This window comes from Rhinichthys klamathensis, unplaced genomic scaffold, assembly GCF_029890125.1.
Source record: "Rhinichthys klamathensis goyatoka isolate OS25496 unplaced genomic scaffold, OSU_Roscu_1.1 h1tg000685l_1, whole genome shotgun sequence".
In the NCBI taxonomy this organism is placed as follows: Eukaryota; Metazoa; Chordata; class Actinopteri; order Cypriniformes; family Leuciscidae; genus Rhinichthys; species Rhinichthys klamathensis.
The window spans coordinates 27,501-167,500 of NW_026607114.1; the positions used below are offsets into that span (position 1 = coordinate 27,501).

At 36.3% G+C, this 140,000-nt stretch overlaps 8 protein-coding genes across 13 annotated transcripts in view; 3 read left to right on the forward strand and 5 right to left on the reverse strand.

Annotated features, from left to right (window-relative positions):
* Positions 1–30,272: 30,272 nt before the first annotated feature.
* On the reverse strand, positions 30,273–55,742 carry fbxl17 (F-box and leucine-rich repeat protein 17). The gene is made up of 5 exons (XM_056241924.1): positions 55,596–55,742; positions 52,005–52,697; positions 39,569–39,691; positions 32,166–32,423; positions 30,273–30,452 (listed from the first exon to the last, which is right to left on the reverse strand). The coding sequence occupies exons 2-5, from the start codon at positions 52,665–52,667 to the stop codon at positions 30,273–30,275; spliced, it is 1,224 nt and encodes a 407-aa protein (XP_056097899.1). The 5' UTR covers positions 52,668–52,697; positions 55,596–55,742.
* A 1,798-nt stretch (positions 55,743–57,540) lies between these two features.
* prxl2c (peroxiredoxin like 2C) lies at positions 57,541–61,292 on the forward strand. Its single transcript, XM_056241952.1, has 6 exons — positions 57,541–57,761; positions 57,853–57,921; positions 58,335–58,388; positions 58,670–58,775; positions 60,711–60,845; positions 60,923–61,292. The coding sequence occupies exons 1-6, from the start codon at positions 57,570–57,572 to the stop codon at positions 61,048–61,050; spliced, it is 684 nt and encodes a 227-aa protein (XP_056097927.1). The 5' UTR covers positions 57,541–57,569; the 3' UTR covers positions 61,051–61,292.
* A 1,337-nt stretch (positions 61,293–62,629) lies between these two features.
* On the forward strand, positions 62,630–85,773 carry cdc14b (cell division cycle 14B). Of its 6 annotated transcripts, none has more exons than XM_056241932.1 (17): positions 62,630–62,910; positions 64,236–64,326; positions 65,418–65,493; positions 65,638–65,730; positions 65,889–65,965; positions 67,840–67,906; positions 67,976–68,038; positions 68,337–68,424; positions 70,324–70,554; positions 72,372–72,510; positions 73,252–73,426; positions 73,934–74,037; positions 81,051–81,098; positions 82,345–82,398; positions 82,504–82,675; positions 85,221–85,286; positions 85,423–85,773. In XM_056241932.1, exons 1-17 carry the CDS (start codon positions 62,808–62,810, stop codon positions 85,423–85,425), a joined length of 1,650 nt encoding a protein of 549 aa, XP_056097907.1. In that variant the 5' UTR covers positions 62,630–62,807; the 3' UTR covers positions 85,426–85,773. The 6 variants fall into 6 exon arrangements, with proteins under 6 accessions (XP_056097907.1, XP_056097909.1, XP_056097910.1 ...); XM_056241933.1 differs by lacking the exon at positions 62,630–62,910 and adding an exon at positions 63,775–64,017; XM_056241934.1 differs by lacking the exon at positions 85,221–85,286 and having other exon boundaries at positions 62,631–62,910.
* A 1,435-nt stretch (positions 85,774–87,208) lies between these two features.
* Positions 87,209–97,112, forward strand: znf367 (zinc finger protein 367). Its single transcript, XM_056241950.1, has 5 exons — positions 87,209–87,725; positions 92,751–92,901; positions 92,989–93,108; positions 93,903–94,041; positions 95,272–97,112. The coding sequence occupies exons 1-5, from the start codon at positions 87,444–87,446 to the stop codon at positions 95,513–95,515; spliced, it is 936 nt and encodes a 311-aa protein (XP_056097925.1). The 5' UTR covers positions 87,209–87,443; the 3' UTR covers positions 95,516–97,112.
* Positions 97,111–104,936, reverse strand: slc35d2 (solute carrier family 35 member D2). The gene is made up of 12 exons (XM_056241949.1): positions 104,616–104,936; positions 104,461–104,494; positions 104,282–104,368; positions 104,135–104,202; positions 102,960–103,031; positions 101,610–101,678; positions 100,785–100,887; positions 100,110–100,202; positions 99,968–100,035; positions 99,802–99,880; positions 97,456–97,538; positions 97,111–97,376 (listed from the first exon to the last, which is right to left on the reverse strand). The coding sequence occupies exons 1-12, from the start codon at positions 104,759–104,761 to the stop codon at positions 97,256–97,258; spliced, it is 1,023 nt and encodes a 340-aa protein (XP_056097924.1). The 5' UTR covers positions 104,762–104,936; the 3' UTR covers positions 97,111–97,255.
* Positions 104,937–108,222: 3,286 nt separating this feature from the next.
* On the reverse strand, positions 108,223–115,881 carry ccl27a (chemokine (C-C motif) ligand 27a). Its single transcript, XM_056241957.1, has 3 exons — positions 115,646–115,881; positions 113,911–114,037; positions 108,223–108,340 (listed from the first exon to the last, which is right to left on the reverse strand). The coding sequence occupies exons 1-3, from the start codon at positions 115,749–115,751 to the stop codon at positions 108,247–108,249; spliced, it is 327 nt and encodes a 108-aa protein (XP_056097932.1). The 5' UTR covers positions 115,752–115,881; the 3' UTR covers positions 108,223–108,246.
* A 3,157-nt stretch (positions 115,882–119,038) lies between these two features.
* Positions 119,039–122,601, reverse strand: avp (arginine vasopressin). The gene is made up of 3 exons (XM_056241953.1): positions 122,445–122,601; positions 120,193–120,397; positions 119,039–119,385 (listed from the first exon to the last, which is right to left on the reverse strand). The coding sequence occupies exons 1-3, from the start codon at positions 122,562–122,564 to the stop codon at positions 119,246–119,248; spliced, it is 465 nt and encodes a 154-aa protein (XP_056097928.1). The 5' UTR covers positions 122,565–122,601; the 3' UTR covers positions 119,039–119,245.
* A 12,136-nt stretch (positions 122,602–134,737) lies between these two features.
* The window catches only part of ubox5 (U-box domain containing 5), a 14,796-nt gene continuing 9,533 nt past the window's right edge, over positions 134,738–140,000 (reverse strand). The window contains exons 3-5 of the mRNA XM_056241944.1: positions 137,995–139,048; positions 135,848–135,970; positions 134,738–135,030 (exon numbers count right to left, since the gene is read on the reverse strand). Of these exons, the coding sequence (XP_056097919.1) occupies positions 134,828–135,030; positions 135,848–135,970; positions 137,995–139,048 (1,380 nt within the window). The 3' untranslated portion in view covers positions 134,738–134,827. The remainder of the gene's footprint in view (positions 135,031–135,847; positions 135,971–137,994; positions 139,049–140,000) is intronic.

The window sequence follows — 140,000 nt, forward strand, 5'->3', positions numbered from 1 at the left end:
TCTAATCCTAAAAAAAACTTTTAAATTGTATTCATTAGAATTGCCTGGATGGTGAAAATACACTTTAATAAATTAAAAGTGACAGTAAAACGTAGAATGTTACAAAAATATATATTTCAGATTAATGTTGTTCTTTTGAACTTTCTACTCAAATAATCCTGAAAAATTACTGTTTCCACAGAAATATGAACTGTTTTGAACACTGATAATAATCATAAATGTTTCTTGAGCATCAGATCATCATATTAGAGTGATTTCTGAAGGATCATGTGACACTGAAGACTGGAGTAATTCAGCTTTGATCACAGGAATAAATTACACTTTACTATATATTCACATAGAAAACAGATATTTTAAATCATAAAAATATTTCACATTTTTACTGTATTTTGATCAGATAAATGCAGTCTTGGTGAGCAGAAGAGACTGATGAGCCATTTTTAAGACCTAAAAAATTGGTAATTTTCACGACTTTGACCCTTTAGAGGCTAAAAATAGCTAAAATAGGTCGGTTTAATATTTTTTTTACTGTAAAATTTTCAAATTCAAGGTGTCATTTGTTTTTCAGAAAACAAATAGCTTTCAATAAATTACAGTTATTGAGCATTACTGTGTGTGGCACAGTAAATTTGTAAATTTAAATTTGCGTCACGTGTGTGAAAAATTCTAATAAATGCGAAAAAATTTGAATAAAAAAACATGAACGAAAGAATCGAACACTTCAAACTTGACCGACTTATTCATATATGCAAGTCTTTTTTCTGACAATGAGTTGCAGTTTTCACTTCTTTTTTCATACACACAAATATACACATGCACACACAACGTGCTAAGACACATGAAACCGAGGTATTTTGAACAAACAAAGGTTTTTTCTTTTATTACTTTATACAATCACTCCGTTTTTAAATCCTTCCTTCCCGTTCTCCGCGAAAGCTGCTGTCGCTTGCTGACAGAGAGCATGAAATTACCATCATAATGCATGCTGTCCACTGTCAGGAGTGAATTACTTTGATAGTTTTAACTTAAGAACTCATGTTTAAGGTTTATCAATCAGCACTCGTCATATACAAACAATACCACGATATTTGAATAAATCATTCAGTTCCATAGTATTAACACCACTGTACATTTAAAGTATGATCTAGTGCCTCAATGCCTGTACAGGCGAAACTGGAAAAATTAGAATATGGTGCAAAAGTTCAGTAATTCAACTTAAAAGGTGAAACTAATATATTATATAGACTCTACATGCAAAGTGCGATATTTCAAGCCTTTATGTGTTATAATTGTGATGATTATGGCTTACAGATATGAAAACCTTTTCACAATATTCTAATTTTGAATTTGGGGTTTTCATAAGCTGTAAAAATTATAACAAATAAAGGCTTGAAATATCTCACTTTGCATGTAATGAGTCTATATAATATATTAGTTTCACCTTTTAAGTTGAAAATAAATGAACATTTGCACCATATTATAATTTGTCGAGTTTCACCTGTAAGATTTTATGCAAAACGGACAGAACCGGTGAAGATTAAGAAGTAATAATAACATCTGAGAGTCGTTTTTCTTTAAACTGAAAGGTAAAAGCGCAGAGAGAACTCACACGAGCATCAGTTAATCTACTTCTCTTTATCTGAACTCAAAGGAAACAATCAGCATCACTGTTTCGCTCGCGGACTCGGACTCGACCATTACTGAGTCTCGGCAGGCCCGAAACATGAGCGCTGATGAGTCTGTCTGAATCCACACTAATGGAGGCCATTCTTCACGCTAACCTAACGACTTTCCAAAGGCCGGAGAACAGCAGTCCACTCGCATTTTACCTCCAAATGGGTCCAGAAAGGATGCCGGAAGCTGCGAGGAAACGAACGGGCTTTATGAAGCAAACCACGACCATCACGCTGCGGGGAGAAGCATCATATCTCTGCAGAACAACCCATGAGCTTATATAAGACGGGCAAGATAAGCAATAATAAAACACACAGGCCGCTCGTAACAAAGAAAGTCATAAAAAGCAAAAGCAACATTACTATCATGGTCACTGGAGTGTTGCGGTAAAGACAAAAGCAAGCTGGGAAAAAACTTTCCAGACTGATGCAACTTCACACCGCATTACACCGTACGAGATCAAAGCTAATAAATCTGCATGCACAGATCAATCATGAGGAAACAAAGCTCTTAAAGGTGCATGCGATAGATCTGTTGATGTTGTGCTGCAAATCCCCCTGTAGTCAATCATTTTATCCCTGAAAACCATACTGTAAAAGCTGAAAACTCATCTTTTCCCATGTCTTTAAATATATGCAATGTAACTCGACACCCTTGCCTCATTTAGTATGCGTGGTCCTATGAATATGCAAATGAGCCCCGCCTCCACTCACTCAGAGATCCACTGGTTGACGATCACACGTTGATCTGATTGGTTACAAGGTCGTTTGTGACGTCAGAAACACCAGCGATTTCAAACCGTGTTTTTGAGACTGTCTTTGGTTCACTGCAGTTTTAAGCAGAAAATACTCAGCAATGCTGTCGACTTATGAACTTACACATGGTTTAAGCGTATTAAAAACATCACATAGACACATAAACAACATTAAAAGCCGGATTTACACCACGGGGGACTTTAATTTTTTCAAGATCATTCTTTGATAAAACTGATTTCAATTTCGCAAACCTTAATTTGAAAGAAACTATTCTTTACCACTGTATTTATTGGACGGACAAATTTAAAATCTGAATCGAAAATCTAAAAAATGCTAAAGTAGTGGCATTACTTTTTAATATAGTTTGAAAACTGCCCTAGACTTTTTACTGGCAAACATGAATTTTTTTGCCAAAAATTTCAATTTTTATCTTTTTGTCATTTAACATTAGAAAATGTGAGTTCGTCCAACGTTTCACCTCCTCAAGGCAATCCAGAATTATCAGCCATATTTCTCCCTGCTTTAAAAGGAAGATACAACTGTGTATCAGCACAACTATGATATGAAATGTCATATTTATTAAATCTAGAGCCCAGCGGAATCATATAAAGGGAAAAAAGTAATGGTCCTAAAATAGAGCCCTGAGGTACACCACAAGTTAAGTTTAAGAAATCTTTTCACAATATACAGTTTTTCAGAAAATCATGATGTTTCTAACGTCTTAATATCTGCATGCCTTATAGTTGCATTAAAGCTGGATGATAATAGTGACATTCTGCAACAAAATAAACAGTTATTTGCTATATAGTATATATCGCTTTACGCAAGTATACACTGTATGCGTTAGAATAAAGTTGAACATTTCAACCTCATATACAGATCTGTGCGATAATATTTGACATTTTTATGGTGGTATAAATAATATTCACGCAGCTGAGATTTGCTATAACGTATATATTGCTTTACGTGAGTAACAAGTGCATTTTCCAAGTCTTTCTACTTCAAAATTTTACATTTAATTTAATGTTTTGCATGCTTGTGGAATTTACTAGCATTTTCTGAGTGAAAATAGACACTTTTTTTCAGTATGTACGGACAAAGCAGCATGTACTATACATCTATTTATTATTATATCACTGAGAGATATTATAGTAATGATTATTTAAGTGAAGCTGCCCAATAATATAGAGATTACCGAGATAAAGCAAGTATTATTTGGCTGGTCATATTAGGGGGAAAAATAAAACACTGAGCAACAGATCTACCAAAAATGTAAAATTAAATTTAAAATTACCCTCATGTTGTTCTTTCTTTAGTGAAATGCACTAAAACTTGCTTCAAATGTGGCATTATGAAAATCATAACCGAATGTGACTGAGCTCAAAGCTATCATATGACTTGGAATATGGTATATCCAAAATGTTGTGATAATCTCATGTTGATTTTCGTCGTTTTTGAAATTTGATGAATAAGAAAATATTTTACAATCCATCTAAACAAAAAGAAAGGTTTGGAAAAATATGAGAGTGAGTAAACGATAATCTTTCTTTTTAAATAGATCACAACATTTGAACAAACTATTTTTAGAAATGGACGGCATATTTGTGGTTTTTAAAGGATGGTTTTATCCCGGCTGTGGGAATGACCCATTAGAAACTCAATTAACCACAGCAGGACATTAACAACTGATACATCATACTGTCTACTCAAACTGGAGCTGAATTACCAGGACGAGTTAATAGTTGTTATATGATATAATATCGATGTTATGGCACAGTTGTGCCGTTCTACACTAAATCCTGGGCTGACAGTGATGTGCGTCTCATCTTGCCCTCGCCTGTCTGTTCTCCAGCGAGCGACGTGATTGACACGTCCCTGCAGACTCTGATGTGCTTACAATCGGCCACCAGTCAGTCCTAAAGGAACGGTTAACTCGCCCGTTTGTGTCACACTGACAGACTGATTCTTCACTGACTATGGGAAGAGACTTTACAAACAAGTTTTCAGCATCTGTAAAATACACGGACAAAATGGCATTGAGCTGTAATCTCAAAAGATGAAAACATTTCGATCCAATATGATGCATACAAACATCATAAAACACTAATGTAAATACCTGATTTATATATATTTACGTCTTAAGGTGTTATTTTACAATAGTTTTACATGCATGCAAAGTCAAAAAACACTAATTCTTCTCATAATCTCCATTACAGCATCAGCTCTTTTCTCACAGTGTCTGAAACGCTTCGATTGAAGATTCAGTCTCTAAGCTCCGCCTCTCTGAGAGCTGCTCTGCTGTGATTGGCCAGAAAGCAAACGCTCATTATCATATGTGAGTCTCAGCTCTTGATCACAGTGATACGAACAGTAACGATGGCGTGGGTTTTACCGTATCAATCTCATCAAAGTGGACAGGACAAAATATTTACGTCTAATGTTTACACCGCACGGGATTAGCATTACCTGAGGTTATTTTTTCCGGACCTTTTTACTGAAGGTAAAACTCGCCGTAAACTTTACTGACATTGTCCGTGATGATTACTGAGATGCACATTCGGACGGGACTAAAATCACAGAGAAGCTTTGGTAATTATTACTTTACCCGACCTCTCCATGTTAAACTAGTCCCGTCCGAATAGCGCTAAAAGCGGGATTAGCATTACCCGGTGACCTCTAGTCATTTGTAATAATTGCGAAGGTTTTCTGTGATCTTAATCCCGTGCGAATCTGCCATGTCTGTAATTTTAAAAGTAAAAATCCCCCCGCTAATGACCTATACCATATTTTCCCGAACACGAGATCAGTGATAACATCAGTCCTGCGCGAGTCCGATTTGGCGGGTTCGTTTATAATTTTTTCAAGGTTTTTGTTTCCTGTGCGCTTTTTTATCCATCTTTCTCAGTGTTTTGATAGTATTTTGGGCGCTGGGTCATATTTAGCTACACACACACACCATACAACCATACAATTTGCAGAAAGAGAAAGCTAAAAACCATCAGAAGAGCAAAAAAACAAAAAGAATGATTAGATGGAGACGGATGACATGCGGTAAGGAACATTATTCTGTTTATGATATATCATACAGCTATAATAACGACAAGACATTTCCAAGCAATAGCCTATTGACATTAGGGCTGGGTATCGATTCAGATGTTCAAATTCGATTCGATTTCGATTCACAAGCTCACAGTTCGATTCGATTTCGATTCTCGATTCGATTCTCGATTCGACTATAATGAATATAGATGTAATACAAATCTCAGTCTAAATATCAGTTATCATTTTTTAGACAATTTTTTATTACATTGATCTCACCTAAATGTTTGTTTTTACAATGGGGTAATTTTTTTGTTAAGAGTTTATGCAACATAATGGAAGCTTGATTTCAATATTTGAATTAAATTGAAAAAAGTAGCACAAATAAATACAATAGAATAGGCCTAAAAAGACAAATAAAGAGACATAAAAAGAAAAGTTTTTGGGTAGGTCAGAAATACTACAGAAACTGAATAAAGTAATCCAATGTAAAATAACACTGGATAGTCTTTTAGTCCTGACTGAATTAAATACATAGGCTATTAATTCTGATTCCTTACAATTAATGCTATATTATGTTGTTTTGACAACAAAATTAATGACAGACACATATGGCTGCGTTCACTTTAAGAACTAGTGCACGGGTCCATTACTGTTTCATTATACTGTCTGTCACACGCGTTTTATGCTTATTTAAGACATAACCGACTGTCTTTACGAGGTTACTCACCAAGACCAGAGTTTTGACATCATTTTGCGTGTTTTTAACTGTTAAAGCGATATAATCCACGAAAAAAAAACTTTTGTTACTGGCGAGCTGTTTGTTGTGAGGCGGATTTAGGCTGTATGTGCACGCAATGAAAAACATGCGCGAGTGCGCGAGCACAGGATAGTTTAAAATTGCTTGAAAAAAGACGTGAAAATGATAAACGTTAGTTACGATGCAATGCTGGCCCGATTGTGCAAGTGAATCATGTCCCGACTCCTAAACACGAGTGTATCGACGCCTGCAGCGCTTGCCTTGTGCAGAGAGAGAAGACGCAGCACGCGAGCCCTGAATATGGAAAAAATCGATTCGTGGCCGGTGAGAATCGTTTTTGAATCGACCACATTTAAAAAACGATTAATCGAAAAATCGATTTTTTTGCCCAGCCCTAATTGACATCATATCCGGGAGATAAGTCAGTAAATACAAGTAAAATCACAGGCTTCGCTTATCCCGTGCGAATGCGCCACACGAAATTCAGATGTGGGGGGGGGGGGGGGGGGGGGGGTGATTACATGCCCCTGATTTTGCATCCTTGTCGCCTTATAGTACCACGTGTGCCAGAAACTTGGGTGTTTGGTTTGATACCAATCTTAAATTTGACAAGCAGATAAGTACTGTGATCAAGTCGTGTTTTTATCATCTTCGTCTTTTGCCAAAGGTGAAGCCTTTTCTTTCCCTTAAGAAATTCGAAACGGCCATGCATGCTTTTGTTACATCACGACTTGATTATTGTAACTCACTGTATATTGGCGCTTCACAGGCCTGTGTTGCGCGTTTGCAGTTAGTTCAAAATGCAGCGGCTCGGCTTCTTTTTGGGAAGCGTAAATATGAATCTATCACACCGACCTTGATTTCACTACATTGGCTGCCGGTCAAATATAGAATTGATTTTAAAATTCTACTGTTTGTTTTTAAATCCGTTCATAATGAGGCACCACAGTATTTGTCAGACCTCTTACACCGTCACGCTCAGCCAAGGTCACTCAGATCAGCTGACTCTGGTCTGCTGCAAGTGCCGAGGACTAGATTAAAAAATAGAGGAGATCGTGCCTTCTCTGCCATTGGCCCTAAATTATGGAACGGTCTCCCGGCCCATATCAGAACTGCCCCAACACTATCGACCTTTAAGTCTACTCTTAAGACTTATCTTTTTTCTTTAGCGTTTAATATACCCTGACCCTTTATTTTATGATTTTACTTTCGTGTGTTATACCCATTTTACAACTGGTGCTTGTCTGTAAATTTGCAAAATTCTTGTATGCATGTACAGCACTTTGGTCAACCTCGGTTGTCTTTAAACTTGTGCTTTATAAATAAACATGTATTGTATTGTATTGTACTAAATCACACGAGGTTCCCAGATAACACTAATCCCGTGCGAATATGGCTAAAGATGGATAACATTAAACTGGCTCTTCTAAGAGTTTGAGTGTCATGTTGTATGTTAGTACAGCCTGATCTCATGAAAATGCGTCTCTACAGCACGCGTTGTGTTTAATGAGTTTTTACGTGCATATGATACGCAGTTTTCGTGTTACCCCACTAATCCGACCCAAATGTATAACACACACACACACACCCGACACCACTACTCATGCGTATCTCATGCACGTAAAAACTCATTTTCGCGTATAAATTGCACGATAAACACAATGCGTGCTATAGAGACACATTTAGTGTGATCGGGTTGGTTAGTAACATGATAAATTCTATTGAAATCAACTGCGTGCTTCAGTTTTGTTGCTCAGATTCGCTCGTCTTGACAAGGGAACAGTCGAAGTACCGGATGAACAGAAGGACGGGTGTCAGAAGGACGATAAGGACGGTTCGTTTGTCCGATCTCTCAGGAGGACGAGACCAGCGAGCGAGTCTGAAAGTGGCCGGGGATGATGGGAAATGCACAGCGCTGGGGACAGAGCGCTTCTGATTAAGTTTTGGGCCTGAGAGATGTGACTGGTCACTTCAGACCCCTGAGCGGCGCACAACAGCCTGTAATGGGTTTCTGTGTTATCAGAGGACAAACACTCGGAGAGAACGACCGGGAAGAGAGACTTTAAACCCAAGACACAGGGAAAAACATCAGCCTGAACATTTGGAGCAGGAAAATCTGACCAAAGACATGCTTGAAAGCAGCTATTGACTATGTTTATATGCAATTATAATGAGATTTAGGCGATTAAAGTGTTTTGCAGTCTCCTACAATAGGTTTACATGCATGCAAAGTCAAAAAACACTAATTCTTCTTATAATCTCCATTACAGCATCAGCTCTTTTCTCTCAGTGTCTGAAACGCTTCGATTGAAGATTCAGTCTCTAAGCTCCGCCTCTCTGAGAGCTGCTCTGCTGTGATTGGTCAGAAAGCAAACACTCATTATCATATCTGAGTCTCAGCTCTTGATACGAACCGTAACGATAGCGTGGGTTTTACCGTATCAAACTCATCAAAGTGGATTTGCTTTGGCAGAAAACAGATAATATGATGCATGTTTGTCAGCCATAAAAAAAAACCGGTACGATTTTTTGCACATTTAAAAAAAAATAATGCCATGGCCTAAATTTAACTATTTGCATCAATTTGATTTTCTTTACGTAATCATATTTTTTAAAATGCATTTATTCAAACCGCATAAATATGTTCTTTGTGAAAGCAAAAAAAAAAAAAAAGCATAAACATGGTTTAATTGACCGAATTAAAAAAAATCATTTAGTTAAAAAGTATGAGATTGAAACAAATTTGGACTTTTTAAATTATAAATATATAAACCTAGTTAATATTGCAAAAATCATACCCGTTTTATTTATGTATGACTGACAATTGTGCATCATGTTAAGTTTATTAATTTATGTTAAAACAGTGCAATCCAAATGCATGGAAATGTATATGCAATTCAAATGCATGTTGAGTAATAAAAGTCATGTTTACAAATAATATTAATCGATGCATTATTTAATTTGATATTGATATTATGTGGTTCAGCTTTAAAGAACCATTTTCCCATAATGCCTTGAAAAGAGTTGAGTGAATGATTCAATATGCATGTCGTTAAGAAGAAAAGACACGACAATGCACAGACCTTAAATTTATGCATTTATTTTTCAAGTGTACTATAATAATTTGATAATTGGTGCACGCCTGTCCTCATGGTCACTGGATTCAGGAGGCGTCTGAGGTCATGTTCATGAAGAACGGCACTCTCTGTCCTGTTTGCCTCCGAGCGCCTGTTAATTACCCTGCCTAAGTGCACCATTAATCGATTACACATCTCAGTGCAATATCTCATATCGGCCTGTGCGCTTCTGAACATTGCTGGAGGAAATATGAGGCCTTTCCTCTCCGAGCGACTTGCTTTACTGTCTGTTTTGTCGAGTCACCTTTCCATCAGAAGCACGAAGAGACGCTGTACATTCGAGCCGATCCTCACTGTACGCAAAATACACTACAGGTGGAACTCCAAAACTTAGGATATCGTGCAAAAGTTCATTATTATTCAACTTAAAAGGTGGAACTATCAATTAAATAGACTCATTACATGCAAAGTGAGATATTTCAAGCCTTTATTTGTTATAATTGTGATGATTATGGCTTACAGATATGAAAATCCCAAATACAAAATTAGAATATCGTGCAAAAGTTCATTATAATTCAACTTAAAAGGTGAAACTAATATATTATATAGACTCATTACATGCAAAGTGAGATATTTCAAGCCTTTATTTGTTATAATTTTGATGATTTTTTTACAACTTAAAATTCAACCCCAAATTCAAAATTAGAATATTGTGAAAAGGTTTTCATATCTGTAAGCCATAATCATCACAATTATAACAAATAAAGGCTTGAAATATCTCACTTTGCATGTAATGAGTCTATATAATATATTAGTTTCACCTTTTACGTTGAATTACTGAACTTTTGCACAAATTTTTCGAGTTTCACCTGTATATAATCACTATATAAAATAAACATGACGGTATACTTTACCATAATCTGAATTTTTTTTATAGCATGCAAATATATGTGCGGTGTCTACTAAGCATTTGCGGAGTCATGTGGAAATATTTTTAATAATGATTTACATTTATTCAATAACCGTTTCGGACTAAACTATCCTTCTGGAACAGAAATAAAATGCCGGGAACGAAGAAAGCATGGGTTTTTGTAACATTTGAATGCCTTATTTAGTCTTGACAAAGCAATAAATTCATAAGCAAGTCGTAAACCAATAACTCCAGTCCAGGTCTCGGTAGAAACGCCTCATGATGAAATGTAACTTTATGTAAATGTAACTGTAACTTTTCAACATCAATAATCAAAACATTCTTATGCGTGGTCTAATGTATAAGATATAAACATTCCTGTTCAGTGTTACAAGCTGTCGTGTGACTCAAGTACTTTACTTTTCTTTTTTTTTTGAGAATTAGCTCATGTTCAGAATTATTGATGTATTTTTACCCAAGCCTTCTTGCACTCTAAAAAATACTGGGTTGTTTCAATCCAGATTTGGGTCAAAATAGACAAACCCAACAGTTGGGTTAAAAATTTAATTAAAAACTTTAACCCAATGGTTGGGTTTGTCCATATTTGACCCAAATTTGATTTGAAACAACCATTTATGGTTAAATAATTTTAATTACTAATTTAATTTTTTTTAATTGTAATAATAATAAATAAATAAAAATTTATCCTGCTAAAGTAAGCATTTAGAAAATGTTTCTTGAGCAACAAATCATCATATTAGAATGATCTCTGAAGGATCATGTGACACTGAGCATTATAACAGCTAAAGAAATGCTTTTTTAATAGTATACACTCTAAAAAATGCTGGGTTGTTTCAACCCAAATTTGGGTCAAATATGGACAAACCCAAATGTTGGGTTAAAAATGTAATTTAAAATTTTAACCCAACTTTCACTTTAAACTGTAAAAAAATGTATTACATTTTTAACCCAACATTTGGGTTTGTCCATATTTGACCCAAATTTGGGTTGAAACAAAATGCTATTAAAAAAGCATTTCTTTAGCTGTCAACGAAAATGTGGTTTTAATTTTACTTACTGCCAATTTAACGGGTTTTAACGGGTTTCCCTTTATATGTGTTATTCATACCCGTTTCCTTGTTTGTTTCAATTCCATTAGGCCACATAGAAAACTGCACTCTAAAAATGCTGGGTTGTTTTAACCCAACTTTGGGTCAAATATGAACAAACCCGTTCAATTTTTAAATTAAATGTTTTTTTTACATTATCTTTATTAAATTTTCTACATTGGCACAAAGAAAAAACATCAAAATTCACTTTGCAGATACAGTGTGCAGTAATATTATTACATAATGTAAACAATTTATATTTTAACAAGTTATGATATAAGAAAAAAAAGTTAAGGTTCAATTATTGCTGTCTTATTAAAATAATTAATAAACTACGTGCTAAGAGTGTGACAACTCCTCCAAGCACAATACGCTGTTTATTCGACAGCTCTGACACCAAATATAGCCATAACTGGGTCTGGGTCTAGTGGTTTAAATGACATTTTTAACCCAACGTTTGGGTTTGTCCATATTTGACCCAAAATTGGGTTAAAACAACCCAGCATTGATTAGAGTGTGGCAGTGCACCTTGCATCCTGAAAACCATTGTAATTATTACTTACTGTATGTTTATGGATTTTTTTTTTTTGGTTGTTTTTTTGTTTAAGAATGACTGCACTCTTGCGCTACAAAGCATCTGCATATCAGCTGATATTGCGTGTTTAGTAGCGTGACACACACCCGAGCGGGTCGAGATGCTGTGAGATCAAGCGCTCGTCTTCTGTGAGAGACTCCCGCTGACATCACCGGCTCGTTAACACCGCTTCGTCAGCGCTGGTGTCTGTCATCCCTTCATTAACCACATCGACCCGCCACGCTTATTAAACCAATTCATTATTCCTCCTATCGAGTGGCGGTAATGAGCTTCAGCGCAGGGAGGGTGACGAGGAGACTCTGTGGTCAGAACCAGTCAAACACAATATCTATAGAGCAGGACAGATATAATGCTGAGATATACAGTCAAAACACGGCTATTGTGCATTTATTCTAATGTACCTGTAAAACACTGTCACAATAAAACCTGGTAAATGGTTACGCTTCCTTACTATACAGAAAAAAAACATTTAATTAGGGATGCACTATATCGGTATCGGCCGATATATGTTCATTTTTAATGTTATCGGCCCGATAAGAAAATGTGGCCGATAAATAATGTATTATGACCTTGAGCTAAGACTCTTCAGATGCACTCTAAAAAATGCTGGGTTGTTTCAACCCAAATTTGGGTCAAATATGGACAAACCCAAATGTTGGGTTAAAAATGTAATTAAAACATTTACAGTTGAAAGTGAAAGTTGGGTTAAAATTTTAAATTACATTTTTAACCCAACATTTGGGTTTGTCCATATTTGACCCAAATTTGGGTTGAAACAACCCAGCATTTTTTAGAGTGCATGCGCACTGTTCAACATGATGGTTTTGAATTGCTTGAAATATGATTGGAATCACTTCAAAAAAAGGAAAATACAGAATACATGTGTCATAGCGGCTACATAAGATTATAATGAGAATATTATAAGTGTGTGTTTGGAACGTGGATTTTAAATGGTGAGACTTTTGTTTTTGTAATCAGGCTCTCAAAAATTAAATAAAAATTTGGATTTAGGTTTATCGGCCAATATATCGGTTATCGGTTTTCAGATATAAAGATTTATCGGTATCAACCTAAATTTTCATATCGGTGCATCCCTAAATTTCAAACTAAAACGCTGTTAAATGGGTTTTATTTTGTTGGTAAAAACAAGAGGATTTTTGTACTGTGCGACAAATTTGAGTGAAACTTTTAATAAATATTAAGTGTAACATGATCACTTGCATCTTAAGTTTTACATTTACTTAAGTACTTATTTATATCTTACAATATATTGATTTTTAACAGCGTCGGACTTGTGGACCCTGCTGATGTATATTATATTTTGGGCTCTGTGGGATTTATTAATTTTTTAATGAAGTCTCTTTTGTTCACGAAGGTTCATTTATTTGATCAAAAATACTGTAAAATTATTCTATTGTAAAACAGCAGTTTTTGAGCAGAATTTTCAGCATCATTACTCCAGTCTTCAGTGTCACATGATCCTTCAGAAATCACTCTAATATGAGGAGAATGCTCAAGAAACGTTTATGATTATTATCATCAGTGTTGAAAACAGTTTGTGTCTGTGTGGAAACTGTGATAAAATTAAATTTTCAGGATTCTTTGATGAATTAAAAGTTCAAAAGAACAGCATTTATCTGAAATATAATCTTTTGTAATATTATAAATGTATTTACTGTCACTTTTGATCAATTTAATGCGTCCTTGCTGAATAAAAATATTAAAAAACATGCCACTATTATCTGAAAATATATTTTTGGGGAGATGAATGACCAGAGACGCTCATCCATCAGCGGTAATGAAGCCGGATGATTAGGCCACCGATGACAGGACAGTTTAAAGAGGTCATTTTTTATTATTTATTATTTTGTTTCCCACTAAAAGTGAGTCATAACTTATTTTTTCATTTCTCTCCCTCTACACTTAAAACTACACACACAAACCTAAAAACCTCAGGATAATAAATGGCTTGAGTGAGTAAAAGAATCCGTGGCAAAGTGAAGGTGTAGGCGGCACGAAGTGTTAATAAGTGCTAAAAAAGTAGTAATAGTTCCGGTCCCAGATTCTGATAGCTTGAGTCGAGTTTGAAGCTATTGTAAATGACTCCACACACACACACACACACACACACACACACACACACACACACCTGTGACCGCATCACATCAGTGTTACTGCGCAACTGCCGTTGTGATGCTTTGTTGCTGCTTGTGTTGCTTGGCAACCTCTCTGGAACTACAGGTGAAACTCAAATTTTAATATGGTGCAAAAGTTCATTTATTTCAGTAATTCAACTTAAAAGGTGGAACTAATATATTATATAGACTCATTACATGCAAAGTGAGATATTTCAAGCCTTTATTTGTTATAATTGTGATGATTATGGCTTCAAAATTATAACAAATAAAGGCTTGAAATATCTCACTTTGCATGTAATGAGTCTATATAATATATTAGTTTCACCTTTTAAGTTGAATTACTGAAATAAATGAACTTTTGCACCATATTCTAATTTTTCGAGTTTCACCTGTACATTGCTTGGCGGAGGAATAAATGTGTTTTATAACGTTATATTTTTTGTTGCTGGTGTTTATTTTATGAATAAAATAAGTATTAAAATGAATATTTTTATGGAGTAACCGTTTTATAAAAGCAATAAGCCGCTTGAAGCCGTGTTTTACAGTGAGTTTAGAACAGCTAAACCCGCTCCGCGTCGAACGCCTCTGAGCTGTTCCACATCCACTGTAACACAGGGCTAATTGCTTTAATGTTCTATATAGTATGAATATAATATGGCCGTATGTAGTCATTATCATTATCAGCATCTACACGATAACAGGAGTGAACACACACACACACACACACACACACACACACGATTACAGGAGTGAACACACACACACACACACACGATTACAGGAGTGAACACACACACACACGATTACAGGAGTGAACACACACACACACACACGATTACAGGAGTGAACACACACACACACACACGATTACAGGAGTGAACACACACACACACGATAACAGGAGTGAACACACACACACACACACACACACACACACACACGATTACAGGAGTGAACACACACACACACACACACGATTACAGGAGTGAACACACACACACACACACGATTACAGGAGTGAACACACACACACACACACACACGATTACAGGAGTGAACACACACACACACACACACGATTACAGGAGTGAACACACACACACACACACACACACACACACACACACGATTACAGGAGTGAACACACACACACACACACACGATTACAGGAGTGAACACACACACACACACACACACACACACGATTACAGGAGTGAACACACACACACACACACACACGATTACAGGAGTGAACACACACACACACGATTACAGGAGTGAACACACACACACACACGATTACAGGAGTGAACACACACACACACACACACACACACACACGATTACAGGAGTGAACACACACACACACACACACACACGATTACAGGAGTGAACACACACACACACACACACACACGATTACAGGAGTGAACACACACACACACACACACGATTACAGGAGTGAACACACACACACACACACACGATTACAGGAGTGAACACACACACACACACACACACACGATTACAGGAGTGAACACACACACACACACACACGATTACAGGAGTGAACACACACACACACACACACACACACACGATTACAGGAGTGAACACACACACACACACACACACACACACGATTACAGGAGTGAACACACACACACACACACACACACACACGATTACAGGAGTGAACACACACACACACACACACGATTACAGGAGTGAACACACACACACACACACACGATTACAGGAGTGAACACACACACACACACACACACACGATTACAGGAGTGAACACACACACACACGATTACAGGAGTGAACACACACACACACGATTACAGGAGTGAACACACACACACACACACACACACGATTACAGGAGTGAACACACACACACACACACACACGATTACAGGAGTGAACACACACACACGATTACAGGAGTGAACACACACACACACACGATTACAGGAGTGAACACACACACACGATTACAGGAGTGAACACACACACACGATTACAGGAGTGAACACACACACACACGATTACAGGAGTGAACACACACACACACACACACGATTACAGGAGTGAACACACACACACACACACACGATTACAGGAGTGAACACACACACACACAGAAGTGCACACTAATATGGAGAATGAACACTTTACAATAAGGTTCATTAGTTAACAAACTAATAATGAACTGCATTTATACTGCATTTATTAATATTTGTTCATGTTAATTTCAACATGTACTAATACTTTATTAAAATCTTGTTAGCATTAGTTAATGCACTGTGAACTAACATGAACAAACAATGAACAATAAATACAGTAACTAATGTATTGTTTTAACTTTCATAAAAGCTTACAATGACATTTAACATCAAACATAAGACAAACAGATATTGGGGAAAACAACAGATCTTACATTGTACAGAGTAAAACATTAAATTCAACAAATAATTGTTTTTAATGTAAGAGATGTTTTATGCACTTCGAGTCGTGGAATATTTTAAGATCTTTACCAAAAAAAAAATTAAAGGAGAGTGTTATAGACATTACTTTAGCTTTATGTTCACGAAGCTTTCCAAGAAGAATTATTAACTTTAATGTGTTAATATCAACTATATCCGAGCCAGTATTACAGTCCAAGAAGATCAAAGCCTCATCTGTTAACTAATGAACCTTATTGTAAAGTGTTACCAATTACTAAGGAACACAGAGAAAAAAAAATTGTCGCAATTATCAGATCAAACTGCAGATATATTACATATAAATGTGATTTTAATCAGTAAAAGCACGATTTTGATTTGAAACTCTTCACGTTGAAAACCAATCTTAGAGCGCCTCCTGCAGGCCACATCTGAACACAACAGGGACGTTTAAATGCCATTTAAAGCTTTTTCTCCTATTATATAGAAATATATATATTTGTGTTAGAAGAACCATGCGATCAGTTCTGAAAATATTGAGTCAACAGTTATTCACACTGCATTCATTAATGTTAACAACTTTAGATTTTAACTAGAAAAAGTTCGTCGAGACAAACTTTAAGTTGGCTTGTGAAAGTTTGGACCGCAAAGTTTGAAGAAGTTTAAAGTACTTTGAAGTTTAAATTAGTTTAAAGTTTAAATAAGTTTGAATTTTAAAGTAGTTTAAAGTTGTAAATAGTTTAAAGTTCAAAGTAGTTTAAAGGGGAAAGTATAGTTTCAAGAAGTTAAATGTTGCTAGGGTGTTTCTAGTGGGTTGCTAAGGTGTTGTGGGTGGTTGCTAGGTGGTTGCTAAGATATTTTGAGTGGTTGCTAGGGTGTTCTGGGTGGTTGCTAGGTGGTTGCTAAGGTATTTTGGGTGGTTGCTAGGGTGTTAAGGATGGTTGCTAGGGGGTTGCTAAGGTATTTTGGGTGGTTGCTAGGGTGTTCTGGGTGGTTGCTAGGGTGTTACTAGGGTGTTCTAAGGTATTTTGGGTGGTTGCTAGGGTGTTCTAGGGTATTTTAGGTGGTTGCTAGGGTGTTCTAAGGTATTTTGGGGAGTTGTTAGGGTGTTCTTATGTATTTTGGGTGGTTTCTAGGGTGTTCTGGGTGGTTGCTAGGGTGTTCTAAGGTGTTTTGGGTGGTTGCTAGGGTGTTAAGGATGGTTGCTAGGGGGTTGCTAAGGTATTTTGGGTGGTTGCTAGGGTGTTCTAGGTGGTTGCTAGGGTGTTCTAGGGTATTTTAGGTGGTTGCTAGGGTGTTGCTAGGGTGTTCTAAGGTATTTTGGGTGGTTGCTAGGGTGTTCTGGGTGGTTGCTAGGGTGTTCTAAGGTGTTTGGGGTGGTTGCTAGGGTGTTGCTAGGGTGTTCTAAGGTATTTTGGGTGGTTGCTAGGGTGTTCTGGGTGGTTGCTAGGGTGTTCTAAGGTGTTTGGGGTGGTTGCTAGGGTGTTCTGGGTGGTTGCTATGGTGTTGCTAGGGTGTTCTAAGGTATTTTGGGTGGTTGCTAGGGTGTTCTGGGTGGTTGCTAGGGTGTTCTAAGGTATTTTGGGTGGTTGCTAGGGTGTTCTAAGGTATTTTGGGTGGTTGCTAGGGTGTTGCTAGGGTGTTCTAAGGTATTTTGGGTGGTTGCTAGGGTGTTCTTGGTGGTTGCTAGGGTGTTCTAAGGTATTTTGGGTGGTTGCTAGGGTGTTCTAAGGTATTTTGGGTGGTTGCTATGGTGTTTCTAGGGTGTTCTAAGGTATTTTGACCTTAGAAAGAGAGAGTTAGAAAGAGATGGATAGAGAGTTAGATATAGAGTTAGAAAGAGAGAGTTAGAAAGAGATGGATAGAGAGTTAGATAGATAGTTAGATAGAGAGAGTTAGAAAGAGAGAGTTAGAAAGTTAGATAGATAGTTAGATAGAGAGTTAGATAGAGAGTTAGAAAGAGAGAGTTAGAAAGAGAGAGTTAGAAAGAGAGAGTTAGAAAGAGAGAGTTAGAAAGAGAGAGTTAGAAAGAGAGAGTTAGAAAGAGATGGATAGAGAGTTAGATAGATAGAGAGTTAGAAAGAGGGAGTTAGAAAGAGAGAGTTAGAAAGAGTTAGAAAGAGAGAGTTAGAAAGAGAGAGTTAGAAAGAGAGAGTTAGAAAGAGAGAGTTAGAAAGAGAGAGTTAGAAAGAGAGAGTTAGAAAGAGAGAGTTAGAAAGAGAGAGTTAGAAAGAGTTAGATAGAGAGAGTTAGAAAGAGAGAGTTAGATAGAGAGAGTTAGAAAGAGATAGATAGAGAGTTAGAGATAGATAGATAGATAGATAGATAGATAGATAGATAGATAGATAGATAGATAGATAGATAGATAGATAGATAGATAGATAGATAGATAGATAGATAGATAGATAGATAGATAGATAGATAGATAGATAGATAAGTTCATTAGTACATATAGAATGGCAGTTTGATTGAGTCTAGGGCTTCAAGGTGTTTAGATTTGAGTTTATTCAATTTAGTTTGAAGTTTAAAGTTTCATTTAGTTTAAAGTAGATAGATAGATGAGTGTCATAGATAGATGAGTTTATTAGTTTGAATGAGTCTCATTGGCTCATATAGTATATAGAATGGCAGTTTGATTCAGTCTAGGGTTTCAAGGGATTTACATTTGAATTTTTGACAGTTGGGGAGTTTGAAAATCTGAAAATTCCGCAATGTAAAGTCAATGGGAGTTTTTCCGACTTTGATCGTCATTTTTAGGAAAACCGTAAGTCCGATCAGTTAGAAAAGATATAGCATACCGAGTCAGAACAGTTTGAGTGTCCGTGCCGAGTTTGGAGTATGTGGAGTTAAAGCTCTAGGAGGAGTTAGAGTTGTAAATTTTGAGTAAGAAGAATAATAATAATATTAAGTTTAAGTACAACATCAGTAAGTTGGCTCTCACAAGCCAACTTAATAATAATGTATAAGTAAATGTTGAAATTAACATTAACCAAGATTAATAAAGGCTGAAGTATTGTTAGTTTATGTTAACTAATAAGACCTTATTGTAAAGTGTTACCGTTATGATTTTAATATTATGTAAAGATATTGTAAATTTGTTGTTTTTTTGTCATTTTTATATGTCTATACTGTTTTTGTGTTTTATTTTTAGTTATATTAGCACTTAAACTGAAACTAAATGAATTTCGAAATGTTGCCTAGGAATTTATATATATATATATATATATTTTTTTTAATCTTTATTAAAGTTAATGTTTATTAATGTCAGTTAATGCATTAACTAAGATTAACTAACGAGATCTTATTGTAAAGTGTTACCGGTTACTTTTTAATTTTAGGTCAAGTTTTTGTAAACTTTTTGTATTTTTGTCATTTTTATTAGGTTTTTTAAATATATGTATATATTGTTTATGTTTTAGTTATTTTAGTACTTCAACAAACTGAACGAAAATGTAAAATGTTGCCTTGGAATTTATATATATATATATATTTCAGTTAATGTTTATTAATGTCAGCAAATGCATTAACTAAGATTAACTAATGAGACCTTAATGTAAAGTGTTACCGTTATGATTTTAATATTATGTAAAGATATTGTAAATGTGTTGTGTTTTTGTCATTTTTATATGTCTATACTGTTTTTGTGTTTTATTTTTAGTTATATTAGCACTTAAACTGAAACTAAATGAATTTAGAAATGTTGCCTAGGAATTTTTATATATATATATATATATATATATATATATATATATATTTAATTTTAGGTCAAGTTTTTGTAAATGTGTTGTGTTTTTGTCATTTTTATGTCTATATTGTTTTTGTGTTTTATTTTTAGTTATATTAGTACTTAAACTGAAACTAAATGAATTTAGAAATGTTGCCTAGGAATTTTTATATATATATATATATATATATATATATATATATATATATATATATATATATATATATATATTTAATTTTAGGTCAAGTTTTTGTAAATTTGTTGTGTTTTTGTCATTTTTATTAGATTTTTTTAATATATGTATATATTGTTTTTATGTTTTAGTTATTTTAGTACTTCAACAAACTAAACAAAAATTAAAAATGTTGCTTTGGAATTTATATATATATATATATATTTCAGTTAATGTTTATTAATGTCAGCTAATGCATTAACTAATGAGACCTTATTGTAAAGTGTAACCATGTTGGTTCTATTTCTAGTAATGAACATTTTTACGGTTTTAGTTTTAGTTAACGATAATAACCCTGCTTTAAATGTCCATGCGAGGAAATTCCAGTACCAAGAAAGCAGCTGCAACTATGCATGTAAATCCCGATCTTCGGCTCAAACGGCACACGGCGAGTGAAGAAAACACGACACACACACTCACGTATTTCAATTAAGATCTCACGGATATACAGGATGAAAACGATCTCATCTTCCTCTAGTCAAGAGCTCATCAGAGCCGGTTCGAGTGTGAGAGCGGCTCCTAAAGGCCAGGAGCCCGGTACTCACTCACACACACACACACACACACACACACACACACACACACGCTACACCGGGACCTTTTCATAGACCTCTTTTTGTCCAGTGGGGATTTTCAAGGTGTAATCCCACACAAGAGCTTACAGAACGCCTCGCTGGCTCTCATATCACACCAGAAGACGTGACATTTAAAAACCGTAGAGTTTCTTTCTGTCGCCTCGTTCTGCTCTCGGCGAAACCTGTCGATATCAATCAGCCGCGCACCGCCGAGTCACGAAAGGTGACGCGCTCGTCATCAATGAACGTGAGCACTTCCTGCGAAAAAGTGATCAAAAAACTCCAAAAAGGGTCTCAAGTTGAAAGCGTTTCCCTCTGGATCGATCGTGATGTTCAAAGCGGCCGCTGATAAACACAGCAAACACAATCTAAAGGTGAGGAAGAGTTTGAAGAAGAGAGAAAGATACACGGCCGGTCAAACGTTTGATGTTTTTAATGAGTTTATAGGGTGTGATTACTTACGGAAAAAAATTCGTTTAAAATTATGAATGGTTTTAATGGTGCACGTCATTTTACATTGTATGTAGTTTAGCGATGACTGATTATTAAAACTAGGGATGCACCGATATGAAGATTGTGGCCGATACCGATAACCGATAATTCTTTATATTTGAAAGCCGATATATCGGCTGATAAATCTAAATCCAAATTTTTATTTAATTTTTGAGAACCTGATTACAAAAACAAAAAATCTCACCATTAAAAGCCACGTCCCAAACACACAATAACAATGATGTTCTCATAATAATTGTATTCTGTAAGTGATTCCAATCATATCAAAAGCATCATGTTGAACAGTGCGCATCTGAAGTGTCTCAGCTCAAGGAAATAATACATTATTTATCGTCTTTTATTTATCGCCCAAATTGTCTTATCAGGCCGATAGCGATAACATCAAAAAAATTGACATAAATCTGCCAATATATTGTGTATTCCTAATAAAAACGCAATTCAAATTCAAGTTATGAGGGCAAAAAATGCCCCGTATGAGTTTTCTGTCTTATATTTATATGATATAGTTTAGTAAGTGCTATTTTTTCCCCGAATATCAGCACGATTTCAAATGTGATATTGATTTTATACAACAGTTCATTAAACAAGTTAATATTTTAGACTAAATATTGTCAGTTTTTGCCCAGTTTCACCAATGAAAGTTGTTCAAACGAAGCCAGAGCAGAACTCTCTTACAGCGGCGATTCATTACTGAACGAATCCACTGTTTTTAACGACTCGAGTGAGTCATTGATTCAGTGAATCATTCATTAGGACGCCACACGCTTCGTTCCTGAATGAATGATTCAATGACTCACTCATTAAGACAGTGATTTGCCGTCACCTACTGACAGTTTTCCTTACATATTTAGAGTATAATTTCATTTTTCATCCATATTCACGCACCTCTGAGCTGCATTAAACAATGGTGTACGTCATTTTACATTGTATATAGTTTAGTTACGAACATGATGCAAGGCGATGACTGATTATTAAAACTAGGGATGCACCGATATGAAAATTGTGGCCGATACCGATAACCGATAATTCTTTATATTTGAAAGCCGATAACCGATAAATCGGCTGATAAATCCAAAATATGAATGCTTTTAATGGTGCACGTCATTTTACATTGTATGTAGTTAAGCAATGACTTATTATTAAAACTAGGGATGCACCGATATGAAGATTGTGGCCGATAACCGATAATTCTTTATATTTGAAAGCCGATATATCGGCTGATAAATCTAAATCCAAATTTTTATTTAATTTTTGAGAGCCTGATTACAAAAACAAAAAAATCTCACCATTAAAAGCCACGTCCCAAACACACAATAACAATGATGTTCTCATAATAACTGTATGTAGCCGATATGTTGCAAAATATACCTGAATGCCACTTTTGCCAAGTTTGTGTAATAAATTCTATGCTGAATCAAAATATTTCTTTCTAAAGCAATGTCTATTCAATGATTTTCTCATCTAACACAATAATGATTTTAAATGATCTTTAGAGGGATTGATTAATTATGTAATTAATTAAGTTAAACATTTTAATCATTTGACAGCCCTAATCGCTTGCTTAATTTGACCATTATGGTTCAATGAGAGTGATTTCTGAAGGATCATGTGACACTGAAGACTGGAGTAATTCAGCTTTGATCACAGGAATAAATTACACTTTACTACAGTATATATGCACTTAGACATTTTTACATTACAATAATATTTTACTATTTTTACTGTATTTTTGATCAATAAATGCAGCCCTGGTGAGCAGAAGAGACAAAAACATTACAAATCTTACTTTTTTGCTCTAGTTTAATCAGAATTTCCTGGTATAAAAACACTTTCCGCATCTCAAGCGCTGACTTTCGTTTCTCTGTTTGGATGTCTTATGATTAAACCAGGCACTAAGCGGGAAGCAGATCGTGCTCGAAATATTATATTTAAATATAATTGCAGGATGTTCTCATGACACGTTTCCAGACAAAAATACGGCCCTCGGTCTCTCGCCACATTCAATGAAAAGAGGGAATCTTTCAGGAGACGAGCGTCTGCAATCGACAGCATTCATTATCTCTCGTTCTGGAGCCTCAATTTGATGCAAAACTTTTCACTGCAATTTTAACACGCCGTTTCTTCGACGCCAAGCACTTGAAAGAGCCAAATAAGCCTAAAAAGTGATATTTGATATTTAATCATGTGCCAGTGATGCTTTCGACCCATTCAGCATCCCTCTAAACGTAATTAAAGGCAAATTGAGGGCTCTCTAATCTATTTTAGGTCATCAACAATCCCATGTACAGTAGACATTTAGGCTAATTAAAACTCAAGCTAATCAGATGGACGTGGACGTCTCTAAAGATGCGGAGACTTTCTGGCGTATCAGAGCGGATGGAAAATTAAAATCCTGCACTTCAAGGAAAGTGAGGGGCAGAAAAAGTGCAAGACTTTCATGCAAAATTAAGATTAAATTAAATATATTTCTGCTGTGATCTGACAAGTCTCTTATTTATAGCTGTCAGGAATTAAAATAAAGTGTGGAAGTTAAAAATTAAAGAAATATATATTTTTATACTGCACTTTATTTCAGTTAATGTTTATTTATTTCAAGTAATGAAAGCATTTGTTATATTATTATTGTTGTTTTAGTTAGCAATAATAACCCTGCTTTAAAACGTCCTTGTAAGTAAAAACAAAACAAAACAAAAAACTTTGGGGTCAGATTTTTTTTTAAAGAGAAATAATTTTTATTCAGAAAGGGCATATTCAATTTATCAAAGTGGCATTAACGATATTTATAATGTTACGATTTCTATTTCTACAAGAAATTAACCATTTTCAACACTGATAATAATCATAAATGTTTCTTGAGCATCAGATCCTCATATTAGAGTGATTTCTGAAGGATCATGTGACACTGAAGACTGGAGTAATGATGCTGAAAATCACAGGAATAAATTACACTTTACTGTATATTCACATAGAAAACAGCTGATTTACATTACAATAATATTTCACATTTTCACTGTGTTTATTGCATTTTATTATCAAATAAATGCAGTCTTGGTGAGCAGAAGAGACTTAAAAATATATAATTATATATATATATATATATATATATATATATATATATATATATATATATATATATATATATATATATATATATATTTATATATATATATATATATATATATATATATATATATATATATATATTTATATATATATATATATATATAAAATATTAAACAGTGTATATTTTATAAAAATTTCTGATCTATTCACAATAACACAGATTTGTCCAATGGTTTTGGTCCATGCACAAAATAAGAGAGCAGCAAAGAAATAAGCTACAAGTAAATGTCCACATGTCAGATAACAAATACTGAACCTAAGAGGCAACTTTGTGGTGCTTGGATGTTGTGATGTGATCAAAAGGTAATGCTTGAAAACTCTGAGAAACACTGATCTAAAGTTACGCTAAATAAAAGGAAGATTAAAATCTGAAACTCTGGAGTCTCCGCTCCCACAGTTCAGTAGTTCAGATCTGACAGGGAGACAAGTGGGCCAATTTAGGAGCGAACCTGGCCTTAAAACTACAGATTTGATTTGGAGACCATCACAAGCCGGGTAATTGGCTGAACGCGCTGCTTAATTGCTTTTAGTTCTCGAGCTGCTTGGCCATAAAATGTGGGGGCAAGAGCACGGGATACTCAGTAAATCTGAATGTAGGTGAAAATTGGATTTCCCCGCACGACCCCTGAGGCCGGATACGCCTGTAATCGCAGGCGGGTCATTAACAGCACAGGCCATCTGCATGCAAACTAATGGTAAGAAACCCAACGCAAAGGAGACCGAGATACACATACAGTCTTTGCACTTGACGTCGTCTAGGTCTAATAATGCAGGATATTAATTCATGTTAACAAGCAATACACAAAAAAATTAGCAAACTAACAATAATGCACAACGAGATTCATGAACAGCTTCTATCCCATTCCCAAAGCGATCACGATAATGAGCTATGAATTGAAAACACATCATTCTTGACAACTCGAAAAATTAGAATATGGTGCAAAAGTTCATTTATTTCAGTAATTCAACGTAAAAGGTGAAACTAATATATTATATAGACTCATTATATGCAAAGTGAGATATTTCAAGCCTTTATTTGTTATAATTGTGATGATTATGGCTTACAGATATGAAAACCTTTTCACAATATTCTAATTTTGAATTTGGGGTTTTCATATCTGTAAGCCTTAATCATCACAATTATAAGAAATAAAGGCTTGAAATATCTCACTTTGCATGTAATGAGTCTATATAATATATTAGTTTCACCTTTTGAGTTGAATTACTGAAATAAATGAACTTTTGCATGATATGATTTTTTGAGTTTCACCTGTACAAGACAATTTAAGTGATATAACACTATGAGCACATTATTTATGGCCTTTGATTGCAATATGAACTTAACTATTCTTAACTCTATACATTGGAAAGTCAAAAAAATGTGTATGTAAAATAGTACAATGACAATAAAGAAATCTATCTATCTAATGTCAAGCTTCGTTCTGAAATACAATGGCAAGTTTTAATGATTCAACCAAATACTGATGGATTAAATATTTTTTTTCTGTATTGAATACGTTTCACTCAGAAATATATCAGATCATATTTATTTGACGTGCTTCTGGAAACTGAGTGTAATAGCTCTTAAAGAAACAGTGCCCCTAAAAATGAAACCTTATGTTATCATACAACGCAAAACATAAGGATCCTGGCCTGAATATGATACGGGTTTGAAATATGATACGACATAAGGATGAGACAATCATTTTACCCCTTAAAACTCATCTTTGATCACTAAAATTACATATTTAAACGTTTATTCCTTAAAATATCTTGAATGTAACTCGACACCCTCGCCTCATTTAGTATGCGTGGTTCTATGAATATGCAAATGAGCCCCGCCTCCACTCACTCACTCAGCTCAGAGATCCACTGGTTGACGATCACACGTTGATCTGATTGGTTACAAGGTCGTTTGTGACGTCAGAAACACCAGCGATTTCAAACCGTGTTTTTGAGACTGTCTTTGGTTCACTGCAGTTTTAAGGAGGAAATACTCAGCAATGCTGTCGACTTATGAACTTACACATTAACCCTCTGGGGTCCTTCATTTCAGAGTCACACTCAGAACCTTCGGGTCCAAATGGGCCGGAAGGGTGGGATTCATATTTATTTTTAAAAAATCATCTTTTTTTTTTTTTACTTGTTTTTTATAATATTTTTTCTTTTCTTTTTTGGTGTTTTGAGATAATTTCAAAAATAAAAATGGTTTATAATTTATATTAATGCAATAATTATGACCCATTTTTTCCCCATTGAATATAATAGAAATTTAAAAAAAAAAATTTTTTTTTTTTTTTTTTAAAGCTGTATTTCATTTTAGAGTCAAGCCTAGGCCTCATGAAAGCAATTTTTGAAATGAGATGGATGCCATCTGGTGGACAAACTGAGCATTTTAAAAATTCAAAACCCATATGTAATCTGAATTTATTAGTGTGTATGTGTATAAAAGTGTGTGTGTGTGTGTGTGTGTGTGTGTGGATGTGTCTGTTTTGCACTCTTGATGTTTTATAGATTCACCCCTTCACTGTTGTGTGCTTTTTTTCTGGATCGTGGCTGATTTGTTGATTGTACGCACAAAACAACTCTGTATTGTCACATTTTTGTCAATTTCCCATTCATTTCCTATGCGGGTCCATTTGGACCCGAAGGTCCTGAGTGTGACTATTTTTTTTACAACCACTTAGACTATTCAAATCCTGTCCCCAATTTTTTTGGGTGTTCATATGCCAAGTACCAACAAAGTCACCAAATTTCGGACCATTCCGATAAAGCAATGATTTAAAAAAAAAAAAATTAAATGCTTCGGGTCCATTGGGGCCGAAGGACCCCAGAGGGTTAAAGCGTATTAAAAACATCACATAGACATATAAACAACATTAAAAGCTGGATTTTCACCACAGGGGGACTTTAAAGAAACAACACAAAACATAAGAATCCTGATACGGGTTTGAGTAAATAAAGACAACCTTAAACATTTCCAGAAGAGTGCGATATTTAAAGGAAGAGGCCGAGGGAAAGACAGAGACCGCACCGAAACGCTTTTTAATTACTCAATTATCTGTGCGAGGAGGAGCAGAACAGGGCCATCTGCGGATCAGCCTATTCATCATTGATTGGGAGAGACAGACGCGGGATCGGTTTACTCCATTAGCGGGCCGAGGGGAGGAGGACGGGCCGGCCTTCATTGTAAACGAGTTGCACAATTGTGCGATCTGTCACCGAAAGCATTCGAGCCGCGGAGAGAGAGAGGATTCAGATGTCACGGGTAGACCGAACGGTGCCTCGCTCGACCTGCTAAGAACATGGTTATAGTTTCACAGGAGACATACGCTGACCCGTATAACGAGGAGAACTAACACTTAAAGTGGACATATCATGAAAGTGCTATAATCAGTGCTTCTACCTATGGAAGCTTGTTTCCCCCACTGAATAAAAATAATAATTGCACATGCACATAAACCCCAAATTCAAAATTAGAATATTGTGAAAAGTTTTCCTATCTGTAAGCCATAATCATCACAATTATAACAAATAAAGGCTTGAAATATCTCACTTTGCATGTAATGAGTCTATATAATATATTAGTTTCACCTTTTAAGTTGAATTACTGAAATAAATAAACTTTTGTACAATATTCTAATTTTTCGAGTTTCACCTGTATAACATGAGGAAACCCTTGAAAGGTTCTTTATACGAAGCGTCTGACTTTAACCTTTTCTTCCAGCTCAATATAACATTCAACATGTCGAATTCCCTGCTAATAATCACACATCTGGAAAAGCATGATAAGAAATCTGACGACAGTGTTAGAAATACTGCTATTATTAGATATTTAGAGTTCGTTTGTTCATTTACAAAGAGCAAAGCGATTAAAAACACCCTTCATCTGACTGAAATGATGAGCTCAAACTGCAGCCTTTTGCATGTAAAAGTAAAAGTAAAATTAATCTCCAAAAGTCTCATAAACACACGGTGAGTCTCTCATTAGACGAGCAACACTGACATCTAGTGGCTGCACACAGACCTGCATTCCGCATTACAAACAAACAAATGAAAATAACAATTCGACATCTTTACAACAAGATACACTTACTTGAGAAGCATGCAATAATTTACTAATGTTTATGCATTAAAACAAGTGGTAAAAACAAAACAAAAATAACCAAGTATTTTTCTCTCAGGTTTGCTCCAAGCAAACTGATCTTGCTTTAAGTGTGTTTAGATAATTTCACAGGAAAACAAGACCGTATCGAGCGGTTTACTAATTAAGATTGCAGATTTGTTGAATATGATGAATTTAATCAAGGCAGAGTAAATGATCTGAGATTGATGGGATAATAACAGTCCTCATTCACAGACATGATCAACACAGAAGCACTGCTGAAACGTGAACACAAACAGAGCCACAGACGTACAGAAGTGCTTCAATGACGACAGGAGAGAAGCACTGGCTTATGGGTAAAAAAAAAAAAAACACTGGACTCGAACCTCTCTTCTCGTGTCTGGCACCTCAGACTAATTCAGCATGTGACCAATGAAACGCTATGAAGAGATGAGATGCACACGTCCAATTAAACATTTATCAAATAAACTAAATCAGGTAAAGCATGACGTCCTGATTCCCTGATCGGATGCATTATTTAAAGTCCCCCTGTGGTGAAAATCCAGCTTTTAATGTTGTTTATATGTATATGTGGTGTTTTTAACGAGTGGATCTCTGAGCTGAGTGAGTGCGTGGAGGCAGGGCTCATTTGCATATTCATAGAACCACGCATACTGAATGAGGCGAGGGTGTCGAGTTACATTCAAGATATTTTTTTCAAGGAAAAAACGTTTAAATTAGGGCTGTCAAATGATTAATCGTGATTAATCACATCCAAAATAAAAGTTTTTTTTACATAATATATGTGGGTGCACTGTGTATAATTATTTTGTATATATATAAATACACACACATGCATGTATATTTAAGAAAAAAATACTATTTAAATATAAAATATTTATATTTATATATAATATAAATTATATATAAATCTATATACAGTATATACATGAAAATATTTCTTAAATATATACAAGCATGTGTGTGTATTTATATATATCAAATAATTATACACAGTGCACCCACATTTATTATGTAAAAAAAACTTTTATTTTGGCTGTGATTAATCACGATTAATCATTTGACAGCCCTAGTTTAAATATGTCATTTTGGTGATTAAAGATGAGATTTAAGGGATAAAATGATTGACTACAGGGGGACTTTAAATTAATATTGCATGTGTATAATAAAAATGATAGTGTAAAATCAGAATAACTCCCTTTTGCAGCATCGCTCCTCTTCTCTGATGATGTGGGCGGGGCTATAACCTGTCACTCACATGAGATCAGCCAATAGCAAACCACAACCATCCAATCAATTCCCAAAAGGCAAAATCAAGCCCCGCCCACATTTGTTCTCGTTCCAGACGCGTTTCGCTCGGATATACGACACAATAGTGAAGAAAAAACCAGCACAACTTCCATTTAAAGCACAATCTATTCTACACAAAACCACTAGACAACTTTTGATCCTGAGCGATCACTAATGCATTAGAAGTCTGGCGCTCTGAACATGTCATGTGACTCGACGGCACGTACCAGTTTGTTTTCCTGCATGTAGATTCTCTGGAGTTTGTTGCATCCCTGCGCCAGCGCGACCAGGCCGTCGTCACTGATGCTGTAACACTGGCCGAAGTGAACGTCCTTCAGTTCTTTACAGTGTTCGCCCAACTGTGCAAAACACACACACACACACACACGTTCAGTCTTCAAATGTTCAATGCAGCGATATGATTATATACAGCGGTATAGTTGTATACGGAAAGTCCCCGCTGTGATTTTAAGTTAATATTTCAGTAAGACATTCACATGTTTATGGTCACATGACATGCCGGTAAATATGGAGGAAAATTAAAGGTGGAATATTTTTTTAGTTTACCTATGGGAGTAAAATAATGCCTAATGCATTTCAAACAAAAATGCTTGTTGAATTGCAGTAACTGAAAACAAAATGCATTGCATTTTAATAAATGCATATTTTTTTCCAATTAGTGCAATCCAACAAAATTAGGCATTATTTAACTTCCACAGGTAAACAAACAAAATATTTCACTTTTTTTAAATCAAGTTTTATTTTAATTTATTCAAATTAATTTATGCGCATCTTGGCATAGTTTTTTTTATGCGATATACCAAAATGTGCGTAAAAATAGGTAGATAGAAACACAGATACTGATTATAATAAATGCACATTTAATCAAACCAATCGTTCTTTTTTTCCTTAATTGTTTTTATGGTTAGTCCAGTTATCCAATCACAGCCTCTGCTGAACAGGCGTTTGAGGGATTTATTCAGTAAATGTGTTTCCATCGTAGTGTATGCATGTTTTCCTATCAAATAAAAATGAATCCTCTTTAATTAAAGGAGTAGTGTGTAATTTTTAGCAGCATCTAGTGGTGAAGTTACGAATTGCACCCAGGAGAAGTTACAGGAAGTGATGTCGTCGTCTGAGACAGCTAAGCAATGATGTTTCTTTACAAAGATAAAGTAAGAAATTAAGTTTATTCAGTAAAACGATATTTTACGTTATTGCTATAAAGTAAAAAATGATGCACTTCAATTGAATGCATGTTTTTTTATGCATGTTCATCAGGCGTTCTTTTTTAATGCAACATCCCAAATTTTGCATTGAAATATGTGTGGATGGAAACACAGCTAATGAAGGACTTTTACATGCATCCTTTAAATCGGCTAAAAAGCGTGGCTGTCACTTTTGTGCAAAAATCCTGTTTGATTTCTGAGACGTAAGTGTTCATTGAATCGAGTGTGAAATTGATTTTCCATGTCTAAAGACGTTTCCATTTCCAACACCAAATACAGGCAAATCCACGGACACCTAACAGGCGTTAGGACGAGCGTAAAGAGGCGCTTGAGACGCACAAGTCAGCAATATTCCTGATGATTTATTGCCGTGATGTATGATTGATGTATGTATGATTTATCCCTGAATGTGTCGCTCCTGTTTGTCATTGTGCTGAAACTTCACGCCAGTAAATCATCAGGAATATTGCTGACTTGTGCGTCTCAAGCGCCTCTTTACGCTCGTCCTAACGCCTGTTAGGTGTCCGTGGATTTGCCTGTATTTGGTGTTGAAAATGGAAACGTCTTTAGACATGGAAAATCAATTTCACAATTGATTCAATGAACACTTATTTACATCTTTGGGGTGAACTATCCCTTTAACAGAAAAGACAGTTATTTCCCAGCATCCTACATGTTCTGTGTGCTGTATTGATCTGTCCTAAAACACATTTTTGGTTAAAAAAGAAAAAAGGCTGTTAAAATCTATTCCCTATTTTCGTTTTCGAAACTTGTGTTGGTTGGTCCGATCGATTTCCGCACGTAAAGTGACAGCGCTAGTGTGTGTGTGTGAGTGCGTCTCACCAGTCTGAGCGCGTGGTCGGTGAGCTTGTCCTGGTTCCCGACGTGCACCTTCTGCAGGAGAGGACAGTGCAGGGCGGCGGCGCACAGGGACACGTCGCTCAGCTGCTTACAGCGGTACGCCGTGTACTTGATCAGCCCGGGACAGTTCGCCGCCAGAGAGCACACGCCGTGATCCTGAACGTTCCTGCAGTCGGAGATGTTGATCTCGGTGACGTTCTGCCTCCTGGACGCGATCTTCACCAGGAGATCGTCCTTCACCTGCGAACACAGCAGCATTCAACAGTTTTCATGGATTAAAACCATGTATCAACACACAGTTTTCCTCCTGCAATAATATATCATACATGCACACAGGTGAAACTCGAAAAATTAGAATATGGTGCAAAAGTTCATTTATTTCAGTAATTCACCTTAACCCTCATGTGGTCTTCGGGTCATTTTGAAAATGACCGGCCTATAAAAAATAGCTTATAAATCACTCATTATACCATATTTTCACCAAATCTTGGATTCAATCTTTATGTCAACTTGTTCTCGTTCAATTAGGACTGGTTTTGTATTTTCATTTGCATCTAAAGAGTAGGCATCTCCTTTTTTGAGTAAAAAAATAATAAAAAATAATAATAAATGTTGGTGTTTTTATTTATTTATTTATTTTTAAAATAAGTACTGATCAACAGTGCAATTTTTTTTTCATATTTTACTCAATATTGCCAAAATTATTAACAAATAATGCTTTTTTCACTCAAAAACTGAAGTGCATAAGCTCGGATAAATGACTCCTACAATTAAACCGTTTGAAAATTAAATACAAAACCAGTCCTAATTGAAAGAGAACAAGTTGACAAAAAGATTGAATCCAAGATTGGGTGAAAATATGGTATGATGAGTGATTTATAAGCTATTTTTTATAGGCCGGTCATTTTGACCCGGGAAGACCACAGGTGTTATAGGGTTTTGAACACCACATGAGGGTTAAAAGGTGAAACTAATATATTATATAGACCAATTACATGCAAAGTGAGATATTTCAAGCCTTTATTTGTTATAATTGTGATGATTATGGCTTACAGATATGAAAACCCCAAAGTCAAAATTAGAATATTGTGAAAGGTTATATACATAATTATCAAAATTATAACAAATAAAGGCTTGAAATATCTCACTTTGCATGTAATGAGTCTATATAATATATTAGTTTCACCTTTTAAGTTGAATTACTGAAATAAATAAATTTTTGCACCATATGAGTTTCACCTGTATATGCAGTCAAAACAACATTTATTCAGACTCCTTCAACATCTCACATTATCACAGTTTATTCGCTATAGTTTAGAAAATGGTGATTAAATATGACTGGAATTCAGAGTTATTAAATCAGATGTTCTTTAACCTGCGGTCAGGGAGAGAACAAAGTCGCATTTTAACAGTTTTAATGTTTTATTTCAATTAAAACCACATATCAAGAGCCTAGCACACACGCGACACCGCAATATTGACATTTTTGCACCTAGTATTTAAGTTTTGCACTTGCATGCACCGCTTACATGTAAGTTACGTACTTATAGTACATAACTGGCAGGGGAAACTAATGTTCAAATGCATATGAGAAGTAAAACTTTCAGCTATAGTTCATTAAAAAATATGCATAAGAAAGGCTATTTGCTACATAGTTATTAATATTTTCTAATAAAAAGATTTGTTATAAAATATGGTTTTGGGATTGTGGTTTAAAATGTGTTTTTTAAACAAATCCTGGTTTGTACGGCTGCAAAACATGGACAAAATGTTGTGATTATATATCAATATAGCTACAAAATAATAATAAAAATACTATAAAATTTCTAAGTGTAATGTATAATAATAATTCTAATATTTAAAGTAAAATAATAAACAAAAGAAATATTACTACTGCAAGATTTCACTGATTTATTTAGCAATATGATAATAAAATATGAATCATTTGTATTATAAAAATCGCTAAATACAAATTAATTAATTAATTAATATATAAATAAAAATTATTACTATTGTAAAATAAAACCATGTAAAATAATATCAATATGATAATATAATATTAATAATTGTTATTATACAAATTACTAAATAAAACTTAATATATAAATACGAAATATTACTATTGTAAAATAAAACCCTGTAAAATAAAAAATAGAGTTATTAAGAAAAAGAATAATTTTATTTTACAACTGTAAACATTTTAACATTAAAAAGTGAACGCATGGGGCACTTAAATCTTGATCATTTTGAAAATCACTTCTCAATTCAAGTATAATAGTTATGCACACCAATAGATCTATTATTTAGCATTATTAATATAAATTTTATTATAAAATTTTTAAAATAAAATATAATTAATGTATATACAAATAAGAAATATTACTATTGTAAAATAAAACCCTGTCCAAAAAAAAAAATCAACGCATGTGGACCTTAAAGCTTCTCTTTTTTGATAATAACTTCTTAATTCAAGTATAATAGTTATGCACACCTATAGATGTATTATTTAGCATTATTAATATAATTAATTTATATATAAATAAGAAATATTGCTATTGTCAAATAAAACCCTGTAAAATAAAATAAAATATGAACGCATGTGGACCTTAAAGCTTCTCTTTTTTGATAATAACTTCTCAATTCAAGTATAATAGTTATGCACACCTATAGATCTATTATTTAGCATTATTAATATAATTAATTTATATATAAATAAGAAATATTGCTATTGTCAAATAAAACCCTGTAAAATAAAATATGAACGCATGTGGACCTTAAAGCTTCTCTTTTTTGATAATAACTTCTCAATTCAAGTATAATAGTTATGCACACCTAAAGATCTAATATTTAGCATTATTAATATAATTAATTTATATATAAATAAGAAATATTACTATCGTCAAATAAAACCCTGTAAAATAAAATAAAATATGAACGCATGTGGACCTTAAAGCTTTTCTTTTTTGATAATAACTTCTTAATTCAAGTATAATAGTTATGCACACCTAAAGATCTAATATTTAGCATTATTAATATAATTAATTTATATATAAATAAGAAATATTACTATCGTCAAATAAAACCCTGTAAAATAAAATAAAATATGAACGCATGTGGACCTTAAAGCTTTTCTTTTTTGATAATAACTTCTCAATTCAAGTATAATAGTTATGCACACCTATAGATCTATTATTTAGCATTATTAATATAATTAATTTATATATAAATAAGAAATATTGCTATTGTCAAATAAAACCCTGTAAAATAAAATATGAACGCATGTGGACCTTAAAGCTTCTCTTTTTTGATAATAACTTCTCAATTCAAGTATAATAGTTATGCACACCTAAAGATCTAATATTTAGCATTATTAATATAATTAATTTATATATAAATAAGAAATATTACTATCGTCAAATAAAACCCTGTAAAATAAAATAAAATATGAACGCATGTGGACCTTAAAGCTTTTCTTTTTTGATAATAACTTCTTAATTCAAGTATAATAGTTATGCACACCTATAGATCTAATATTTAGCATTATTAATATAATTAATTTATATATAAATAAGAAATATTACTATCGTCAAATAAAACCCTGTAAAATAAAATAAAATATGAACGCATGTGGACCTTAAAGCTTTTCTTTTTTGATAATAACTTCTCAATTCAAGTATAATAGTTATGCACACCTATAGATCTATTATTTAGCATTATTAATATAATTAATTTATATATAAATAAGAAATATTGCTATTGTCAAATAAAACCCTGTAAAATAAAATATGAACGCATGTGGACCTTAAAGCTTCTCTTTTTTGATAATAACTTCTCAATTCAAGTATAATAGTTATGCACACCTAAAGATCTAATATTTAGCATTATTAATATAATTAATTTATATATAAATAAGAAATATTACTATCGTCAAATAAAACCCTGTAAAATAAAATAAAATATGAACGCATGTGGACCTTAAAGCTTTTCTTTTTTGATAATAACTTCTTAATTCAAGTATAATAGTTATGCACACCTAAAGATCTAATATTTAGCATTATTAATATAATTAATTTATATATAAATAAGAAATATTACTATCGTCAAATAAAACCCTGTAAAATAAAATAAAATATGAACGCATGTGGACCTTAAAGCTTTTCTTTTTTGATAATAACTTCTCAATTCAAGTATAATAGTTATGCACACCTATAGATCTATTATTTAGCATTATTAATATAATTAATTTATATATAAATAAGAAATATTGCTATTGTCAAATAAAACCCTGTAAAATAAAATATGAACGCATGTGGACCTTAAAGCTTCTCTTTTTTGATAATAACTTCTCAATTCAAGTATAATAGTTATGCACACCTAAAGATCTAATATTTAGCATTATTAATATAATTAATTTATATATAAATAAGAAATATTACTATTGTCAAATAAAACCCTGTAAAATAAAATAAAATATGAACGCATGTGGACCTTAAAGCTTTTCTTTTTTGATAATAACTTCTCAATTCAAGTATAATAGTTATGCACACCTATAGATCTATTATTTAGCATTATTAATATAATTAATTTATATATAAATAAGAAATATTGCTATTGTCAAATAAAACCCTGTAAAATAAAATATGAACGCATGTGGACCTTAAAGCTTCTCTTTTTTGATAATAACTTCTCAATTCAAGTATAATAGTTATGCACACCTAAAGATCTAATATTTAGCATTATTAATATAATTAATTTATATATAAATAAGAAATATTACTATCGTCAAATAAAACCCTGTAAAATAAAATAAAATATGAACGCATGTGGACCTTAAAGCTTCTCTTTTTTGATAATAACTTCTTAATTCAAGTATAATAGTTATGCACACTTATAGATCTATTATTTAGCATTATTAATATAATTAATTTATATATAAATAAGAAATATTACTATTGTCAAATAAAACCCTGTAAAATAAAATAAAATAAAATATGAACGCATGTGGACCTTAAATCTTCTCTTTTTTGATAATAACTTCTTAATTCAAGTATAATAGTTATGCACACCTATAGATCTATTATTTAGCATTATTAATATAATTAATTTATATATAAATAAGAACTATTACTATTGTCAAATAAAACCCTGTAAAATAAAATAAAATATGAACGCATGTGGACCTTAAAGCTTCTCTTTTTTGATAATAACTTCTTAATTCAAGTATAATAGTTATGCACACTTATAGATCTATTATTTAGCATTATTAATATAATTAATTTATATATAAATAAGAAATATTACTATTGTCAAATAAAACCCTGTAAAATAAAATAAAATATGAACGCATGTGGACCTTAAAGCTTCTCTTTTTTGATAATAACTTCTCAATTCAAGTATAATAGTTATGCACACCTAAAGATCTAATATTTAGCATTATTAATATAATTAATTTATATATAAATAAGAAATATTGCTATTGTCAAATAAAACCCTGTAAAATAAAATAAAATAAAATATGAACGCATGTGGACCTTAAAGCTTCTCTTTTTTGATAATAACTTCTTAATTCAAGTATAATAGTTATGCACACTTATAGATCTATTATTTAGCATTATTAATATAATTAATTTATATATAAATAAGAAATATTACTATTGTCAAATAAAACCCTGTAAAATAAAATAAAATAAAATATGAACGCATGTGGACCTTAAATCTTCTCTTTTTTGATAATAACTTCTTAATTCAAGTATAATAGTTATGCACACCTATAGATCTATTATTTAGCATTATTAATATAATTAATTTATATATAAATAAGAACTATTACTATTGTCAAATAAAACCCTGTAAAATAAAATAAAATATGAACGCATGTGGACCTTAAAGCTTTTCTTTTTTGATAATAACTTCTCAATTCAAGTATAATAGTTATGCACACCTATAGATCTATTATTTAGCATTATTAATTAATTTATATATAAATAAGGAATATTACTATTGTCAAATAAAACCCTGTAAAATAAAATAAAATATGAACGCAAGTGGACCTTAAATCTTCTCTTTTTTGATAATCACTTCTTAATTCAAGTATAATAGTTATGCACACCTAAAGATCTAATATTTAGCATTATTAATATAATTAATTTATATATAAATAAGGAATATTACTATTGTCAAATAAAACCCTGTAAAATAAAATAAAATATGAACGCATGTGGACCTTAAAGCTTTTCTTTTTTGATAATAACTTCTCAATTCAAGTATAATAGTTATGCACACCTATAGATCTATTATTTAGCATTATTAATATAATTAATTTATATATAAATAAGGAATATTACTATTGTCAAATAAAACCCTGTAAAATAAAATAAAATATGAACGCATGTGGACCTTAAAGCTTCTCTTTTTTGATAATAACTTCTTAATTCAAGTATAATAGTTATGCACACCTATAGATCTATTATTTAGCATTATTAATATAATTAATTTATATATAAATAAGGAATATTACTATTGTCAAATAAAACCCTGTAAAATAAAATAAAATATGAACGCATGTGGACCTTAAAGCTTTTCTTTTTTGATAATAACTTCTCAATTCAAGTATAATAGTTATGCACACCTATAGATCTATTATTTAGCATTATTAATATAATTAATTTATATATAAATAAGAAATATTACTATTGTCAAATAAAACCCTGTAAAATAAAATAAAATAAAATATGAACGCATGTGGACCTTAAAGCTTTTCTTTTTTGATAATAACTTCTTAATTCAAGTATAATAGTTATGCACACCTATAGATCTATTATTTAGCATTATTAATATAATTAATTTATATATAAATAAGAAATATTGCTATTGTCAAATAAAACCCTGTAAAATAAAATAAAATAAAATATGAACGCATGTGGACCTTAAAGCTTCTCTTTTTTGATAATAACTTCTCAATTCAAGTATAATAGTTATGCACACCTATAGATCTATTATTTAGCATTATTAATATAATTAATTTATATATAAATAAGAAATATTACTATTGTCAAATAAAACCCTGTAAAATAAAATAAAATATGAACGCATGTGGACCTTAAAGCTTCTCTTTTTTGATAATAACTTCTTAATTCAAGTATAATAGTTATGCACACCTATAGATCTATTATTTAGCATTATTAATATAATTAATTTATATATAAATAAGAAATATTACTATTGTCAAATAAAACCCTGTAAAATAAAATAAAATATGAACGCATGTGGACCTTAAAGCTTCTCTTTTTTGATAATAACTTCTTAATTCAAGTATAATAGTTATGCACACCTATAGATCTATAAGTAACGCAGTTGTACACATAAGCAGAAGAAACAGCACAAACCTGCTGGAGGCCGCTGAGGTCGATCTGCTTCCAGAACTGGAAGTCTAAGCAGAGATCGCGCCAGTATTTACACACCAGAGACACGCCGAGACAGCGCTCCTTCACCGACAGGTGAGAGAACACCTGAGGACACATTACACACCGCGTTCATCATCCGTCAATCAATCAGAATTAAAGTGTCATATTCATTAAACAACAGGCAGTCTGAGGATTCCAGCCGCAGGTTTGATATGAAGCTTTATGAACAGCATTCAATGTTACGCTCATCATTACTTTTCTACAATAATTTTTGTGTTTGCAAACATTTTTTGCATTGCAAGTTTGTTTAAATATGCAAATGAGGGATTATCTAATTAAATATGCACAAATTTGCATGCATTTCCAGAACAGAAATCTGAAATTTGGATAAAGCCAGATTCAGTATTTTGTCGACATATTAAAGTACTATTTAAAGTACTAAAACTGACAAAAACACAAAAATATTAAACCTTTAACTATATATGTACAGGTGAAACTCGAAAATGTAGAATATAGTGCATAAGTTAATTTATTTCAGTAATTCAACTTAAAAGGTGAAACTAATATATTATATAGACTCATTACATGCAAAGTGAGATATTTCAAGCCTTTATTTGTTATAATTTTTACATCTTATGAAAACCCCAAATTCAAAATTAGAATCTATCTGTAGGCCATAATCATCACAATTATAACAAATAAAGGCTTGAAATATCTCACTTTGCGTGTAATGAGTCTATATAATATATTAGTTTCACATTTTAAGTTGAATCAGTGAGGCCTACGATCTATCCGTTTCAAATATAAATACAAAACCTGTCCTCATTTAAAGAAAACAAGTTGACAAAAAGATTTAAAGTGTCTATGTCAGGTTACATTTTTTTTTTAGATATATTAAATAAGGGTTAGATGTCTGAGTGAAAATGTAATTATCATTAAAATTATTACTGTAATTACCCTACAGTAAGCTTTATAGCCATTTCTGTCAAGATCATATTTTTAAAACACAGCTGAGCTGTGACGTCAGAAGAGGGAGACGTGCCACAAACGTTCTATTCAAGTATGGGGAGTTTTGAGTCTGAGCAGATCCAAAATCCCCCTCAAATCCCCCTCAAAATCCCCCCACAGCCATACACTTTTGAGCCTCCCAGGCGTGAGACAGATGAGGAGGCAAACAGAAATTTAAATAATTCCTATCGAAGAAACATAAATATCTGGTGTGAAGATAACCAGTGGAGAGTTGGGCAGGTGCATAGGCATAACTTAGAGGTGGAACGGTACATGTATACCGAAACGGTACGGGCGTCACGGTTCAGTGCATGAATACACGAGTATTAAAATAAATAAAACTCGCGTGCACATTAATTAATGCGGAACTACTGTTAGATACGCGGGTTATTTAGGGACACCGTACACATAATCTGTAGCTCCGTCTTAGCTCTGAAGCTCCGTGGCTATAATGAACAGGCTTCGATGTCAAGATTGCAATGCTGGAATATGTTGGTGTGTGTGTGTGTGTGTGAAGCAGCACTAAAGTAGAGAGAGAGAGACGCGCGAGAGAGAGAGACGCGAGAGAGAGAGACGCGAGAGAGATAGAGAGAGACACGCGGGCGCGATCAAACAGTGGAAACATAAAAACTGGAAGAAATGTGCGCTGCAAATGACCGAAGTCTTGGATACCGAAGCAGCACTGAAGTCAGCGCGTTTGGTCCGAACAAAGTTGACCCAGGCACGGAACACAGACCTGCTTTTTGGGAAAAAGTGGACTCTGTGACCGGTTTTAACTGTGTTTTAGCACCCAGCACTACCGCAGTAATTCACCATTGTGAAAATACGCCTGCATATACCTAACTAACTACCTAACTTAAATAGCTAACTAAATAAATAAATGTCCTAATCACTAATTCTCTCGCTCTATCACTCGTACAATTATCAACACAGCTCACAGACTCACTTTCTCAGCGCTCTGGGGAGACGTCTCCCTCTTATGACGTCAAGCGATCCGTTTGGGGGGAGGAGCAGTTTTAAGTGAGTCCTGAAAATAACGAACTTTTTCATCTTATATTCTGCCTTTAGGTATCGAAAATCATACAAAACAATACAACAACTTGTCAAACATGCATTTCCCCTAACTATTTTGTGTTAATCCTAATTACAAATTTAACCTGACATACGCACTTTAATCCAATATTTGGTGATAAAAGAGATTTCTAAGCTATTTTTTTGACGGACGGTCAAACAAATTCCCTGGTTAAACATTAAAGTCAGTCCTTCAGAAAAACGAAGAGTTTTTTTGTGATTGTTGCGGGCAAAAATCCTTGATTACGCGGCCCGTTTTCTTTAAAAATGCGATGGAATATGCGGGATATTTATGCATTTTTTTGCAATGAAATTGCGGGAACTTGCAAAAATTGCGGTTTGATGAAAAAGAGGGGGAAAAAGTGATTCCCCAACACCCTGTTCTCACTAGGCTACTACCTTAAAGTAAAGAGTCCTTTCTTATTACTTCCTATGATAAGCAAGCATAACTACATCACAGAAAGTGCTGGAAATATTTAATTTCTCATCTTGTTTTATTTCAGACTGTGACAAGTGGAAATAAGGCGTGGCCCCTTTAAGAGCTGCGCGCTCCCTGTTGAACTGTCTGCAGTGACGTTATTATATTGTATGTGCGCCTCGAACACCCCATGTGTGCGGGTAATTTCTGTTTGATGCTACTTCTTTTATCTTATTTTGTTTATTAAGTAACGATGTGGACGGTAGAACGTGTGACAGACAGTTATACGAGTTCGATTGTGTAATAAAGTGCGAGTTGTGAGATGCCGATCGCCTCCGTGAGTCTGTCTGGCCTCTGCAATAACTCCAGCTGTGAGCTATCCCTATTTTTCTTCCCGACACAACGCGTTACAAGACCTTAATAAACACATCAAACTTACGAAACATTGATGAGTCAAACAAGTTCTGTAGCTTTACTAGAGGAATATGCTACAACTTCAGTAAAAATGAATAAATGAAATATTTAAAAATAAAGTGTGCTCCTGTTTTACAGCTTTTCGATGATGTTCACGTCGCGTAATTACGTCACTTCATAACGTTCCCATGGCAACAGGGGGAAACGGCGGCTCTCGTGTGACGCAAACGCAACATTTTCCAACTTTCTGCTCAGATATATGTGACTTTTTTGCAACGAAAATGCGGGGATTATGAAAACATGCAAGCCCTGCATATTTTGCGGGGAAATCAGCAATTTATGCGGCGAAAGTGCGTATTTGAAAAAATGCGACCCCCGCATAAATATCGGACTTTGGCTGATTATGCATTGAATTCAGCGATCGCATAATCGCGTTTTTCTGGAGGGACTGTAAAGCACACTAGTGTGATAAACAGTGCACATTTTTTTGACAAAATTATGCACAAATAAAGCTTTTTCATTTAAAAACTGAGATGTGTAAGATCAGGGGCCATATTCACAAAGATTTTTATCTTACCACTAGGAGTACTCCTAAATCGCACTAAAATATTTTAGTTAGGAGTTTTCTCTTAAAAGTTATTCACAACGCCTTTCAGACCTACTCTTAGTAAGGAAAAATGACAACTCCTAAACTAAGAGTGAGTCTTCGTTGCTATGGATGACGTCAATTCTCGTGCACGAGCTTCCTCGCAATGATCACGGTGATTGGTTGTTAGATGACAGGGCCATCATGCGGAGCATAACACAGACGCAACAAATCATGGAATTACGACATCTAAATATGTCTGTGTCCTACACAAAATAATAATAGTAATGTCATCGAAATGCATATATAATGACATGTTTGTGCAGGCCCCAGTGAAGTGTAATTCTAAAAAGGCAGAGAGAGAGAAAAGTCGTGAATTAAATTAAATCAAGGTAAATTAAAATAAAAAGTTAAATACCCCAATGAAAACCGCCACTTGCCTAATAATGAAAAACGACACTTGCATTAACACTTGCTTGGTTAATTGACATCCTATTAGCCTAAATAGACTACTTAAAGCAAGGAAATGTTGCTCCTATTGAAGTAATGTAATAGTTGAATGACGGTGGATTATGAAGTCGCCAAAACGGAAAAGAAAGCCCAACTGGACGCAGGATCAGTTACTGCTGCTGGCCCAGCTGGTGCTGAAAAAAAAAAAACATAATAAAAGGGAAATTTGGCACTGGGATATCAAGCTAAACGAAGCGTGAGAATGGGAGAGGATTTGTTTGCAGATCAATGCAGCGTTCCCGCTTGTGTCGCGGACCCCGGGCGACTGCGAGAGGTGGTGGTATGCGCTACAATCCTTTGTGAATAGGTCTTAGTGAGTTAGGAGTCCTCTCGACTGCTTTTAAGCTGTCCCAGACTTAGCTGCTACTTTTAGGGCTAAAATGCTTCGTGAATTACTCTTACTGAAAAAAATTAGGAGTCCTAAAGTTAGGAGTGACACGCCCATTATTTTTAGGAGTTGCTCCTAAATTCGCCAGTTAGGAGCTACTTTTAGCCTTAAAATTCTTTGTGAATACGGCTCCTGATAAATAAGGCTTACGATCAATCAACTCAAAAAAGAAATATAAATGAATGGATGCACTTTTACGATGTATGGATGCACTTTTACGATGGATAAATGCACTTTTATGATGGATAGATGCACTTTTATGATGTATGGATGCACTTTTATGATGGATAAATGCACTTTTATGATGGATAGATGCACTTTTATGATGGATAGATGCACTTTTATGATGTATGGATGCACTTTTATGATGTATGGATGCACTTTTACGATGTATGGAAGCACTTTTACGATGGATGAATGCACTTTTATGATGGATAGATGCACTTTTATGATGGATAGATGCACTTTTACGATGTATGGAAGCACTTTTACGATGGATAAATGCACTTTTATGATGGATAGATGCACTTTTATGATGGATAGATGAACTTTTATGATGGATAGATGCACTTTTAGATGCACTTTTATGACGGATAGATGCACTTTTATGATGGACAGATGCACTTTTATGACGGATAGATGCACTTTTATGACGGATAGATGCACTTTTATGACGGATAGATGCACTTTTATGATGCACTTTTATGACGGATAGATGCACTTTTATGATGGATAGATGCACTTTTATGATGGATAAATGCACTTTTATGATGGATAGATGCACTTTTAGATGCACTTTTATGACGGATAGATGCACTTTTATGACGGATAGATGCACTTTTATGATGGATAGATGCACTTTTATGACGGATAGATGCACTTTTATGATGGATAGATGCACTTTTATGATGGATAGATGCACTTTTATGATGGATAGATGCACTTTTATGATGGATAGATGCACTTTTATGATGGATAGATGCACTTTTATGATGGATAGATGCACTTTTATGATGGATAGATGCACTTTTATGATGGAGAGATGCACTTATATGATGGATAGATGCACTTTTAGATGCACTTTTATGACGGATAGATGCACTTTTATGACGGATAGATGCACTTTTATGATGGATAGATGCACTTTTATGATGGATAGATGCACTTTTAGATGCACTTTTATGACGGATAGATGCACTTTTATGATGGACAGATGCACTTTTATGATGTATGGATGCACTTTTATGATGTATGGATGCACTTTTACGATGTATGGATGCACTTTTACGATGGATAAATGCACTTTTATGATGGATAGATGCACTTTTATGATGGATAGATGCACTTTTATGATGGATAGATGCACTTTTATGATGGATAGATGCACTTTTATGATGGATAGATAAACTTTTATGATGTACGGATGCACTTTTATGACGGATAAATGCACTTTTATGATGGATAGATGCACTTTTAGATGCACTTTTATGACGGATAGATGCACTTTTATGATGGACAGATGCACTTTTATGACGGATAGATGCACTTTTATGACGGATAGATGCACTTTTATGACGGATAGATGCACTTTTATGATGGATAGATGCACTTTTATGATGGATAGATGCACTTTTATGACGGATAGATGCACTTTTATGACGGATAGATGCACTTTTATGATGGATAGATGCACTTTTATGACGGATAGATGCACTTTTATGACGGATAGATGCACTTTTATGACGGATAGATGCACTTTTATGATGATAGATGCACTTTTATGATGGATAAATGCACTTTTATGATGTACGGATGCACTTTTATGACGGATAAATGCACTTTTATGATGGATAGATGCACTTTTAGATGCACTTTTATGACGGATAGATGCACTTTTATGATGGACAGATGCACTTTTATGACGGATAGATGCACTTTTATGACGGATAGATGCACTTTTATGATGGATAGATGCACTTTTATGATGGATAGATGCACTTTTATGACGGATAGATGCACTTTTATGACGGATAGATGCACTTTTATGATGGATAGATGCACTTTTATGACGGATAGATGCACTTTTATGACGGATAGATGCACTTTTATGACGGATAGATGCACTTTTATGATGATAGATGCACTTTTATGATGGATAAATGCACTTTTATGATGGATAGATGCACTTATGATGGATAGATGCACTTTTATGATGGATAGATGCACTTTTATGATGGATAGATGCACTTTTATGATGGATAGATGCACTTTTATGATGGATAAATGCACTTATGATGGATAGATGCACTTTTATGATGGATAGATGCACTTTTATGATGGATAGATGCACTTTTATGATGGATAGATGCACTTTTATGATGGATAGATGCACTTTTATGATGGATAGATGCACTTTTATGATGGATAGATGCACTTTTATGATGGATAGATGAACTTTTATGATGGATAGATGAACTTTTATGATGGATAGATGCACTTTTAGATGCACTTTTATGACGGATAGATGCACTTTTATGATGGACAGATGCACTTTTATGACGGATAGATGCACTTTTATGACGGATAGATGCACTTTTATGACGGATAGATGCACTTTTATGATGCACTTTTATGACGGATAGATGCACTTTTATGATGGATAGATGCACTTTTATGATGGATAAATGCACTTTTATGATGGATAGATGCACTTTTATGACGGATAGATGCACTTTTATGATGGACAGATGCACTTTTATGACGGATAGATGCACTTTTATGATGGATAGATGCACTTTTATGATGGATAGATGCACTTTTATGATGGATAGATGCACTTTTATGATGGATAGATGCACTTATATGATGGATAGATGCACTTTTAGATGCACTTTTATGACGGATAGATGCACTTTTATGACGGATAGATGCACTTTTATGACGGATAGATGCACTTTTATGATGGATAGATGCACTTTTATGATGGATAGATGCACTTTTATGATGGATAGATGCACTTTTATGATGGATAGATGCACTTTTATGATGGAGAGATGCACTTATATGATGGATAGATGCACTTTTAGATGCACTTTTATGACGGATAGATGCACTTTTATGACGGATAGATGCACTTTTATGATGGATAGATGCACTTTTATGACGGATAGATGCACTTTTATGATGGATAGATGCACTTTTAGATGCACTTTTATGACGGATAGATGCACTTTTATGATGGACAGATGCACTTTTATGATGTATGGATGCACTTTTATGATGTATGGATGCACTTTTACGATGTATGGATGCACTTTTACGATGGATAAATGCACTTTTATGATGGATAGATGCACTTTTATGATGGATAGATGCACTTTTATGATGGATAGATGCACTTTTATGATGGATAGATAAACTTTTATGATGTACGGATGCACTTTTATGACGGATAAATGCACTTTTATGATGGATAGATGCACTTTTAGATGCACTTTTATGACGGATAGATGCACTTTTATGATGGACAGATGCACTTTTATGACGGATAGATGCACTTTTATGACGGATAGATGCACTTTTATGACGGATAGATGCACTGTTATGATGGATAGATGCACTTTTATGATGGATAGATGCACTTTTATGACGGATAGATGCACTTTTATGACGGATAGATGCACTTTTATGATGGATAGATGCACTTTTATGACGGATAGATGCACTTTTATGACGGATAGATGCACTTTTATGACGGATAGATGCACTTTTATGATGATAGATGCACTTTTATGATGGATAAATGCACTTTTATGATGTACGGATGCACTTTTATGACGGATAAATGCACTTTTATGATGGATAGATGCACTTTTAGATGCACTTTTATGACGGATAGATGCACTTTTATGATGGACAGATGCACTTTTATGACGGATAGATGCACTTTTATGATGGATAGATGCACTTTTATGATGGATAGATGCACTTTTATGACGGATAGATGCACTTTTATGACGGATAGATGCACTTTTATGATGGATAGATGCACTTTTATGACGGATAGATGCACTTTTATGACGGATAGATGCACTTTTATGACGGATAGATGCACTTTTATGATGATAGATGCACTTTTATGATGGATAAATGCACTTTTATGATGGATAGATGCACTTTTATGATGGATAAATGCACTTATGATGGATAGATGCACTTTTATGATGGATAGATGCACTTTTATGATGGATAGATGCACTTTTATGATGGATAAATGCACTTATGATGGATAGATGCACTTTTATGATGGATAGATGCACTTTTATGATGGATAGATGCACTTTTATGATGGATAGATGCATTTTTATGATGGATAGATGCACTTTTATGATGGATAGATGCACTTTTATGATGGATAGATGCACTTTTATGATGGATAGATGCACTTTTATGATGGATAGATGCACTTTTATGATGGATAGATGCACTTTTATGATGGATAGATGCACTTATATGATGGATAGATGCACTTATATGATGGATAGATACACTTTTAGATGCACTTTTATGACGGATAGATGCACTTTTATGATGGATAGATGCACTTTTATGATGGATAGATGCACTTTTATGACGGATAGATGCACTTTTATGATGGATAGATGCACTTTTGACGGATAGATGCACTTTTATGACGGATAGATGCACTTTTATGACGGATAGATGCACTTTTAGATGCACTTTTATGACGGATATATGCACTTTTATGACGGATAGATGCACTTTTATGATGGATAGATGCACTTTTATGATGGATAGATGCACTTTTATGATGGATAGATGCACTTTTATGATGGACAGATGCACTTTTATGATGGATAGATGCACTTTTATGATGGATAGATGCACTTTTATGATGGATAGATGCACTTTTATGATGGATAGATGCACTTTTATGATGGACAGATGCACTTTTATGATGGATAGATACACTTTTATGATGGATGGATGCACTTTTATGATGGATAAATGCACTTATGATGGATAAATGCACTTATGATGGATAAATGCACTTATGATGGATAAATGCACTTATGATGGATAAATGCACTTATGATGGATAAATGCACTTTTATGATGGATAAATGCACTTTTATGATGGATAGATGCACTTTTATGATGGATAGATGCACTTTTATGATGGATAGATGCACTTTTATGCTGGATAAATGCACTTTTATGATGGATAGATGCACTTTTATGATGGATAAATGATGGATAGATGCACTTTTTATGATGGATAGATGGACTTTTATGATGGATAGATGCACTTTTATGATGGATAAATGCACTTTTATAATGGATTGATTCACTTTTATGATGGATATATGCATTTTTACCATGGATAAATGCACTTTTATAATGGATAGATGCACTTTTATGATGGATAAATGCACTTTTATGATGGATAAATGCACTTTTATGATGGATAAATGCACTTTTATGATGGATAGATCAGTGTTGGGGAAGTTACTTTTAAAAAGAAGTGTAACTCGTTACTTCTTTAAAAAAAGTAATCCGTTACTTTACTTAGTTACCCCATATAGAAAGTAACTTTTTACGTTACTCGTTACTTTTACGTTACTTTTATGTTGCTTGTCTTTGGGCAGAACCCAATATCTGTTCCTAAATGTGTAGGCCTACTACATAAAGTTCTACTATGCATAATGCCATATATAATGCATAATGCATTTATCAAAAATTTTAATATTTATGAAGAAATGCCGGTTAATGGATAGGCATATGCATGGGCGGCGCTAGGGAGGGGCTAGAAAGAAAGCCCCCAAGAAAGACCAAAGCACCCCGTTAGCACCCCCAAAAATCATTTCTGGAAGTAATTATATTCAGGCAGTATTCTATGGAAGTCCTGAACCGCATGGTGAAGAAAAAAAAAGAAAACTTATCTTGTTATTTAGACATAATAAGGGGACATTCTAATCTGCATTTAGGCAAATTAAGCGTTCTTATAATGGTTTTCTATGGGAGGAATATGCTTAACGTGTAAGTAAACGCGTTGCGTTCATATTCTGGGCTCATCTGATTTTTTGTACATAGTATAGACTTTATTATGATTTTAGTATCATAATGATTAATAAATGCACGCACAATTATCCGTGAACTTGATAAATGTTGCAGATATGTTTTACTATGCACGTAAACAAATGCCTTTCAACTTATGTGTAAAATTCAGAATTAAATGAATGTGCAGCAATTTGTACAAATAGAGAGTCAAGGCCTACTATACGTGTTGTAGCCATTAAATAAGCGCATTTAGTTTCATATTTGTTAAAATATTATAAGGTAATTTTTTTTCCATCTATGTTGATTATGAAAAGTGAACAGCGCGAGTAAGATGGATGCGCAATATATCGGGAGACATTGAGTCAATCAGACATGATTTTGACCACTTCATTAAGTTTTGTTTTGAAGAAAGCCTTTCTTTAAAGCGAATTTCGTTTTTTATAAATTGTATCTTAATTTTAATCAATTTTTTTATCAACCAAATGCCTGGATTTAATAAGTAAGAAGCAAATATAGGAGACAATATAATCATGGAAGCGCCGGCGTGGTCACTTGCATTGCATGTGAACTGGAGCATCTCATCATAAATTAACCGAAACTCAACGTATAGAATTTAAGCTTGAAATGTATTTAAACGAAACAATTCAAAACGAAAAGAAATAGGCTACTCTCTGATTATGTAATCCATAATGTGCATTTCTCTCTGGGGCGTTCACTACGGAGATGGCGATCGCGGTCAAATCTATCAAATGACGGAGATCGCTGTCAAATCCCAGGGACAGATAATCTGTCCCTAGGGAAAGTAACGTTGCGCCGAATTGTAAAAAGGAACTACGTTTCGTTACCAAATTTTCAGTAGTAGCACGTTACACTACTTTTTACCCGAAAAAGTAGTTACGATACTGTAACGTGTTACACACAACACTGGGATAGATGCACTTTTATGATGGATAGATGCACTTTTATGATGGATAGATGCACTTTTATGATGGATAGATGCACTTATAGATGCACTTTTATGATGGATAGATGCACTTTTATGATGGATAGATGCACTTATAGATGCACTTTTATGATGGATAGATGCACATATAGATGCACTTTTATGATGGATAAATGCACTTATAGATGCACTTTTATGATGGATAGATGCACTTTTATGATGGATAGATGCACTTATAGATGCACTTTTATGATGGATAGATGCACTTTTATGATGGATGATGGATACATGCACTTTTATGATGGATACATGCACTTTTATGATGGATAAATGCACTTTTATGATGGATAGATGCACTTTTATGATGGATAGATGCACTTTTATGATGGATAGATGCACTTTTATGATGGATAGATGCACTTATAGATGCACTTTTATGATGGATAGATGCACTTTTATGATGGATACATGCACTTTTATGATGGATAAATGCACTTTTATGATGGATAGATGCACTTTTATGATGGATAGATGCACTTTTATGATGGATAGATGCACTTTTATGATGGATAGATGCACTTTTATGATGGATATGATGGATGATGGATATGATGGATGGATATGATGGACATGATGGATTTATGATGGATATGATGGACATCTATCCATCACTTTTATGATGGATAGATGCACTTTTATGATGGATAGATGCACTTTTATGATGAATAGATGCACTTTTATGATGGATAGATGCACTTTTATGATGAATAGATGCACTTTTATAATGGATAGATGCACTTTTATAATGGATAGATGCACTTTTATGATGGATACATGCACTTTTATGATGGATAAATGCACTTTTATGATGGATGGATGCACTTTTATGATGGATAGATGCACTTTTATAATGGATAGATGCACTTTTATAATGGATAGATGCACTTTTATAATGGATAGATGCACTTTTATGATGGATAGATGCACTTTTACACAGACCTTGAGCAGTATGGAGGAGGGCAGCTGGTTAACGTGTGACGTGTCTGTGTTCTCAGGGCTCTTTCCCTCCTCCGATCCCTCGTTCTGGGACAGCTGGCAGGAGCATGAGGACGAGGCGTCGGCGGCCCCGCTAGCATCTGTACGCCACGCCACACCGGACCCGTCCGAAGGAGAAGAAGAAGAATTAGAAGAGGAGGACGGGCGAAGCAAACACTGGCTCTCGGGAGCCCCGGCGTCTCCTCGCTCCTCGTTCTCCATGGGCTCCTGGAAGGCACAGCGCGGCTGCTTGCGGGGCGAACACCGCTGCAGATCAGCACACTTGCGCTTGCACACCATTTCCGAATAGTCCACGCAGAAGAGCGCCGGGGGCCCGATTAGCTTGGCGGACAGCAGACCCCGACCCTGGCCTTCCCAGATGCCCAGCTCTCCCGGAGACAGGAGGAACGCGGCGCACTCCTCGGGCGAATTCAGGGACACGTAGCGCTCGGCGAGTTTGGCCGCCTCGAAGGGCCAGTCGTCCTCGATGCTCGCGCTGGGGCCGTGGACGATGAAGCACAGCATGCAGGGACCCTGAAGGAAGCAGTTCCTCCGCCGCTTCTTCTTGCGCAGCTTCCGTGTTTTCTTCTTCAGGCTGTAACCATTTTTGGAGAAAAGATGGCCCATATAGATGATGATGATTCACGTCGATCGACTCTAGATTCAAGAGAGAGAGAGAGAGAGAGAGAGAGAGAGAGAGAGAGAGAGAGAGAAATTACACGTCGATCGAGTCTAAATTCAAGAGAGAGTTTGAATTTATTATTGAATTTATACTTGAATTTATACTTTATCAAATAAAATACTTGCTTAAAAAAAATCTAGTTTTTTATGATGGATAAATACACTTTTATGATGGATAAATGCACTTTTATCATGGATGGATGCACTTTTATGGAATATATATATAAATTCAGGATTTTAACTGTGACGAGATGATTGACAGGGCAGTTTACGGTCTGACAGGATGCACGCGATCAGATCTGTCCGTTAAAGATGACAAAGTAGTATGTCCCAAAGCTTGCCTACTCTTTTGCTACACACTCAAAAGTATGTACTTTTTCTTCACAAAAAGAGTACATACTTTTAGGGCGTAGTATAAGTAGGCGAATTGGGACGCAGCAAATCTCCTGAACTCCAAACTGAATGTCAGAATGGGAAAGAAAGGTGATTTAAGCAATTTTGAGCGTGGCATGGTTGTTGGTGCCAGACGGGCCGGTCTGAGTATTTCACAATCTGCCCAGTTACTGGGATTTTCACGCACAACCATTTCTAGGGTTTACAAAGAATGGTGTGAAAAGGGAAAAACATCCAGTATGCGGCAGTCCTGTGGAAGAAAATGCCTTGTTGATGCTGGAGGTCAGAGGAGAATGGGCCGACTGATTCAAGCTGATAGAAGAGCAACTTTGACTGAAATAACCACTCGTTACAACCGAGGTATGCAGCAAAGCATTTGTGAAGCCACAACACGCACAACCTTGAGGTGGATGGGCTACAACAGCAGAAGACCCCACCGGGTACCACTCATCTCCACTACAAATAGAAAAAAGAGGCTACAATTTGCAAGAGCTCACCAAAATTGGACAGTTGAAGACTGAAATAATGTTGCCTAGTCTGATGAGTCTCGATTTCTGTTGAGACATTCAGATGTTAGAGTCAGAATTTGGCGTAAACAGAATGAGAACATGGATCCATCATGCCTTGTTACCACTGTGCAGGCTGGTGGTGGTGGTGTAATGGTGTGGGGGATGTTTTCTTGGCACACTTTAGGCCCCTTAGTGCCAATTGGGCATCGTTTAAATGCCACGGCCTACCTGAGCATTGTTTCTGACCATGTGCATCCCTTTATGGCCACCATGTACCCATCCTCTGATGGCTACTTCCAGCAGGATAATGCACCATGTCACAAAGCTCGAATCATTTCAAATTGGTTTCTTGAACATGACAATGAGTTCACTGTACTAAAATGGCCCCCACAGTCACCAGATCTCAACCCAATAGAGCATCTTTGGGATGTGGTGGAACGGGAGCTTCGTGCCCTGGATGTGCATCCCACAAATCTCCATCAACTGCAAGATGCTATCCTATCAATATGGGCCAACATTTCTAAAAAATGCTTTCAGCACCTTGTTGAATCAATGCCACGTAGAATTAAGGCAGTTCTGAAGGTGAAAGAGGGTCAAACACAATATTAGTATGGTGTTCCTAATAATCCTTTAGGTGAGTGTAATGTGAGAATTGAACTCGCTTCTTAATTGATGTAGTATTTGAGTTCAAGAAAAATTACTTGCATAAAGAGAAGAAGTGCAAAAAACATTTATTATCTTCTGTAGAGCTGCTTTACAGCTCAATTGAACTCAATTCATAATTGATTTAGTAGTATTTGAGTTTATTGCCATATCAGCATCACCGGCTATTACATGGCAGATACACCTTAAACATTTAACAACATAATATCATAAGTACAACACCAAATATAATAAATGAAATCAAATATATAAAGCACTAAAAGTGACTCGACTCATTAAAATCAAGTCAAATGCCAGTGGCTTGAAAAGTAAAAGATTTATTTAAGCCAGTTTTTTTCTGACTTTCTTGGGTCTTCTGTATTTTGCAAAAGCAGATAATAACTATAATGTGAGAGGATATGAATGACAGAATTATCTCATAATTATGACTAGATGTGAACACTGAATTATGAAATAACAGCACATTGATCAGCAGCACTTGTCAACTTCTGACTCAATCAACCAATGGAGCGAGTTTGGGGTGTGGCTTATGTGTTTGAGCGACCAATAACAGACAGGAGGAGTGTTTGGGAAACATGTTTGGCTACAGTCATTTTTGCAGCTCAAATGACAGAAAAAATTGACAAATTCATTATTGCTTCCAATCTAGATCAGTGATGCTTCCTCAATCAGATTTCTGCAGTTCGCATTTACCTCAGAACTAAATAAACACTGAAAACAAGATTTTGACTCTTACATGTAAACAAACTAAGTCTTATCAAAGTAATGTTTATGTCTGTTGCAATGGGGTTTACGTCCTAGATTGATCCTGACAGAACATGAAAATCCTTTCAAACACATTTTTCATATTTGCACTAGATACAGAAACAAGGAAACACACACACAGAAGTCACTGAATACCTTGCAAACACACAGATGAGGAAGAGGAAGGTCAATGCTTTATGTGTCTGTCCATCTACTATTGTTTTATAGGCACAATACCAAGATGATAGTACCATTGGGTTTAAAACAAATGTAAATACCCAGAACACCAGTGTCATCTATACCATAACCTAGTACTTTTTGTATGGATAATGAGTATATAGACCAGCATATTTTCAGATATCTGGTATAATGTGTGTTATGTCTCAGCAGGGACCATATAAACATTCGCAAATGAATGTCACTGTTTACACACGGCTGTGTGGAGCTGCTGACCGGGTGTTGTTGTGTTTCATTGAGTGATAGTGGAGGACGACGCCATTGAACTCCCTCATGAGAAAACAACCAAGACTGAATAACTGCCATAATAAAACGCGCCAAACCTCACCAGCTCGCGCGACCCTCAGCACCTCCTTCCCGCGCTCTCATAATCCGCGCGAAACCGAAACAGAAGCGTAGCGAACGCACCGCAAACGCGCGCTTGCTGTGTCAACCTGCTAGAATGTTTCAAAACACTTCCGGATTTCAAATAACAGAGGAAATCCCGCCCACAGCTCGAGATGAGAGTGGCTGTTCATTCGCCAGGCGAAACGTCAGTTAGAAGCGGAGGGCCAATCACCATCCGTGCTTTAAAGGGAACTCGTTTAATACTAACACTTGCAAACTTGCAAATGAACACTTAATGTAAATATTTGTACTTTGACAGGGTGTATTCGATATCATGTTACTTTTTTAGTAATAATATCAACATAAAAGTAAACTTTCGCAAACAGGTTTTTATTCATCTATCCCCTATGGAAGTCAATTTCCGCCACATAAGGTCTGGTAAATAATAATTATAGAATAAAAATATAAATTATGACATGGTAAATTATAATTATAAGATTAAAGTCAAAATTATTATGACATGCTATGTCGAAAATATGACACAAAACGTTGTAATTATGACATACTAAATCGAAATTATGATCTAAAAGGGCATAATTATGAGATCAAAAGTAATTATGAGAAATTATGACATTGCAAGTCATGTTATTTCGTAATTTCGACTGTTAATGTCATAATTTTGACTTTTCGTCTTGTTGTTATGATTTAGGCTTCTAAGAATGCTATTTATTTCCTTTCATACTGTACAAATAATCCACACCTCGTGACGTCACTGATGCGGAGTTGGGATGCTCAACGAATCGGTTCAGATGATTCGATTTTAATGAGCCATATACAGTTCTTTTATTCGTCACTCACTCACACATAAAGATGAAATTTGATCATTGTTACCGGTGTCCATGCATGAATAATAATGATGATGATTCCCAATATATTGTTACCAATTCGCAGTTTTAAAAGGCATCAACTAAATATAAAGTCCGAATTGCATGGTATAAATTTGCAATTGCGTGTTATAAAGGTAAAATTGTGATATTGATTCTTTTTGATTCTGTGATATAAAGTGATCATTTTTTCCCCTTAGAATTGGACTTTATAACTCGCAATTGCAAAGAAAAAAAGATTAGAAAAGAAGATATCCGAATAGCAAGATAAACTCACAATTGCATATTATAAGTCAGAATTGCGAGATATAAACTCGCAATTACGAGAAAAAAAGTCAGAATTGAAAGATGTAAACTTGCAATTGTGAGATAAAAAGTCAGAATTGAAAGATGTAAACTCACAATTGCATGTTATAAGTCAGAATTGCGAGATATAAACTCACAATTGCATATTATAAGTCAGAATTGCGAGTGTAAACTCACAATTGCATATTATAAGTCAGAATTGCGAGATATAAACTCACAATTGCATATTATAAGTCAGAATTGCAAGATATAAACTCACAATTGCATGTTATAAGTCAGAATTGCGAGATATAAACTCACAATTGCATGTTATAAGTCAGAATTGCAAGATATAAACACAATTGCGAGAATAAAAGTTCAGAATTGAAAGATGTAGGCCCTATGCAATTATGAGATAAAAAGTTGCAATTATCTTTTAAAATGTTTTATTCTGGTGGAAACAAGCTTACTATTCCGCTAAAATATTTGGAATGGGAATAATTGAGTGTTTAGGGTTACATAACGCGAGTTACGTAATCAGACTGCTTTTCCAAGTGACTAAAGTAATGCATTATTTTTAAATTTACAACAAAATATCTGAGTTGCATTTTTTTTAAACAAGTGAGTAAGGGAATTAGTTCGGCTACTTTTTAGGGAGTAACACGATATTGTAATGCATTGCATTTAAAAGTAACTTTCCCCAACACTGAACCAGAAATAATGTCATAAATTAGTGTATATGGGCGGGTTGCCTTTATTTACATGATCCAGCAGGAATGGGCGTGGCGAAGCAAACTTCCCCGAAAATGGCTGCCGTTTTCCCGATAACTCAACAGGGTCAGATCGCTCGCGCTGGACACCAGGAGAACAGCACAAGGGATCCACACGATCTGTGTGTGTCTGCTGTCAGCGACTGCTGGATTTATGATCGACACGGTGTGTGTAAAACCTTTAGCAGTTTGCATCAACACAGTAAAGCAATCATCGTTTTCGTGCGGGTAAGAAACTCATGACAGCTGGGGGTGTTTATGTTTATGTTTATGTTGTGTGCAAATGTCATTCTGATTGTGCTTCTCAAAAATGTTGCAGAACTTCTTGTGTTACACATGCAAAGAATATGTGGAGGATTTGGGGAAAATACCTCAGCATATGTTACAGGTGAGGAAGATTCTTCAACGCTATATTACAGCACTTCTGCTTTGTTTTGATCAATTATGTGTCAATAATCATGTATTATTTGGGTCAGAATATAATGGTAACACTTTACAATAAGGTTTATTATGTAACTAACATGAACTAAGAATGCACAATACTACAGCATTTATTAATCGTATTTAATAATCATTTCAACATTTACTAATACGTTATTAAAATCAAAGGTTGTATTTGTTAACATTAGTTAATGCACTGTGAACGAGCATTGAAAAGCTGTATTTTCATTAACTAACATTAACAAAGGTGTATTGCAAAATGTATTGCTCATTGTTAGTTCATGTTAAGTAATACATTAACTAATGAACCTTAGTGTAAAGTGTTACCAAAACAATGTATTTTCTCTCCTTCAAATGTAGGAATCGAATGTCAGATTGGTAGTGATTGGACAGTCGTCGTGTTCTCATATCGAGGTAGGATGTGTTTATTAATGTTAAGCTAAAAATATGAGCGACTTTTAGAACATTCTGTTGTTGAAAATAATTTATAAATTCATAAATATAACATGCAACAGAGTGTCAAGTAGTTAGCACCTTTAATAGTCATCTAAAGTAAACCAATGCATTAGTTTGATTCACAACTCCCTCCTTCTAGCCTTGAGTACATTTATAATTATTGTTTTAGTTTTTTATGACGACACAAAATCATTACACTTTAAAACTGTTAAATATCTGGTAATCTCTTTCTGTCGTAGGGGTTCTGCTCTCTGACAGGCTATCCTCATGAAATATATGTTGATCCAGAGAGACAGATTTATAAGAAACTTGGACTGAGAAGAGGAGAGACATACATGGAGACACGTAAGATCCACCGAAGCTTGATTTTAGAGCCATGTATTTCATACATGCATTGGGATTTCACTAACAAATTTTAGTTTTTATACATAACATGCCTTTTTTTCTCTCCTCTAATGCACATTTTGTACATTCCTCCTGCTTTCTATTAGATTAGCATGCCAAAGAATGATTGGTTTGATCAAATGTGCATTTATGTTAATCAGTAGGTATGTTTCCATCTACTTATTTTTACACACATTTGTGGCATATCGCTGGATGGAAACAAGATGCGCATACATTTTTTTTAAAAAGTGCATTAAAAAACGTCTTGAGGTGGATTATAGTTTCATCCGATAAGAAGACATGCGGATAAACTATGATGGAAACACGTTTACTAAATAAATCCATCAAAAACCTCAGCTGTGATTGGATAACTGGAGTAACCAGCGGACCAATGGCGTCGCAGCGTCTCTATTGTTGGTTTGGTGTTTCTGCAACGCCGGAGTCGAAGTGTGTGATCAGAATGATTTGGTTTAATTCCCTTCAGAAGCGTCTCACACACACGAGTGTGTTCCTGAACACCAGCATCCGAACGCAAGAGAACATGACAGCGTTTATTGTGTTTCGTCTGACGCTCTGAGACACTCGTTTATGATGGAGGGAAAAAGATAAATTAATGCATTCAAACATGCATGCATACATTCAAACATACATGCATATACATACACTCATACATGCAAAAATACATACACTCATACATGCATAAATACATACACTCATACATGCATAAATACATACATTCATACATGCATAATACATACATAAATACAAACATGCATGCACGCATACATGCATAAATACATGCACTCATACATGCATAAATACATACATTCATACATGCATGTATACATACATAAATACAAACATGCATGCACACATACATACATGCACGCATACATGCATAAATACATACATTCATACATGCATGTATACATACATAAATACAAACATGCATGCACACATACATGCATGCACTCATACATGCATAAATACATACACTCATACATGCATAAATACATACATTCATACATGCATGTATACATACATAAATACAAACATGCATGCACACATACATGCATGCACGCATACATGCATAAATACATACACTCATACATGCATAAATACATACATTCATACATGCATGTATACATACATAAATACAAACATGCATGCACACATACATACATGCACGCATACATGCATAAATACATACACTCATACATGCATAAATACATACATTCATACATGCATGTATACATACATAAATACAAACATGCATGCACACATACATGCATGCACTCATACATGCATAAATACATACACTCATACATGCATAAATACATACATTCATACATGCATGTATACATACATAAATACAAACATGCATGCACACATACATGCATGCACGCATACATGCATAAATACATACACTCATACATGCATAAATACATGCACGCATACATGCATAAATACATACACTCATACATGCATAAATACATGCACTCATACATGCATAAATACATACATTCATACATGCATGTATACATACATAAATACAAACATGCATGCACACATACATGCATATACATGCACTCATACATGCATAACTACATGCACGCATACATGCATAAATACATACACTCACACATGCATAAATACATACACTCATACATGCATAAATACATACACTCATACATGCATAAATACATACATTCATACATGCATGTATACATACATAAATACAAACATGCATGCACACATACATGCATGCACGCATAAAAAAGAAAAATTGATACAGATACAGTATTTTGCACCAATTTCCCAGGAAGTGATGATTTTGTTCTCTTGAACACATGGAATGGAAACGCTGCTTTATTCGCAAATGTTCTGCATTTGTAGCTTCCAACAGTCCACATGTGAAGTCCAGTCTACTCATTGGCAGTCTGAGAAGTATGTGGCGCGCCATGACCAGCCCTGCTTTTGACTTCCAAGGAGATCCGTTGCAGCAAGGTGGAGCCCTTATTGTAGGCCCAGGTGACGAGTTTTCTAAATAAAATGCTGTCATTTCTATATCTTCACCATATCTTAATATTTATTGTTTTATTTCACAGGTCCAGAGGTTCATTTTGCCCATTTTGACATGAATCGGTTAGACCACATGCCGATCAACTGGTTGCTTCAGTTAGCAGGTCTTCACACATTGGACTTCAGTGATTGCCCTAAAATCATTGATATCTAAAAAAAAAAAAAAAATCATGATAGATCTGCACTCTATGCTTGTAGCTGTTATACTGCAACAGGTCTATGTTTGAACTATAATAGCTCAATATCGTTGTATAATATTGTTTTTATATTATATTTATGTTGGATAAGAACAAGCCATTTCACTGCTGAGGACCGTTGATTTTATCTCTGTCCTAAATTACCATTTGTTTTATATTATGTCTTGAATTTCAATAAATAAATAAATTATATACTGTATATGCATGCTAGTAAAGCTTTATTTTATTTTAATAACAGTGCTTTACAGAACAGAAATTCACAGAAAAAAACATATACACATGTAGAAATAAGATAATAAAATGCAATACAATAAACATCAATAAAATATGCATGTGCACATTCACAGAAAAGAAGAACGTGTCTTATTTAACTAATAGAAATATAATGCATGGTAGAGTTTGAGGTCCTCAGTTTGTGATTTACACTATAGCAACCCCTGGCTTCTTGTCTTTCCACCCCTAATGGAGTGAAGTAAGCTAAAATATACCGTCTTTGGCATCTTTTCACCCCTACTGGAGTGAAGCAGATATACACCTATTCTTACACTGGTGTACTTTACACCAGTCCGCTGCAGCAATCCTGGTGTCGTTTCACTCAAGTCTGAGTGTGCATCCTCATCATCACTCCCCTTTTCTCTCAATCTCTTCCACAAGTCAGCCCTTACCAAACCCACAATACTAAATTTTGCGCCGCCCCTATCTCCATGTTTGTATATATGCGTGCATGTATGTGTGCATGCATGTTTGTATTTATGCTTGTATGTATGTATGTATTTATTCATGTATGAATGTATGTTAATGCATGCATGTAAGAATGTATACTATGCATGTTTGTATGTACCGGTTTGAATGTATGCATGTATGAATGCATGTATGAATGTATGTATGCATGTTTGTATGTACCGGTATGCATGTTTGAATGTATGCATGAATTTGTTTGAATGTATGCATTAATGTATGAATGCATGTATGCAGAAGCAGCTATACATCTATTCTTTCACTATCTGCATGTATGTATGTATATACATTTATATCCAGATCCATATATGTCCAGTTTAAGTTTCACCTCCAAACTCAAAAGATAAGATATTTGACATAAGACATAAAGAAAATTAAATTTGCATAGATTACAGACTAATACAACATTTCCATTATGCACACATTCTTAACAATTTAGTCTGTTAACTGTCAGTGTCCCAGTAAGGGTTTTTAATGCTCTTTTCCCCCTATCACATTTTAGTAATCATCATAAATTAGGCATCATTCGAACGCGTAACTGTTACCTTTTAGCGTTTCAATTTTTGCACTTTAGATTAGGAACACAACTTGTTTAGACATATGGCTTTCGTTTTCTAACCATTTTAGGATACAACTCATTTTAAATGTAGTTTTTTTTTACATTACAGTTATGAGAATTAGATGAAATCATAAAAACACAATACAAACAATCCTAAAACACCCAATGTTTGTGTCGTGTTCCGTGACGGGTTAAAGTTCTGTCAGTGCCCGTATGTTGGGCAGCAGGATGGTGGCGCAGTGACGTCACTCGCAAGGCTTTTAGAAACTTGCCTGCCATACGTCACTCGCAGGACAACTGGCTCAAAAATACTTCGGTCTGCAGCGCATGGAGCTGTTACAAGCTGGACTATGCAAAATAACGCATTTTCATCGCACATTCCCGTTTGAAACGCCATCTTTGCATGCCTAGAGAAGTATGAAGCGCAAGAGCGAGCGACGGAGCGAGTCGAGGAAAAGACTCTGCGCTTCTCTGAGCGGCCAGACGGAGTCCAAGAGCGAGATTTACGTTCATATCACAGGTAAACAAACCACAGACGCTGCCATAATGATCTCATAAAGTAGAACCAACATCGGGGTCATAAAGTAGTGTGTTATAATCCCTGTCAGGGGTTAATTTGGAGCTTTTTGGCACCGAAACATGCGATCACATCAGACTTAAACTGCTGTTTATATGGAGATTAACGCTGGTTATATATGAGAGTAATTAAAACATCACTATTAACTACTAATTTGGCCTGTTCAATGGCTGAATTATCTTCTTTGTTCTGTTCGCTGAATGTAAATCACTGAAAATGAGTGTAATAAATAGTGAATCAAAGGGGAAAAAATGAAATCCTATTGGCCAATCGACGCTTCTCTCCTAGCAACGGCTTGGGCAGCGTTCCAATCAGAGTCGAATACTCCCTGCTGTTTAGTTTAAATTCTGTGAAGGGAGGGCCCTAATGTGATTGACGTGTCAGTGGTACGCCCGTGAACCAATCAGGTACCGGAAAAGTTTTTTTAATCTGCATAAATGATAGACTATACAACAAATGTGCGTGATTACTTTACAATTTAAGTTTTTGGTTTACGTTACAGTCATGAAAATGAGGGGAAATGTGTTTTTAAACAAAGAAACACACTGCGGACAATCCTAAAAATAGTTTCTTTTGACCAATCGGCGCCTCGCTCTACCGTTTAAATTCTGAAAGGAGGGTCTTAGTTGTGATTGACGTGTCAAATGTGCGATTGTGAACCAATCAGGTGCCGGAAAAGCTTTTAACTTGGCTTTTAAACGGCATTGAACTTTATTCGGACTTCAGGAGCAAGAGAGAAAGATCGCTAGTGCTGTGTAACGTTATTTACATTTATATAGAGTCAAAGCGGATATATTGTTTTGATTTCTCTTAGTTTTTAATTCAAGTTCAACGCGTAAACATTAAGTATTTTTACCTTCTTGTCGCATAATCGTCTATGACACACTCGATTTCTTCATAAAGTGTCGACGAAAATTTGACTATTTTGGTTGTATGTGTAAATGTAGTTTGGAATTAGATTAAACTAAACCAAGATTAAAATTAAAATGCACCGGAACAACGTTTTCATAGAAACCTGCGATCTGTCAAACTGCATCGAGGTCATTAAAGGTGATGCTCGTATTTCTTTTTGTGTTTAAATGTCCTTTAGTTTCGTGGTCCGGATCAATCTGTGTTTGTCTTTTAACTCACTTCCGGGACTCGGATTCAAATCTCTCGGACCAATAAGGTTCAGTCAGATGTGTTTACATTCATGGACCGCGTGGAAAAATGCATCAGATTACAGAATAGTTTGGTTTCCTTCATCATGTGCACTTTGTGTTTTTCAGATCAGCTGTATTTTGCTCTTCTTCATCAGAAGGTGAAGAGCTCTCCTGACAGACACTGTTTCTGCATAGATGAAGAGCTCTCCTATGAGAAGTAAGAGAGGTTTACCTTTAAAACACAGTCTATGGCTCATTATTAGGGACTTTCTAATACACGTAATGCTACATTATCATATTTGATAAGTGATAAGGCCTCTTACGTGATCAAAATCGATCTACTCGAGGTCTTTTTGCTGAGTATCAAAAATGATCGTCAGGCTTTTGAGGAAGGTTTATATGTTCATCTCTTAATCATTGCATTATATGTTTTAAAACTACAGAGCTTTGATTATGAAGCTAAGCATTTAAGTATAATCTTGATAAGACATATTATTTACAGATATTGATATTTATATGCATTTTATGAAAGTATCTGCTGTAGATATTTTTGCTCAGTTTGAATAAAATGAAGCTGTTTTTTCCTCCATATTTTCACTATGTCGTACAATGACCCTTTTTTAAAAAGATTTTGTAAACTTATGTATGCATGCATGACTACATTTATGCATGCGTGAATAAATGCATTCATACATGCATCAATTTACAAATATATGCATGTACAGGTGAAACTTGAAAGATTAGAATATGGTGCAAAAGTTCATTTACTTCACTAATTCAACTTAAAAGGTGAAACTAATATATTATATAGACTCATTACATGCAAAGTGAGATATTTCAAGCCTTTATTTGTTATAATTGTGATGATTATGGCTTACAGATATGAAAACCTTTTCACAATATTCTAATTTTGACTTTGGGGTTTTCATATCTGTAAGTCATAATCATCACAATTATAACAAATAAAGGCTTGAAATATCTCACTTTGCATGTTATGAGTCTATATAATATATTAGTTTCACCTTTTAAGTTGAATTACTGAAATAAATGAACTTTTGCACCATATTCTAATTTTCCGAGTTTCACCTGTATATGGATGCATTAATGCACGTGTATGTATTTATTCATGCATGCATGTAAACTTTTTTTGTGTACTACAACAATGGAAAGAAAAACTCACACTATCCCATAATCAAGACAAAAAACATATTTTTGTTGCGTTTCTCTCCGTTAGAATAGCCTGTATAGTTTCTAGTGCATTGCACCAGATCTTTATCATTGACCTCTTTGATTGTTATATTTGAACAGCTTCTATGCGGACTTTGGCCCGCTCAACCTGGCCATGTTTTATCGCTTCTGCTGCAAGCTGAACAAGAAGCTGAAGGTAATGATGACGCTTCATTATACTGGCACATAAATGCAACGTTGCACTGTTCTACTAAACACAGTCTTTCCATGTAAGTAAGCATGCAATGTTTGAATCATTTCAAAGGTTTGCTTTAGAATATGTGCTTTTCTAATCCAACAGTCTTGTGTTCATGCAAAGAAGAAAATTGTGTTTTATACCTGTGGGGACAGAAAAAAACAAGCCAATGCTGCGTATTTGATCGGCTCTTATGCTGTGAGTTTCCCAGTCCAACTTTATATTTACTGTTTATTTTGCCTTTTAGGGAAGTGCAATCTGATGAAATGCTCAAACATATTTATAACATGTAAACTGTGCTTATAGTTTTTCCAGATGTTGAAGGCTCAATATTGTTTGTCCTTTTTTTTTTTCAGGTAATGCATCTACAGAAAACACCAGAAGAAGCGTACAGCCTTCTTGTCTCTCAAAATGCATCGTATCTTCCTTTTCGGTAATAATTTAAATTTATCCCCTATAATATTCTAGAAAATGCATGTTATTATGAGGTATCAAGTTTTCTGGCCTCGTTTACACTGCAGGTCTTGATGCCCAATTCTCATTTTTTTGACCATCCGTTTACACGTTCTTTCAATTGTGACCCATATCTGATTCATGTGTTTCAGGGTTCCCGCTGATCCTTAAAAAGTCTTAAAAAGTCTTAAATTAGATTTTTAAAATTTAAGACCATAAAAAGTCTTAAGTCTTATTTTTACTTATGAAAGGTCTTAAATTTTAGATGACACTTTGACTTAGACAATATCTAAAAGCTTTCCAAATTAAAACTATCTAATTAGCGTACGTATTTTTATTTATTTATTATTCTATGTTTGTGGATTTGCTAGTTCACGTGACATTTCGCGTCACTCGCGAGTCGCGGCAGCATAACTGTCTCTTAAATTTGACTTTCAAAAGTGTGCAGGAACCCTGTGTTTACACTTGACATACAGGCCTACTATCTGAAACATCGCGCATGCTTAAAGGGCGTTCTTTCACAGATGGACGAACGCGAAATATGCTTAATGCTAGCTTTGTGATAAATGCAAAGTTCTGCCTGTTTACATGAGTCGCATTGGCACATATCTGATTTATATCCGATTTATTTCCACATATTAGAGATGCACCGATTACAATTTTCTAGGCCCATCCCGATTTCCGATTTTTCCTTGAGTTTGACCTGCCGATTTTAGCCGATTTCATTTTTTCAAACCACTACAGCACACACAAATATTTATTTTCTATCTTCTCATTAATAGAACATTTTTTGAACAGATAATCACTATAAAATAGAACTATATAAATTACTCCTGAGTGGGAGATGTGAAATTCACACACATCTAAAGTGCAGTGTTATGGAAGAACCATTTCCTTTTCACATCAAATATCCAACTAAAAAAAATAGATATATTTAGCAAACTAAACTTCTGTATGAAAACAGGTAATGCAATAAAATTATATATAAATATACCCTTGCAGTATAAAGATATTTCTCTCTCTCTCACACACACACACACACACACACACACACACAGGCCTATTGCAATCACTTGTACATCAATGGCAAGTTATATTTCTCAAACAGTTCTTCTCTCGTCTGACACATGTCCAGCCAAGCTAAACAGGACAGGTGGAGCATGTGCAGGGGAACGATTGGGAAATAATAAAAACAAGTTTAAATGGGTACATTTTCTATAAATATCTTTGAGTCTTCATTTTCTTTTCTGACATAGCCTAGCCTACTTCGGTTCTTGTTAAAACGCACCACACATGCAAATTCTGTGCATTTTGGGCACTTTTTGGATGAAATCATATTTTGTCCATCAAAAGTGTGCTTTCACTTAAATTGAGCGCAGCAGAATAGACTCGCCGCCGAAACCCGCGCTTCACTGTTGCTTATGCGACGCTCCTGCTCGACGCTATCGCGCTGCTCCGGCTCCTGGTGTGAATGCACTCATTGATTAACATGCACGCCGAACAAAAAAAAAAAACGCGCGTTTTGACCGGCATAAAATCGGATTATTGTCAGGCTGACCGACCGGTCGCCGATCACGTGAAAATCGGCCGATTCCGGTCACCAGCCGATCAATCGGTGCATCTCTTGAAATATCCGAATGCATGCGTTTTTTTCCTGTTTACATTGTCATAGAACACATCCGATCTGTGTCACATATGAGCAAAAAATTGGAATTGGGTCACATTTCACTGACCGTGTAAACGAGGCCCAAGTTGCATGTGGACCTCAGGAAAAATAAAAATGGCCTATTTAAAAAGCAGTAGAAATAGTAAATCTTATTAATCTCTGACTTCATTTTCCGTTACATTCAACAGAGATGCGTCTTTTGGAACTTGCATGTACAATCTGAATATTCTCGACTGTCTACTTGGCGTTCACAAGGTAATCCAGATCCTGCAGCTTCATCAGACATGGTCACTATTCCTGCTGATCGCATGCTTTGTGTTTCAGGCTCTGCAGTTCGGCTGGCTGGATTTCTCCCAGTTTAATGTGGAGGAATATGAGCATTATGAGGTGAGTTTCCACTGATATTAAAGAGTAAAGTTAAATCTCACGCTTCAGATTTGATGCGTCTTTAAAGTGAAACGCTTCTGGAACAAGAACAAATGTGGGCGGGGCTTGATTTTGTATGTGTGGAATTGATTGGATGGGTGTGGTTTGCTACTGGTTGTTCTCATGTGAGTGACAGGTTATAGCCCCGCCCACATGATCAGAGAAGAGATGCTGCAAGAGGGAGTTGTTCTGATTACAGTGCAAAAAAAGAACAATTATGTGCATTTTGATTTCATGGTGACTTTAATATTTTTTCCAGCGGGCAGAAAATGGAGATTTTAACTGGATCATTCCAGGGAAGTTTTTGGCTTTCAGCGGCCCTCATCCAAAGAGTAAAATTGAGAATGGTGTGTATGGATTCGCTTGTTCTCACATTATACCAATTCTTTAAAGGATTATTACAGTTCAGAGTTAAAATTTCTTGATAATTTACTCTCCTTCACATCATCCAAGATGTTCATGTCTTTCTTTCTTCAGTCGGAAAAGAAATTAAGGTTTTTGAGGAACACACTCCAGGATTTCTCCATATAGTGACTTCAATGGGGTCCAACGGGTCGAAGGTCCAGATGTGAGTTTCAGTGCAGCTTCAAAGTCTCGACACGATCCAGCCGAGGAATAAGAGTCTGATCTAGACAAACCAGCCGACATTTACAACAAAATACACATTTCAGTGTTTCCCCTACCATTGTTTTGGGGGGGTGGCCCGCCCCCCCAAAACGACCCCCGCCCCCCCTAAAATGCTGATGAAATCCAGTCATAAAAAAGTATTTTAGTGTATAACGCGGAATTTCACGGAATTTGTAAATTTGAGAAAAATAGAAAGCAGTTCAGTACACTTGAAATAAAAATCGCGATGTAGACTAGTGTGTGTGAATATTAAAACACAAAGACTATTTAAATACGAATCCTGCATGTTCTGTGTGAATGAATGGTGCCGCCGACACACAGTTTCATTTACCACACACACACACACACACACTGAAGCACGTGTGACGCTTGCGCTGTTTTTTGGCCTATATGAAGACACAAACGCATAAACTTCCTCTCCAGGCTCTAGATCCACTCTGAAAGTCACTTCATGATCATTTCACCGCTTCATTTGAGGAAAAACTATCATCATGACATAAACACACAGAACCTCAAAAGGCCTTCACGGCAACCCGTCAAAATAAAAGTTCGGTTTAACTTGACAGAGATATATTACTGTTGTACATTAGAATTTAGATATGTCCCAATGTAATAATACACTAACACTCATCCAAATAAATTATCATCAAAACTGAAATTTTTAAGGAATAATCTGTTTTAATTTTAACAGTAGGCTAAAGCTCATTGTGCAGCAAGTTATTTGACAAAAAGTTTATTTAATTTCATATGATTAAAATTGATGATAAATGATACAATTTGTGTTTTATGTCTTCATTTTATTACCAGAAAAAACACCACAGAATTAGTGAATTTTTTTTCCATATATATAAAAAAAAAAGTTTAATGATTCATAATAGATGATTTCAATTAATTGCAAAAAAACAAATTACACCACGTATCCGTAACACGCCCGCTCCGCAACACTAGCAGTCCCCCCCCCCCCCCCCTGAAAAAAAATCCTAAGGGAAACACTGCATTTATATACTTTTCAACCACAGATGCTGGTCTTGCACTCGCTGTGATGCGACACACGTTACGTAATCAGGGTGAAAGGTCAAGCGGGACGTAGGCGTAAGAACCGACCCAGTGTTTACAAAGACTGTCAAACACTATTTACAAAAAATAAACGATTTTTTGAAGTTGAAGGATGAAATGAGATGAGTTTTTCGCCCTATTCTACATTTCTGAACCGGAACACGCGTGACCTTTCAACCTGATTGCGTAATGCGTGATATTGTGGACGTCCTAAACGAGCATTTGCGGTTATAAAAGTATATAAATGTTGTTTTTGTTATAAATGTGCGCTGGTTTGTCTAGATCAGACTCTTATTCCTCGGCTGGATCGTGTCGAGACTTTGAAGCTGCACTGAAACTCACATCTGGACCTTCGACCCGTTGGACCCCATTGAAGTCACTATATGGAGAAACCCTGGAGTGTGTTCCTCAAAAACCTTCATTTCTTATCCGACTGAAGAAAGACCGACTTGAACATCTTGGATAGAGTAAACTATCAGGAAACTTTAATTCTGATTGAGTAATCTGTTTAAAACTGATCTGGAATGTACAGATTTATATACATTTGTTCTCTTTTCCTCTAGGATACCCTCTTCATGCCCCTGAGGCGTATTTCCCGTACTTCAGGAAGCACAACATCACCAACATCATCCGGCTCAACAAGAAAATGTACGACGCCAAGCGTTTCACAGACATGGGCTTCAAACACCACGACCTGTTCTTTGTGGATGGAAGTACGCCTAATGATGCCATCGTCACCAAGTTCCTGAACATCTGCGAGAGCGCTGACGGCGCCATCGCGGTCCACTGTAAAGGTGCGGCACCACACGCGCTTAAAGGGTTAGTTCACCCAAAAATGAAAATGATGTCATTAATGACTCTCCCTCGTGTCGCTCCAAGCCCGTCAGACCTCCGTTCATCTTCAGAACACAGTTTAAGATATTTTAGATTTAGTCCGAGAGCTTTCTGTCCCTCCATTGGAAATGTATGTACGGTATACTGACTAAATCTAAAATATCTTAAACTGTGTTCTGAAGATGAACGGAGGTCTGACGGGCTTGGAGCGACATGAGGGAGAGTCATTAATGACATCATTTTTGGGTGAGCTAACCCTTTAAAGAGCAACTATTATGCTTTTTCTCCATGTTCATCTTTCTTTAATGACTGTGCTGAGGGCTTGCCGAGTTACATATCTATCTTGCCTGAGGGAAAAGTTTAAAGAGAATCCACATAAATGATGTTTTTTGAAGTCAACGTTTGAGATCACTGAACATAAACTCTCTTCTGGAGTCGATTAGGACGAGAAGAGAAGCTTTAGATGAACTCACCAAAATAACCAGTTCTGCTTTTCTCCACGGTCATCTTTCTTGAGTGTGTAATGTTGCTGTTTGAGCATTAAGAAGTTCTTCTCTATATCAGTAACAGTGTTTCTGAACTCCTGAAACGCCTCCATTGTAGTCTTGAGTTTCTCCCGGGAACGAACACGCCACAATATTCCTCATTATAATAATTCATGCGCAGAATAAAGGGGCGGGGCCTGGTTAAGTTAGTTAGTAGTGTGTTAAACTGGTGGTTATGGAAAGGGGCGGGACTTTCCCAAACACACTCGAAGCGCTCGACCAATCACAACACACTGCTCCAGCCGACCAATCAGAGCACAGTGTGCTTTCAGAAGGAGGGGCTTCATAGAGACAGGAAGTATGAGGAGAGACAAGTGCGCGGATGAGGAGGAGGGAGGGTCTAGCTAGCCTCCGTTTTATTTGTGACGTCACTCGACATCTCTTAGAGCACCTTTAATCCATTCTCATTTTTACGAACCGATATCGATTCTTATATGCCAAGAATCGTTTAGGTTAGTCATCCTGTTTCCAGTTGATGAATGAATGGAGCATTGAAGCACGCATCCCATCCAATAAATCACAATAATCTTTGTACTTTGTTACTATTGATATGAAACAAAGTCTCAGATTTCAAATTACGTCCATTTTCTTAAGAAATTCAAAAACATAAATAGCGTTTTGGTGCTGTGGCGTGAGATCACACGTGATCTTCTCTTGCGCCTTAATAATACCAGTTTCAGCGCGAAATAAACATGAATGAGCTTCTGAAAGTGTGTTAAAAGATATAGTACAACTTATAGAAATCCATATCATGTCACATGGAATCGCTCAGTGTTTCAACCGTGGAAAGACGTCAGTAACAGCTTGTAAACATTTACCTCAGAAAAACCATATCCAGTGACCATAAACTCGTTAGTCAGCTAGAAATATTAACTCTAGAGAGGAGCATTTTGCTAAATATATGCACCATATTACATATTCATTATAATTTTTAATGTTCTTCAAGTTTGAATAAATCTGGCAAGTTTTTATGACAGCCACCATTTAAATGTTTATATTTCATGTAACTGTATTATTATTAAAAATAAATAAAAGTGTAATTTAAGGGTTTGTATACAAATCAGCCAATATTATAGTAGGCTAATGAAGCCTATAGACTCACATAGTTTACAGCATTAGTTAAGAGATTTGTTTTCCTTGAGATGATTTGCCATGTATTGGACCTGATATCCAAAATAATCCAGATTATATATTGAATCGGATTGTGAAATTGTAACCACTGTGTGTTTCAGCGGGTCTGGGCCGAACGGGGACTCTGATTGGCTGTTACATGATGAAGCACTTCAGACTGACTGCAGCCGAAGCCATCGCATGGATCAGGATCTGCAGACCCGGATCAGTCATTGGACCGCAACAGAACTTTGTTGAAGAGTGGGTGATTCTGCGAACGCTTTAATCCACAACAGTGTAGATATTGTACCGGTCAAAAGTTTGGAGTACTGTAATTTTGATTAATGCTTGCTCACCAAGGCTGCTTTTATTTGATCAAAAATACAGTAAAAATAGTGAAATATTATTGCAATTTAAACAGCTGTTTTCTATGTGAATATATAGTAAAGTGTAATTTATATCATGTGATCAAAGCTGAATTTTCAGCATCATTACTCCAGTCTTCAGTGTCACATGATCCTTCAGAAATCACTCTAATATATCAAAAGTGACCAGTAAAAACATTTATAATGTTACAAAAGGTTCTGTTTCAAATAACCGCTGCTCTTTTGAACTTTATTCATCAACAATCCTGAGGAAAAAAATCTGTTTTCACAAAAATATGAACTTGATAATAATCATAAATGTTTCTTGTGCAGCAAATCCTCAGTGATTTCTAGGATCATGTGACACTGAAGACTGGAGTAATGATGCTGAAATTCAGCTTTGATCACATGATATAAATTACACTTTACTATATATTAACATAGAAAACAGCTGATTTAAACTGCAATAATATTTCACTATTTTCACTGTATTTTTGATCAAATAAAAGCAGCGTTGGTGAGCAGAAGAGACTCTTTCACACACATTAAAAATCTTAATTATTCCAAACATTTGACCAGTACTGTGTATATACCAATCTAGGCCTAATACTGATGTATACGCGTCTCGATCTAACAGAAAGCAGTCGAGCCTCTGGGCAGAGGGTGATCTGTACCGTCAAAACGTGAGTGTAAATGAGCAGGAAAACGGCTCGAGTAAAACGGCAGTGGCTGGAATCCTGTCCGGAGTAGAAGATATTTCCATCAATGGCACAAACAAGAACATTTCACAGAGGAGAACAGGCTCTGAAACGGTGAGTAACTACACTAATAATTCAGTTTAGGTGTACGTCTTGGCCAACAACATAAAGTTAGGTCCGATTTGTTGCTTTTTATGCTCTGCGCGGATTTAGCGCAAATACACAACTCGTGATCCTCATGATATACAGCGTATTACACAGAATCTGCTCATTTCTGGCTTACTTGAACACACACACACACACACGTCACTACGCAACAAATAACGGCGCGCTTGTTCACTTGCATTGAAGTAATAGCGAATATTAGAAAGCATTTGGTGAACAGAAAAGACAGTTATTTTCCAGGATCCGACATGTTCTGTGTCCTGTATTGATCTGTCCTAAAACACATTTTTGGTAAAACAAAAAAAAACAAAAGGCCTTTAAGATCGATTCCCTATTTTCATTTTCGATACTTGTGTTGGTTGGTCCGATCGATTTTCGAACGTCCTAGTCAATGGAGACGGTTTTCAGACTGTGTGTTGCTCTGTGGTTAACCAGAGGTGTTGTTCATGTCTCCAGCACACTGAGGAAGATGAAGAGGAGTGTGGCGGTCTCACGCAGGGCGATAAACTACGAGCTCTGAAGAGTAAGAGGCAGTCCAGAGCGTCCACGGGCTCACTATCGTAAGTTCTTCTCCATTACATCCCCTCTCCTGTCCGTCACACACACACGTGTCCATCACACACACACACACACACGTGTCCATCGAGCCTGACGGTGCCTGTCCATCACACACACACACACGCGTGTCCATTGAGCCTGACGGTGCGTGTCCACTGGCGCTGGAGAAACCGGCTCGATCCTGCAAGTCTTCAGTGCAGTCTGTGATTGATTGCTCTCTATGCAACAGTTAATAAAGATATCGTGTTTATGATTTCAGAAAATACCAACTTTTATTTCAAATTCCCAGGCTTTTGTGAGCTTTGGTTGTTGGTTTATTGCTACAAAGATACGATGAATGCAGGCAATCTGCATTTGAAATCTGAATTAAAGGTGATGTGTAACAATTTAACACTTTAAAGCCTGAAATTATTCCATTTAAAAAAACTAGATTTTTTGACTGTTTATTAAATCTAAACGAATCTTTAGATACATCATGGCTCATATAGGCTTAATTTTATTCAGAGGCTCAAACTGAGCAAAAATATGTTGCAGATGCTGATATTTACAGGTGAAACTCGAAAAATCAGAATATGGTGCAAAAGTTCATTTATTTCAGTAATTCAACTTAAAAGGTGAAACTAATATATTATATTGACTCATTACATGCAAAGTGAGATATTTCAAGCCTTTATTTGTTATAATTGTGATGATTATGGCTTACAGATATGAAAACCCCAAATGCAAAATTAGAATATTGTGAAAAGGTTTTCATATCTGTAAGCCATAATCATCACAATTATAACAAATAAAGGCTTGAAATATCTCACTTTGCATGTAATGAGTCTATATAATATATTAGTTTCACCTTTTAAGTTGAATTACTGAAATAAATGAACTTTTGCACCATATTCTGATTTTTCGAGTGTCACTTGTAAATGAAATTGACGCGTATAATGTAAATAAATGAGATCTTTATAACAGTATAGCAGATACTTGCATAAAATGCATATACATATTAATATCTGCCAATAATGTCTCAGTGAGATTATATTTAAATGCTTAGTTTTATTATCAAAGCAGTAGTTTTAAAACATAATGCAATGCAATGATGATTGAGAGATGAAAAAAAAAAACCTGATGATCATATTTAATATAATGGATGATCAAGTAAAGCGAAGCTGCTTCAGTCCAGCTGAAATATCACTAACAATATGAAAGTTATTAATGCGTTTACTTGATATAAATCAGTGCAGATTTGACACAGAAAGACTCGTGAAGCTCGAGCTGAAGGAGGACGCTTGTACAGTTACACTGAAAGACTTTCTTAATTTAAAAAAAGTGCGTTTTGATCATGTTTATAATTTAGAGATCTTAGTAAATCCCACCATTAACTTGAACTAGGAAATGAACGAGAAAGCGGCGCGCCAGTGGATGTGAACCGCGTTAGACACTCGTCCGGTCGATTCCCCCACCGGATAACTGCATAAATAGTGGTTTTCCCGCTAATGATGGATGTTTAAGTGTGTGTGCATGACTTGTATAGACTAACTGCATGTTTTAGAGGTTAAAACATCAGTCTTCCTGTTAATGATTGTGCTGGCGAGACGAGAAAGACCCCAAAAGCCTTTTATCACACAGCAGGCGAATGGTAGTAAAGTGTTGCAGTTTTCTGGGCTCGCTGTGGCCCGACTGTTGTGTGTCGTTGAAACGGTAGCAGAATGGCGTTCAGGTGAGTCTGTGACATCATCATCGCCCATCGTAACCAACATGTGGCTGTTGCAGGTCTTCATTTCATTTAGCGCTTTTGTTTTGCTTCCACGTTCGACTGAGAACGTTGTTGTTGTTTCGGCAACAGAGTCTTTTGACCCCCTCAATGAAAGTCTATAGTTTTGATCGTCCGTAGGATCAGTTAGAAAAGATATAGCAACTAACTATTTCAAAAATATTGTATTTGAATATTCGGGGTCATAAAAATAGATTATTCGTTTATTTAAATGTCGTTTAAGAGTTTTTTTGTTTGTTTTTTAACCATTTCTGAACAAGCTTACATTAGGCAATATACACAACAAGCTTTACTATACATCTTTATATATTAATAATTACAGATCGAATATTCGATAATTGTAATATTCGTGCACATCCCTAATAGCAACGCGAGTCAGAACCGTCTGGTGGTTGTAGCTTGAAATCTCTAGGAGACACTGCTTTAAATTTAGTCTCAGAAGAAGCTTATTTATTATTTACCTTTATTTTACCAGGAAATAATCCCATTGAGATTCAGTAACGGCACATTTAGTACTCAAATAGTCCTTTATCCTAATTTTAAACTGGTTCATTGTCGGTAAATAGTAACATTTTATCTGAATTAGGGGTTGAACGACTTCAGATTTTTTGAAGTCGACTGTTATGACATCAAAGTCGAGTCGACTAGTCGATGACGTCATTCATAAACACACAAGAGATGGGACTGCTTTGCAACATGCCACAATTTGCAATTAATTAACAGAAAATTATACAGATGCTGACAGACAGCTCATAATGGGGCTGTTTACACCTGGTCACTTCATGCGTTTTTACTGATCTGATTTATCAAAACGATGCCATTTAGCCTACACCTGTCCTGGTCACATAAATATGTTTTGGCAAAACCGATATAAATCCGATCTTCAAACAACGCGCTATGCAGATTTAACGGAGTTCACGTCACCGAAAGCAACAATAATGAGCTGCATTTTATTGATCATCAGCTAATTTCAAAATCAAAGACCGCAATAAGAGAGACAGCACTGGTTAGATCATTTCTGTTTCTTTACTTTTAATGAAGATGATTGTGTGTTAAGCGTCTGCGACTTACTTTCACTTTGATTTGGCTTGATGAAGAGATGCTCGAGCTGCTCATCTGCGGCGATGCGTGTTGCCATAGCTTCATCGCTATAATACGCTCTCACACGTTTATTTTTAGCATTGTTGGGAGAAGTCCAGTTTCAACAACCAGGTGCATTTACACTTGTCCAGTTTCGTCTGTTAAGCGGCCCAGACCTCCTCCTGAAGCGGTGTGAGCGATCGGATTTAAATCCGTCTCGAGTGCGTTTCGGAGGGCATTTACACCTGGTCTTTTCACGATCGGATATAGCTATCAGATCACAGAAACACATGAAGTGCCCTGGTGTAAACAGCCCGCAGTTACATCATCATTTAGGATGAAAAGAAAAGGAAAAAAAGCTATAAATTCACATCTGTGCCTTAGTGATGCGCAGATCCAAGTAATACAAAATAATATTCCAATTAATTGCGGGTGAATTAGCTAGGCCTACATCATTAATACGTTTAAATAAATAAATAAATGGAAAAAAAATGTTTTAATGATTTTAATAAAGATACTAAACTCTCATTTCCGGTAAAACAGTGAGCGTGCGTCATGCTTTTACTTTCGTTTTCAACAATATCTAGTGTTAGGTTAGTAAAGTATTTACACACACTTGATGTACCAATGCTGCTTTCTTGCTGGAATGACCCTCTGGGCTCTTCATCTGTTGTCGTCTGCAACATGTTAGTATCAAAAGTAGCGCAATCATAGTGTCACATGATCAACGCGACTAGTCGACGTCAAGCTTAAAGCGTCGCGGTATTTCATTAAGGTCGACTAGTCGGTTCAACCCCTAATCTGAATCTGTAATTTATACCATAAAGTCCCACTGAAGTGCGAATCGTGCAGCATTATTCACTGCGTTGGTGTCATTTCCACTGAGGGCGGGGCATATCAATCAGCTCCTCCCCCTTTTTAAATAGCCAATAGCGTTTAGCTTAGCTCGGCCAGAGCCGCCGCAGTTTCCTCCTGATCTCTAACGTGACAGACTTCATTCGCCACAACGGAAGCGTATCTACACTTGTTGAATCGTTTAATGGGTCTAAAAGTGTAAAAGGACTATATTATTCTCCAGCTTCACAGACGGCTCTGATCTTTCTTATAACATCTTCAATCCTTTTTTGATGTTCTAACAAAGTCTTGGCTTTGCATGATGATGTTTGATGATGTATGTTTGCATGAAGTGTGTGAACTGCTTTGTGACACACTGTGGCCAGTTTTGCTTTGATCGTCTTTTTCAATTGCACTGTAAACTGGATCTGATCTCAGACACAGATTGAATTCGATTTACAATTAAATTCCATCTAAATTAAATTTTTAGGCTTAAATTTTGTATTATTGTAAGTGTCTATAAAGAGCATTTACTCCTTGTTTAAAGTGCCCCTATTATGCTTTTTGGGATATTATCTTTCATGTAGTGTGTAATATAGCAGCCGTTTGTGAATGGAAAAAGTCTGCGAAGATTATTATTATATATCACATAGGAAAAATGTAGAAATTTCACTTAGAAATTATGTTATTATCTCCCAAAAGAAGGTCGATTCTGAACATCTGTCAGTTATTCAGTCTCTCGTCCTTTTAGCTTTGTAACTAATTTGCATAATGCCCGCCTCTGGTCTTGATTGGCTGAACAGCGTCTCTAAGCTCCGCCCTCAAACACTAGTGTATCTGAGACTGGAAGAGTTCGGTTCGTGTTGTTCATGTCGAAGACGCTGTTTGATACGGTAAAACCAACGCCATCGTTACTGTTCGTATCAAGAGCTGAGATTCAGATATGATAATGAGCGTTTGCTTTCTGACCAATCACAGCAGAGCAGCTCTCAGAGAGGCGGAGCTTAGAGACTGAATCTTCAATCGAAGCGTTTCAGACACTGAGAGAAAAGAGCTGATGCTGTAATGGAGATTATGAGGAAACTAGTGTTTTTGACTTTGGACGCATGTGAACATATTATAGAACAACATTAGGAGCTTTATTAGCATAATAAGGGCACTTTAAAGCACTGCAGAAATGTGGTTTCGACTGCAGATCCGTCCAGTGTGCAGTGATGGGAAAGACTTGTCTTCCTTCCTTGTGTTTGTGTTGTTGTTCTGAATTTCGCCCCTGTGTTCAGATGGCCGCTAGCTTTGCTGCTCTCTGCTCTCTGTAGCGTTGTCTTCTGCTGGATGTTGTTTGGCTTCCCTTCCATCCATTACTGTATAGACGGGGTGGGATTGTAAATGCTTTCTCCCGTCACTCTCTTAGCCCTTCTCTGGACTGGAACGCTGTAAGTGTCTCGACGGATCATCCTTTACTAACATCACAGGCGTCCTGAAAACTGAGAGACAGCGTTGTGTTACTCCTTTAGGAACATCTCGGGTTGATTTTTACGAACGATAAGCTCTATTTTCAGCATTTGTGGGTTCATGTTGAATAACCAACAATAAATCACTGACAGTTTTTTTTTAAAGTCCCCCTGTAGCCAATAATTATATCCCGTAACTCATCTTTGATCACCTAAATTACATATTTAAACGTTTTTTCCTTAAAATATCTTGAATGTAACTCGACACCCTCGCATCTTTTAGTATGTGCGGTTCTATGAATATGCAAATGAGCCCCGCCTCCACTCACTCCCTCAGCTCAGAGATCCACTGGTTGACGATCACACGTTGATCTGATTGGTTACAAGGTCGTTTGTGACGTCAGAAACACCAGCGATTTCAAACCGTGTTTTTGAGACTGTCTTTGGTTCACTGCAGTTTTAAGGAGGAAATACTCAGCAATGCTGTCGACTTATGAACTTACACATGTGTGTCTTAAAGCGTATTAAAAACACCACATAGACACATAAACAACATTAAACGCTGGATTTACACCACAGGGGGACTTTAGTAAAATAGAATCAAAATTCCAGTAAAGCATTTGCAATGCCAGTAATATATATATATATATAAATATATAAATGTACATAACCAGGTTAATACGTGACTTTTGTGGCTGTACTTTTTAAAACTGTGTGCAACCCAATATATTTATTTAAATTTTGTCTTAAAAATCTGAGGGTCAAGTCATGTATTTTCTGTGGTAATGGGCATTATGCGGTCAATAGAGCTTAAAGTGTGTGTTTAAACCTGGAACAATCCTTCAACTCCACTGGAGGATTATTATTATTATTATGCTCTTTTAAATCAGATCCATGAGGTTCATCTAATACTCTGTGAAAGTCTGATCGTGATTCACACACTTACAGGTGAAACTGGAAAAATGAGAATATGGTGCAAAAGTTCATTTATTTCAGTAATTCAACTTAAAACTAATATATTATATAGACTCATTACATGCAAAGTGAGATATTTCAAGCCTTTATTTGTTATAATTTTTGGGGGTTTCATATCTGTAAGCCATAATCATCACAATTATAACAAATAAAGGCTTGAAATATCTCACTTTGCATGTAATGAGTCTATATAATATATTAGTTTTAAGTTGAATTACTGAAATAAATGAACTTTTGCACCATATTCTAATTTTTCCAGTTTCACCTGTAATTCGGAAACATGACATATAACATACTTTATGTAACTGGACAGTTTATGTGTGTTTTGTGTCTGTCCCTCTTTATCTAAATGTCTTATAGAGTTTTTCTCCTTGCTTTATTAAAGCCCCAAACGAGCTAATATTCATAAAGCTGCTTTAAAAAACAATGTTTTGTGTAAAAGAATCCACATATAAACTGAAATTGATCATGTTCTATATTAAAACGACACCAAAATCATTTTGCATTATTCCTATACATTTCACAAAAGCTCCACTAACAAAACATTAATGATGCAAACAATATCAAATAGCAATGAAATGTATTGCATATTGAAGCGTAATCACTTCCTCTATATCACTAATAAGCTGTCAATCATCATCATCATAGTTCAAAGTTCTGTTATAATCAATGCACAATTATTTCTGATTCATATTTCTGAGGATAGTGTGTTATTGGTGTAGAGATCAGTGTTATTATGAGCCGAATGCTGGAATGCGTGAACGGCCAAATCCACAGAAATCATGTTTTTTGCTCTCGATTATTAAGTTTGCTGAATGACCGTATAAAAGCATGTTGTATGATTTGGCGGCGGCTGTAGAGAATATGCTTTTAAATATTTATGAAACTTTGTTTTTTTCTTTGCTTGCAGGCTGGAGGAAAATACAATTCACACCAAATCAACATCAAAGTCATTAAGGTAACTTTTCTTATTTATTTTAATAATACTGTGTACTCTGTAATTATATCCTTGTTAAAAGGACATGGGGCGATATCTTACAATTACGTATGCGAGGTTGTAAAAGGGTTGTTTTGTCAGTCGATCCCCTGAGATTTTAGGTTAATATAGCTAAAATAATCAACATATTCACATTGTCATGTTATGTAGCTAAACAAATAAAATATTTTGCTTTTTTAAATATATATTTTTTATTTTTAAAATTATTTACTTGCATTTTTTTATATTTAATTATTTAGATTTTTGGTATTCCATTACTGAGAAAAAAATAGATTTTTTTTAAGAAAGTATTTTATTTTGATTTGTTTTAATTTTTAACTTTAATTTTTTTTATATTTAATTAATTTATAGCATTGGTGCTATACCATTACTGACTAATCTTTTTATTACTTTTTATTATTATTTTTTATTTTTTAAATATTAATTACAATTTTATTGGTTTTTAATTACTGACAAAAAAAAGATTTTAAGCAAGTGTTTTATTTTGATTTGTTGATTTTTAATGTTTAATTAATTATTTATAGCATTGGTGTTCAATTACTGACAAATACAATTATTTATTTTAATTTTAAAATGTATTTAAATTTGTAATAGTAATCAAATACCATTAATCTAAATAATTAAATATGACAAATTTAAATGCATTTAAAAAACAAAAAAAATTATTTGTCAGTAATCAAACACCAATGCTATAAATGTATAGTACCGTAAAAGTATAAAAATTTGTAAAAATCTAAATAAAATACTTTCTTAAAAAAGAAAAATCTAGTCAGTAATCAAATACCAATAATCTAAATAATTAAATATGACAAATTTAAAAAAAATTTTTTAAATAGTATTTGTCAGTAATTGAACACCAATGCTATTAATAATTTAATATTAAAAATAAACAAATCAAAAGAAAATACTTGCTTTAAAAAATCTAGTTTATGTCAGTAATCAAATACCATTAATCTAAATAATTAAATGACAAAAACTAGATTTGTTTTTTTAAACAAGTATTTTATTTTGATTTGTTTATTTTTAATATGAAATTATTGATAACATTGGTGTTCAATTACTGACAAATACATTTTTTTTTTTTTTATGTATTTAAATTTGTCATATTTAATTATTTAGAGCATTGGTATTCAATTACTGAGATTTATTCATTTTTTAATGATAAATGCTGGACTTTGATGTAACCTGTAAGCGGTTCCTCACGCAGCTCGGCCCAGCGGAAGAGAACCCGCGCGTCGCTCGGCTCCATCAGCACCAGTGGGTGAGTCCTGAGTCCTTCAATGAGGTTTCCATGCCTTTCTGCATTAAATCACTGCAGCATCTTGAGCAGAGCTCTAGTGTGATGGATGACGTTTTCCTTTCACAGCCCTTTACATTCAAGGCTCGCTAGATCTTTAGGCAGCTTGCACGTAACGGCCTGTGAAACGGACGGCGTTAGCGCTGGCTCTATGGCCACCAGTAGTTTCATCCAGCAGTCGAACTTAGCGCACTTAAAGCCGCACAGGAGGACTTACTCTGGCATGAGTTCCCTGAGCGCAGTGAGTCCCGGGAGCCGTGTGATCGGGGCCGTACACACTCTCGTCTCCCCTGCATGACTCTGACGGCTCAGCGGCTCTCGGCTCTGCTAGCACGCTAACACGCTAACATGGACGACTCGATCATGGTTCAGTCTGCATTAGTGCTGGGCAACTGTTAGTCGCATCCAAAATTAAAGTAGTATATTTATATAGCGCTTTTCGCAATGCATATCGTTTCAAAGCAGCTTTACAGTAAATGCTTGTTTCATGTTTTTATATAACAGAAATATAAAGAGTTTCTCAATGCACTGCAAAATATTACTCTAACACTTTGTTTAAAGCTTTTATACATATATATATATATATATGTGTGTGTGTGTATGTATATATGGGCTGTGCAACGATTCATCGCATCAAAAATTTGTCTTTATATAATGTGTGTACTGTGTATAATTATTTTGTATATATAGACACACACATGCATGTGTATATATTTACGAAAAATGTGTTATTAATATATAAAATATTTATTTATGATATAAATTGTGTAAATATACATGCATGCAAATATTTATTAAATATATGCATGTGTTATTAATATAAATATTTCATATATTAATATATAATATAAATTGTTTAAATGTATATACATGCAAATATTTCTTTGTATATATAAATACACACACATGCATGTGTATATATTTATGAAAAATGTGTTATTAATATATAAAATATTTATTTATAATATAAATTGTGTAAATGTACATGCAAATATTTCTTAAATATATACATGTTATAAATATTTAATATATTAATATATAATATAAATTGTGTAAATGTACATGCATGCAAATATTTATTAAATATATGCATGTGTTATTAATATAAATATTTCATATATTAATATTTAATATAATTTTTTTAAATGTATATACATGCAAATATTTCTTTGTATATATAAATATACACACACATGCATGTGTATATATTTATGAAAAATGTGTTATTAATATATAAAATATTTATTTATAATATAAATTGTGTAAATGTACATGCATGCAAATATTTATTAAATATATGCATGTGTTATTAATATACATATTTCATATATTAATATATAATATAAATTGTTTAAATGTATATACATGCAAATATTTCTTTGTATATATAAATATACACACACATGCATGTGTATATATTTATGAAAAATGTGTTATTAATATATAAAATATTTATTTATAATATAAATTGTGTAAATGTACATGCAAATATTTCTTTAATATATACGTGTTATAAATATTTAATATATTAATACATAATATAAATTGTGTAAATGTATATACATGCAAATATTTCTTAAATATATACATGTTATAAATATTTAATATATAATATAAATTGTGTAAATGTAGATACATACACACGCATGTATATATTTAAGAAATATTTGCATGTATATACATTTACACAATTTATATTATATATTAAATATTTATAACATGTATATATTTAAGAAATATTTGCGTGTATTTATATATGCAAAGTAATTCTATACAGTTATACACACACATATATTATGTGTAAGCACACAGGTATTGTGGATGTGGTTAGTCGTTGCCCAGCGCTGGTTCAGACGTGTCGTCATGATTGAGTTATCAGATGAGTTCTGCAGAACCGTGATCACGAGTCGACCCGTTTACACCTGCGTCTCACACACAGCGGCTCTGATCAGGCTTATCTCAGGATATATTTAAGCTTTTAAATCTGCATGCAAATGCAGTGTTTATTTAAAGCTCTAGTTTTAAAGCTTGGAATTTATGATCACCAAGGCTGCATTTATTTGATTAAAAATACTGTAAAAATGATTAAAAAATTTTTTATGTGAATATACAGTAAAGTGTAATTTTTTCCTGTGATTTTCAGCATCATTACTCCAGTCTTCAGTGTCACATGATCCTTCAGAAATCACTCTAATATGAGGATCTGATGCTCAAGAAACATTTATGATCATATTTTTGTGGAAACTGAGATGCATTTTATTTTTCAGGATTCTTTGATGAATAGAAAGTTGAAAAGAGCAGCGTTTATTCGAAAAAGATTCTTTTGTAACATTATAAATGTCTTTACTGACAATTTGATCAATTTAATGCATCCTTGATGGATAAAAGTTTTTTTTTTTTTTTTATTACCCCAAACTTCCACAGAAATATGAACATTGATAATAATCATAAATGTTTCTTGAGCATCAGATCCTCATATTAGAGTGATTTCTGAAGGATCATGTGACACTGAAGACTGGAGTAATGATGCTGAAAATCACAGGAATAAATTACACTTTACTGTATATTCACATAGAAAACAGATGTTTACATAATAATAATATTTCACTATTTTTACTGTGTATTTTTGATCAAATAAACACATTAATCAAACTTCAGAGCATTAAAGACGTGTGAATGACACCAGCTGTGAACGGGCCTCTGAAACATGAACACTAACAGGATCTGAGATTTAGTTTTAATGGGTTTTTATCTTTTCACTGCCTTTGCAATCGTGCCTGTAATAGACGATCTCTGTCCGGAAGAAGGAGAGTGCTTCACGCAATGCCATCGGTGCGCTTTCAGAGGCCATGGTATCGTTGTTTCTTCTTTAGCTTCCTTCTGCTTTTCACTTCTAGAGCGTTCCTGTGTGTTTAAAGCATGTGCATGTTGTGCTCTGGGCGTTTGCACACGTTGGTTTGGTGTTTAAAGCGTCTCTTGTCTTCACAGTAACTCCATGTCCAACGCTCGAGCGCCTCTCCTCCGCTGAACCATCGCCTGCGCTGATGTCATCACGCCAGCTTCACGTCTTCATGGGTCTCTGGGCTCGTCTGAGTGATCTACTACCAACAGGGAATCTGTGTTCATTGAAAAATCAGCATTTTTAGTTTATAAAGTGTAAAAAAATCTTCTTCTTTTTTTTTTATCAGAGAAAGCTTTAAGCATCTGTGAAGTTAGACGTTTTATCCCGTTGTAAATATCATGAGTGTCAGACGCTGCCTTTGTTAATTATGCATTACTAATATCGTTTTTAATACTGTATCTAGTACTTTATTAATTCTAGTACTTTGTTAACTGTAAGAATCATGACTGAAAGCTGTATATAAGCTGGAATTTGATAGATTGTTTTTTTTACTGTAAATAATGCATACCTTTTATTTTGATGACCAAATTTAAATCATGATAATTTCACGTGTATATATATATATATATTATATATAATAGGAAAGGATTTGAGTCATATCCCTTTCAATAAATCCTTTCTGCAGTTACGTTGTGTTTAATGATTGAACGTCATTATATTTCATACTGTATTGATTTATTTAAATGTGTAATCAGATTTTTGGACACAATTTCTATAGTAAATATAACTCTTCTAGTTATGCTTGATCAGCTCTGATTAATATTTAATTGACTAGAAATTACTCTTTGTTGTGATGGGAATCATTAAAAAAAAATGTAAATCCTTATCTAGCAGACAATTGAAGCCATTGAAATCCAAGACTTGGTATACTTGTTTATAATATAGTTTGAAAAGCTAAATCAGATGAAATCTAACAAGTTTACAGAGAATTTAAGCATGCAAATCTGCCCAAAATAACAATAATTGCAATCCTGTGTAAAAAACAACAACAACACAAACATGGGTTTATTCTTTGACAGCTTCATCATTTAATCCCTAAATAAAGAGATTTCCGTAAATTAAAACTGAAATATTTACCGATCGAGATTAGGCAACATCTCTTAGCATTTTTATATTTTACCTTAAAACTTTTAGGTTTTAATTTAATATTTGTATCAATTTTTCATTGTGCATTATTTAATATGGTGCATTTTGTTGCTGTAATTTTATATGGTGTATTTTTGTCGTTTTATTTGTTTATGTAAAGCGCTTTGAGATGTACAGTTAAAGGCGCTATAGAAAAAAAAAGATATTTATTATAAATTGCATATATAATATGGACATCAGAGGGCAAAAAAGTTTTAAGTCACAATCAGATAGACATTGCTAAAGATGGTGAAATATGGAAATTATTTCAAAATACTGCAGCTGTTTCACGCAGAAGGGCCTTAAACAATAGTTAAAGGGTTTTATGCATCACATTGTATGGCGACAGCTGCTAAAACACAAAAGACGGTTTGATTACGTCATTTCGCGCCACCGTCATCGCCCGCCTTTCCCTTTAAATCGATGTAAATGTAAACATTATGCGCGGGAGACGTTTAGCAGCAGGAAAGAAGAATTCACAAGAACACGCCCCCTAGACTACACAAGACGCCATGTGATTGGATAACGGTCACGTCTGTCAGAAAGAGCGCGCTCTGCCATATTTAAAAGTGTTGGACGTTCTGTTCAGAGTCAAGGAATTGTTCGCGGTCTCTGATTGGTTACTGTGCGCTGAGCGAATCTCACAGCGTGTGCTGAGTGGTTGTTCGGCGCGAGCGCTGTAACGTCCTCTTTAACGATTGGCTGGGCGCTGCGCTCGGGCGCGATTTCCAACGCGGGAAAATAGCGAGTGCGATCGGGTCACTGTATCAAACTCCTGCCAGTGAGAGCGAGCGGAATCAAAGGCACCGCGCGCTGGAACAGTGATACATGTAACATTGGGAATGACTGACTTTATTATTAAACGACTAACGGCAGGACGTTAACGGCGGGATATTCCTTCCATCTGCACTTATTTTCACTTTGGATTTGTTTTTAAATATTTTAACAACGGTTTTAAGATCCAGTTTTTTTACTGCACTTAATGGAAATGGCTGACAGCAAACATCAAATGATATTTTGTAACGATTCTCCAAAAAGAGTTTTGGTGTCCGTGATCAAAACGACCCCGATCAAACCGAAAGCAGATTCTCTGATGCCCACCAGCCCCGGATTCAGTGACTTCATGGTTTATCCGTGGCGTTGGGGTGAAAACGCGCACAATGTGACTCTGAGCCCCGGTTCGGGCAGCGGTACCGGATCCCCGACCCGAAACAGCGGTTCTCCCGCCGAATCCGATCTCAACTCCTGCCCGGAGCACTTAAAGGTGAACTAAATCACTATACCAGTTACTAGTACTGTACAAGTAGCAATGCATTCCGTTTTATATAGCCTAATACTAGCACACAGTTATAATTTATTAGCGTTTATTAAATTTAAGCTTTGAGTTTCTATTCTGTTTAATGCATGGTGCACATTAATTGTTGCATACTGTATGTAAAACGCGCGCGCGCTGAATGGGATTTTAAATTTCCTCCATTGTGAGGCAGCTGGGAGTTGGGCGTGATGACGTCAGACGTGCGCGCCAAAATGTTACCGATTATTGGTTCTAGAAAACTCCACTTGCCACATTATGACACATTTATATGTTTTCATGTGCATGTTATTGTGGTATGTGTAACACTTCATAATAAGGTTCATTAGTGAACATGAACTAAGAATGAACAATACTTCTACAGCATTTGTTCATCTTAGTTAATATTCATTTCAACATTTACTAATACGTTATTAAAGTCAAAGGTTGTACTTGTTAACATTAGTTAATGCACCGTGAACTAAAACTAACAAACAATTAACAGCTGGATTATTATTAACTAACATTAACAAAGATAAAAAAACTAACAAATGTATTGCTCATGGTTAGTTCATATTAGTTTATACATTGTTAACTAATGAACCTTATTGTAAAGTGTTCCTATTATTGTTCTCTAGTTTCAGTTTTTGCATTAACATATTAATAATATGTGGCGTTATGTTACTATACTGTTATTATTGCATACTTACAATGTGTTTTATATTTGTTTATCAGGTATGGCATTTTTAAAATTACATTATTGTATCACTGTTTATATTTAATTTGTGGCACTGTTGTGCATTAATAAATATATGAACTTTTATTATGTAATGCATAGTTTTTTCAAAGAAGTAAAAGTACGTTTTAATTTTGCGCAGTACAGATTGCAATAATAAGTAGGAGAATATCCAAATCAAATGATGCAGCTTCAATATCAGCTGTACAGAAGATAATCATAAAAGTGCATCCATACATCATAAAAGTGCATCCATACATCATAAAAGTGCATCCATACATCATAAAAGTGCATCCATACATCATAAAAGTGCATCTATCCATCATAAAAGTGCATCCATACATCATAAAAGTGCATCCATACATCATAAAAGTGCATCTATCCATCATAAAAGTGCATCCATACATCATAAAAGTGCATCTATCCATCATAAAAGTGCATCTATCCATCATAAAAGTGCATCTATCCATCATAAAAGTGCATCTATCCATCATAAAAGTGCATCTGTTCATCATAAAAGTGCATCCATACATCATAAAAGTGCATCTATCCATCATAAAAGTGCATCCATACATCATAAAAGTGCATCCATACATCATAAAAGTGCATCTATCCATCATAAAAGTGCATCCATACATCATAAAAGTGCATCTATCCATCATAAAAGTGCATCTATCCATGATAAAAGTGCATCTATCCATCATAAAAGTGCATCTATCCATCATAAAAGTGCATCTATCCATCATAAAAGTGCATCCATCCATGATAAAAGTGCATCTATCCATCATAAAAGTGCATCTATCCATGATAAAAGTGCATCTGTCCATCATAAAAGTGCATCTATCCATGATAAAAGTGCACCTATCCATAATAAAAGTGCATCTATCCATCATAAAAGTGCATCTATCCATGATAAAAGTGCATCTATCCATCATAAAAGTGCATCCATCCATCATAAAAGTGCATCCATACATCATAAAAGTGCATCTATCCATCATAAAAGTGCATCCATCCATCATAAAAGTGCATCCATACATCATAAAAGTGCATCCATACATCATAAAAGTGCATCCATACATCATAAAAGTGCATCCATACATCATAAAAGTGCATCCATACATCATAAAAGTGCATCCATACATCATAAAAGTGCATCCATCCATCATAAAAGTGCATCCATACATCATAAAAGTGCATCCATACATCATAAAAGTGCATCCATACATCATAAAAGTGCATCTATCCATGATAAAAGTGCATCCATACTAGGGGTGGGAAAAAAAATCGATATTGCAATATATTGTTGTGCTCTCTGTCGCAATAAATAATCGATACACTAACGCCCAATATCGATATTTTATTACAACACAAAATGATTAATTTACCCGTTGTCAGTGTCACTGTCACTACCCATATCTACCATTCTGTTTGCGGGGGCGCTGTTCGAGTAAATAGGGGTAAAGTGGCGCAAACAGCGGCCGGTGAAGAACACAAGTTAACTAACAACAACAACAGAGAATTGCAGAAAAAAAGAGAAGCGAGAAGAATGGCGGAAAAAATAAAAAACTAATCAAAGACCCACCCGCTAGTTTCCACTCTAAAGTGTGGAGACACTTTGGGTTTTACGAGCAGAGAGAGCGCAACGGCCGCGCGCGCACTCTCACGTCTTCAAACAACACGAGCGCTGTCTTGCTCTCTCCCTCGCGCATATTAATCAAAATCAATTGACACGATAATAAAAGGTCGGAAGACCGCAGTTCCACGTGGAGCATTTGGAGATTTTTAGAGATTAGAGACTCGCCTAAACTCAATGAACAACATCTCAACACTAAATTATAAAGGCCTGTCTCATATAGACGCCTGTCTCAAATACAAGCCGGTGCAGTTCGACGATTTGGGAAAATAAAAACCCGGGAAGTTTTACGGTATATTAATTCTCAATATGTACACATGCATTATTAATCTTGTGCCTAACATAATGAAAACGGCTTTTCCCCTCACAATGACAGTAAACTAATTATTACATTAACATGATTCACGTTGCATAGGCTATTTTCAGTTCAAAATGGCGAAACTAGACAAAAGTATATTCGTGTGCCTTATTATTTTTGTGCCTGATTATTTCCTTATTCCTTCTTTTTCTTTTCAGTCACATATATCGTGATATATCGTTGATGAAATTTCTTCCAATATATTGAATATCGTAGATATCGCGAATCGTGATATTATCATATCGTGGACCACATATTGCCACAGAATTGAATCGTGAGGTACCTGTATCGTCCCACCCCTAATCCATACATCATAAAAGTGCATCTATCCATCATAAAAGTGCATCTATCCATCATAAAAGTGCATCCATACATCATAAAAGTGCATCCATACTAGGGGTGGTTAATCGGTCTGATTTCCCGATTCGATTCGATTACGATTATTGAAGTCCCGATTCGATTACAGTCGATTTTCGATTATTAACGATTCTCGATTAGCGATTAGCGATTATTGATTTTCCATTTCACAACAGTAAACGAAAATACACTACAAAGTGTTTGCAGTATTTAAAAAAGTCAGCTGCTGAATTACTTAACTCTTTTATTGAGTAACAACAACTCAAAGCACTTTCTGTGTCGTGTAGTTATAACTTCAGAATTATTTGTATGTAGCTTATGTTCTGTAGAACACAGAAATGAATACATCACATTGTGTTGTGACTCATCAAGTTGAACTAAACAATAACAAATAAATGAAAGGCTTATTTCCTTTAGGAAGTAGATCAGAACCAACATACTGTAGAAATTGGACAATTTTCTTCTAGAAAGACAAGGTGTTGTAGCAAGCAACGCTCGTTAGGCCGGAGACACACTGGCTGCGTGGCGTGAGCGTGGCGTTTCTGTTGCGTGTCAGCTGCGTCGCGTTTTCTGTGTCTTTGCACACCAGAAACGTGTCTGCTGCTAGGTGACATAGAGGGACAGTCTACATTTGGGTTAGCGGTGTGTTAATCCTTACTACAACAATTTCAACTCTTGCCTCTTGCCTTTACGACAACAATTTCAACTGTTATCACACATCTTCCAAAATCCGAAAAATAGGGAAGTGGGCTGTCTGTTTATTTCAATAACATTTACAAATTTTGTGTAGCTTTAAAGAGCCTATATTTAGCCTGATGGTGGACCGTCACTCAGAAGACACACTATGTTGTTATTGTAGCCTATTATCTTTATATCCTCCTGAGGCCCAGAACGTTTTTTTCAAAAGTTTTTTTTCTTCTTCATGTAATCACATTGTTAAGAGCATAAGAAACAAATGAAAAAAAAAAGAGATATTTTATTCATATGTTATGCTATGACCTCTGTAGTGAACACCAGGACTCGATTGTTTAAAAAATAAAAATGACATAAATTTGTATATAGGCAAAAATAATGGCAATATTTGAAAATCGATAATTATTATTATTATTATTATTATTATTTGTTTAAATTACATTGATATCTGAATTTATATCAAAACCTAGACTTTCAAACATCAAAATGTAATTTATTAATATGTATTCGTGTACAAAATGACATATAAACATCGTTTCCTATTCTATTTTGCCTGGAAACGCTTCCAACACGCTTGCGTGTCGCGTGAAAAATAGGCGTCGGTTCTATTTCTAGCATGCACGCGTTTTCCGCGCGGCTCATGCAGGCAGTGTGCAAGCTCTAACCTGTTAACATGGGAGCCGAAATAAAAACGGACACACCACGCAGCTGAGACGCCGCCACGCAGCCAGTGTGTCTCTGGCACACCTGCTCTCACTCGCTCTGGCTGCCGTTACACGCGCTTGCGGAACTGGGCGCGTTCGTGACGTTCAACTTCCGGTATAAAATTTTTTACAAAATAAAATAATGCAATTTTTTTTTATATATATATAATAAAAAATCGATTTTTGAAAATGTAATAATCGATTCATACTCGTCCATAACATAATCGCGATTAATCAATAATCGATTTTTTTCACCACCCCTAATCCATACATCATAAAAGTGCATCTATCCATCATAAAAGTGCATCCATACATCATAAAAGTGCATCTATCCATCATAAAAGTGCATCTATCCATCATAAAAGTGCATCCATACATCATAAAAGTGCATCCATACATCATAAAAGTGCATCTATCAATCATAAAAGTGCATCTATCCATCATAAAAGTGCTCGCGTTTGCATATGGATCGTTCTGTCATCAGTCTAACATGCTCTTTCCTGGTTTATTATTGCAGGATGGGATCCGGCGTGGACGCCCGAGGGCCGAAACCGTTCGAGAGCTGATCAACGAGGGCGAAAACTCAACCAGTCGCATCCGATGCAACATCTGCAACCGGGTCTTTCCCCGGGAGAAGTCCCTGCAGGCGCACAAGCGGACACACACCGGTTCGTGACGCCACACTGAGTCCTGCGGTCATGTGCGTTTGCGTTCAGATGACAAATCGAGTGCTAATTATCCTGGTTATGTTGCAGGCGAGAGACCGTATCTGTGCGATTATCCGGACTGCGGGAAAAGGTTTGTCCAGAGCGGACAGTTGAAGACCCATCAGCGCCTCCACACCGGAGAGAAGCCCTTCGTCTGTTTGGAGAAAGGTGAGCGTTTGTGCCGTATATCCGAGTGAAACGCTTCTGGAAAGAGAACAAATGTGGGCGGGGCTTGATTTTGCCTGTTGGGAATTGATTGGATGGTTGTGGTTTGCTATTGGCTGATCTCATGTGAGTGACAGGTTGCCCCGCCCACATCATTTTTAATACCTTAAAATATCTTGAATGTAACGCGACACCCTCGCCTCATTTAGTATGCGTGGTTCTATGAATATGCAAATGAGCCCCGCCTCCACTCACTCCCTCAGCTCAGAGATCCACTGGTTGACGATCACACGTTGATCTGATTGGTTACAAGGTCGTTTGTGACGTCAGAAACACCAGCGATTTCAAACCGTGTGTTTGAGACTGTCTTTGGTTCACTGCAGTTTTAAGGAGGAAATACTCAGCAATGCTGTCGACTTATGAACTTACACATGGTGTGTCTTAAAGCGTATTAAAAACACCACATAGACACATAAACAACATTAAACGCTGGATTTACACCACAGGGGGACTTTAAATAAGTGCTGATTTCATTCAGTAGTTTTAAATTTTTAGTATTAATGCCTCAATATATTCGTGGCAACGTTATTTTTCGAAGTTCAAAATACCTGAAAATCTTCACTTAGTTTTGGCCTGATTTTGTTCAAAATGAGTTAATTCTTCAATTTTCCATAACGTATATCGAGGCTTTGGTGTGCTAGTACTGTGCTATTATTATCATCAGTGTAGACCTCAGTGCTGTGGTCTCTAAATGCTTGAGTTTCTCTAATGTAAAGTCATTTCTCTGTGTGTTTTAGGATGCGGTAGCCGGTTTACTCACGCTAACCGCCACTGTCCCAAACACCCGTACGCTAGACTGAAGCGCGAGGAGCCGACGGGCGGCCCGGGACAATCACACGGCGCCGACAACAAGGCCGTCGCCGAATGGCTGACAAAGTGAGTAAAACGTCCAGAGACGCTTGATGAACACTAGGGGTGCCGATAAAAGCAATTATCTGTGCTGTTATTGTGTAAGAACAGCTGATGATCAGCTGACCTGTCAATCAAAAGGGGGCGGAGATACGCACCAGAACTCATGAACTCAGTAAGTGTGCGATATGAATGTTTTCTGTTTATTGGTAAACATGTTGATTACGGGTGGAGGGGAATATTTATATAGCATATTATCGCCATATTGTATCCATAAACAGACACAAGTGTTATTTGTGTGTGTGTCATGTATTGTGCATAATTCACCCTAAGCTCTGCGCTTATAATGCTGGAAATAATAATAATTAACATTTTTCTTTCAGACTGTAATTTGACATACAATACATTCTTGCATATAATATATAATACTATAATAACTGGTCCATCCCCCAAAAATATTGAGAATATGTTGATTAGTTTTATTTTTAGTGCCAAGGCAACGTTTCTCATTTTCGTTTAGTTTATGTTTTTCAACTAATATTTATATTAGTTAACACTTAAGTTTAGGGTCCAATTCTCACTATGATCTAGTTGCTTATTAACATTCATATTACTACAATATTGGCTGTTTATTAGTACTTATAAAGCACATATTAATGCCTTATTCTGCATGATCATACTCTACATCCCTCAATCCTGAACTTAACAACTTCCTTAATAACTATAATTAGGAGTTTGAGGCAAAAGTCTCGACACCCTCGCCTCATTTAGTATGCGCGGTTCTATGAATATGCAGATGAGCCCCGCCTCCACTCACTCACTCAGCTCAGAGATCCACTGGTTGACGATCACACGTTGATCTGATTGGTTACAAGGTTGTTTGTGACGTCAGAAACACCAGCGATTTCAAACCGTGTTTTTGAGACTGTCTTTGGTTCACTGCAGTTTTAAGGAGGAAATACTCAGCAATGCTGTCGACTTATGAACTTACACATTAAAGCGTATTAAAAATATCACATAGACATATAAACAACATTAAAAGCTGGATTTTCACCACAGGGGGACTTTAAAAAAACAAGAATGGGGACTTTTCATTCAGTAGTTTTGTGTACATCTTTGACACATGTAATGCCTCAATATATACGTGTGGCAAAGATCTTTTTGAAGGTTTAAAATCTTCGTTTCGGCCCCGATTTTGTTCAAAATGAGTTTGTTATTTGGTGATGATAGTAACCCTGATTGCACTTGTTTCGTCAGATACTGGCAGACGAGGGAACAGCGGTCGCCCGCGCCGGAGAAAGGAAAGACTCTGGGTAAAGCCACTATGGAGGATCAGGAACAGCAGGATCCTCTAGACTTCCTTCCATCGGACGAAGGAGAAGACGACGAGCAAGAGGACGAGAAGAACGCGGGAACGGCACGCCGGCGTCTCCAAGAGCAGAGAGAGCGTCTACACGGTGCGCTCGCGCTCATCGAGCTAGCTAACAATCTCTCGGCCTGAGAAGAACACCACACGTGGACTTTCCTCGCATCGAGACCCGGCCCGGGTCGTATAAGCTACAAGCACCTTATTTTGCTTCCTATTGTACCTTTAGGCTGCTATGATGGTAGATAAATATCATTATGAAGAATGTTGTTTTGTTTTCTCCGCTTGATAAGCAGGTGAGACGTCGTTTTGTTTGTTTTTTTGTTTCGTTGAGCACTTTGTGTACATGAGTGTTTCTCTTTTTGGGTTTGTGGGTGGAGTTGTTGTGTATGTGACGTTATTTTTTAAAAGGATTTTAGTGTGTGTGTGTGTGTGTGTGTGTGTGTGCGTGTGTTTTGAAACAGGGTGCGCTGATCGACCTGCTAAAGATGAAGACTTGTTTACGGAGGATCGCGTAGTTAACGGCTGGCTTTCATATACACAGGTGAAACTGGAAAAATTAGAATATGGTGCAAAAGTTCATTTATTTCAGTATTTCAACTTAAAAGGTGAAACTAATATATTATATAGACTCATTACATGCAAAGTGAGATATTTCAAGCCTTTATTTGTTATAATTTTGATGATTATCGACAACCCCAAATTCAAAATGAGAATATTGTGAAAAGGTTTTCATATCTGTAAGCCATAATCATCACAATTATAACAAATAAAGGCTTGAAATATCTCACTTTGCATGTAATGAGTCTATATAATATATTAGTTTCACCTTTTAAGTTGAATTAATGAAATAAATGAACTTTAGCACCATATTCTAATTTTGCGAGTTTCACCTGTACGTAGACGCGCATTAGTCCGGTTCGCTTCCATCACATTGGTCACGTTTAATCATGTATTTATTCTATTTAAAGCAGTGTTGAGCGCCACCTGCTGTCAGCCGTAGGCGATGAGGGCTCAGGCTTTGCAATAACGTCAAACTAACCAGCTTTAAAACGCCATCTATGTGTCGCAGAGGTACACGTTTATATGCTAGCGTAGAGTTCATGGGTAAAAACCCTATAAACTGAAGCACTTACAATATTAATCTATTACTTTTTGTCTCACGTCGATAGCTCAACTATAGACACTTCCAAAGAGAGACGATCGAATGAGATTCTGGATGGGAAACAGCACTTGTTATTTCAGTGTCTTCATAATCCGTAACACTACATTCTGTTCACGTGTAATTTAGCAGTTCGTATTACGTTCATTTGGATTAAATGCATTCGCAGATTTCATGCTTGATGCAGTTAAAATCAGCGTCTTTCCTCTTCATTTGGTGAATGCATGTGCAAAAACTGGAAGATGTTTCTGAGAAAGTTAATTGGAAATTTTTTTTGGTTTTATATATGGCTTTTTGAGTTATTTCTCCATTTTATAACTGAAATAATATATTCCCCCCCCCCTAAAAAAACCCCTCAGAAAGCTGTGCATGATGTACCGTGTAAAAGCGAAACGATCCCAGGCGATTACGTCACGACAGCAGAATGTAATCACGTGTTTTGTTTTTGAGACGTTGTGTTCGCTGTGCTGAAAGGACTTTGTAAATTTGTAAGCTGGCTTTTTTTTTTTACTCATTAGCCGAACTTAGTGTGTTAGCACTTCAAGTCCTAATTAAATGATATACATCGTTCTTGGTTGTCATGTTTGTTTTTATTTAATTAAGGGTATAAAACATGGAACAGGTTTGTATGTTCATCGAGCAGGAAGTGATTTTCTTCTCAAGATTTAAATAAAAAAAAGAGTAAACATTGAGATGCAAACTGTAAGGCTCCATCATGTCTTCTCGGGATGGTCGTCTGTGATGCGGATCGCTGTGTGTTCGGACGGGTTCACGTTTGCTTCCGAGGAGCTGCCGCTGAACGTGATGTAGGAGTAAATCAGTCCCGCTGAGATGCTGAAACATGGAGAAACTCGAGCGTTAGGAGACGGACGTCAGCGATGCAGTGGAAATATGACTTGAAGGCGTTTCCTACCATATATTCAGGCCTATAAAGTTCGTCCATGAGAAGATATAGTCTCCACCAACAAACATGCCGATATACATCACAGCAACATTCTGAGAGGAAACAAAGATGACTTATGAAAGCCCTAATGAACATATGATTGATAAACTATATGTAAACTAGGGATGCACCGATATGAAAATTTTGATAATTCTATATAGAAGCCGATAACCGATATATTGGCCGATGAATCTAAATCCACATTTTGGTCGATACCGATAACTCTTTTAATATTTGAAAGCCGATAACCGATATATTAGCCGATAAATCTAAATCCTCATTTTGGTCGATACCGATAACTCTTAATATTTGAAAGCCGATAACCGGTATATTGGCCGATGAATCTAAATCCTCATTTTGGTCGATATATAACTCTTTATATTTGAAAGCTGATAACCGATATATCGGCCGATAAATCTAAATCCACATTTTGGTCGATACCGATAACTCTTTAATATTTGAAAGCCAAAAACCGATATATTGGCCGATAAATCTAAATCCACATTTTGGACGATACCGATAACTCTTTATATTTGAAAGCTGATAACCGATATATCGGCCGATGAATCTAAATCCACATTTTGGTCGATACCGATAACTCTTTTAATATTTGAAAGCTGATAACCGATATATCGGCCGATAAATCTAAATCCACATTTTGGGCGATACCGATAACTCTTTTAATATTTGAAAGCCGATAACCGATATATCGGCCGATAAATCTAAATCCACATTTTTTTCGATACCGATAACTCTTTTAATATTTGAAAGCCGATAACCGATATATTGTCCGATAAATCTAAATCCACATTTTGGTCGATACCGATAACTCTTTATATTTGAAAGCTGATAACCGATATATCGGCCGATGAATCTAAATCCACATTTTGGTCGATACCGATAACTCTTTTAATATTTGAAAGCCAATAACCGATATATTGGCCGATAAATCTAAATCCACATTTTGGTCGATACAGTTAACTCTTTTAATATTTGAAAGCCGATAACCGATATATCGGCCGATAAATCTATATCCACATTTTGGACGGTACCGATAACTCTTTATATTTGAAAGCTGATAACCGATATATCGGCCGATGAATCTAAATCCACATTTTGGTCGATACCGATAACTCTTTTAATATTTGAAAGCCAATAACCGATATATTGGCCGATAAATCTAAATCCACATTTTGGTCGATACAGTTAACTCTTTTAATATTTGAAAGCCGATAACCAATATATCGGCCGATAAATCTAGATCCACATTTTGGACGGTACCGATAACTCTTTATATTTGAAAGCTGATAACCGATATATCGGCCGATGAATCTAAATCCACATTTTGGTCGATACCGATAACTCTTTTAATATTTGAAAGCCAATAACCGATATATTGGCCGATAAATCTAAATCCACATTTTGGTCGATACAGTTAACTCTTTTAATATTTGAAAGCCGATAACCAATATATCGGCCAATAAATCTAAATCCACATTTTTTTAAAGAATTTTTGAGAGCCTGATTACAAAAACTACTCTCACAATGAAAAGCCACGTTCCAACCACACTTATAATGTTCTCATTATAATCTTATGTAGCCGATATGACACATGTTGCACTTCACTGTATTTTTCCTTTTTTGAAGTGATTCCAATCAAATTTCAAGCAATTCAAAACCATCATGTTGAACAGTGCGCATCTGAAGAGCCTCAGCTGAAGGACATAATACATTATTTATCAGCTTTAATATTTCGGACACATTTTCTTATCAGGCCGATAACGCCATATCGTGCATCCCTAATGTAAACATTTTTAATAAACTACCATTCAAAAGTTTGAAATCTGTAGGACTTTTTAATGTTTTTGAAAAAGGTCTCTTCTGCTCAGCAAGGCTGTATTCATTTGATCAAAAATAATAAAAACAGTGAAATATTAGAATGTAAATCAGCTGTTTTCTATGTGAATATACAGTAAAGTGTAATTTATTCCTGTGATTTTCAGCATCATTACTCCAGTCTTCAGTGTCACATGACCCTTCAGAAATCACTCTAATATGAGGATCTGATGCTCAAGAAATATTTATGATTATTATCAATGTTGAACACCGTTTGTGGAAACTGATTCTTTGATGAATAGAAAGTTCAAAAGAACCACATTTATTTGAAACCGAATCTTTTGTAACATTATAAATGTCTTTACTGTCACTTTTGATCAATTTAATGCATCCTTGATGAATAAAAGCATTAATCTTACTGACCCTAAACTTGTGAACAGTAGTGTACATTAAAATAATAATTATAATTAGTAAAGATACTTTAATTGCTCCAACGACTGTCGTTGTCAGTGCCGTGTTGTAAAAGCTGCAGAGGATGATAGAATACATCAAAATAAACCTGAAATGGGATATAAGGTTGTAGTTATTTATAAATATATATATGTATATATCATCCAATTATAAAAACATCATAAGTCAGACTCACCCCATGACACAAGACAGTAAAAAATAAAATATGAATGTGAAAGACAGCCATCCTTCAAAGGCAAGGGCCTTAAAACAAGGAGGAAAATATGTTAATATTCTCTAATTCTCATCTGAATTATGTTCTTCATGTTCTCACTCACCTTTTGTAAATCTCCAGTGTAAGCGCTCGCCAGCACAGTTGGTATAATAATGATAAATGCATTATAAAACAAAACTCCATATTTACCGAGCTCCTGTAATGACAGACGGAAGTGTTTGCGTTGGGTTTGGCTGTTGTAAAGTTTGCACTGCATGACTTTTATTAACCGAAACATACAAATCAACCACTGTTATTTAATAAGAACGAGTCGCATTGATCTGTCAGTTCCAGCACATGCGTGCAAAGGTCAAAGCACCAGTTCTTGAGTTATAATCGCATTATTACAGGTGAAACTCGAAAAATTAGAATATGGTGCAAAAGGTAATTTATTTTAGTAATTCAACTCAAAAGGTGAAACTATATATAGACTCATTACATGCAAAGTGAGATATTTCAAGCCTTTATTTGTTATAATTTTGATGATTATGGATTACAGATATGAAAACCTTTTCACAATATTCTAATTTTGAATTTGGGGTTGTCAATAATCATCAAAATGATAACAAATAAAGACTTGAAATATCTCACTTTGCATGTAATGAGTCTATATAGTATATTAGTTTCACCTTTTAAGTTGAATTACTGAAATAAATGAACTTTTGCACCATATTCTAATTTTTCCAGTTTCACCTGTATTTACAGAAACATCCTGATAACTAATGCTGTCATAAAGTACCTCCATTCCCAGTTTCTTCTTGGTGTAAACGCCACTGGCGGCCGTGAAGACGTCGTTCAGCAGAACAAACGTGTAGCCTTCCGCATTAAAGGACAGATCCGAGCTGAAGATTCAAGTCACAAGTATTTATACAGCACTTTTCACAATACACATCATTTCAAAGCAGCTTTACAGAAAATGCACGAGTGTATATTATAATTTAGAGTGATGTGATATCAGAGAAAACTCTCTAAGTTATGCATTTCAGAAATGTACGTACAGGTGAAACTCGAAAAATTAGAATGTTGTGCAAAAATTCAAACTAATATATTATATAGACTCATTACATGCAAAGTGAGATATTTCAAGCCTTTATTTGTTATAATTGTGATGATTATGTGTTACAGATATGAAAACCCCAAATTCAAAATTAGAATATTGTGAAAAGGTTTTCATATCTGTAAGCCATAATCATCACAATTATAACAAATAAAGGCGTGAAATATCTCACTTTGCATGTAATGAGTCTATATAATATATTAGTTTCACCTTTTAAGTTGAATTACTGAAATAAATGAACTTTTGCACCATATTCTGATTTTTCGCGTTTCACCTGTATACAAAATCACAGATAGCGAAAAATGTATGAATTTAAACAATGTAATAATTAAAGGCAGAAACAATGAGCTCATTGAAAACACGCTGTGAACCCGACATGATTGTAAAGCGCTTTGGGTGTACAGTAGTACATATGAAAAGCACTATATAAATGCCTCATTCATTGAAAACATGCTGTGTGTTTATTTGCATGAACTTTAATGATTTGTGTGTGTTCTTCGACTGTACCTCGCTGCGATCAGAGCGCCCAGAACTATCGCCAGAACACTGAACACCAGCGACGAAGGGAAGGTTTTTCTGCACACACACACAGTTTAAGCATCATAAAAAAAAAAAAAAAAAAAAAAAAAAAAAAATTTGTTAATATAAAATAAATATTTTCATCATTAATTTTAATCATAATCATCAAACACAGAAAAAAGCACACACAAAAAACACATTAAAGAAAACAGCTCTTCTCATGGACCGTAACAATAAAGAATACGTCTCTGGACGTAACAATTATATAATTACTAGTGCAGTGCTCGTGTAAAATCAGTTTTTGTGTGTTTTTAGTAATTGTTGGTTTGGTGTGTTTGTTTGTTACAATTATACAGGAAAAGTTCAGTGACATTTTTATTTGTGCATGGTAGAAAGCAAATACTGACATAGTGACATACAATAAATATGGAAAATTGAACTACATGGTTGCATAATTTATACAGGTGAAACTTGAAAAATTTGAATATTGTGCAAAAGTTCATTTATTTCAGTAATTCAACTTAAAAGGTGAAACTAATATATTATATAGACTCATTACATGCAAAGTGAGATATTTCAAGCCTTTATTTTTTATAATTTTTTATAATATAACAACCCCAAATTCAAAATTAGAATATTGTGAAAAGGTTTTCATATCTATAAGCCATAATCATCACAATTATAACAAATAAAGGCTTGAAATATCTCACTTTGCATGTAATGAGTCTATATAATATATTAGTTTCACCTTTTAAGTTGAATTACTGAAATAAATGAACTTTTGCACCATATTCTGATTTTTCGAGTTTCACCTGTAATGGTCATATGGTGACAATTTATAATGGTTTTTAGTAACTGGTGTGTTTGAGTGCTCATTGTTACAATTATACAGCAAAAGTTCAGTGATATTTTTATTAGTGCATGACTTAATGTTTAGCTGACCGCGTGTTTATGAATGTTTCTTTTTAAACCACAACCTTCTGAACATCTTCAGTGTGTGCTTCTTTTACCGATATATTTACCGATATCTTTTACATTTCTAATCCAAACCACGTCAAACTCGGCACTGCACTTACTCGCGCCCGTAGCAAGACACCCGTCGAGTTTGAAATCCATCGGACTAACGGTTCGAGAGATATGCGAATAACAGACACACACACACACACACAGACATTCCTGTAATTTATAGATAGATGAACATTTGAATCATTAATATAATTAGATTATAAATGATAATATTAATAAAGAAAACACAGCTCTTTTCATGGACCATCACGTTAAAGACTACGTCTCTGGATGTAATAATATTAATATAATATTATAAACGAGTGTACATACCTCAGTATCCTTGATTCCATAATCATTGTCAGTAAAATGGTGAATTTTCTGAGTACGGTGAACATGGGTAAACTGAGGAACACGAGAACATCAGCTTCACACGAGTGTCACATTTTACATTAAATGTACATTATGTAACTTTTTTGTTCAAAGTCAATACATCATCAATCATTATTCCAAAACCGATATGAAAATTTTGGCCAATACCGATAACCGATAATTCTTTATATTTAAAAGCCGATAACCGATAAATCGGCTGATAAATCTAAATCCAAATTTTTATATAATATCTGTGAGCCTGATTACAAAAACAAAAGCCATGTCCTTAGCACACAATTATAATGTTCTCATTATAATCTTATGTAGCCGATATGATACATGTTGCACTGAACTGTATTTTCCTTTTTTAAAGTGATTTTAATCATATTTCAAGTAATTCAAAACCATCATGTTAAACAGTGCGCATCTAAAGAGTCTAAGCTGAAGGACATAATACATTATTTATCGGCTTTAATATATCGGACACATTTTCTTATTGGGCCGATAACGCTAACATTAAAAATTAACATATATCGGCCGATACCGATATCTCCGTACTAAAGCCACTCATTACTAAAGATTTTAAGAACTATGTAAAAACTCCATAGTAATCATCTGTGACAACAACTACCAACCACCTAGTAACAACTACCAAAAATACCTTAGCAACCACTCAGAAACGGCCTAGTAACCATCCAAAATATTCTAGCAACCGCCTAGCAACACCATAGCAACCACCCAGAACAAACTACCAACCGCCTAGGAACCACCCAGAACACCCTAGCAACCACCCAGAATACGCTAGCAACCGCCTAGAAATCCCATACTAACCACCCAGAACACCCTAGCAACCACCTGAACAACAATAAGCCATATCTCAGCACCAGAACATCGTACAGACATGTTTGTTGTCTTGTATGCAATCATGTACCAATATAGTGGCCGATATATCGTGCATCCCTAATAAATACAACTGTTCAGGTCCGTTAAATAATGTTAGTACAACTTTAGATTTTAATAATGCATTAGAACATAAATGTGTTAACAGTATCTTTCATTGTTATTTAATGCAGTAAACTAATGTTAATAAATGAAACTTTGTTCTTTTTATGCAAAACTCTTGTGTTTCTGTTTACCTCAGTTTCTTTGTTCCTCCCAGTCCGGTCACATGATTGCCCACATACAGCAATGGCAAAGGAAAAATCTATATAAAAATAACATTATCAATAAGCAAAGCGGTGTAATAAGTGTGATTAAAAACAAAATGACACACATTACATTACCTTTCCAGGGATGGTTTTGTCAAAGTCCTGAAAATGGATCACTTTGTTCATTTTGGCAACAAACAGAATGATGATTGTTGCTGTCATCTATGACAAAATAAAAACAAAATAAAAACTGATAGATTTCGTGTGTTGTTAATGAAATAACTTTTGATTTTTTTTTTTTAAATGTTTCTCACCTGCCCAATTCCAAGAAACATAAATGAGGGAAACCTACCATTTACAACAACACACGTCATAATAATGAATTAATTAATCGTAATGTTATTATGTATGTATGAACAACATTTGTAAACATGTACATGCACTATGAAAGCCGGAAGTTGATACTTACTTGTACTGGGTTAAAATACATTTATTCACCACGATGATGAAAAACGAACAACATGCGTAAAACACGGCGGAGAAAAACTTCATGAATTTCGTGTGTTTAATATCGTCGTTTAACGTCATCTTTCTTTCGGTTATTTTAGTCTCCATTAATCCTCATAGTTTTCTCTCTTTCTTCGGCGGTCTGGAGACTAACATGCTGTTGCTGAACCCGAAGTGTAAACATACTAAACAGGTTATTTAATAATTACTCATGATGTGAGAGGATTTTCAGGAACGTTGTCAGTTAATGATTGAACGACTGAAGAACGACAGCTCTCGTTGAATGACTAACAACTAATATGACAGGGGGCGTGGTCTCAGAGAGGGCGGGGTTTAGTGGCGCGGAAACGGTCTGGCTCTGGGGTTTGTGGAAGCCCGCCCTTTTTTTACGAACTGTGATGACGCGTTTTAACGGTCATCATCAAAATCGTAAATCCTGCAAAGTTGTATATATATATATATATATGTATATATTATTTTATTATTTATTTATTTTTATTTTATGTATGTACATTTATAACAGTATATTTTGTATTATATTACCTTTGCATCAAATTACAATAAACTAGTTAATGCTGTTGACATCTTTCTCTCTTCAGACTGCCATTATTAATCTTTCATTATTAATCTCTTTTTCCTCTTTTTGAAAGTTGTGAAAACACTATTGTGGAGTTTTACTTTTGCTATTTAAGCAAATGGGAACACAAAAAAATATATATTGAATGTAGTCTCTCATTCAGTTTCTGAGAAACCAATGTGAAAGAAATCAAGTTTCGGTGTAAATAATAATAATAAGTATGACACAAACAGTCAAAACTGAGGTAAAAAGTCGACTTTGTACGTCATAATTTTGACTTTTTACGTCATAATTATGACTTTTAAGTATAATATCGACTTTTAATGACATCATTTCGATTTATGATTTACAAAAGAGAAAGAAAAAAAAATCTAATTTGGCAGAAATTCCATAATGAATTGAACACGTTAAAATAATAATTGTCCTATTTTACATTTACATTGTGTGTAAATTCGGTGGCTATTGTTTAATAATAATTAAATAATAATAAATTAATAAAAGTATGTTTGCTGCAGTTGAAATAAAATTGGCCTGTTCCCGATTCCGCCACTAGATGGCAGTGGATGCCACGAAATCGACGTCATTCCCTTGTGAGCCACAGTATATGCTGTTCAGTGTTCACTATATAGGGAATAGTGAACGAGTAATGATTTGAGGCAAGCATCAGTCTCTAGGTTGAGCTTTTTCTCAAACTGTCCATACTAACAACACATGTTGTTGTTCTAAAAAGCTGCCTGAAATAATATTTTGTAAACGAGTGTCATTGATGACCTGACTCTCAATTTCAGCTGTTTGGAACATTTCGAAACTACACGAGATTTTGAAGAAACCAAAAATGTGTTCAATTAATGAAAACGATAGATTATAGAGAGAAGAGCTGACAGACAGGCAGAAGCTGATCCACAACAACAGCTTTCAAACCTGAAACTCCAGTGGCCTGTTGTTGCACAAAGCTGGTTGCAGTTGCTAATCAGGTAAATTCGAGATTAGTTTGACCAAACTCTGGTTTTTCGGGCTCAAGAAGGTGGATTGGTTTCGGATAACCTGCTTCAGAACAGGTTTTATTCTGGGTCAGACATTCGCAGGCCAAAACTGGACCAGTGACGTGTATCTGACGCAATAAAGCCACGCCCCTTTATATATCACTACAAATTAAAGCAGTTTATAGTGAAAAAACTTTAGAGACAACATTGCTCATCTTTTGCTGCTAATTATTTATATTTATATTATAATTACTTTTAATTCATATTATAATTATTATAGCCTATTAATTGACAAGCAGGCTAATATTAAACGTTGCTTTTACATTAATATAAGGCTACATTAATATAATGCTTTTAACGTGTCTTCATTTGTGCTCTTTGTGAACCTTTGGGGGGGGGGGGGGGGGGGGGGTTCACAAAGATCGAAAGTCTGTCATTAGTCTTTAGTCTGCCACAAAAAAAAAAAAAAAAAAAAAAAACATTAAAATCATGAACTCAAATGTCATTGTGAAAAAAAAAATGTGTTACTGTTGTAACAGTGCACAGGCTAAATCAGACCTTTCAGGCTATAGCCTACTAATAAGCCTTATGCCAAAATTATTTATTGATTGATTATTGTTTATTTCGTTATTTATTGACTTATTGATTATTTATTGTTTATCTATTTCTTTATTTATTAACTTATTGATTGATTGATTATTATTTATTTATTGACTTATTGCTTGATTGGTTATTTATTGTTTATTTATTTATTGACATTAACTTATTGCTTGATATTTATTGACTTATTGATTGATTGATTATTTATTAACTTATTGATTGATTGATTATTGTTTATTTATTTATTGACTTATTGATTGATTGGTTATTTATTGTTTATTTATTTATTTATTGACATGAACTTATTGATTGATATTAATTGACTTATTTAGTTATTTATTTATTGTCTTATTGATTATTTATTATTTATTTCTTTATTTCTTTATTGATTGATTATTTATTTACTAATTGATTGTTTTTTTGTTTTTTGTTTTTTTGTTAGGCTATTTATCAACTTTTTTACTTATTGATTCTGTATTTATTTCTTTATTTATTGACTTATTGATTATTTATTTATTGATTATTTATTGTTTATTTATTTATTGACTTATTGGTTGATTGATTATTTATTTATTTATTGACATTAACTTATTGATATTTATTGACTTATTTAGTTATGTATTGACTTATTGATTGATTATTTATTTATTTATAGACTTATTGATTGATTATTTATTGTTTATTTATTTATTGACTTATTGATTGATTATTTATTGTTTATTTATTTATTGACTTATTGATTGATTATATATTGTTTATTTATTTATTGACTTATTGATTGATTATTAATTGTTTATTTATTTATTTATTGACTTATTGATTGATTATTTATTTATTATTTATTTATTGACTTATTGATTGATTATTGAGTATTTATTTATTGACATTAACTTATTGATTGATATTTATTGACTTATTTAGTTATGTATTGACTTATTGATTGATTGATTGAGTATTTATTGACTTATTGATTGCTTATTTATTGTTTATTTATTTATTGATTATTGATTGATTATTTATTGTTTATTTTATTTATTTATTGACTTATTGATTATTTATTTACTCATTGATTGTTTATTTACTTATTTCTTTATTTCTTTAGGCTATTTATCAACTTATTTACTTATTGATTGTGTGTTTATTATTTATTTATTGACTGTTTGCTGACCTAATCAAATCAGGTAAAATTATCATCCGACTCATATTTTTTCTTTTACATCATGGGACCATTTCACTGGCGTGAAACATTAAAAAACTGAAGAAGAAAAAAAAGATTTTATTTCATTAAAAAAGAAGAGCATACAAAGAATATATACAGTATATTGTAGTTAATAATGTCTGGAACGATCAGCAGAAAATGCAATCAATGCTGAAACTCCTGAAACCGGCAGAAGATCCATGACTCCGGGATTATAGAGACGATCCTCGATTATTCAAGGTCGCTTGTGTTTGCGATTCTTCATGATCTTGTCCAAGACTTTCCTCAGTTTGGGATGAGCACAGATCTTTCTTTTTCCGATGTGTAATCTGAAGAGCAGGGAACAAAGTAAGCACATGATTCATAAGTGTTTGTGCTTGTTTAACTAATCCTTCCCTCGGGTCATTTTGACCCCCCCCAAAAAAAATTAAACAATTGAGTGTTTCTTTAGAGGAGTCCAACACCCCAGGACTTTTGTCGCACCTGAACCACTAATACACACAAACAATTGTATGTATTCGAGGAGTTTTGTGGTTGAAATTTAAAAAAGTAACGAATCCTTCCCTCGCGGGTCAATATGAGCCCCTTAGGAATGAATGGAAAGCGAGGAATGCTTCAGTTCACATAGAAAAACCTAAAAATGCTAAAACTTTACCAAAAAACTGATTTTATACTGTCTACATGAGTATCTGAATGCATTCTGAAGAGAAACTGACTTTAGGACCCAGAGGAACAGCTCATTTACTCCATATAGAACTATTAATCGCGATTAATCGCATCCAAAATAAAAGTTTGTGTTTACATAATATGTGTGTACTGTGTATAATTATTTTGTATATATAAATACACACACATGCATGTATATATTTAAGAAATATTTGCATGTATTATATATATTATGAAAACACAAACTTTTATTTAGGATGCGATTAATCGCGATTAATTGTTCACAGCCCAAGATATAAAGCCATCTAGAGTCATGAAATATCATGTTATATTATTTATTTAACACAAGCGGTCGGCAAAGACACACAATGTCAGACATTTTGAGCTGGATTAAAAGGGTTATGTATGGAAGCTTGTTTCCGCCACAGAATGAAAAACAAAAAAGCTAATTGTGACTTTTTATCTCACAATTCTGACTTTTTCTCACACAATTGCGAGTTTACATCTCGCAATTCTGACTTTATTTCTCAGAATTGCGAGATATAAAGTCCGAATTATGAGATATAAAGTCCGAATTGCGAGATATAAAGTCCGAATTGCGAGATATAAAGTCAGAATTGCGAGATATAAAGTCAGAATTGCGAGATATAAAGTCAGAATTGATTGATATAAAGTCGCAATTGCGTGTTGTAAAATCAGAATTGCGAGATATAAAGTCAGAATTGCGAGATATAAAGTCAGAATTGCGAGATATAAAGTCGCAATTGCGTGTTATAAAGTCAGAATTGCGAGATATAGTCAGAATTGATTGATATAAAGTCGCAATTGCGTGTTGTAAAGTCAGAATTGTGAGATATAAAGTCAGAATTGCGTGATATAAAGTCAGAATTGCGTGATATAAAGTCGCAATTGCGTGTTATAAAGTCAGAATTGCGAGATATAGTCAGAATTGATTGATATAAAGTCGCAATTGCGTGTTGTAAAATCAGAAATGCGAGATATAAAGTCAGAATTGCGTGATATAAAGTCGCAATTGCGTGTTATAAAGTCAGAATTGCGAGATATAAAGTCAGAATTGATTGATATAAAGTCACAATTGCGTGTTGTAAAGTCAGAATTGCAAGATATAAAGTCAGAATTGCGAGATATAAAGTCAGAATTGCGAGATATAAAGTCAGAATTGCGAGATATAAAGTCAGAATTGCGTGTTATAAAGTCAGAATTGCGAGATATAAAGTCGCAATTGCGTGTTATAAAGTCAGAATTGCGAGATATAAAGTCAGAATTGCGAGATATAAAGTCAGAATTGCGAGATATAAAGTCAGAATTGCGAGATATAAAGTCAGAATTGCGTGATATAGTCAGAATTGGTTGATATAAAGTCGCAATTGCGTTGTAAAGTCAGAATTGCGAGATATAAAGTCAGAATTGATTGATATAAAGTCGCAATTGCGTGTTATAAAGTCAGAATTGCGAGATATAAAGTCAGAATTGTGAGATATAAAGTCACAATTGCGTGTTGTAAAGTCAGAATTGCTAGATATAAAGTCGCAATTGCGAGATATAAAGTCAGAATTGCGTGATATAAAGTCAGAATTGCGAGATATAAAGTCAGAATTGTGAGATATAAAGTCGCAATTGCGAGATATAAAGTCAGAATTGCGAGATATAAAGTCAGCATTGCGAGATATAAAGTCAGAATTGTGAGATATAAAGTCAGAATTGCGAGATATAAAGTCAGAATTGTGAGATATAAAGTCGCAATTGCGAGATATAAAGTCAGAATTGCGAGATATAAAGTCAGCATTGCGAGATATAAAGTCAGAATTGTGAGATATAAAGTCAGAATTGGTTGATATAAAGTCAGAATTGCGAGATATAAAGTCAGAATTGCGAGATATAAAGTCAGAATTGCGAGATATAAAGTCAGAATTGCGAGATATAAAGTCAGAATTGCGAGATATAAAGTCAGAATTGTGAGATATAAAGTCAGAATTGGTTGATATAAAGTCGCAATTGCGAGATATAAAGTCAGAATTGCGAGATATAAAGTCAGAATTGCGAGATATAAAGTCAGAATTGCGAGATATAAAGTCAGAATTGATTGATATAAAGTCGCAATTGCGTGTTGTAAAGTCAGAATTGCGAGATATAAAGTCGCAATTGCGAGATATAAAGTCAGAATTGCGAGATATAAAGTCAGAATTGCGAGATATAAAGTCAGAATTGCGAGATATAAAGTCAGAATTGATTGATATAAAGTCGCAATTGCGTGTTGTAAAGTCAGAATTGCGAGATATAAAGTCGCAATTGCGAGATATAAAGTCAGAATTGCGAGATATAAAGTCAGAATTGCGTGATATAAAGTCGCAATTGCGTGTTGTAAAGTCAGAATTGCGAGATATAAAGTCGCAATTGCGAGATATAAAGTCAGAATTGCGAGATATAAAGTCAGAATTGCGTGATATAAAGTCGCAATTGCGTGTTATAAAGTCAGAATTGCGAGATATAGTCAGAATTTATTGATATAAAGTCACAATTGCGTGTTGTAAAGTCAGAATTGCGAGATATAAAGTCAGAATTGTGAGATATAAAGTCAGAATTGCGTGATATAAAGTCAGAATTGCGTGATATAAAGTCGCAATTGCGTGTTATAAAGTCAGAATTACGAGATATAAAGTCAGAATTGATTTATATAAAGTCGCAATTGCGTGTTGTAAAATCAGAATTGCGAGATATAAAGTCAGAATTGTGTGATATAAAGTCGCAATTGCGTGTTATAAAGTCAGAATTGCGAGATATAAAGTCAGAATTGATTGATATAAAGTCGCAATTGCGTGTTGTTAAGTCAGAATTGCGAGATATAAAGTCAAAATTGCGTGATATAAAGTCAGAATTGCGAGATATAATGTCAGAATTGATTGATATAAAGTCGCAATTGCGTGTTATAAAGTCAGAATTGCGAGATATAGTCAGAATTGATTGATATAAAGTCAGAATTGCGTGATATAAAGTCGCAATTGCGTGTTATAAAGTCAGAATTGCGAGATATAAAGTCAGAATTGTTTGATATAAAGTCAGAATTGTTTGATATAAAGTCAGAATTGTTTGATATAAAGTCAGAATTGCGTGTTGTAAAGTCAGAATTGCGAGATATAAAGTCAGAATTGCGAGATATAAAGTCAGAATTGCGAGATATAAAGTCAGAATTGCGAGATATAAAGTCAGAATTGGTTGATATAAAGTCGCAATTGCGAGATATAAAGCCAGAATTGCGAGATATAAAGTCAGAATTGCGAGATATAAAGTCAGAATTGCGAGATATAAAGTCAGAATTGTGAGATATATGCACGATATAAAGTCAGAATTGGTTGATATAAAGTCGCAATTGCGTGTTGTTAAGTCAGAATTGCGAGATATAAAGTCAGAATTGCGTGATATAAAGTCAGAATTGCGAGATATAAAGTCAGAATTGCGAGATATAAAGTCGCAATTGCGTGTTGTAAAGTCAGAATTGCGAGATATAAAGTCGCAATTGCGAGATATAAAGTCAGAATTGCGAGATATAAAGTCAGAATTGATTGATATAAAGTCGCAATTGCGTGTTGTAAAGTCAGAATTGCGAGATATAAAGTCAGAATTGCGAGATATAAAGTCAGAATTGCGAGATATAAAGTCAGAATTGCGAGATATAAAGTCAGAATTGTGAGATATAAAGTCGCAATTGCGTGTTATAAAGTCAGAATTGCGAGATATAAAGTCGCAATTGCGAGATATAAAGTCAGAATTGCGAGATATAAAGTCAGAATTGCGAGATATAAAGTCAGAATTGCGAGATATAAAGTCAGAATTGCGAGATATAAAGTCAGAATTGCGAGATATAAAGTCAGAATTGCGCGATATAAAGTCAGAATTGGTTGATATAAAGTCGCAATTGCGTGTTGTTAAGTCAGAATTGCGAGATATAAAGTCAGAATTGCGAGATATAAAGTCAGAATTGCGAGATATAAAGTCAGAATTGCGAGATATAAAGTCAGAATTGGTTGATATAAAGTCGCAATTGCGTGTTGTAAAGTCAGAATTGCGAGATATAAAGTCGCAATTGCGAGATATAAAGTCAGAATTGCGAGATATAAAGTCAGAATTGCGAGATATAAAGTCAGAATTGGTTGATATAAAGTCAGAATTGGTTGATATAAAGTCAGAATTGGTTGATATAAAGTCGCAATTGCGTGTTGTAAAGTCAGAATTGCGAGATATAAAGTCGCAATTGCGAGATATAAAGTCAGAATTGCTAGATATAAAGTCAGAATTGCGAGATATAAAGTCAGAATTGATTGATATAAAGTCGCAATTGCGTGTTATAAAGTCAGAATTGTGAGATATAAAGTCAGAATTGCGAGATATAAAGTCAGAATTGATTGATATAAAGTCGCAATTGCGTGTTATAAAGTCAGAATTGTGAGATATATACTATTCTGAGGGGGGAAAAAATTAGACTTTTTTCCCCCTTAGAATTGTCCTGATAACTCGCAATTGCGAGTTTATATCTCACAATTCTGAGAAAAGATGTCAGAATTTCAAGATATAAACTCGCAATTATGTGTTATAAAGTCGGAATTGCGAGATGTAAACAGAATTTAGACTTTTTTTCTCGCAATTGCGACTTTATTTCTTATAATTGCGACTTTATATATCGCAATTGCGACTTTATTTCTCAGAATTGCGACTTTATATCTCGCAATTGCGACTTTATTTCTTATAATTGCAACTTTATATCTCGCAATTGCGACTTTATTTCTCAGAATTGCGACTTTATATCTCGCAATTGCGACTATATATCTCAGAATTGCGACTTTATATCTCGCAATTGCGACTTTATTTATCAGAATTCTGACTTCTCGCAATTGTGAGATAAAAAGTCGCTTTTTTATTTTTTATTCAGTGGCGGAAACAAGCTTCCATAGTTATGCATGAATTTGTGAGTTATTTTTTTACTTTAAGTTATTTTTTTAATTTAAGTAAGGAATCTGCTTAAATTACTATTTATTTATTATGTATTGGTCAAATCTAGTAATTTAAAGGTAAATAAAAAATAACAAAAAATATCCAATAAAATAATAGAAGAAATATGATCAAAATGAAATAAAATAAGCTTTCTTGACGAAAAAAAGAAGTATAATTTGAGGGCTAAGGGTGATTTTGCAGATGTGTGTGAAGGATAAACACTCACATCAGTGCATCGATCTCACAGCGGCCAGATCTGCTCTGTGTGTCGTATCTCTTGACATGATGCAGTTTCTGCCGTGGGATTTTCCCGGTCACAGCCAGACAGCATGTGGGAATGGCATTGGTACTAGCTGGAACAAAAAGCAGGATCTTCTATTGAACATCTGTTCATGTCAATATAATACTGTTTCAACAACAACATTTTTCAGCTCAGAAAACAAGAATGACAAACACAGACACGTTTTAATGATAGAGGGCATGATTTATATTTTCCGCGGCTCAGAGCGATGCATGTTACGACACATTTTACTGCGTATTTATGACTTACAGAAGCTTAATAATGACATGTACTATTCAAACAGTAGAGCATCATGGGCTCGATTCCCAGGCCATGAGCTTAATTGAAGAAACATGTGCACAATGCATTAATGTGCGTTACTTTGGATAAGAGCAACAAAGGCATGAATGTGAACTGCACTAAACGTTTAATAGAAGTCTACATATTACAAGAGAGCAGAAAGAGGAAAAATCTTTCAAAATAACATAATAAAAAATGAAGTGAGTTTGTGCTTAAAACAAGAACAAATATCTGCCAATGGAGAGAGAAAAATAAACTTAATTCAAATGGAAAATACGTGTTTTTTCTGACCCCATTGACACATTTTGCTTCTTTGTTTTAAGCACAAACTCGCTTCATTTTTATCAGTTTTTCATTTAAAAAATGCATTGCATTAATGTACGTCACTTTGCATAAAAGCAACAAATGCATACATGTGAATGTAGTAAAATGCACTAAACATTTAATAGAAGTCAGAATTACATATTACAAGAGAGCAGAAAGAGGAAAAAATCTGTCTTTTCTGTCTTATTTTCCAGCATGAATATCTAAACATTATTAAATCAAGATACATTAGAGAAGAAAATGACTGAAGATATTAAGACATAAAAGATATTAATCAAAAATATGTCCAAATGAAGTGAGTTTGTACAAATATCTGCCAATGGAGTCAGAGAAAAAATAATAATAATAATAATCTGACCCCTTTGACAGACATTTTGCTTGTTTTTTTTAAGCACAAACTCACTTCATTTTCATCAGTTTTTCATTAAACAAGACTTTTTTTTGCTTCTCCAGTAAATGTATCTTACAGAAGTGTATTGCATTCACTTGAAGAAAAAAAATCTACTCTGTTTTTCTGAATTAACGAGTTAATTATCTCTCTTAATTCAGAAAAACAGAGCAAAAACGTTTTTCCATGAAAAATTATCTCATAATTCTGAGATAATTAACTCGTTAATTCAGAAAAACAGAGCAAAAACTTTTTCCCATGAAAAATTATCTCATAATTCTGAGATAATTAACTCGTTAATTCAGAAAAACAGAGCAAAAACTTTTTCCCATGAAAAATTATCTCGTAATTCTGAGATAATTAACTCGTTAATTCAGAAAAACAGAGCAAAAACTTTTTTCCATTAAAAATTATCTCGTAATTTTGAGATAATTAACTCGTTAATTCAGAAAAACAGAGCAAAAACGTTTTTTTCATGAAAAATGATCTCGTAATTCTGAGATAATTAACTCGTTAATTCAGAAAAACAGAGTAGATTTTTTTCCTCAAGTGAATGCAATACGCTTCCGTAGTTTCTTGATTTAAGAATGCTTAGATATTTGTGCTGGAAAACCAGACAGAAACACTGAGGAAGAACATCATGTTTTGTCTAATATCGGCAGTTCTGACCTTCGGTGAGGATGATGATGGCGACACACGTGAGCAGAAGGAGAGAAGTGGCTTTCAGCTCCATCGTGGAAACATCAGTGACAGTGAATGAAGACAGAAAGATCATTTAAACACACTTACGCAAGTCCTGTTCCGCCCGCATCATCACCTGGCCTGTCTGAACTCATACATCACACCAAAGAAAACACTCTATACAAATCCATTATGAAATATCTTTTATATGAAACATTCCCCTGCAGCACAATCTTAATTTCCACCTGCGTTCAGGTGAGGTTAATAGGTTATGCGTGACACGAGCACATAAAGTAAAATGATGTGTGTTTATGAGTTTCTCAGGTGTGTGTGTTGATTTGTTACGGTCACCTGTCATGTGTGTCTCGGGGTGTGTCGCAGTAATTGTGTTGTATATGTTCCAGCTTGTCTGTTTTCTGCTACTTTCTTTTTTAATATTGTTTCACTTTTGACCTTCCAGGAAATCCTGCACTTTAGAATGTGAAAATCATATCCAAAACTTAATTTGTTTATTTTTTTGCCATGGAATAATAGACATCCTCTTAAAGGATGCACTCAAATAAATGTGAGAAAATACATCTGGACGAAATACATACAGTGCTGGGCAGAATTATTTGCCCCCTTGGTATAAATATGATCAAAATGGCTGTAAAAGAATAAATCTGCATTGTTAATCCTTTTGATATTTTATTTAAAATATTTGCAGAAATCTAACCTTTCATTGAAATAAAAGAATTGAAAGTGGGGGGAAAATTTCTCCAAAAACACATTGGGAAAATGTTTTTGCCCCCTTTTATTAAAGTCCCTGTAAAGTCAAAATGAAGTATGTGTTCTGAGTTTGTCACATCACAGTAAAATGTGTTATTAGCCACCCAGCCAAATTTGAATGAAAAAAAAAAATCTGCCAAGTACATAAAATAAGCTATCAAAATCTTGAGGAAATGAGCAGTATTCTCTGCTCTCAAACGCTGGGGGCGTGTCCGCCGGGGAGGGGTGTGTCTACCGGGGGCGTGTCCACCGTGAAGGGGCGTGTCCGATGGTTGCGCCGAAACCACGGGGAGATGAAGGCCGAGGCGGGAGATAGTCGGTTCGGCCTCATTCACCAGTAACATCGGATTATCAGTAAATCCCAGTTGTCTCCGACGAAAGTTTATAAAACTATCCCGTGTAAAATGATCAGTACAGAGGCGGGTGATCCTCAGCACTCCATCAAGGTGGCTCTTCACAAAATGAATCCACCTCTTCTTGATGTGATCGTTTTTTATTTTATTTAAATAAGGACACCGATCTGTTTTGTAAGTGATGGCATCCAGGTTATACGCATTTCCGTGAGGAAGGCATAGCTAGCTAGCCAACTGTAGGCAGCAGTAACTAATAGTGAGTGACAGTAACTCGCGATTGAGAGGCGAACTCATGCGAATGTGTTCTAGTAGTTATATTGTTAGGGGCGGGGCCAGGGTCAGTGGCTCCAGTGCGTCATCGACAGAAGGGGCGGGGCCATGAGCTCAGTGGCTCCAGTGCGTCATCGAGCCCCCGTTTTAGCCCCGCCCAAAAAATCCAGAATCAACACAAAAAAAAAACTGTTTAACGGTCTAACTCCACAATTCAGTACTTTACAGTTCACAGTCTTTGTAATGTGTTTTAGCAATATATTTATAACATTTATAATGTGTTTAGATTTTTTATTTATTTTTTATTGCCTTTACAGGGACTTTAAATACTTTTTGAAAACTCCTTTTTCATAACAACTCTTCTCCTGTAATGCCGGGAGGGTTTGGAGAACACCTGACGGGAGATCAGAGACCATTCCTCCATACAGAAGCTCTCCAGATCCTGCAGATTCCCAGATCCATGTCAGCGCTTCTCCTCCTCAGTTCAGCCTCGGGATCGGGTCAGGGACTGGGACGGCCATTGCAGACGCTGGTTTTGTGCTCAGTGACACATTTTTGTTTTGATTTTGATGTTTGTTTTTGCATCCCTGTCCTGTTGAAGATCCAAACACGGCCCGTTATAAGATTTCTAGCAGAGGCTGTCAGGTTTTGATTTTATATCTGTTGGTATTTGATTGAATCCATGATGCCATGTCTCTGAACAAGATGTCCAGGACCTCTGGCAGAAAATTAGGCCCACAGCATTAAAGATACATTAGAGTATTTTATTTTACACATGGGGTACTTTTTTTTTATCCCCATATTAAGTGTTTGCTGCCAAAAAAGCTCATTTTTTTGTTTCATCCACAATGCAATAAAGGAGTGTATAATCCATATACGCTCAACGGCTAGAGAATACCCATAATGCACTGTGATGGTTGCACCGAACATAAATATCCATAATAAAGGCTATAGATGTCTTACGGCGGAGTCTCTATCGTCATCACCGGCGGCCATCTTGTCACAGGCAAGCTTTCTGGCGGGCTCTGTGGTGCCTGATGTAAGATGAGTGATCGGCACGAACACAAATACTCTTATCTCGTCGAAATCTTGACGGATTTACAAACGGTTTGGTTTCTTACAAACGTTATTAACGTGGCTATAATTCTGGATGATTATTTATTGATACACGTATTATTCATAAGTGTGCAGTGTCATAACTACATCTCTGACGTTTATAACAAACCAAACCGTTTGAAAATCGGTAGAAAATTGAGCAAGTTATGGTTATTTAAAAAGTACATGCACCATTAAAACACAATGTTACGAGTGAGCGAGCTGCCTGTGGCAAGATGGCCGCCAGTGTGGACGTCGACCTCCATTGGCCAGCAGCGCGGACGAGACATCTAGCCTTTATTATGGATACATATGGCACCGAATAAATTCCCACGTCTCACCAGAAGAATACCCATAATGCACTGTGAGGACTTGCCAGAAGATGGCGCTGAAGCTGAATCACCCATCCATGCATTTTCCAAACCGCGGGTCCAATGTGGGTACAGTGTAATATCATACAGGTATAGGGGGCATTTCGAACAGCCCATCACTGGTGTTTTTAGTGGATTTATTGCTTAAAAACAAGATTTTGTTTCTATACTCCTTCATATATATATATTCTGTATTTAATGTATGTTTGCAGTGGAACAAAAGCATATCTTGTCAAACTGAAACAGGCTGCATGTGTTTAGCTTTAATTCTTTCATGCTTCTTTCATTGAGTTTCTTTTTCTTTAGCATGCAACACTTTTTGTCCTTTTCTGATGTTTGTGGTACAACATTTGAATGCATTAGATTTTTTTTTTAAGTGATTAAAGCATAAAGTTAAGTATCCTGTGCACTTGATTTATGTTTAGACCATAAAATAGTTTCAAACCTGATTGTCAGGATCTGCCAAAGACAGTTAGAGGATCAACAGGAGCTTCCAGAAAAGCCCACAGGCTTTCAATGCTAAGTGAGTATTAAATATCTGTTTTATATCCATACAAAGGCAGTAACAGGTCATGCTGCTTTTGGGACAATGAACTCGACCCAAAGTGCTTACGATAACATGAGTAAGAGAACTGCGATGACAAACCAGATTCACGTTCACATCCGTTTACTACATACAGTATGTATAAGTTGAGCAACACGTGTGAGTGAGTTACAGACACAGATCACGATCAGAAGGGTCTCTGTCTCCTCGAGGCCAGATTCAACAGATGCAGAAGCATTTCTCCCGAAACACTCTTCAGTCCAACGCCGTCTTCAGCCGGGAGAAACCGGACGTCTTCAGAACATTCTGGATCCAGGGAACATCCCTCTGCCGGATAAACCACATGCATTAGCTTAATCTGTCGGAGAATCTGTGATGTGGGACTGTGTAAAGGCTTAAAGGGACTGTGTAAAACTATTTTGCTAGTTTCAGCCCGACGCAACTTTCATTTTCACGTCCTGCGCCACGATGTTTAATCCTCATCCTTCCATCGGGTCATTTTGACCCGGAAAATATATAGTGTTCATCAGAGGGGTCCAAGCCCCTATAATGACCTTTTGTCGCAATTGAACCACGAATACACTCAAAACATTTTTTTTTTTACGGATTCGAGGAGTTTTGTGGTTGAAATTTAAAAAAGTAACGAATCCTTCCCTCTCGGGTCAAATCGACCCCCTTAGGAATGAATTGAATGCGAGGAATGCTTCAGTTCACACAGAAAAACAAAAAAATGCTCAGAATTCAAACTAAAAATGCTACAACTTTACCAAAAAATTATTTTATACTGTCTACATGTGTGTCTGAATGCACACTGAAGAGAAACTGGCTTTAGGACCCAGAGGAACAGCTCATTTACTCAATATAGAGATATAAGGCCATCTAGAGTCATGAAATATCATCTTATATTATTATTTTCCACAAGAGGTCGGCAAAGACACACAATGTGAGATATTTTGAGCTGACTCTGGTTGGTTTATTGGATGTGGCGCCCAAAACACACCCATTACTCATTAAGAGAATTGAGACGACATGAAATTCAGACATGCTATAAGTGCACTTGCGCCGTGCGCTTTAGATCGTTAAAATAGGGCCCTGTGTGCGTGATGTGTCTCATGCTCTCAGTGTTTTGCTCACCCGAGTGGCAGCAGACCCCCGGAGCGGCACACAGGCCCCCTTCGGCCCCGCAGGGCGACCCGCTCGACTCACAGGCTCCGGGCAGCAGATTCTCCTCCATGCAGTTCAGCGTCTCTGGGGACCCGAGCAGACACCCGAGCCCGGCTCCACAGCAGATCCTGGGGCCCACACACCGGCCCCTATTCCCAGGACCGCACGCCATACACTACACACACACACACACACACACATGCATACACACACATACACACACACACACATGCATACACACACACACACACACACACATGCATACACACACACACACACACACACATGCATACACACACACACGCGCGCACACACGCACACACACACACGCGCGCGCACACACACACGCACACACATGCACGCACGCACACACACGCGCGCACACACACACACGCGCGCGCGCACAAACGCACACACACACATGCACACACACACACACACGCGCGCGCGCACACACACACACACGCACACACATGCACGCACGCACACACATGCGCGCACACACACGCACACACGCGCACACACACATGCACACACGCACGCACACACACAAACACGCACGCACACGCATGCACGCACACACACACACACACACACACACACACGCACACGCATGCACGCACGCACGCACACACACACGCACGCACACGCACGCACGCCCACACACACACACACACACACACACACAAATAATTACATTGTTATTATTAATAATAATATTTTCATTATGTAAATTGATTATAACATAAATGCCATGTTGAGGAGATATTATAGTAATAATTGTAGTTAGAGATTTATTTTTATTTTCATTTTATTTGATTAATATTAGTAATTAGTAGTTACATAAGTTCTTAGACTTATTTGTTATTTTTTTAGTTTTTACTAATATTTTATTATTTATTATATATTTTATTATTTTTGACTCTTTAATTTTAGTTCAGTTTTAGTATTTTTTGTGTGAAAATTTCTATATAGTTTTATCAGATTTTTTATTGTCTGTATATTTTGTCTATAATTTTTTTCTATAATTTTTTTCTTTCAGTTTTAGTTTGTTATTTTAGTACATCAAATTATGAATGTTTTAAGTAAATATGTATTTTTATATTTTCCATTTTCTTTTTCATTTTAGTTTAGTTTTAATAAAAGATTTTTTTTGAAAATGTCTATAAAGTTTTATCAGATTTTTTATATCTATATATTTATATCTATATATTGTTTCTATATAGTCATTTGACACAGTGTAATCATAATGTCTATATATTTATATATATATATTAAATTTTAGCTCAGTTTTAGTACAAAAATTGTCTATATAGTTTTATCAGATTTTTTTATATCTATATTTTTTATGTTTATATAGGCCTATTGTTTCTATATAGTCTTGTGACATAATGTAATAATAATGACATTTTTTTCTATACATTTTTCCTTTCAGTTATAGTTTGTTATTTTAGTACGTCAAATTAATAATGTTTTAAATATATTTTTATTTTATTTTAATTTTAGTTCAGTTTTAGTAATTTTGTTGTTGTTTTCTGTCAGTTTTATTAGTTTTTTTTATGTCTATATTGTTTTTTGTTTTATCAGATTTTTTTTATGTCAAAATATTTTCATAATTTTTTCCATTCGGTTTTAATTTGTTATTTTAGTACATCAAGTTAAACTAAATGAAAATGAGAAATGTTAACTGAAATTAGGCAACTAGGTGTGTTTTTTATTTCAAATAACATTTATTTCAAGAAATGTTGTAGATAGTGATGGAGTGATGGAGTGATAGTGACGGAGATGGAGTGATAGAGATGGAGTGATAGTTATGGAGTGATGGAGATGGAGTGATAGTGATAGTGATGGAGTGATGGAGATGGAGTGATAGTGACGGAGTGATAGTGATGGAGTGATAGTGATGAAGTGATGGAGATGGAGTGATAGTGATGGAGTGATAGTGATGGAGATGGAGTGATAGTGATGGAGTGATAGTGATGGAGTGATAGTGACGGAGTGATAGTGATGGAGTGATAGTGATGGAGTGATGGAGACGGAGTGATAGTGACGGAGTGATAGTGATGGAGTGATAGTGACGGAGTGATAGTGATGGAGTAATAGTGATGGAGTGATAGTGATAATGATGGAGTGATGGAGATGGAGTGATAGTCATGGAGATGGAGTGATAGTGATGGAGTGATAGTGATGGAGTGATAGTGATGATGATGAAGGTGCAGTACCTCTCTGACGGGCTCGGATCTCTTGCCTCCTCTCGGGCAGTTCTGGATATAGCACGCGGACGAGAGCGCTGAGAGCGCGAGCACACAGAGAACACACACGCGCAGCAGAGACTCAGACATCTCCACACACACACACACACTGATCCACTGATGCTCAGAGACGCTTATATACACCTGCAGCTCCTCCTCCTCACACACACACACACACACACACCTGCGAGAACACATCGACCTTGAGGTTATTCTCAGTAGTTTTGCTCCAAAATGAGTTTCACATCAAATCCACAGGCTTTTTTTTCAGAAACACAAAGGCATATGGGTGGAGGTCAAAGGTCATCCCTCACGGGGTCTGTACTGTACTCTGAAAGGTTTTAAACATCAGAGGGTTAATATACGGTAGACTTCATATTTACATATATACTTCTTACAGTAACTTATATACATGTACACTGCCGTTCAAAGGTTTTGGATCGGTAATGTTTTTAAAAGAAGTCTCTTCTGCTCACCCAGGCTGTGTTTATTTGATAAAAAAATACAGTAAAAAATGTGAAATATTTTAGTAATTAAAAATAACTGTTTACTATGTAAATATATAGTAAAGTGTAATATATTCCTGTGATCAAAGCTGAATTTTCAGCATCATTACTCCAGTCTTCAGTGTCACATGATCCTTCAGAAATCACTCTAATATGATGATCTGATGCTCAAGAAACATATATGATTGAAAGTTGTGTTGAAAGTTGTGGCCAATATTTTAAAGATTCTTTGATAAATATAAAGTTCAAAAGAACAGCATTTATCTGAAATAGAAAGCTTTTGTAAAATTATACACTACTGTTCAAAAGTTTAGGGTTTTACACCACTGCATCCCACGCTTTACACCACTGCATCCCACGCTTTACTCCACTGCATCCCACGCTTTACACCACTGCATCCCACGCTTTACACCACTGCATCCCACGCTTTACACCACTGCACCCCACACTTTACACCACTGCATCCCACACTTTACACCACTGCATCCCACGCTTTGCACCACTGCATCCCACACTTTACACCACTGCATCCCACGCTTTACACCACTGCATCCCACACTTTACACCACTGCATCCCACGCTTTACACCACTGCATCCCACGCTTTACACCACTGCATCCCACGCTTTACACCACTGCATCCCACACTTTACACCACTGCATCCCACGCTTTACACCACTGCATCCCACACTTTACACCACTGCATCCCACGCTTTACACCACTGCACCCCACACTTTACACCACTGCATCCCACGCTTTACACCACTGCATCCCACGCTTTACACCACTGCATCCCACGCTTTACACCACTGCATCCCACGCTTTACACCACTGCATCCCACGCTTTACACCACTGCATCCCACACTTTACACCACTGCACCCCACGCTTTACACCACTGCATCCCACGCTTAACACCACTGCATCCCACGCTTTACACCACTGCATCCCACGCTTTACACCACTGCATCCCACGCTTTACACCACTGCATCCCACGCTTTACACCACTGCATCCCACGCTTTACTCCACTGCATCCCACGCTTTACACCACTGCATCCCACGCTTTACACCACTGCATCCCACGCTTTACACCACTGCACCCCACACTTTACACCACTGCATCCCACACTTTACACCACTGCATCCCACGCTTTGCACCACTGCATCCCACACTTTACACCACTGCATCCCACGCTTTACACCACTGCATCCCACACTTTACACCACTGCATCCCACGCTTTACACCACTGCATCCCACGCTTTACACCACTGCATCCCACGCTTTACACCACTGCATCCCACACTTTACACCACTGCATCCCACGCTTTACACCACTGCATCCCACACTTTACACCACTGCATCCCACGCTTTACACCACTGCATCCCACGCTTTACACCACTGCATCCCACACTTTACACCACTGCATCCCACGCTTTACACCACTGCATCCCACGCTTTACACCACTGCATCCCACGCTTTACACCACTGCATCCCACGCTTTACACCACTGCATCCCACGCTTTACACCACTGCATCCCACGCTTTACTCCACTGCATCCCACGCTTTACACCACTGCATCCCACGCTTTACACCACTGCATCCCACGCTTTACACCACTGCACCCCACACTTTACACCACTGCATCCCACGCTTTACACCACTGCATCCCACGCTTTGCACCACTGCATCCCACACTTTACACCACTGCATCCCACGCTTTACACCACTGCATCCCACGCTTTACACCACTGCATCCCACGCTTTACACCACTGCATCCCACGCTTTACACCACTGCAACCCACGCTTTACACCACTGCATCCCACACTTTACTCCACTGCACCCCACGCTTTACACCACTGCACCCCACGCTTTACTCCACTGCACCCCAGGCTTTACACCACTGCATCCCACGCTTTACTCCACTGCATCCCACGCTTTACACCACTGCATCCCACGTTTTACACCACTGCATCCCACGCTTTACACCACTGCATCCCACGCTTTACACCACTGCATCCCACGCTTTACTCCACTGCATCCCACGCTTTACTCCACTGCATCCCACGCTTTACTCCACTGCATCCCACGTTTTACACCACTGCATCCCACGCTTTACACCACTGCATCCCACGGTTTACACCACTGCATCCCACGCTTTACACCACTGCATCCCACGCTTTACACCACTGCATCTTACGCTTTACACCACTGCATCCCACACTTTACTCCACTGCACCCCACGCTTTACACCACTGCATCCCACGCTTTACACCACTGCATCCCACGCTTTACACCACTGCATCCCACGCTTTACACCACTGCATCCCACGCTTTACACCACTGCATCCCAAGCTTTACACCACTGCACCCCACGTTTTACACCACTGCATCCCACGCTTTACACCACTGCACCCCACGTTTTACACCACTGCATCCCACGCTTTACACCACTGCATCAAACGCTTTACTCCACTGCACCCCACGCTTTACTCCACTGCATCCCACGCTTTACACCACTGCATCCCACGCTTTACACCACTGCATCCCACGCTTTACTCCACTGCACCCCACGTTTTACACCACTGCATCCCACGCTTTACACCACTGCATCCCACGCTTTACTCCACTGCACCCCACGCTTTACTCCACTGCATCCCACGCTTTACACCACTGCACCCCACACTTTACACCACTGCATCCCACGCTTTACACCACTGCACCCCACACTTTACTCCACTGCACCCCACGTTTTACACCACTGCATCCCACGCTTTACACCACTGCACCCCACACTTTACTCCACTGCATCCCACGTTTTACACCACTGCATCCCACGCTTTACATCACTGCATCCCACGCTTTACTCCACTGCATCCCACGCTTTAATCCACTGCATTCCACGCTTTACACCACTGCACCCCACACTTTACACCACTGCATCCCACGCTTTACACCACTGCACCCCACACTTTACACCACTGCATCCCACGCTTTACACCACTGCATCCCACGCTTTACACCACTGCATCCCACACTTTACACCACTGCATCCCACACTTTACACCACTGCATCCCACGCTTTACACCACTGCATCCCACACTTTACACCACTGCATCCCACGCTTTACACCACTGGATCCCACACTTTACACCACTGCATCCCATGCATCCCACGCTTTACACCACTGCATCCCACGCTTTACACCACTGCATCCCACGCTTTACACCACTGCATCCCACGCTTTACACCACTGCATCCCACGCTTTACACCACTGCACCCCACACTTTACACCACTGCATCCCACACTTTACACCACTGCACCCCACACTTTACACAACTGCATCCCACGCTTTACACCACTGCATCCCACGCTTTACACCACTGCATCCCACGGTTTACACCACTGCATCCCACGCTTTACACCACTGCACCCCACGCTTTACACCACTGCATCCCACGCTTTACACCACTGCACCCCACGCTTTACACCACTGCATCCCACGTTTTACACCACTGCATCCCACGCTTTACACCACTGCATCCCACGCTTTACACCACTGCATCCCACGCTTTACTCCACTGCATCCCACGCTTTACTCCACTGCATCCCACGCTTTACACCACTGCATCCCACGCTTTACACCACTGCATCCCATGGTTTACACCACTGCATCCCACGGTTTACACCACTGCATCCCACGGTTTACACCACTGCATCCCACGGTTTACACCACTGCATCCCACGCTTTACACCACTGCATCCCACGGTTTACACCACTGCATCCCACGCTTTACACCACTGCACCCCACGCTTTACACCACTGCATCCCACGCTTTACTCCACTGCATCCCACGCTTTACACCACTGCACCCCACGCTTTACACCACTGCATCCCACGTTTTACACCACTGCATCCCACGCTTTACACCACTGCATCACACGCTTTACACCACTGCATCCCACGCTTTACTCCACTGCATCCCACGCTTTACTCCACTGCATCCCACGCTTTACACCACTGCATCCCACGCTTTACACCACTGCATCCCACGCTTTACACCACTGCATTCCACGCTTTACACCACTGCATCCCGCGCTTTACACCACTGCATCCCGCACTTTACTCCACTGCATCCCACGCTTTACACCACTGCATCCCACACTTTACACCACTGCATCCCACGCTTTACACCACTGCATCCTATGCATCCCACGCTTTACACCACTGCATCCCACGCTTTACACCACTGCATCCTATGCATCCCACGCTTTACACCACTGCATCCCACGCTTTACACCACTGCATCCCACGCTTTACACCACTGCACCCCACACTTTACACCACTGCATCCCACGCTTTACACCACTGCATCCCACGCTTTACACCACTGCACCCCACACTTTACACCACTGCATCCCACGCTTTACACCACTGCATCCCACGCTTTACACCACTGCACCCCACACTTTACACCACTGCATCCCACGCTTTACACCACTGCATCCCACGCTTTACACCACTGCATCCCACGCTTTACACCACTGCACCCCACACTTTACACCACTGCATCCCACACTTTACACCACTGCATCCCACGCTTTACACGACTGCATCCCACACTTTACACCACTGCATCCCACACTTTACACCACTGCATCCCACGCTTTACACCACTGCATCCCATGCATCCCACGCTTTACACCACTGCATCCCACGCTTTACACCACTGCATCCCACGCTTTACACCACTGCATCCCACGCTTTACACCACTGAATCCCACGCTTTACACCACTGCATCCCACACTTTACACCACTGCATCACACGCTTTACACCACTGCATCCCACGCTTTACACCACTGCATCCCACGCTTTACACCACTGCATCCCACACTTTACACCACTGCATCCCACGCTTTACACCACTGCACCCCACGCTTTACACCACTGCACCCCACACTTTACACCACTGCATCCCGCACTTTACACCACTGCATCCCACACTTTACACCACTGCATCCCACGCTTTACACCACTGCATCCCACGCGTTACACCACTGCATCCCACGCTTTACTCCACTGCATCCCACGCTTTACACCACTGCATCCCACACTTTACACCACTGCATCCCACGCTTTACTCCACTGCATCCCACGCTTTACACCACTGCATCCCACACTTTACACCACTGCATCCCACACTTTACACCACTGCATCCCACGCTTTACACCACTGCATCCCACGCTTTACACCACTGCATCCCACGCTTTACACCACTGCATCCCACCCTTTACACCACTGCACCCCACGCTTTACACCACTGCATCCCACGCTTTACTCCACTGCATCCCACGCTTTACACCACTGCATCCCACACTTTACACCACTGCATCCCACGCTTTACTCCACTGCATCCCACGCTTTACACCACTGCACCCCACACTTTACACCACTGCATCCCACGTTTTACACCACTGCATCCCACGCTTTACACCACTGCATCCCACGCTTTACACCACTGCATCCCACGCTGGGGAGGGAAAATTTTCAATAAATCAATAAAATGTTCCCAAATGAGCCAAGAAATGATGTGGAATAATTTTTATCCATGTGCCATTAAAATGCATGCAGTAGAGGGTTAATACTTTTATTCAGCAAGGATGAAAAACATTGATCAAAAATTACAGTAAAGACATTTATAATGTTACAAAACATTCGATTTCAAATAAATGAAATAGAACTTTCTATTCGTCGAAGAATCCTGAAAAAAATGACCATAACTGGTTTCAACATTGATAATAATCATAAATGTTTCTTGAGCATCAAATCTACATATTAGAGTGATTTCTGAAGGATCAGGTGACACTGAAGACTGATGCTGAAAATTCAGCTTTGATCACAGGAATAAATTACACTTTACTATATCACATAGAAAACTGTTATTTTAAATTACAAAAATATTTCAAATTTTTTACTGTATTTTTAATCAAATAAATGCAGCCTTGGTGAGCATGAGATAGCCTACTTCTTTTAAAAACATGAAAAATATTACCGATCCCAAACGTTTTAACGGCATGTATATACAGTATATAGGCTATATTAAAGCAAAAAATAAATAAAACTAATGTAAAAGGTGCGAGACTTCTGGAACACATGGTCATGGATCAGTGTGTGAGTGACAGAGAGAGTTGAAGGTCAAACCTGCGAAATCACAGATATGCGATTCATCCACGCTCGGACTAACCAGTGCAAACGCTGCTCAGTATTCAGATGCACATCTCTGATCTAACCCACACTGGTGATGCAGGACAACAAAAGAACAACTTCATAAATAACACGTGGAGAAATCAGACGTGCTTCAGGATCAGGAACTGTAAATGAGCACCGATAATAAACTCATCAGTAATGATGCAAACGAGGTTCACTCACCTCATTTAAACCGGTACTGCAACAACAGGTATAATTGTCATAATGAAATTCCCCACGTACAGTAAGCTAAGTTATTGATCATCGTTTATAATGAGACTTAGAAATCAGCGACAGGTTTTAAAGAAGCTGATTATTCCCTGAGAACATTATGTACATGTTTACTGAATAGACAAACATTTTGGCTTTGCTTCAAAAAAATTATGACACATCATCAGAATACATTACTGTAGAAGACCGTGGTCTGCATCAAAGTTTATTATTTACTCCATTATGATCTCGCATTCATGAAGAAAACATCTGCCGCTCAACTGAGGCACATTAGTTGCTATGAAGAGAATATCTGGATATTCATGTTGAGAATCGATCAGTTCAGGGATGTTAGGGATTTTCACGAGGGATGTATAGGCTATGTATCGGTGATATTAAATAAGCATATATCAAATGATGTTGGATATTTTAAATGCACACTGCAAAAAAAAAAAGACTTTCTTCTTCAGTATTTCTCTTGTTTTTCAGCACAAATGTTTCTCTCTGGTGCTCTTCGCAAGTCGGTCAATTCATTAACATTTATTTCAATGAAATTAATGTATATTTTAGTTCGATAATGTTTTTTTATTTAATATTTTTAGTGGATTTTATGGTACTAAGTTATATTTACACTGTATTTATAATCCATGTATTCACTTTTTGAGCATAGACCTCTGGAAATTAAATGCCCAACTTAAACTGTGGTAAATCTTAAACCCTTTAGAGGACAGACTGAAGTTTGATCTCTTCTCAAAGAGACACTTGGCAGATTATTGCTGAAGTGAAAACAGTTTTAAAAAGAGAACTTAAAAAAGGTATAGCCTACAGAATTTTTCGTTTATTGTTATGAAAAATGTGCAAAAATACTATTTTCAATTTTTATATGAAGTATATTTTTTCAAAAACGTTTTACTCTAAAACGGTGAGAAAATCAAAGCCATAAATCTAAACAAGTTGTGTTTAAAATGTGAGTCTGATCTCTCAGTATATGAGCGTTCAGTGAGAGTGTGTTCGGCTGCAGTTCCACACGCTTCCACTAGAGGAAACTCTCATTCATTTACAATGCGTCATTTCTGAGCGCGAGCAGCACAAGTGTGTGTGACTGTTGCTTTCAGGACCATTAAACCTGTTCGGATCATGTACATGATTTTGTTTGTGTTCACAAAGCAAGTGCCAAAACCTTTCGTACCATTCCGATGAAAAAAAAAAAAAAGTAAACCTTTTCGGTCAAAAATGACCAAAGAGCACTAAGACATTTAGATGAGCCGATCCTCCCTATACGCACAGTCGCACACTAGGCAAGGTTGCGTAGGGCCCCGCAAATTACTCAAGGCCCCTCCTCGTGTCAAAGAGCGTCAATCAAAGTTTACAACATCGATGAGATAATTAAGCGGACCTATCCTTCTGGTCACGAAAAGAGAGACTGAGAGAAAAACACCATGTGAGTGAATTGCGGGAACAGCGATCAGGCAGACTTGTTTTTGCGTGTATATGATACGCACTTTTTGGCGTGTAATACGCACTCCACACCCCTAATCCTACCCAAGAGATTTACAGTGCGTATAAGCATATGCAAAAACCATTTTGGCGTATAAATAGCACGAGAAATTAAATTCGTGGTAGGCCTATCGATAAGCACTTTCATGAGATTACGTTTGATAATACAAAGGGCAACGGTGTTTATTTATAAACTGCAGCTCGGGAAAGATAACCGCCTCGCGCGTTAACATGAGTTCATATGCGCGTGCACGAAATGAAACGTGCACTTTCCAGTAAAACATCTATGGGGACCAGTTACCACATACCTGTCAACACTCCCGTTTTTCCCGGGTTTCTCCCGTTTTTTAGCCCTATCTCCCGGACCCCTCCCGGTTTGTTATTTCTCCCGGGAAACTCCCGTAATTTGCACGGCCCAAACTCCTTTATGAATAATCGGACCAATATGTTTGTCTAATGTTGACCAGTTGCCAGATCTTGTATTAAATGCATTATATTCACACAATTAGGGGTGTAACGGTACATGTATTCGTATTGAACCGTTTCGGTACGAGGCTTCCGTTTCAGTACGCATGCAAACCAAACGATTCCTTGGACCATTTTTCCTGCCGACAAAATCCGCGCTGGCGCGATCACCACAACGTCAAATGGCAAACGTAATGAAAGCGGAACTGCATTATATTGTGCTTCACGGATCGTTTATCAGTTCGGACCAGCAGCATCTGTGCAGCGCGAGCCGATCTCATAGACAGTTAAAGAAGTGGACAGAGCCTCTCATTGGAACTCAGTTGAGGCAGTTGAAGCCCATTTTTTTAGCGATTTCTGAGCACTTCCGTTCCTGACGCGCAGACTCAGACCGACTCAAACTAAGCTTGATGACGTGAGCAACCTGTCTGACAGACGTTACTCTTCTAGTAGCTGTGCGTGAAAACTGCCAACGTTAATCTTGCAGAGACGGGGAACTTGAGCAAAGAGTTCTTTGGCGTGAGTGAGCAGGAGTAAGTATTCCGTTGCTTTTATGGACTCATTATCTATGGGCTTCTCCCTTGACGGGACGTCCCCCGATCGCCTTGAGCTTCTCCTCCTGTCTGTACGGTACTTTCTGTACAGCGCGACAGAGAGTCGAGTGGTTATGACGCAATCGTTAGCCTATTTTTACTAAATCTGTTTCTACGGGGCCATAGTGTAACATAGAAGGTAATGGAGGTCTGTATACATTGTCGTGTTTCTTTAGAAATAAATAATGGACAAATGGAGTCTTTAAACGCCTCAGATGTAAAGTTATTCGCTGTCAAAGTGACGCAAAAATGAATGGGAGTCAATGGAAATGCTAACGCAAGTGAAGTTCTGCTACAACATGGCGGCACCCGGCCGGCTTCAACTTCCGGTCGATGGATTACCCCCTTGGCCGATCTCGATCAAGCGACACTGTTATACACAACGCCAAGAGATCCAGTGAAGAAAACATTTGAATTCGCCACTGAAGTAATAACATCGCTGCGAGATCTAGTGAGAAGCATTCAGATTTCTCCATTATTAACTGTAGATCTCTATTAGATCAAACAGCGCTGACGTGAAAACCAGGAGAAACATTGTGCCGTGAATGAACTAGTTATATAGACTTCACTTTAGTCAACAGATCAGCAACATTCACCATGGATTTAATATAGTAACACTAACTGTAACCATGGAAGTTTGGCTGGAATAGTGAAATGCTTTCAAGTACTTCACACATCTTTTCCCAGCACTTCAAAACTCAAATATTATCTAAATATTATAGGCTATATAAATATAGGCCTATATTTAAATGTTATGTGATGACCAAAACATTATTTGTTCATCCTTCAAAGATTACCCCCATTTATAAACCTGAACGTTTCAAGATGTAGGAAAACTCAAACTTATTTAAAAATAATTTTTCTTCTTAATAAATAGGAAATTTCTCTGGCATTTTCTTTCTTTTTGCTGTATCGAAAATGTACTGAACCGTTACACCCCTACACACAATCCACACATCATATACAATGTCCAATGTCAACTCGTTTGTCATCTCAACCTGGCAACCTGTACCCCAGTTGCGCAGTCGCACCCCCCCAAATCTCCCGGATTTTGAAAACCAAATGTTGACAGCTATGAGTTACCAGTACAATATGGGCGTGATGCCATTAGGCGCTCATACTTTTAAAACAAGACAATGATTATCTAATATCTAGTCTCCAAGGCAGTTTAGTTACAACTCTGCAATAAAGCAAGATGGAAAGCAATCTATTGACATTGACTATATTGCAGTTAAAATGTTGATTGGCTGGACACTGGTCAATACGGATGCACATCCCTCAGTAAATAATAACCATCAAGTATTGCTTTTATCATTTAAAACACAGTGACATGCAATGGCAAGCCATTTTAGCTTTTATTAATTCACAGGATGCATTTTTGATATCAATAATTAAATACTAGCTATTTAAAATGTGAATTATTGATATTAGTATAAAATATGTCTATTTCTGATATCAGGAATTACATTTTCACTAGTGCTAACTAAACGAGGGAGGATTGTAGTGGGAGCACTGGGGTGTCAGGTGTGACTGTGGGAATGGCGACTGGTTTGCATGGCTCAGGAGGACCCCTTAACAGAGTTTTGCTTAGGGCCCCAGAGAGGTCAGGATCGGCTCTGTGTGTGAGTGTGTGTGTGTCCTTCAGGTGTGTGTGATTGTGTGGAGGACAGAAAGTTCAGTTTAGCATTACAATAGATGGCAGAGGTCAGAGCTGTTCATTCGCACACAAAGAGAGTTCAGCCTTGTGTCGCTGTTTTAAACTCCTGCGCTTCAATAACACTGAACACACACACACACACTGAACACACACACACACACTGAACTCAAGGATTCCTCATTCTGCAGAAAACAGCCTGAGATCCAACGCCGAACACGACCACTCAGAGTCTAGGCGGAAAGAGTCTCTTCTGCTCACAAGGCTGTGGTCATTTCATCAAAAAATACTGTAAAAATAGTGAAATATTATTGTAATGTAAATCATCTGTTTTCTATGTGAATATACAGTAAAGTGTAATTTATTCCTGTGATTTTCAGCATCATTACTCCAGTCTTCAGTGTCACATGATCCTTCAGAAATCACTCTAATATGATGATCTGATGCTCAAGAAACATTCATGATTATTATCAATGTTCAAAACAGTGATGGATTTATTTTTTTAAGATTCTTTGATGAAAAGAAAGTTCAAAACTGAATTTATATGAAATCAAATGTTTTGTAACATTATGTCTTTACTGTCACTTTTGATCAATTTAATGCGTCATTGGTGAATTAATGTTAAAAGAAATCTTACAATCACAAACTTTTAAACAGTAGTGCACATTAAAACAGGGTTATCTAAAATCCATTTCATATATATTGGCATATTCATATTGATATAGTCACAACAAGGACACATTCATCTATTCATCAAAGACTCCACAAAAAAGTGTTTTCAACATTGATAAACATCATAAATATTATAAATTCAGCTTTGTTCACATTACACTTTACTATATATATTCACACAGAAAACAGCTGTTTTACATTATAATAATATTTTCACTATTTTTACATCAAATAAACAGCCTTGGTGAGCAGAAGAGACTCTTCTTTTTAAAAAAAATTCCCCAAAGTTTTGAATGATTTTGTATATAAACAAGACATTTTCACATTTAATGTATTTTAGATACACAATATTAACACACACACACATATATATACACCTAGAATATACCTGCAGTTATTAAACAGAACAAATTCCTTTTCTTTTTCAACAATTTTTAATGAAAATTATACACAAAGTCTGCGATTGAATGATCTCATGATGAATCCTCGGTGTGTTTCAGTGATGCACTCGTGTGACGTCGCCGCCGGATGCAGATGTGCCACATGTGGGACACGTGATCTCCAGCGTCTGGGAGTCGCACGGGCGTTTCTGCCGCAGACACGGTCCACACGTGAGATGAGCGCAGGGCAGAGCGTACGACGGGACGCTGGAGGAATACACCGACAACGAACACGAGCAAAACACACACGCGTGCGGTCCTGGAAAACAGAGAGAAGCGAAGCAGTTCAGAGAGATCAGCAAGGTCACGATGAATACAGCAAACATGCTTAGAGATCATTTACTGTAACAAGATAGCATCATCACATGACCATCAACATTTAAAAGTCAATCATTTTATCCCTTAAAACTCATCTTTCATCACCAAAATGACATATTTAAACGTTTTTTCCTTGAAATATCTTGAATGTAACTCGACACCTTCGCCTCATTTAGTATGCGTGGTTCTATGAATATGCAGATGAGCCCCGCCTCCACTCACTCACTCAGCTCAGAGATCCACTGGTTGACGATCACACGTTGATCTGATTGGTTACAAGGTCGTTTGTGACGTCAGAAACACCAGCGATTTCAAACCGTGTTTTTGAGACTGTCTTTGGTTCACTGCAGTTTTAAGCAGAAAATACTCACCAATGCTGTCGACTTATGAACTTACACATGGTTTAAGCGTATTAAAAACACCACATAGACACATAAACAACATTAAACGCTGGATTTACACCACAGGGGGACTTTAAATATTGACATTTTAACCCAATCACAGGCGAAGAGCAGGAGGTCGAACAGAGATAAGAGTGAAATATGGGAAAGTCTGTCATGCATTGGGAACATGTAGACATTCTGGATTCAAACGTCAATAATATCACAGACTAATCCTGTAAATGCTGAAAATACTGTGTACAACCCCATGAGAAACAATAACCATCCGAATAGGGCTTTTGACTGTTTATTACAGTGAAGCTGTTTTGAAACAATCTGTACTGTATGAACCACTACATGTATGTCTCAGTCTCATACCAGTGGAAGCGTCCACACGGGAAGAGGTTCTGCTGGGTGAAGTGAACACTGGTAACCCGTGAAGCGCAGCGTTCAGCGCCTGATCTAAACTGTCTGCTAACCGCCGCTCATGCGAGTCCGACTCTGAAACACAAGGAGAAATACATCAGACATGAGCAAAACATGCGTCAGAAACCTCGTCCCTATTGTGTCGTGTATCCAAGCGAAACGCTTCTGGAACGAGAACAAATGTGGGCGGGGCTTGATTTTGCCTGTGTGGAGTTGATTGGATGGTTGTGGTTTGCTATTGGCTGATCTCATGTGAGTGACAGGTTGCCCCGCCCACATCATCAGAGAAGAGATGCTGCAAGAGGGAGTTATTCTGATTCAAGATGACCACAAAGATGAATTTAACACAATAATGATGATAAATCGTTTAGAATAAACATTAAAAATTGCATTAAAAAAAATTCCGAAATGAGTCGATTCCAAAAATGTGGTGGATTCTGTGAACAGTTAAGCCCCGCCTCCTTTTGCTCTGATTGGCCATCTCAATTATTTTGACATTGATGAGCACCGAGACAAAAAATGAGCTATTTAGACTTTTTGTCTAAAGGACCGAAATTCGCGTCCAAAATTTTCGCACGTTAAAAAATAAATACAACCTCATGTTTTGTGAATGACGTTTACACACCGCCTACGAAATTTTCGTCCGTCATAAAAAAAATTCGGATCGGGTTCGATTTTCTGCTTTTTTCGCATCCGTAGCTCAAGCATTTTGAATGGTGTTTTGACAAATCACCGAATCATGAATACGAAAAAACGCATACGAAAATTTCAGACTCAGTGTGCAAGTAGCTTACCAATACAGAGAGGAGTGCAGTCATTAATGCAACAATTTGATTGTTCAGAGGAATCTGTCCTTCTCAGTGTTTATGGTAGTTATGATCCTGTCAGAAACAATGCGTGTGTCTTAAGCCCGTCTCTCTCATGAATCCCACACGGAAGTGAGTTAAACTGCAGTTCCTCCACTGGCCACTAGAGGCCGGCTGCAGAAGAGACTCAATCCCATAGACCTCCATGTTAAAATGCCCAACTTTACAGCAGAAAAACACATGTTTACAGCCTGGTGCAAAATAGTGTTGTCGGTACTGACATTTAAATAATGTGAGGCTTTGAGCGAAATCGTAAACACCTCTGATTGGCCATTGTGCTCACGCGCTCATCAAATATGTCTGTGATTGGCTACAATGATCAGCGCTTCAAAAACATGTTGTAAGTATACATCACTGACGCTCTTCAGCGAGCGCTTACACACACGGGAGCGTTTGAAAGCACACTTCCGTGCGTTGATCATTGTAGCCAATCACAGACATATCCGATGAGCGCGTGAACACAATGGCCAATCAGAGGAGTTTACGATCCCACTCAACAGCGCTCAAAGTCTCACGTTTTTTAAATACATTTTTTTAATTCTAAAAGTGGTTTTGGTCTATATAGCTAATTTTGCCCTTCATGACGACAGTGGGTGGGGGGGGGGGATTTTTTTATAACTCATCCATTTAAATTCTATTTAACGCCCACAGATCATGACAGACAGGCCCCGCCCACAACATTTCACGGCGCCAAGCGAGTTCAACACTGAAGTGAGTTAAACTGCAGTTCCTCCACTGGCCACTAGAGGCCGGCTGCAGAAGAGACTCAATCCCATAGACCTCCATGTTAAAATGCCCAACTTTACAGCAGAAAAACACATGTTTACAGTCTGGTGCAAAAAGTGGTTTCGGTCTATATCGCTAATGTTGCCCTTCATGACGACTGTGAGGGGGCTGAATATTTTTATAACTCATTCGTTTACATTATAATAAGCCTTAAAGTTCTGCATAATTAAGGGCGTGGCCACTTGAGTGACAGGTGGATTGCCGCTGATGTCACTGCTAGCCGTTTGTCTGCTGTGTGTTAGCGTCACGTCACCTCAGCTAATCCGCCTCGCTGCACATTTACGTTTATCCGCGAGTGACGCGCGGCCAAGATGGCGACCGACGGCTCCGCCCACTTTAGGCTTCAAAAACGCTCTTCAGAAACACTACGAACGTATTTATTTACAGTCCTAATTCATCTACATAGTGCAGAGTATCAGTGAGTTGTGTGATTTGTGACAGTCAAACCTGAGTGAGTTTGGAGAGTCGGAGGACGACCGGGATCAGCGCTAGTCGAGGGAAAGCTGGAGTCGTACTTTCTTTTAGCAGAACGGCTAGTCGATCCTGAAACGGATCCATGAAATCTTAAAGTTTCTGTGTTTCTACTGGAGTCTGTGGCGGTTTTAACCTCTGCAAGTCTTGACGGTTGTGGTTTAGCTAGTGGATTACTCCTGCTCCCGACTCCTGTGCATCCCGTCTGCAGAGCCAAGCGGTCAATACGGGTTTTTAAGAGAGGATTCGGAAGAGGTTTTGAGCTTTGGGAAAAAGGAATGCCGGTAAACGGGTCGTTGGGAAGACGACCCCACGTCGCTTCTCTCTTCCAATACTCCTCTAAAGTGCTGTTATCTATGATCACTCCGCTAGGCAGGATCATCGGGAAAACCATGAGTTCTTGTGTAAGCGGATCTAGGAATTCCTCTGGGATTGGGATGTCGTCTGTGATATTCCCAGTTGGTTTGGGAGGAGCTGCAATCGTATGGTTTGTGCGTTTAACGCTGTTTAGATGTGCATCCAGGATTTTTCCAAGTTCAAAAGCAGGACAGGATCGGGAAGGAGACGCCCAAACGGAAAGGGATTTGATTCCCAACACACACCCTTTGCTGAAGGGAACGCTGATTCTGAGATGAGCGACGGATACGAGTGATCCGCGACTCCAGAGATTTAGCGCTTTAGCTTCGGATTCCGGCGCGGGAGGAAGATCGGAAAACGGATCTCGCGGTTTGAACGCAGGATTTAGGAAACACACTCGGAGCTCCTCTTGTAAATCGCTCCGAGACACGAGCTGGAAACGAACGCCGTCTCGGTCCGAACAGACTAGGATCTCGATCCTACAGGAGCTCCGGCCCGGATCGGTTCCCGAGGGAAAGAGCTCGAGGTCGAGGCGACACAGATCCACACACACCGGGAAGCTCAGCGTCACGTGGACGGGAGGACGGAGGAAGTACTCGAGCTTGAACCCGCGCCGGCGAGCGATCGGGTCTCCGGAGAGAAGGTTCGAGACGTCGTGTCCGTCGGCACACAGCTGCGGGAGAGGAACACACACACACACACACGTCATATATGTATTCTTGGTAGAGAACATTGGAAGGTCAGATCAGACGCGCACAAGACTCTCGGCCGTCGAGACACAATGCAGTCAGAGCTTTATTACTCATGATCATTTCAGAGGCGTTTTAAAGGGAAAGTTGGAGAATATGTCATTATTTACACACTCTCACATTCTCTCTCACACTCTCAAACACACACAGACACACACACACTCTTTTTTTCTTTCTTTCTCTCTATCACACACTCACACACACTCTCTCTTTCTCTCTCACACACACACTCTCTCTTTCTGTCACACACACTCACATTCTCTCTCACTCACACAAACAAACACACACACACACACACATTCTCTTATACACTCACAGATACACATTCTCTCTCTCTCTCACACACACACACACACAATCTCTCTCTCTCTCTCTCTCACACACGCACTCACAATCTCTCTCTCTCTCTCACACACACACTCACATTCTCTCTCACTCACACAAACAAACACACACACACACACACACACACATTCTCTTATACACTCACAGATACACATTCTCTCTCACACACACACATACACACAATCTCTCTCTCTCACACACACACACACACACAATCTCTCTCTCTCACACACACTCACTTGCACACACACACTCACTTGCACACTAACTCACACACTCACATTCTCTCTCCCTCACACACACTCACTCACACTCACTCACTCACTCACATTCTCTCACACACACTCACTTGCACACTAACTCACATACTCACATTCTCTCTTTCACACACTCACTTGCACAATAACTCACACACAAACACACACACACACACACACACACACACACACACACACACTCACTTGCACACTAACTCACACACTCACATTCTCTCTCTCACACACTCACACACACTCACTTGCACAATAACTC

What these genes read in the sequence shown, in the direction of transcription:
- slc35d2 (XM_056241949.1), bottom strand. Translation starts at nt 104,761, where the DNA reads ATGGAGACTAAAATAACCGAAAGAAAGATGACGTTAAACGACGATATT. An exon ending in GGAGGAACAAAGAAACTGAG is followed by an intron (nt 103,032 to 104,134) that starts GTAAACAGAAAC and finishes CGTGTTCCTCAG; the next exon opens with TTTACCCATGTTCACCGTAC. An exon ending in GGCGCTCTGATCGCAGCGAG is followed by an intron (nt 100,888 to 101,609) that starts GTACAGTCGAAG and finishes TTGAATCTTCAG; the next exon opens with CTCGGATCTGTCCTTTAATG.
- ccl27a (XM_056241957.1), bottom strand. Translation starts at nt 115,751, where the DNA reads ATGATCTTTCTGTCTTCATTCACTGTCACTGATGTTTCCACGATGGAG. An exon ending in CATCATCATCCTCACCGAAG is followed by an intron (nt 114,038 to 115,645) that starts GTCAGAACTGCC and finishes TTTTTGTTCCAG; the next exon opens with CTAGTACCAATGCCATTCCC. An exon ending in TGTGAGATCGATGCACTGAT is followed by an intron (nt 108,341 to 113,910) that starts GTGAGTGTTTAT and finishes CCTGCTCTTCAG; the next exon opens with ATTACACATCGGAAAAAGAA.
- avp (XM_056241953.1), bottom strand. Translation starts at nt 122,564, where the DNA reads ATGTCTGAGTCTCTGCTGCGCGTGTGTGTTCTCTGTGTGCTCGCGCTC. An exon ending in GATCCGAGCCCGTCAGAGAG is followed by an intron (nt 120,398 to 122,444) that starts GTACTGCACCTT and finishes GTGTGTGTGTAG; the next exon opens with TGTATGGCGTGCGGTCCTGG. An exon ending in GGGGGTCTGCTGCCACTCGG is followed by an intron (nt 119,386 to 120,192) that starts GTGAGCAAAACA and finishes TTTATCCGGCAG; the next exon opens with AGGGATGTTCCCTGGATCCA.
- cdc14b (XM_056241932.1), top strand. Translation starts at nt 62,808, where the DNA reads ATGAAGCGCAAGAGCGAGCGACGGAGCGAGTCGAGGAAAAGACTCTGC. An exon ending in AGCTGAACAAGAAGCTGAAG is followed by an intron (nt 65,494 to 65,637) that starts GTAATGATGACG and finishes CTAATCCAACAG; the next exon opens with TCTTGTGTTCATGCAAAGAA. An exon ending in GCATGAGTTCCCTGAGCGCA is followed by an intron (nt 82,676 to 85,220) that starts GTGAGTCCCGGG and finishes TGCCTGTAATAG; the next exon opens with ACGATCTCTGTCCGGAAGAA.
- znf367 (XM_056241950.1), top strand. Translation starts at nt 87,444, where the DNA reads ATGGAAATGGCTGACAGCAAACATCAAATGATATTTTGTAACGATTCT. An exon ending in CCTGCCCGGAGCACTTAAAG is followed by an intron (nt 87,726 to 92,750) that starts GTGAACTAAATC and finishes TTATTATTGCAG; the next exon opens with GATGGGATCCGGCGTGGACG. An exon ending in CTTCGTCTGTTTGGAGAAAG is followed by an intron (nt 93,109 to 93,902) that starts GTGAGCGTTTGT and finishes TGTGTGTTTTAG; the next exon opens with GATGCGGTAGCCGGTTTACT.
- prxl2c (XM_056241952.1), top strand. Translation starts at nt 57,570, where the DNA reads ATGGCTGCCGTTTTCCCGATAACTCAACAGGGTCAGATCGCTCGCGCT. An exon ending in TACCTCAGCATATGTTACAG is followed by an intron (nt 57,922 to 58,334) that starts GTGAGGAAGATT and finishes CTTCAAATGTAG; the next exon opens with GAATCGAATGTCAGATTGGT. An exon ending in AGAGACATACATGGAGACAC is followed by an intron (nt 58,776 to 60,710) that starts GTAAGATCCACC and finishes CTGCATTTGTAG; the next exon opens with CTTCCAACAGTCCACATGTG.
- fbxl17 (XM_056241924.1), bottom strand. Translation starts at nt 52,667, where the DNA reads ATGGGCCATCTTTTCTCCAAAAATGGTTACAGCCTGAAGAAGAAAACA. An exon ending in CCTCCTCCATACTGCTCAAG is followed by an intron (nt 39,692 to 52,004) that starts GTCTGTGTAAAA and finishes ATGTGTCCTCAG; the next exon opens with GTGTTCTCTCACCTGTCGGT. An exon ending in ACCTCAGCGGCCTCCAGCAG is followed by an intron (nt 32,424 to 39,568) that starts GTTTGTGCTGTT and finishes CTGTGTTCGCAG; the next exon opens with GTGAAGGACGATCTCCTGGT.